General features: G+C 40.9%; 9 protein-coding genes and 1 long non-coding RNA gene across 23 annotated transcripts in view; 4 read left to right on the top strand and 6 right to left on the bottom strand.

Annotated features, from left to right (window-relative positions):
• The first annotated feature begins 4402 nt into the window (after positions 1 to 4402).
• On the top strand, positions 4403 to 9969 carry wbp2 (WW domain binding protein 2). The gene is made up of 8 exons (XM_010891900.5): positions 4403 to 4648; positions 5494 to 5602; positions 5718 to 5856; positions 6098 to 6190; positions 6287 to 6430; positions 6748 to 6870; positions 7025 to 7095; positions 7626 to 9969. The coding sequence occupies exons 1-8, from the start codon at positions 4590 to 4592 to the stop codon at positions 7671 to 7673; spliced, it is 786 nt and encodes a 261-aa protein (XP_010890202.1). The 5' UTR covers positions 4403 to 4589; the 3' UTR covers positions 7674 to 9969.
• trim65 (tripartite motif containing 65) lies at positions 9162 to 16030 on the bottom strand. 3 transcript variants are annotated; one of them, XM_010891907.4, is made up of 8 exons: positions 15970 to 16030; positions 14617 to 15064; positions 14405 to 14500; positions 13564 to 13794; positions 12120 to 12288; positions 11873 to 11962; positions 11532 to 11749; positions 9162 to 11361 (listed from the first exon to the last, which is right to left on the bottom strand). In XM_010891907.4, exons 2-8 carry the CDS (start codon positions 15049 to 15051, stop codon positions 11053 to 11055), a joined length of 1548 nt encoding a protein of 515 aa, XP_010890209.1. In that variant the 5' UTR covers positions 15052 to 15064; positions 15970 to 16030; the 3' UTR covers positions 9162 to 11052. The 3 variants fall into 3 exon arrangements, with proteins under 3 accessions (XP_010890209.1, XP_010890206.1, XP_010890207.1); XM_010891904.4 differs by lacking the exon at positions 15970 to 16030 and adding an exon at positions 15856 to 15957; XM_010891905.4 differs by lacking the exon at positions 15970 to 16030 and adding an exon at positions 15596 to 15813.
• Positions 15972 to 21681, top strand: mrpl38 (mitochondrial ribosomal protein L38). 3 transcript variants are annotated; one of them, XM_010891902.4, is made up of 9 exons: positions 15972 to 16094; positions 16309 to 16497; positions 16788 to 16919; positions 18768 to 18970; positions 19210 to 19282; positions 19763 to 19808; positions 20023 to 20181; positions 20280 to 20416; positions 21461 to 21681. In XM_010891902.4, the coding sequence occupies exons 1-9, from the start codon at positions 16010 to 16012 to the stop codon at positions 21595 to 21597; spliced, it is 1161 nt and encodes a 386-aa protein (XP_010890204.1). In that variant the 5' UTR covers positions 15972 to 16009; the 3' UTR covers positions 21598 to 21681. The 3 variants fall into 3 exon arrangements, with proteins under 3 accessions (XP_010890204.1, XP_010890203.1, XP_010890205.1); XM_010891901.4 differs by having other exon boundaries at positions 16758 to 16919; XM_010891903.2 differs by having other exon boundaries at positions 16758 to 16919; positions 21429 to 21511.
• fdxr (ferredoxin reductase) lies at positions 21682 to 31785 on the bottom strand. 4 transcript variants are annotated; one of them, XM_010891910.3, is made up of 13 exons: positions 31708 to 31785; positions 30936 to 31115; positions 29606 to 29706; positions 26921 to 27016; positions 26663 to 26785; positions 26058 to 26171; positions 25813 to 25914; positions 25577 to 25684; positions 24572 to 24656; positions 24110 to 24309; positions 23767 to 23938; positions 23492 to 23668; positions 21682 to 22760 (listed from the first exon to the last, which is right to left on the bottom strand). In XM_010891910.3, the coding sequence occupies exons 2-13, from the start codon at positions 31024 to 31026 to the stop codon at positions 22630 to 22632; spliced, it is 1500 nt and encodes a 499-aa protein (XP_010890212.2). In that variant the 5' UTR covers positions 31027 to 31115; positions 31708 to 31785; the 3' UTR covers positions 21682 to 22629. The 4 variants fall into 4 exon arrangements, with proteins under 4 accessions (XP_010890212.2, XP_010890211.2, XP_010890213.2 ...); XM_010891909.3 differs by lacking the exon at positions 31708 to 31785 and adding an exon at positions 31263 to 31637; XM_010891911.3 differs by lacking the exon at positions 31708 to 31785 and having other exon boundaries at positions 23492 to 23665; positions 30936 to 31639.
• Positions 31786 to 36026: 4241 nt separating this feature from the next.
• narf (nuclear prelamin A recognition factor) lies at positions 36027 to 46865 on the bottom strand. 3 transcript variants are annotated; one of them, XM_010891917.3, is made up of 14 exons: positions 46553 to 46865; positions 45653 to 45722; positions 45259 to 45468; positions 44741 to 44873; positions 44467 to 44601; positions 43574 to 43692; positions 43293 to 43422; positions 41484 to 41556; positions 39797 to 39934; positions 39534 to 39691; positions 37891 to 39341; positions 36952 to 37133; positions 36518 to 36877; positions 36027 to 36151 (listed from the first exon to the last, which is right to left on the bottom strand). In XM_010891917.3, exons 2-11 carry the CDS (start codon positions 45707 to 45709, stop codon positions 39082 to 39084), a joined length of 1413 nt encoding a protein of 470 aa, XP_010890219.2. In that variant the 5' UTR covers positions 45710 to 45722; positions 46553 to 46865; the 3' UTR covers positions 36027 to 36151; positions 36518 to 36877; positions 36952 to 37133; positions 37891 to 39081. The 3 variants fall into 3 exon arrangements, with proteins under 3 accessions (XP_010890219.2, XP_028975958.2, XP_028975959.2); XM_029120125.2 differs by having other exon boundaries at positions 36952 to 39341; XM_029120126.2 differs by having other exon boundaries at positions 36518 to 36869; positions 36952 to 39341.
• Positions 46866 to 46969: 104 nt separating this feature from the next.
• Positions 46970 to 52093, top strand: LOC105023037 (cytochrome b-245 chaperone 1 homolog). Of its 4 annotated transcripts, none has more exons than XM_010891916.3 (6): positions 46970 to 47037; positions 48483 to 48570; positions 48672 to 48713; positions 49477 to 49647; positions 49845 to 49989; positions 50497 to 52093. In XM_010891916.3, exons 2-6 carry the CDS (start codon positions 48483 to 48485, stop codon positions 50657 to 50659), a joined length of 609 nt encoding a protein of 202 aa, XP_010890218.1. In that variant the 5' UTR covers positions 46970 to 47037; the 3' UTR covers positions 50660 to 52093. The 4 variants fall into 4 exon arrangements, with proteins under 4 accessions (XP_010890218.1, XP_010890215.1, XP_019902086.1 ...); XM_010891913.2 differs by lacking the exon at positions 46970 to 47037 and adding an exon at positions 47191 to 47363; XM_020046527.2 differs by lacking the exon at positions 46970 to 47037 and adding an exon at positions 47191 to 47363 and having other exon boundaries at positions 48467 to 48570.
• Positions 52094 to 52179: 86 nt separating this feature from the next.
• Positions 52180 to 57402, bottom strand: hexdc (hexosaminidase (glycosyl hydrolase family 20, catalytic domain) containing). 2 transcript variants are annotated; one of them, XM_010891920.3, is made up of 13 exons: positions 57299 to 57402; positions 55986 to 56126; positions 55181 to 55296; positions 54956 to 55043; positions 54662 to 54826; positions 54178 to 54361; positions 53968 to 54039; positions 53672 to 53870; positions 53416 to 53498; positions 53235 to 53313; positions 53034 to 53144; positions 52778 to 52867; positions 52180 to 52634 (listed from the first exon to the last, which is right to left on the bottom strand). In XM_010891920.3, exons 2-13 carry the CDS (start codon positions 56073 to 56075, stop codon positions 52433 to 52435), a joined length of 1479 nt encoding a protein of 492 aa, XP_010890222.1. In that variant the 5' UTR covers positions 56076 to 56126; positions 57299 to 57402; the 3' UTR covers positions 52180 to 52432. The 2 variants fall into 2 exon arrangements, with proteins under 2 accessions (XP_010890222.1, XP_010890221.1); XM_010891919.4 differs by lacking the exon at positions 57299 to 57402 and adding an exon at positions 56437 to 56611.
• Positions 56669 to 72544, top strand: uts2r2 (urotensin-2 receptor 2). The gene is made up of 9 exons (XM_010891918.4): positions 56669 to 56833; positions 58557 to 58780; positions 60599 to 60674; positions 60753 to 60795; positions 61745 to 61809; positions 62245 to 62301; positions 62383 to 62536; positions 64760 to 64883; positions 71441 to 72544. Exons 1-9 carry the CDS (start codon positions 56766 to 56768, stop codon positions 71587 to 71589), a joined length of 960 nt encoding a protein of 319 aa, XP_010890220.2. The 5' UTR covers positions 56669 to 56765; the 3' UTR covers positions 71590 to 72544.
• Positions 72545 to 85750: 13206 nt separating this feature from the next.
• Positions 85751 to 87058, bottom strand: LOC105023041 (urotensin-2 receptor). Its single transcript, XM_010891921.3, has one exon. It carries the CDS (start codon positions 87022 to 87024, stop codon positions 85930 to 85932), a length of 1095 nt encoding a protein of 364 aa, XP_010890223.2. The 5' UTR covers positions 87025 to 87058; the 3' UTR covers positions 85751 to 85929.
• Positions 87059 to 121801: 34743 nt separating this feature from the next.
• Positions 121802 to 121896, bottom strand: part of LOC105023042 — a 956-nt gene continuing 861 nt past the window's right edge. Inside the window, exon 3 of the long non-coding RNA XR_828949.3 lies at positions 121802 to 121829. This is a non-coding gene — a long non-coding RNA (uncharacterized LOC105023042). The remainder of the gene's footprint in view (positions 121830 to 121896) is intronic.

Here is a 121896-nt window from a genome sequence, read left to right as displayed (position 1 = left end):
AAATGCCAGTCAGCACGGTTCAATCACTTATTAAGAAGTGGAAAATTCAGGGATCTCTTGATACCAAGCCAAGGTCAGGTAGACCAAAATATATTTCAGCAAAAACTGCCAGAATAATATTTCGGGGTACAAAGAAAAACCCAAAGGTAACCTCAGGAGAAATATAGGCTGCTCTGGAAAAAGACGGTGTGGTTGTTTCAACGAGCACAATACGACAACACTTGAAGAAAAATAAGCTGCATGGTCGAGTTGCCAGAAAGAAGCCTTTACTGTGCTTATGCCACAAAAAAGCCTGGATATACACTGAAACAAATTATATTATTATTGCCCCCATTTATCATGAGCTGAACTCAAAGATCTATGACTTTCTCTATGTACACAAAAGGTCTATTTCTCTCAAATATTGTTCACAAATCTGTCTAAATCTGTGTTAGTGAGAACTTCGACTTTGCAGAGATAAACCATCAACCACACCTCCGGTGTGGCATATCAAGATGCTGATTAGACAGCATGATTGTTGCATAGGTGTGCCTTAGCCTGGCCACAATAAAAGGCCACTCTAAAATGTGCAGTTTTACGGTATTGGGGGGGTCCGGGGGGATCCGAAAACCAGTCAGTATCTGGTGTGACCACCATAAATGTACACAGATTTAGACAGATTTGTGAACAAATATTTGAGAGAAATAGGCCTTTTGTGTACATAGAGAAAGTCTTAGATCTCATGATAAATGGTGTAATGGTCCCAGCCTGAGGCGTGTTTTCTGTTTATCCTTGACTTGTCTTGTCCTTGTATGGTCTTTCCTGTTCTTGTTTCAGTTAATTCCTTTCACCTGTGTTTAGCCCCCACCTGTTTCTGTTCTCCTTGTTAGTCTGTGTATTTAGTTCAGCCATTTTCTCCTAGTTCCTGTTGGTCATTGTGCGTCTCATGTTGTTCAGGTGCTGGTCATAAAATCAGCAAAAAGTTGATTTATTTCAGTAATTCCATTCAAAAAGTGAAATTTTTATAATATATACCTTCATTCCACACAGACTGATATATTTCAAGTGTTTATTTCTTTGAATTTTGATGATTATAACTGACAACTTGTCACGTCCTGGCTGTGCCCCTAGCCATCTCTGCGCTGGGCTCGGGGCATAGCCAGGACAGGACAGGAGGTGGCTTCTAGCCACCTCTAATCCTTATTGGTCTCCCCAATTGGAGGCAGGTGTTGGTCATTGCCTCCAATTGGGGACCCTATTTAAGTTCATTGAGTTGGCCATGCTATGTGGTTCATTTTGGTTTTGCCTGAGTATCAGTAAGACCCATGACACTGGTTGCGGCGCTGTGTTTGTTTGAGACTTTTCTTTATTAAACATGGATTATGTCACCTACATCGACTCTGTGCCTGTGTCCTTCCACTACCCACCTTGTGACACAACTAATGAAAACCCCAAATTCAAAAAAGTGTACAAGCAATAGGGATAACCGCACCCTGGAGAGGATTGTGAAACTAAACCCATTCAAAAATGTGGGGGAGATTCACAAAGAGTGGACTGCAGCTGGAGTCAGTGCTTCAAGAACCACCACGCACAGACACATGCAAGACATGGGTTTCAGCTGTCGAATTCCTTGTGTCAAGCCACTCTTGAACAAGACACAGCGTCAAAAGCATCTAGCCTGGGCTAAAGACAAAAAGGACTGGACTGCTGCTGAGTTATGTTCTCTGATGAAAGTAAATTTTGCATTTCCTTTGGAAGTCAAGGTCCCAGAATCTGGAGGAAGAGAGGAGATGCACAGAATCCACGTGGCTTGAAGTCCAGTGTAAAGTTTCCATAGTCAGTGATGGTTTTGGGTGCCATGTCATCTGCTGGTGTTGGTCCACTGTGTTTTCTGAGGTTCAAGGTCAACGCAGCCATCTACCAGGAAGTTTTAGAGCACTTCATGCTTCCTGCTGCTGACCAAATTTATGGAGATGCAGATTTCATTTTCCAACAGGACTTGGCACCTGCACACAGTGCCAAAGCTACCAGTACCGGGTTTAAGGACCATGGTATCCCTGTTCTTAATTGGCCAGCAAACTCACCTGACCTTAACCCTATAGAAAATCTATGGGGTATTGTGAAGATGAAGATGCGATACGCCAGACCCAACAATGCAGAAGAGCTGAAGGCCACCTTCAGAGCAACCTGGGCTCTCATAACACCTGAGCAGTGCCACAGACTGATCGACTCCATGCCACGCCGCATTGCTGCAGTAATTCAGGCAAAAGGAGCCCCAACTAAGTATTGAGTGCTGTACATGCTCATACTTTTCATGTTCATACTTTTCAGCTGGCCGACATTTCTAAAAATCAATTTTTTGTATTGGTCTCAAGTGATTTAACATTTTTCGAAGATACTGAATTTGGGATTTTCATTAGTTGTCAGTTATAATCATCACAATTAAAATAAATAAACGTTTGAAATATATCAGTCTGTGTGTAAAGAATAAATATAATATACAAGTTTCACATTTTGAATGGAATTACTTAAATCAACTTTTTGATGATATTCTAATTTTATGACCAGCACCTGTTCCTGAACCCCTGAGTATCTTGTAGTGCCCGGCACTGCGTTTTGCTTTCTTTCGTTTTTGTGTTTATTAAAAAGAAACGCTTCAAAATTCTGCGCCTGCCTCCGTCTTCCTCCTATGAAATGTGACAAATGGGTGCAAAAACAAAACTGTTGCGTTTATAATTTTGTTCAGTGTAATATGTCCAACCACACCTTGACAGCATGTTATCAGAAAATACTTGCAGACAATTCTTCAGCACGAAAGCTGCACATGGGACACTTGGAATTTCCAGCATGACAATGACCCGAAGCACAAGACCAAGTTGAAAAAGGTGAAGGTAATGGAGTGGCCATCAGTCTCCTGACCTTAGTATCATCGAGCCACACCGAAGAGATCTCAAACATGTGGTTCATGCAAAACGACCAAAGACTTTGCAAGACATGGAGGCATTTCGTCAAGACAAATGAGCAGCTATACTACATGCAAGAATTCGGGGCCTCATAGACAACTATTACAAAAGACTGCACGCTGTCATTGATGCTAAAGTGGGCAATACACAATATTAAAAACTTAAAATGCATGCACATTTTGAACAGGGGTCAGTTCATTTTTTTCTTTGTTGCCATGTTGTTGACGTGTTTTGCCTGCTCACTCATGTTTTCTTTACAAATGGTACGTACAACTCCGGAAACCACTGCACCTTTTTCTTTCCTTTCCAAAATGGTAGAAAAGGATGGTTTTGAGTGAGAAACAGAAAGGTTAAAATTAAGAGACCACTGCAAATTGAATGCTTCTGTTACTCAACTTTTATTTAACCATCTGCTGGTTAAATAAAAGTATTGCATATTTGATGTTCATATAGATGGATTTTCCCAATACTGTAGGAGAATGCACTAGGATGAGTTGCTACATGATTAACGGATTTCCAAGATGGACAACTTAGTTAATTAATTCATGATGATAACTGTTTTTTTCACCCACCGATGAACATACTGGCAACGACCATTCTAGGTTAAGAACACCCATCATACACGTTTCATAGTTTGCATAATTAGAAAGCAAGTAAGATAATTTGCTAAGAGCAAAGGAAAGTTAAGGAAAGGAGAATAGGTAATAAATCGCCTCAGGACTATTTGGCCCAAATTACTTATTTTATATGCTCAGTTGTCCTTTCGGAATCCAAGGAATGCTTACTTTAATTTCTTTGGTGTCCTGTTGAATCTTTGGAGGGCTTGACCCCTTGGAACACACCTCAGGACTAACTGGCCTGATGCTTACAAACTGTCTCTGTCTAAAGTCCTCTGGATTGCAGATGTAGTTTCTGCCTTACAACACTGCCCACAGCCTATCCGGTCGTCCCTGTTCTTGTCCACCTAACTTTGCTGCTGATCTGGATTCTGCCTAGACTCTATCAACAGGCCATCTGTATTCATTGACACGATCCCCTAGGTTCCAAACATACTAGTGTGTTTTTCCTATCCCTTGTGCATACATTTACTGATGTTGCTTGCTCTTTGAGGTTTAACTGGGCATCTATATAAGCACTTGTGACAACTGCTGATGTAAAAAGGACTTTAATAAATAAATGTGATTGTTTGTCTTCCACGATCATTAGCTGGTCCCACCTGATGAACCGGTCGGTCTTGTGATCTCAATGGCGCTGCATATACTGGAACATATTGGAGTACGCTATAATGGAACAGATACATAGATTAAGTCTATTTTCTCCTCTAATCAGAGGGATTAAATCCTGAAAAGATACGGGTCTTGACTAAGGCTGATGTGGCTCCTCTGGGTTTTAAAATTTTAGAAGGTCATCTATCCATCTCTATGAAAATGTCACGCGATGACATCAGGGGGTGGGCGTTACGAATGCCGGAAGTGCAGGTGCATCAGCATCACAAGATCATAACAAAAGTGGAGAAGGCTGGTTGCTGAAACTAGTCTGAAACGATTTGATTGAGGTTTTACTTGAGACAAGCTAACAGCTTCGAAAGCATTTGTCATTATTTTGCTTGGTTCATTACAAATTTGCCAGCCTCAAGGCAACCTCGCAATGGCTTTGAACAAGAATCATTCCGAATCCGGAGGCGTCATAATCAACAACAGTGAAAGGTACTGTACCATAATGCGTTAGCTATGTACGTTTGTTTGGTCCATCTAACGTTAGCTTGTTAACTTCTTATAGTTAGCTTAGCAATGTGGACAAGTTGCTGCACACATTAATCATTCGCTTGTTTATGTGATTAGGACGTGTATTTTCTATGTCTTTTTGTGTAGTTTCAAGATTCCCTGCTAACATACCTAGCTACTCAGGATTTTGTCATTCAGTGCTAACATTAGGACACTGTTCCATGGCTTTCATATTGCGCATTATTTTACAGTTGGTACTGCAGCTAGCTAGCAGATCTAGACCTGTGCCTTTTTAAACTTCTTGACAAGGCTCAGAATCTAGTTCTTTCTTTGTTATTGCTTAATGTTGACTATGTCACGTCAGTTCATCAACTTGGTTAGAGGTAAGTTAGCCCTGAAAATATGCAAAACATCCATTGGCTAGTATATCTACTGGGTTGTAGGGATGTGTGACTATAAATAAGCCTCTAGAAAATGTTCAGCTCTTTTCTCGAACATTACGTAGTTACGTATTTGTCATGCGGGCCTGTCAGGGAAACAGGTAAACCTATTAAGGTGTGTTGTAGCTAGCATACTAGCCAGCAATTAGTCACTGTTGTTTTATCAGGCCTAAGCTTATTATGCCTTAGTTCTTTACTGCAGATGAGCAATGGACCGATACTGGTAAATTGCCAAATTGGTCAGTTGCACAATGCCCCTTAGTCAATAAGCCTGCCTTTTTTAGCCGAGTGTGTGGTTATAAAAACGGAGGATGTCCATGTTGATTTAAATGAACTAACAGTGGGTTTCCTTGCAACTTAAAGCTGATATATTGGTGTGTGTGTCAGTGTGTTGATGAGCTATGAGAACGTGGAGTTGGTGTTCTGTGAAGCAGAGTGTCTGCCTGAAGCCTTCAGGAAAAGTAAGAAGGGAAGCATATTTCTGACTCCCTACAGGGTAAGAGAAGAGTTCTTTACTATGACATTTTGATATCACCCTGTCTAAACCCAACCCACAGGCCCTAACACTCAAGTCTGAAAGGACTGGTGTAATCCAGGTTGTCTGTCCCCAGGTGATATTTGTGGCCAAGGCGGGTCGTGACGCTCTGCAATCCTTCATGATGCCTTTCTACCTGATAAAAGGCTGCGAGGTCAAACAGCCTGTCCTGGGGGCCAACTACATCAAAGGCACTGTCAGTGCTGAGCCCGGAGGTGTGTAAGTGTGTGGAGACAGTGAGTGAATGACTTTCAGTACCAAATCATTGTTATAAGTACGTGCATGAGATTTATCAATACTACACACTGCTGTGCAGAATATCTACGTCAAAGGAAGGTCTACTTGGATCTCTCTGCCTTGTCTTGGAGGAACATTACATTAGATCATGATCAGGGATATCATCTTTTCTATTCTGTTGTTAACTTTTATTTCTGTCTTTATTTCTGTCTGTGTTAGGAGGCTGGGAGGGGTCTGCCACCTTTAAGCTGGTATTTGCTGCTGGAGGAGCCATAGAGTTTGGGCAGTACATGTTACAGGTGGCTTCACAAGGTAAAGCACACCTGGAGCTGATGACCCAGTGATTAGTGCGTTGGAAATGGCTAGCTTAGGTGAATGTGTTTCTTCCCTCCTTCTTCCTCTATGCAGCTTCCAGAGGGCAGCCTGTGAGCAGTGGCTTTGGAGGCTGTCCTTACATGGCCAATGGGGCTTATGCATACCCTCCTCCCCCAGCCAATGGGTACCCTGCCGGACCCCCACCTGGATACTCCTACCCCAACCCCACTCCACCAGGTACGAACCAGACAAGGAGATTTACGGAACCAGACATGGAGATTTACACATGGGAGATCTGGTCTTATTTTCAGTCTTTCTGTGCTTGAAGGTGATGAAAACGTTTTATGATTTGGTGGGGGAGGGTGTCCCAAATCCATACTTGAATATTTAGTTTGTAAATTAGCCATTGTCTAAAAAAGAACACTCAAGTAATACGAGTTGGTTTGGAGTGTTTTATAACATGCTGAGGGATATTTTCAGGAAAGAGTTAACTAAACTGGAACCCAGGTATTGTTGTGTCTCCCATCCAACCCCTGTCACTGGATTTTCTCCAGGCGCGTTCTATCCCAATCCACCAGCATTTGATGGTCCTGCAGCCTACATGCCCCCTCCTCCTTATTCCGCCCCCCTCGGGCAGCAGGCCCCCCACCACCCTGACCTGCCTTCCACACCCGCAGGTCAGAAAATCCTCTAGCTCTCTGTCTTACTCTTCAAAAGAGCTTTCATTGGTCAAATTAGCAGGGTGTGTTCGATCCCATGGTGCCAAAGCGTTGCGAGTAATGACCTGGCTCTTCCCTGTCCTCCCTGGCTCTTCCCTGTCCCTCCCTCCAGCTGAGGCCAAAGCAGCAGAGGCAGCGGCCAGTGCCAGTTCTGCCACCCTCCCTCCCACTTACCTACCACAGGTATGTCTGTTCACTAGCTGTGCAGAATTTACAATTATCAGCTTACAGTTTCAGTGTTAGTGTGAAAAATGTAGTATTTATTTTAGACGATACGTGGTCTTTCATTAACTAGACATGGCTAATGTCAATTGAACTTTGGTGTTTTGGAAATAAGGCACAGTGTTGGAAATTTACACCGCACTCAATGGTGCCTTATTGCTATTATAAACTGGTTACCAATCCGATCAGAACCATAAAAATATACGGCTTGATGTGGGTATGTGCGGCTTTCAGACAGTCAGCACTCAGGGTTTGATCCACCCGGTTTATTAAATGCATTTTGGCTGAGTCTCTGGTAGACGTGCCAGGGGCATCAGGACAAGTAATTTCAGACCGCTGTCTGGCCAATGGATAATGAGCAGGTCAGAGTACAGCCAATGACTTTATCTCTGGTAAAATGCTTTATCTCAAAAGATAAGTAGTGAAGTTTTATCCTGCATTCAGTATATATTTGCATGTCATCAAATCGTTTGTTTTTCCCTATTTTCCAGGACAAACCTCCCCCCTACTCACCTACTGAGGACAAGAAGACCCAGTAGGGCACCACTCACACCTCAACTTTATGCGGCCTGTACCCCTCAATACTCTATATTCCTGTCTCTCTTCCACCAGTCCTTTCCCCTCCTCTTCCCAACCTCTGGCCAGTCTCTTAACTCACGTTCCTCTTAATGAAACTTGCTGTAAGTAGCTACCTACGTAACCCCTCCTTCTGTTTGGCAGAACATTTTGCAGCTGAAAACGTTTTGTTTGGCTAAATGAATACAATCCTTTCACTAAACAGTTCTCTCATACACACCTGGGTTTAACTTAACAGTGTTACTTACATCTATTTTGGAGTGGTCGATGATATGATTGTAGCATGTTTGGCCCAGAGCTGACAGGCAACTTGAATATTGGGTGATGGGTGAGTAGTAGTATAAGTTTTTTGTTTTCTGAACTAGCAAACACGTATATTTTCTTGGCTAAAGCAGTCACCAAATTCTGTACATCGGGGATTTCCAACCTAGGGGGATCTTTCATGATTTTGGGGGGGGGGGGGGGGGGGTTGTCTATATTTTATACAGATCTATAACAACATAGAGGAAAGCACTCGGATGTAGGCCCACATGGGAATATTTTTGTTTTATCTCTAATAAATCCAGAAGCAGAGCTTTGACCTTCTAAAATCTATCTGTGTGACTGACGCTATCAGTTTATCTTATCTCATTCTGTAAAAGAGAATATCTAGAATTGAATTGAGGTTTGATATAAATGAGCATGTACTGCCCAAACATATTAGATAGGTTTGGGGAAATTGTTTATTAGTGTTATTATTATTATTGTTCTTAAATAGCTTACCTAAAACATCTGATGAGAGCTGTTGAACTATGTAGAATTGCAGGAAATGTTCTTTAAAACAATATTATTCCTAGTTCCTTAAAAGTACACTAAGTCAAGCAGGTCATGTATTTATGCTGACCTATATCATAGGCTAACTCAACAACATTTTGTAAATGGGTTTGGAAACCCCTGCTGTATGTGCAGCATGCTCAAGGCTTAGCAGGGCACCTTGGTGTCAACTGGATTCATTTTATAATACTGGTGGTGACAGCCTTTGAATTGGACTGAAGTAATGTTTTTGCTAATCTATCCAGGGGCTAGCAAAAGGCTGTATTGTTGATGTGTTTTTTTATTATTAATATTTATCTGTTCTGGCTTTCAATGTGACAACTTTAAATATCAGAGGTTAGTAGTAGGTCATTGGACTAGGTCTTTCTTGGAAAATATATTTAATTTCAATGAGACGTACCTGAATTAGCCTGAATAAAAAAATCTAGAAGTTTGTGAAGATTGACACATGGCACCTTATATTAAAAATGACTTCCCTTTTAGGGAATATGGTGTATTGTGAGACCAACCCTTTGTTATAATAGGGACAATGTCTGATAGAGGAGAAAACTATATTTAATACTATAGAATCCCTAATCCTAGTTGAATGAACTACACAAAAAAGATTATTTAAGCTATCTGCTTTTGTCTGCTATTACTTTGTGTGAATCGAGAGGAATAGTTGATGCGTCATAATTCCCAGAAATCCTAGAGGCAAAATCTGAAAGCGTCTCTTCACATTTCCTCACTCAAAACTTTCCTTTTCAACTTTTTTGGAGAGGAAAGGGTGCAGTGGTCTCTTAATCTTTTCCGGAGCTGTATAATATACGCCTACATGAAACACCGACCTTTTTGAAGTAGAGCTAAAAATCCCCTATAGAAGAAATGAATGGTGGAGTAACACAGAAACTCTTGAGGTTTTGATGGCAGGTTTCATGGGGATTATGATTCATACTATTTCAGTCAATGGAGCTGTTGGTCTATGATGTCATTCCCTGTCTGTCACTGTACTGACCGTTCGAGAACCAGAACCAACCCATCACCTTGCAGTTTTCCAGACTCACAACTGACTAGATCACTAGTCACGTCTCTTGTATATGGCTTTCTAATTTTCTTGTGATGTGTACTTTACTGACATGTTTGATGTCAATCTCTGAACCTGATCTGAGCACCTTAATATTTGGGCCTTTCTCTCCATCTCTCTGTGGCACAAGGCAGTTGGCTGATTCTTTGCACTTTCAGAATGCTATGCATCGGGCTCCCCTTTGCTCCTTTCATGGCTGTGTGTGTATAGTAAGCAAGTAAAATATGGCTATACATTTATTTGAAACTCCCACTAATTTATTCAGTATTTTATTTGAATTGGTCAAATAGATATTATTGGCAAAACAAAAGCAAAGCATGGTCTTAATTGTAAGTAATATGCATTGGATTGGGTTTTATTAAACTTAACTTGTGTGAAATGAAGTGTGTCCAGTTAATTCATTTCTGACATTTTCTGTACACATTTTGATGGCAGCCTGGGTATGAGTTATTCTGTATTCATATTAATCTCAATACCATTTACTTTTTGTAACAAAACTACCGGTTGGCTAAATTGAAAACAGCCTGGCACCAACTCTACAGTGATAGCATGTCCAGTACCAATCTCCAACACAAAGTAGTGCTAAACATTAAACATCAACTCCAGTACACTGTTAACAGGAACATTTGTGAAATGTCATCAGTCTCTATGCTTTTCCCCATCTCTCACAGAAAATTGGTTTCCTTTACAGTACCCATTTCAGTTCCTAACTGTGCTGGTTTAGAGAACTTGTGCAAATCTACAGTCTCCCAAAGACTAGTCTGCTGTATGGTGTCTGATCATATGTTCACAGAACATTCCAGGAAATTCCTGTGTCCCAGTCGTGCTTAGAAATCAGTGTCCTACAACAGCAGGGAAAAATACATCTTGTAACACTTATCAACTTAACATGTTAGGAAAAACAGGAGTGGTTTGTATTGGGAGTGTTCCCTTTTAAAATGCATACTGTTTATTGAAACTACTTAACTAGATTTCATAGGTTTAAGGATTTTGTTAAATGTTAACTGCTATATTATCTCACTATGGTAAAATGAGTTTAGTAGATAAGTTGGGGGAAGAAATTCTGAAGTCGCCTACTTTCCTACAGGCATCCTAGTATCTAACCAAACTAACAGATCTAAAAGTCTGGATAGTTGAAGGGACTATGGAGTCAATTTCACTGAGCATAACAGAAGACCATAATGCTCCCACCCATTCAGGAATAAGTGTCCAGCACTCTTAGGCCTTTTGGGAAGTTTCTCCCTCATAGGGTTGAATCCTAACTTGAGATCTGCCTGTGCAGCTTAAGCTTAGTGGCAAATCTCCCATTAATAAACTCCAATCATACCTGAAACGTATGCTTGCAGTTCTCAAGTTCTAGTACGGCCCACCCATATTGGCTAAGGAAGATAGCAGCCCATTATCAGTGTCTCAAGGCTAGACCACGATGATGTTTCTTAGGTCACGCCTTTTCCCTTTTTGCATTGTCATGTAGAGCAGAGTGTGATGCTGACGCCCTCCCCTATCCAGCAGGCGGGGAACAGCTCCTGGGTGAAGGCACAGTGAAAGGCGTGCAGGCGTGCCTGGCCGTGTCCGTAGTAGGTCAGTGTTCCCGCCTCGTAGTCAAGCAGCATTCCAATGCGGGAGTGGTTGGAGTGGCCGGCCACCATTTCTCGACGCCCGTTGTGCCAGGCGCTCAGCTGCCGCTCATCCAGCTGGAGGCTCCAGGACAGATCGTTCATTCCCACCATGCACCTCTTTCCCTTTTCCTTCCTTGGGATGCCCTCATAGGTCACCTGCGGGAGAGGCGTAGAGGTCAGCAGTTATGGCAGGAAGGGGGGGGGGGGGGGGGGGGGGGGGGGGGCTGTCAAAATACAGTTAGTGAGATGACGCTGAGCTGACGTGGCTTTCATTAGGAGGTATCTGGGTTTAGTAGGCCACTTCAGATGCCTCCGCACAGTCTTACCCCCAGGTAGGCCCATGGCTTGGACACCTCCACCTCCCAGTAGTGCTGTCCGTGCCTGAAGCCCTGGAAGCAGAGCACCTGCCAGGTGTGGTCAAATCGGGCGTGGTGGGCAGTGACAGGGCGTGGCCCAGAGGTCAGGTGTTCCGCCCGTCGGTTCTCCTGGGAGAGGAGCAGGTGAGCGTTGGCTGTGCGAGGGTCAAAGGTCAGGGTACATCGGTCTGAGGAGCATGTGAAAAGACATTTAATGTGCAGCTTATCTTTGAAATTATTCAGGTTACTAACTATAAAGCCTAGAATACACAGTTACCTATAGTAACTGTGTAAATAACTGGGATACATACATTCGCTGAGTCCTTTCTTCCCAGCTGGGTGACATGGAGCAGCAGGACTGGGGACCACAGCCAGGACCGGGCGCTTATCCTGGGGAGAACCTAGAGAACAGAAGGGACAGACACAGACTATAAAAACACAATATAGAGCATTTAGCTTGGCACAGTAAGACAATGTGCTCCTGGTGTAATAAGGTTTGCTTACTGTCCCACACACAGAGACTACGGCATACCGTGAGATTAGGTCACTTTCTGTTACCTTGCTTGTCCTGCCCCACAGCTGTGGACACAGCCTTCACCAGGTCCTCAGACACCAGCTTGGAGATCCGTGACAGGACGTCTGTTACCCCGCTGAGCCTCTCCTGCAGGTTAGGGCTCACATCCACTGGAATGTCCTTCATACGAGGGACCTCCACCAGACGAGACTCCTTCACAGCGAAAGTGAAAAATAGGAAATATTCAGATTTATGTTCACAATACAACAATATGGGAATTTGATCGCATCACTAGTGTAAGGGAGAATTGTATTTGTATTGAGTCTAAAGTTCTATAATGTTTTTAAGATTTTTGCATGTGCATGGGACAATCGAGATACGGCCACCTAGTGTGACCGCACTCCAAGTAATCAAATAATCTAGGTACGACAAGCTTCTTTGCGCTTCTCCACTGGCCATGCCATCCTACTTTTAATACTGACACATTGGCCATTCTTAGGACAAGCTAAGATCTCTTCAACAGATAAACAGAGAACCCTATGGTCTGTTAATTACTCATTGACCCAGGACCCAGCAGACTACATGACACCACTAGAGAAATGAATAGGAACGCAACAGAAAATAAAAAACATAGTGGGGAGAACAAGTATTTGATACACTGCCAATTTTGCAGGTTTTCCTACTTACAAAGCATGTAGAGCTCTGTAATTTTGATCATAGGTACACTTCAAATGTGAGAGACGGAATCTAAAAGTTCTGAAATGGTAACACCTGTATCGTTTTGCTAGTAATAAACCCCTTAGTAAAACAATATGGAAACATGAAGATGAAATCCTTTTTCTGACTGTTTACTAGATTTTTCTAGATTTAAAAAATAAGACTAACTGACTGTCTAATGAAGGCCACAATAGAAATAAACATGTATCTATTTTCTTTTGTGTTATCCTCTATGGTAAATTAAATTCCACAAACATGCTATTACTACTAAATCCAGCTGCTATTTGATGGAGACGTTAACCAGTATTAGCTGGGTGTCGGGCAGGATGCGGGTGGCTGCTTTTTGATGGAGACATTAACCTGTATTTGCTGGGTGTCGGGCAGGATGCGGGTGGCTGCTATTTGATGGAGACGATAACCTGTATTAGCTGGGTGTCGGGCAGGATGCGGGTGGCTGCTATTTGATGGAGACGATAACCAGTATTAGCTGGGTGTCGGGCAGGATGCGGGTGGCTGCTTTTTGATGGAGACATTAACCTGTATTTGCTGGGTGTCGGGCAGGATGCGGGTGGCTGCTATTTGATGGAGACGATAACCTGTATTAGCTGGGTGTCGGGCAGGATGCGGGTGGCTGCTATTTGATGGAGACGATAACCTGTATTAGCTGGGTGTCGGGCAGGATGCGATGGCTGCTATTTGATGGAGAGGTTAACCTGTATTAGCTGGGTGTCGGGCAGGATGCGATGGCTGCTATTTGATGGAGAGGTTAACCTGTATTAGTTGGGTGTCGGGCAGGATGCGGGTGGCTGCTATTTGGACCTGACGCTCCCTGAGTTGCTTGGCCCTCTCACGTAGTTCCTCTAGCCTAGCATTTGCCTGGGCTAGGGAAGCATGCTTTTCCTGCTCAATGAAGTTCTCTGTAGACTCCTGTTTCTCTGCTAGCACCTTCAACAGCATGGAGAACTTTGCATTCACCCAGTGGGAGGTCTGCTGCCAAGTCACCTACAGAGGGCAAGAACAGTAGAAGGGAAGCATTGACCTTACACAGGCAAGATAGGGTTGTGATGGTAATAGTCATGTAATCTCTACAGTTATTGAGCATTTTTTCAAACCGGTGTAGCACTCATTAGCTGGTTAGCTAGTGTGTACTAGCACTGTACAAACAACAGTGGTTAACGTAACGCTGTGGAACAGAGCTAATCCTCAGACTGTCGTACACACTTACCACTAACTGGCTAGAACTGAGGATTGTTTTTTTTGTTGTCCCGCCAAATGAGTTATAGGTATGCTCTTATGTTGTCTTACTATGAGGTTCCTTTTTAATTCACTGACCCTGACCTTTGACCTTAAAATGTCAGTTACTGCCATATTGCATGTTATACCTCCTGGAATACATTCCATTACGATTATTTTAACACAAATGTATGTTCATTGATGTATTTGTATGTGGCTGTGAGTGTTATATACGCCGATACTTTTATTAACAAAAAAACCAATCAATATTACCAAAGTGCACCATTCAAACTTCAGCCCCAACCTCAGTATAGCCATGACAAAAGACCACTGAGGTGAGTGATGGCAGTTACTGACTTTTTTGTTGTTGTTGCTTTACCTGGGCTTTTGCAATATTCTCTGTCAGCTCAGCGATGCTCCTCTCAGTTTCCTCCATACATCTTCCCACCTCCACACTCTTTCTTCTCAGAAGTAACTGGAAGTAGATGAACAATAAAATATTGATTGTGTGCTGAATAGCCAACGGGTTTGGGGGCAAGAAACACTGCCATGTTAATCGCAAAAACATAGAAGTGTCGGTCCGACACTCACCTCTCGGTTCTCCTTCTCAGTCTCCACCAGCACCTTTTCATGGTTATTGCACTCTGAGATAGCACATTCATAACACACACACATGTTGTCCTTCTGGCAGTAGTACACCAGGGGCTTCTTGTGTCGGTCACACAAAACCAGAGGCATGCTTCTGGCAACGTCCCCCTTCATAAGCGGCACAGTGTCTCTACCAGACGCACCAGCACTGTTTGCTGTGGCCTCAGACAGAACGGACAGAGACACGTTGCGTTTTAAGATGGGTCTGGTAGGGAATTCCTCATTGCAGATGGGACAATGTGGCCCAATGTCCGCCTTGGACTTGGTGTCCCAGTGCTCTGTGATGCAGTCTTGACAGAAAGTGTGACCACATGGGATTGTGGCTGGAATCCGGAAGCGATCCAAGCAGATGGCGCAGGACAAATTCTGGGGTTCCATCTCTCCAGAAAATCTGTGTACAAAACATAACCCCTCTTTCCTTAAGTAAGGTGACCAGGCAATGATGTAAATGTCCCTGGTTAGACCACGTAAATGTAAAAAGTAACTAATTGCTGCAGATATTATAATAATCTGATGCTTTATTCTAATCAGAATGTTATTTTAAAAAAAAATTATATCCAGGTATCAATCTCGCCTTAATCCGTGTTCAACCAATAAATGCGTTGTCATAACTGCATAAACAACAATATACATCTTACAATACGAAGACAAAATGCATAGAAGAAGTTGACCATAAATACATTTCAAGGATATGGCTTTCAATATTAGTCTAAGATTGTTTCATGTATACTGTTGCCACTTGAAACACCAAACATTAGGCCTACTGTATACTGGCCTACTGGAACAATCATTAATTTCTTTGCGATAGTATCACTACATAAGATAAAGTCTATGCCATGATGGTGGTACTGACAGCTAGACATTGGTTACAAATCAAGAAATTGACTACACACTAATGGGTTAATGTCATTTAATGACATACAGTGAGTGAGTTGGACGATGCAAAGCCAGCAGCTATCAATCAAATGAATGAAAAGCACTAGAGTACTTGATAACGTTCATGCAGTCCTCTAGCCTGCTAGCTAACATTAGCTAGCTAACGCATAACGCCGTTAGCTACTGTATAACAATAATACAAATTAAGAGATAATGTCGAAATATGAGAACATTATTATAATACAAGGCACATTTCAAGTAAAACACGTATCCCATGTGTCCACTTAAAAAGTTAATGAAGCTCACCAGCGCAATCAATTAATGTAGCTATCTAGAACATTTGATTCTAGAATACAGTTGCTTCTGGGAATCCATATGATGACGAAGTACGCAGTAATATCATATGCGTTCTCCACTTACCGGATGTTGCTGTTTGCGTATTCCGTAGTACATCACCAAAATGGCGTTGCGCATGGTTTGCTCCTCTGTGCTGCGGACGGGCACAGATTTAGGGGTCAGCAATGCCAGGACAATTGCAACTACCGGTACTCTATTACTGATGGCATAATTATGGTTTATTAGATCAAAATTCAGGAGTTGTTAGAAGAGTGTTGCACGATAATATCGTAACGTAAGGGAGGTTACAGAGCAAAGCTAGCTTGTTAGCGGTACAGTCTAGTGGTTACTCCCTATACAGTTATGACAGTTTGCATTTCATTTCGTCTGATGGTAACATAGCTATGTGTTTGTGCATTTCAGCTTTTTTATGCCGAAGGTCTGCTTCTTTGGGACCCATGCCAAACGAGGACATTGACTACAGAAACTTGGAGTCACTAGAAAAGTATCGCAGCTACACACGGTACCTCAAGAAAGCTGAGGAGGCGAAGAACTCTCCAGCCTGGTGGAAGACCTACAGACAGTATCAACAGCAAGAGGACCCTGAACATGGTGCCCAGAATATTATTTTACCAGACGCAATGAATAGCCAGTAATGTTTTCTTCTGTTTTACTGTGTGTGCAGTTCTGCGGCATTAGCCAATGCTCTGTCTTTTATATCATGGTCTTGAATCTGTTAATCAGACCTACTTTAGAAGATGCCAGCAGGATGCCCTCCTTCTTGTAATTTTTTTAAATAAATAAATACAGTATATATGAATAGCAACCTACACAGATTACATTTTAACACTTTGTTTTCTGGGCATGCTCAGTCTTTATTCCTGTGTGTCATGCTGGCCCAGGTGTGGAGAAAGTCAACATTGGGCTACCACATTGTCAGTCCGCCAAGGGGAAAGAAAGGAAGGAGCGGAAGAGGGTGGTGAAGGAGAACAGAAGCAGTATAGAGCTGGAGAGGGCAATGCGTCTGCGTACCTGTAAGTCTCCCAACAAGGGTCCTTAAAAAGGAATGTCGCACCTTTTTGCACTCTAATACTAATACAGCCCAGCTCACTAATCTGGCACAGAGTTAATCACACACACATTCAGTCCATGCTGTCCATGCCCAGGGCCGTCCTTGACCAATTTGGTGCCCTAGGCAAGATTTTAGCTGGTGCCCCTTGTGTCGCAGCCAGTTCCACCACCAATCATTGTGTTCCTACACTCACACAGAAACTGCATAACTTTGTCTTTGAGATTTTCTTAATTTTAGAAACAAAAATCCCCCATAAAATAAAAAACAGTATTAGAGAAACAAGTGACTTAAAATGAATAATAAATACAATATAAATGAGTAAAATAAGTAATAAATAAAATAAGTAATAATATATATAAATAAACTTTATTACAGAAACCTTAGTGCAATATGCTTAATGTAGCATTACTCGCCTTGTCTTTCCTGCAGCTTCTTTAAAAAAAATCTCCATTGACTAAGACAATTGAAACCCCCCGTCTTTTTGTTTCAGAAACGTAAATTATTACTATATTTTTTACGATCCATTGAGAATTAATTCTGTTCTTACCTCATCAGGTAAAACAGGTGGCCAGTCGATTGATGAGCTGGGCCGGGGTAACGCTGCGGGCAACACAGAAAATATGGCCTAATAAGCTGTAGTTATGTTGTTGTGGGGGCTTTCGCTTTTTTGTAATATTTAGAATTAATAGTATTAAAGTTGTGCTTTTAAAAATGTGTAAAAGTAAAACAATATATAATAATCTTCACTCATTTGGGCTCCCCTGGATAGACAGCTCCCCTAGCATTTACCTACTCCACCTATGCCACCGGCTGGCCCTGCTGTGGCCTCAAGTTAATTGGGAACATTAGTCACATTCCAGTTAGATCCTATTTAACAGATTTCTGTAATTCACATAGTGTCTCTTGGACTGGTATATGTGTGCACTCTACATTATTTTGCTTCACTGCTATATCTGCTATTATGTCTATGCAACCTCGAATCTTCAATGAAAACACACAGAAAATGTGTTACAGCATAAAATGTTTTCTGCTCTGTAAACTTGCAACCACAAACAAAGACATGGATGTTTCCAGGGCAGAGGCTGTGGTATTGCGAAACCTAATAGGAGTTGCCTATTCCTCAAGGCACACTGGTTGAAAAACCACTCTTCGTCTTTACTGAACCCACAAAAACTTTAGAACCAATCTGGACAAACAGAATTTGCTTAAGTTTGAGGGAGGGGGGGTTATTGGAATAATTGGCAATATGTATAATATTACATTTTTGAAGTGTTGTTCAGGTACACAAAACAAAAACATTTTTTTCTGTAATTCTGTCATAATTGTTTATTGGGTTGCTGTGGCAACGGTTAGTACAAGAGAGTTTCCCATATCACCATAACTCTTTGCACTGCTGTTTATTTAAGTGACCAGCTTTTGCATTCGGAATGACTGGGAGTGAAGAGTAATAGCACAAAAAGTTTGCCATCAAACTGGAATATACACACAATCATAATGGATTTCAGCCAATTACTCCATGAAAATATGGCGTAACTGCTTTAATATGATTCTATTGTGTTGGGTGTCATCCTGACCACTGGTCATGTTTTATAGTAACTCGCTGGTCCCATTGAAAACGTCAATGTGGCATTTCAAGTTGTACACATCTGATATTGTTGAACCTCAGTTATACTTATAATATACTTTTAATAATACCCATAATAAATAACAGATCTGTTGCTGAAGGGGTGGAGTCTTAAAATGTATTGTTTACATGTAAATAATTGTTTGATTTATTTACTGTAAATCTGCTTTGGACCTGTTTGAACAGTTAAGATCCCCCTGGATCGGGTACAGGCATGCTGGGAGGAGATGAGCGGCCCATACCATGTCCAGAGGCTAGCAGAGCACTATGGGATCTTCAGGGATCTGTTTCCCATGGCCTACTTTGTCCCTCGTGTCACACTTCGAGTCAGCTATGGCCTGGACATTTCAGCCCCAGTATATTATGGGAACCACTTGACGCCCACAGAGGTGAGACTTGTACAGTGAGTTGTACTATAACTCTGCAACATACGGGATATATTGTACTTGTTATAAATGGTTCAAGGGAATCAGAACCCCTGGAAAAAAAGATCTGCTGAAAAATTGCTTCTTTTAGCTTTCCTGTAATTCTTTTTGAATCAGAAAACATGTCATAAGACTTACTGATTGTAGCGTCCTGGAATGACCCATGTGCCGGTCCTTATCTCCTATTTCCTTCTGTCCATAAGGCTGCCGTGGCGCCTCAGGTCAGTTTTGAGGCAGAGGAGGGCTCCCTGTGGACGCTGCTGCTCACCTGCCCAGGTAAGAGACAAACCGTGCCAGCATGAACCAGTCACACCACCACTGTGGTGAAGAGGGCGCACTAGAACGTCTTCAACCTCAGGCGACTAAACACAATTTGGCACGGAGCCTCACTGCGAAACCACATCCAGTGCCGACGAGCACACCGGCTTAGCAGTGTCAAGGTAGTTTCTGGGGTGCTACACTGGAAATGGAAGGAAATGAACAGCTACATTCAACAGGGTGGCAATAGGGGAGATATGCCCTGGTTTTGCTCTCAACCACTACACAACGCAGCAATAAAGTAGGGCTGCCCCTGCTCTATGGTCATCTCAAAGATCAGGTGGTAGACTTTACTACAGTTTGAAACAATTTAGTAACAATGCTCAGTGCGATTCTTTGTCCACTTGGTGGCGCCATGTCCCAATGTGAATGTGTAACTAAACGAGTACAGTATTTGTGGTATACTTTGTGTTTAACCCTAGGATACTTTTGTTTCAGACGAGCATTTGCTGGACAGTGAAGGGGAGTATGTGCACTGGCTTGTGTGAGTATTGCAGGAATGATAAATGTATTGCACTTCTGTCAAATTGTAAGGGGTTTAAATCTTCCGGGGAACTGATTTCACCACCAATATGGCGATTAAGGGTGATTATACTGTTTTAATTCTTGAAGATGAGAATTGTCATCAGAAAACAATGAAACCTTTTATTTGAAATGACAACAATCACACATGTAATTGAGATGAACTTTGTTTTCAGTGGGAACATCTCCGGTGGTGCAGTAACCTCAGGCGAAGAGCTGTATGAATACCTGGCCCCGATCCCAGCCAAAGGGACGGGATTTCACCGCTTTGTCTTCATCCTGTTTAGACAGGAAGGACTCATCCACTTCCAGGAAGACGTGCAACGATCACCATGGTGAGGAACAAGACACACACCGGCATCACTGATCGTGTCCGTAATCCCTCCATTCATTTGGGACACGAACACAACATGCTTTTTCCTCTATCCCCAAGTGTGTCACTGTCAGAGCGGAGCTTTAAGACAGAGCAGTTCTACAGGAAACACCAGGACCTCATAACTCCAGCAGGCTTGTCCTTTTTCCAAAGTCAGTGGGACCAGTCTGTTACCAACACCTTCCATAACACACTCAGTAAGTACACACACACACATACGTTTTTGGCTGAGTGTTTGGGAGTACTGCTCATAACGTTCTGGCAGACAATTGATATAAGTAAAATTTACTGTGCCACATTGTCTTTTCCAACTCATGTATCTTCCCAGAAAGTTGCGTACTTCCAGTTTCACGGTCTGTGTTTTTTTGCATAACTATCTAGATGTGCGATTTAGGGGTAGGCACATGGACTGCTGTGAGACTCAAGCTTTTCAGCAGTTTGAATGATCAGCTATTTTGAACCCTTAAATTAAAGGAAGACCAATGTTGTCTGCTTCCCTCTGTGGTGCTCAGAAGCTTGTCAACAGGGACTGGGGCAAATGCAATGCATGTCGTCTTTTCTACACTCACTGATTACTTGTTGATCTTTCCTAAAATGTTCATTAATTTCCCAGTATAATTTTTATGCATTTCAGTAACCACAACCCCAAAAACCTAAATCCTACAGATTTAAATTTGGTTTATCTTCTTAAAACAAAACAGTTTATTACGAATCCTAGGTTCCTACCCAACTAGGAAGTTTTTCCTAACCATCAAAAACTTGCTGTGGCTTGTATTTTGTAACACCTTTTGACAACTGTGATGTAAAAAGAGCTTCTAAAATATATTTGATTCATTATTGTAGTAGCCTAAATGTCAAATTCACATTTTAATCACATTTCCATTATCCCCATTGTGCCCTAAAATGGAAAATGAACTTGTTTGATGGACCATGTTATAAACTGTTAGGGTAGTAGAGAGATTGAGAACCAGTGCTCTATGGTAATTGGTATACAGTGCTCCCTTTAGTGGATATATACTGAGTGAAATATTTTCTGAGGTGGTACGCGGTATAAAAAGTATGAGATCCATGGTAATAGAGAAACTACGGTCCCCCACAAACACGTTTGAGGAAATCCGTTCTAGATTATGAGGTGATATTGTAGCTCCTAATAATAACAATGGGCTGACAGGTCAGGAGGATGTCAACATGCTCTTGCGATTGTTACAGGAAATGGTAAGATGCACGCTTCTCTCCCCCAGACATGAAAGAGCCAGTGTTTCAGTTTGAGCGGCCGCCTGTCTATCACCCTCCGCAGGTGAAGTATCCTCACCGTCAGCCACTCCGATATCTGGACAGGTACCGAGATGGAAAAGAGCACACCTACGGAATCTACTGATTTGTTCAATATGGGGTTCGTGCACAATGGCCCAGTGTGATGGTAATAATGTATGATTGTATAATAAACACATTTTATAGGAAATGTCGTGGTGCACTTTTTATTTGGTCTGAATTGAATGCGTTAGGTGTAGATTTGTATACATTGTAAGCAGTGCAGTATGGGGGGCATCCCACCCACAGCTCCATCAACCACTCATTCCCCTCAGTTTGCTTCAGTTCTGTTTTGACAGCTCATTCTTGCATAGGCAGACATATAAGTTACTAATCCAACGTTCTGGAATACCTCTGTTTGAGCATTTCAGGTAAATAATAAATGTCACTAATTTGGAATTCACAATTACTAGCATCAAAACAGTTACTCAAACCCGATTTCTAAAACAATGGCATTAGCAAGAAATACAGTTCTACGTGGTTACACAGCAGCTCAGATTTTTTTTTATACTTCTGATTTTTATCAAGGGTGTCAATAATGTAGAGCTTAGTTAAAAAGAAATCACTCAACTTATGACAGAAAATATAAAAATATTTCCTCCCTTTTAACAGTTTAACTGTTTTATGGATGGATTTGTTGTCTAGACAGAAAATAGCAACACTAAGTTCTGTATTTCAGCTATGGGATAACACTCAAAGCACTGAAACCAAATCCTCATTAAAACAATGATTTGTTCAACCTATTACTTAGTTATCGTATCCATTTCCAATCCAATATGCAAAATCATGAAATCAAAGAAATTGGCCCCTGGGGTGGACAAATTAAGTTACATTTTACTCATTCTACTTTACAACAGGGATTCCCATCTGACATGCATAAAACAAAACACCTGATGTTTTTATTAGCATCTCACCATCAAAACTGAAGTGCCCATTTTAGTATGCCATGTTCCCATTTAATTAGCACATCAGTGTAGAATTCCATTATAACCAGGTTGCCTCAGTTATAATCGGTTGGAAACTATTCGGTTTTTTTGTGTCAGTGTTTCTTTCATTTCTTAGTTGTTGAGTCCTCTGTTCCAAATGCCCTGTGTTGCCCCTATGTCCAGGCCACCTTCAGCATCTCTCCCACATCCAGCAGCTTTTCCCTGGGCTTTCCCCTGGCTTCTCCCCTCTTTGATTCTTCACTGTCTATCTTCTCCCAGTCTGAGAACAACACTGGCTTCACTCCTAGTCACACACAGAAAGGCAGTAAATGGAGCAGAACAAGGTGAACACAAGCATCATGTCTTTGTTATTATCCCTATACATTTAAAGTAGTCACAATTCCTGATGTCAGGTAACAGAGAAAAAGATCTGTAGTGAGTTAAAAACATTCACTGTCCTTGGTTACCACGGACTTGAGTGGAATTCCTACAACAATGTACAGAAAATTATACATGCAGTTAAACCACCTAGAGTACTGCGGGCAGAGCTCAGGCACACCGTTTTACATTATTTACTGTGTGAACAAAGCATCGTCCACTATGCACTGACCCCCTTGGACAGTCAGTATACGTTTGTAAATGCTGGAACCCTATGACATCCTAGGTTTAGTTAAAACTGAACCAGTGGTGTCTGAGAACTCCCATGGATTAGCACAACTCATAACCCTGAACATGTGCACCAAAGTGTTTCATGTTTTTCACAAAAGACTGCTGGGGAAAATACATTTTCAAAGACCTTAGGAAGATTTGTCCCTTGCAAGCACAGAAACCTATGCACCAAATTCCATGCTTTTTGGTCTTTTTGGGAAAATGCCCAATCTCTAAGGTGAGACATAATATCCCAGAATTCCATCTAAATCTGGCCAGTGGCGTTGGACATTGCACGTGGCACATGTACGGAGACCGATCTAACGTCCCCTGTCTGATTTTCAATAAGGTTAAGTGAACTGAATAAGTGCTGAAGTGCTGTAAGACCTCTCTTCTCCAGTATGGTGGTGACCCCCGCTGAGCCAGGCTTGACTGTGGAGATGTCCAGTGTCCCTTCATCCATGTCATGTAAGAGGGTCCTGGCTGTGTCAAAGCTGTCATTCATGGTGGTTGCTATCACACCTGTGGGACCCCTTTTCACCCAGCCACTGCAGTATAGACCTGCTGGAACAGACATACAAAAAGGGTTTCGCATTTTTAAAAAAATTTCCCCCAAATTCTCAATCCTAAACCCTGAATTAAAGGCGCACAGGCCCACTCACCCGCACACTTCTGCACACGACCCATAGTGTTGGGGATGATGTGTTTTCGGGGGTCAAAGGGGACAGCAGGGTCAATGGGAAGACTTTTGTAGCCAATGCTGCTGATGACTAGGCCACACTCCACATCCTCCACCTCGCCTGTGGTCACTGCCCAGACATCCTCACCCTCACCCTGTTGAAAGACAAGTGCAAGTTTAGCCTTGATGTCCTCTGTAACTGCTTTAAACAACTCAACCTTGTGTTGTGTTTAAAATATATTTTTTTATTGGATTAAAATACAAATAAAAGAAATAAAGGCAGCTAAGTTCCAGCGATGTTCCTTTTACTAAATAACCCAGCTCACCTCTAGCCGGTTGACAGCCAATCGTATCCCTGCGGCCCTGGTGAGATCATCGGAGGGGAGGATTTCAACGGGGCTCCGGAAGAAACGGAATCCCCAGGCCCGCTTGGCCGAGTTCCGTCTCTCTAGCTCTGTTTCCTCTGGAGTTTCTACTGCAACTTTCAGCAGCAGTTCTGTCAGACGCTTCCTGGGCCTGGGCAGTACTAAGAGGACACACAGTCACATCAAATATTTCATCAGAAACTCCAGCAAAGCTGAAATACACTATGTCAACAGAAACTCTATGACACGTTCCCACACATAACCATAGTTCACACACACACACACACACACACACACACACACACACACACACACACACACACACACCCATAATGTGAAGGACAGTGTGTGATCTCACACCATGAGGAAAAGGACACAGTGTTTTAATGAGAAAAAACCTTGAGCTACACAGCTGCGTATCACCTTTCAGCATCTTTGCAATGCACTCAAAGTCAGATGCTTCCATCTCTGGTCTTGTTCCAGGCAGGTTCACCATCTCTCTCAGCTCCTAAACATAACAATATTGTGTTTTTCACAAAACAAACGACTGGATACAAGCAGATTTAATATCCCCATTAGTTACTGCCAAGAGCAGTTACTCTCCCTTCCTTGAGTCCACTCAAAACATTAATTAATGCAGAATATTAACAGACAGTACAATTATATATATTTTTTTACAATGAAATACTTTGTTTATGGTGCCATAAACACACTATTTCAGGTTCTTCTTCAGAGGGGTTTTGAATAAATTCAAATCTCTGCCTGTCTCATTAAACTACAATCAGATCCAACTGACTGCAGACAAAGAACAGCTTAAATCAAATCAGATTTTAAATCAAATCAGACACCTCTTTCAATCCATTGAATTTGTGGCAAATTATTGTGTGGGAGCAAACAATTTTCTTTCTTCTTACAAATGTATCCCAACCTGAGACAAACGTTACCAATAACTGAATAGTGTAAGTGTTGGAAAATATGGTCAATGACATCTTACTTTCGCCACAAGGGGCCTTGTGCCAATTTCTAGTGTGCTCTTGGAACCAAGGCTACTTTGCTGAAAAGGTTTGTGGCAAAACAAAATGACAGCAACCATTCATTGCCATAACTGACTCTCAGGCACGTTTTATGTCAAAATAAAGAACAGGTGTGCAGAACACCTCCTACTAGAGGAGTCTCATGCAAGTACATTGTCATTTAGACCTAGATGATAGAAATTATAATAAAACACTGCAAAATACTAAACCAGGAAAAAAAAAACATTATCCTCCCTTGAGCCCTACATATGAAAAGAAACCTGCAAAAGCAACACAAAACCTAGACAACCCTCACCCATTTTGGAACTGGAACAGTGGTTATGATCTTGAGACACGAGCTTGCATCAACCTGTGTTCAGCTGTCCAGGGGTTAAGGTTCAGGTCAGAGCCTCACCTTGATGGTGCAGGCCAACTGTAGGGGTCCCCTGCGCCCCACGATGAGCACCCTACGGACACTGCTCTCTGCCAGGGTGTCCAGGGCAGGCTGGGTAATATCTGTGTTCTAGAAAGGTGGGACAGTGCCACACTGGTTCAAACTATTTGTTTGGGTTGTAATCCAGGCTACAATCAGCATAGATATTTACTTGGTGTTTTGGCATTACAAGGCCTTAACAGAGACAGATCTCTAACCTTCAGAATGTCAACAGGAGATAGAAGTATCCTGGCTACATCCAGGGCCACATTGCCTTGGCCCAGGATTACAGCAGTCTCACACCTCAGATCTGGCCTCAGCTGGGAGGATGGAAACAGACAGTGAAAAGGACAGAGACAAAAAAAAATTATACAGGCTGATTTATGTATATTGCTGGGATTTGTGTGCAAGCCCAAGATTTAAAAGCTCAACAGTATTCATAATACACTAAAACAGTGCCTACATCTCTGTTTGTAGGCAGCCCATTGTACCACCCAACAAAGTCTTTGGCAGAGTGAACTCCAGCCAAGTCTTCCCCTGGTACGCCCAAAGTCCTGTTTCCTTCTGCTCCGTAGCTCTAAGGATAAACACACGCAGATACAATTTAACACTATACTTAAAAACCTAAAACCAACAAACATACAGTGGGGAGAACAAGTATTTGATACACTGCCGTATTTGCAGGTTTTCCCACTTACAAAGCATGTAGAAGTCTGTACTTTTTATAATAAGTACTCTTCAACTGTGAGAAGGTCTGTATGGAACCTGGTCAAGAACTACAGGAAACGTATGATCTCTGTAATTGCAAACAAATGTACCAAATATTAAGTTCTGCTTTTCTGATGTATCAAATACTTATGTCATGCAATAAAATGCAAATTAATTACTTAAAAATCCTACAATGTGATTTTCTGGATTTTTGTTATAGATTCCGTCACTCACAGTTGAAGAGTACCTATGATAAAAATTACAGACTTCTACATGCTTTGTAAGTGGGAAAACCTGCAAAATCGTCAGTGTATCAAGTACTTGTTCTCCCCACTGTAGTGCTTCCAGCTGTAATCTCACCAGCACCACGGCGTGATAGGCTTCCTGAAGCTCTTGCACAGTGACATCCTTACCAACACTCACGTTGCCGTGGAAACTACACCTGGCGTGCTGGGCTGTCTGGGTGAAGGTGTTCATAACGTTCTGGCAGACATCATGGAAAAAGAGAGACGAAGATGACGAGAGAAAAAGATGCCATCATTGAAGAAACACTTACTTGACCATACATCATTGTCTGCTTTGGTCTGATGATCTCATAAACAATCAATCAAAACTGACCTTGACCTCTGGGTGGTCGGGGGCCACCCCAAATCTGACCAAGCCGAAAGGGACTGGTAGTCGCTCGTAAATGTCCACCTGAACATCTGGCCGAGTCTTAGAGACACAACAAACTCCTGCTTTATAAACACGTCAGTGTTGGAGTTTACTGATCTATATTTCACCTGACAGTACTGCTTAAACAGAGTAATGTCAAACATTTATCGCAAAACAAAGCTACAACTAGCATTCAGATGTTACATAACATGTACCACAATACCAATAATAACTATTCAGACAGTAATATCAATCATTTAATTTCCTAGTGTACAAGTAGTTGTCTGCATTCCCTCACATTTTATTTGTGTCAATTTATAATTATACAGAACAATAACATTATTATTATAACATTTGCATTATGATAGAAGGTACTATATATCATACACTATATGGACAGACGACCATAACATATGAGCTTGCTGGCCATCCCACTCCAAAACCATGGGCATTAATATGGAGTGTCTCTGTGGGAACCTGTGCCCATTCAGCTAAAAGAGCATTTGTGAGGTCTTGCACTGATGTTGGACCAGGGGACACAGTCATGCTGGAACAGGAAAGGGCCTTTCCCAGACTGTTGCCACAAAGTTGGAAGCAAACAATTATCTAAAATATTTTAGTATCCAGTAGCATTTTAAGATGACCCTTCACTGGAACTAAGGGGCCTAGCCCAGACCCTGAAAAACAGCCCCAGACTATTAATCCCTCCTCCACCAAACTTTACAGTAGGCACTATGCATTCTGATAGGTAGTGTTTTCCTGGCTTCCGCCACAACCCAGACTTGTCCATCAGACTCCCAGATAGTGAAGAGTGATTCATCGCTCCAGAGAACACGTTTCCACTGCTCCAGAGTCCAGTGGCAGCATGCTTTACAACACTCCAGCCATTGCGCATGTTGACGTGAGGCTTGCGTACAGCTGATCAGCCATGGATACCCATTTTGTGAAGCTCACAGTTCTTTCGCTGATGTGCCTTTAAGAGGCAGTTTGGAACTCTGTGGTCAGTGATGCAACAGATAATCGGTGATATTTATGTGCTTCAGAACTTGGCGGCCTCGCTCTGTGACCTTGCATGGTCTACCACTTCATGGCTGGGCTGTTGTTGCACCTAGATGCTTCCACATCACAATTATAGCACTTACAGTTGACCGGGGCAGGTCTAGCAGATCATTAACTGACTTGTGGCAAAGGAGGCATCCTATGACAGTGCCATGTTTAAGTCACTGAACGCTTCAGTATGACCCATTGTACTGCCAATGTTAGTCTATGGAGATTTCATGGATATGTGCTGGATTTTATGCAGAGAAGATGGTTGTGGCTGAAACACCTGAAGTCAATAAATAGTAGGGGTGTCCACATATTTTTGGCCTAATAGTGTTTTTTTGTGTATGTGATTTTGGATGGATTACCTCTTAAAATAGATCAGTCTTACCTTTCTGATGTTAAAGATTTTTTTTTTAATCATACTCATTTTGTGATTGGCCAAACAAAGACTTCCTCTAATGCGCGACTGTGGGGTTTCAAGCAACAAAAGCTCAACATTGAAAGAAACTATAAATGCAACATGCAAAGTGCTGGTTCCATATACCATGAGCTATAATATGCACAAAAAGCTTATTCCTTTCAAATATCGAGCACACATTACTTTACCTCTGTAAATGAGGATTTCATCACTGCCAAGATAATGCATTCACTTGACAGATGTAGAACATTAAGAAGCTGATTAAACTGCCTGACCATTACACAGGTGCACCCTGTGCTAAGAACAATAAAAGTACACTCCACTGTACTGTAAAATGTGCATTATTATCACAGAACACAGTGCCACTGATGTCTAAAGCTTTGAGGGACCATGCTCAAAGGCATGCTCTCTCAAAGGCCCCGAATACATATCTGATATGTTTGAAGAGTATAAACTGAGCAGGGCTCTTAGATCCATGAACTCAGATCAGATAATAGAGCCCAGAGTCCAAACTAGACACGGCGAAGCAGCATTTAACAGGTATGCTGCACACAACTGGAATAAACTACCAGAAGATATTAGACGTGTCCCAAACATACCATTTTTTTTTTATTGTGGTTAAAAACACTTCTCTTTTCACGGACCTAAACTTAACCACACTGTTAGTTGTACAACTTTTATAGCTTCCTAATGAAATATTTCTATTTTCTTATTCAATGTTTTATTTTTATGATGTTTTATTCTATTGTATTTTTCTTTTTCTTTGTAAAGCACATTGAATTGCTTGCTCATTGCACATTCCTCTACCACTGCGTTTGTATTTTTGTGTATATAGAAAGTAGCTTATGAACAGACTGTTAGAATGATTGTGTTTGACTCATGACAAATTTCCATGATTGGTTAATATAATGCATGTGAAAGATCCTGTAATGTAGGTGGATGAATATTAGCTGTAATGTCTATTTTGCCCCACCAGTATGTTCATGTTAAAATGGCTACCCACTTGGCCCCTTTCCTTAAATATGATGGACACTACATCAAACGTGTGCTTAAACTGCAAAGAAAAGGTTAATCAATTGGAACACTACAAACTTTGGGGGAAAACTCTGGTACAAGGTTTGTGCATACGGAAAGCATTGAACCAAAAGTTTCCATCTTGAGGACATCGGCACAGAGACATATCTCACCTTGACCAGGTGTTGTGCAGTGTAGAAGCCAGCAGGACCACCCCCCACTATACACACCTTGGGGCAGGAGGCAGCTGGGGAGGTGCCAAGTCCACGCGCACCTGAAAAATAAATACCTGTTTACAATGGTCAGGACACAACATTCATATCACCATTCCTTCAAGACATAGACCTATATTAATCTACATCAAATTACTATTTAATGCTCAAGAGTTTATAGATTTTTATGACAGCGTCCCCTCTGACCTCAGGATCCTTAAATACAATGCACAATTAACCAGCTACGAACCCAACAAACACAAGTAACCATGACCCACCCTTCCATAAGAGATGGCAATGTAATCTGAAGGTTCCATCATTACCACCATCATTATTAATCTACCTTACCTTAAATGTTGCAGCAACGATTTCCTAACGTTAGGTAGAAACCATTTCTCAGCACAGGTTTCAAACAATATGAGACATTGCGATTCCACTTTGCTGTGGCAGGTTTCCATTCCAATGTATTTTGCAGGAACCATTATCTGACATTAGGGCAGCCTTGTGTAATCGCACTCCAGTGGCTCCTGTAGATCAGGAGCCTGTGAGCTTATGTGGTTGTTGATGTTGGATTGTGTTCCCCTTAAGATTGCTGCTGAAAACGTTCTAGTTGAGCAAGCAGTGTGAAGAAGCATAAAGGATTTTAAATGTCTGCTTGCACTCAGCTGCTGGACTGTTTTCCACATAATTGCAGAATAGATATTACGAATCGGTGGGGTTTTTGTAGATCACACAGCTAATTGGTATTTTATTTATTTTTACGTTGGGTAGACCAGGAGTGGAATGAAATTAACACTTTAACAAGCTGTACCTGATGAATGATGGACTCATTATGCAAATGCAACAATGGCAAGTACACATGGCATAACAGGAGTTTCACTTTACCAATTCAGTTGATAAAAGATAGTTACCTAAGTAGCTAAGTATTATATTACTGTACCATTGATGATAATATGGCTGTCTGGGCAGATTAAATTGTCAGTTGTTGCTATTCGATACGGAGTTGTGCAAAGTAATTCGCCACCACTGCTCTCTCACGCACAAAATGTATAATATATTGTTACTGAATCTGTGAAGTGATGTATTTTATTGGAGGTGCGTATAAAAAAAATCTACTTTACATTTCTCGGGAGTATATCAGCGCAACACATTTTGAGGTTTATTATTGATAAATTATATTGGAGGATTCTGAACTCTTGAGGACAACCCGTCATAAAAATCTAACCTCCAAACTCAGGTAGGTAGTTATGGTGAATTGTACATTAGTGTACATAAGTACCCAAGCTCTTACCATGTAATCGTGTGATCCGTACGCGCCTTGTCGACGTCAAAAAAATATTTAACATCCGGATCTTCCATAACACACCTTTATGAGTGCTCATCTTCACAAATCATGAAACACTGTTGAAATTATTTGGTAGTCGGATATAGGGAGATCTAGCTTCTTGTTCCAGACTTTGAGCTTTGGTCTCTAAATGCGGAAGATACAAGGCACGAAAGGGAATTATAAATAACAATCTGTCTCTGTGTTTTCATCCGTTGCTGTCCCAGCGTAATAAAACAAAAAGTAATCTGCTAATATTAACATGCAGTAATATTTACTACTAAATGGAGTTACATAGTGTTAGCTCCCCAAAAAGCAGTCGTTCATGAGACGTTAGAGTAATGTTGTAGACACTGCAAGTTAGACTGTTACACTAGTAGAAACGGGACCCCAAGCCTGAGTTCTTGGTTTGTATACTTTTCCCAGGACTGCATCCTTGACGTTAGCAAGTGAGTTGAACCGGTATATTTACTAATCTTTTGGGCTAACTCGGCAATTAAAATCCATGCATGTTTATGAAACACATTAACGGAATACGAAACAAATCTACGTCTTTAAGTACAAAAACGACCGCTTATCCCATACACCCTGTCCGGTCCTAAGCATTTCGTCTTGAAAATACGCCTTAATGCATAGTTCCGGGTAAAAATGGACCGGCTGTTTAGTACCATATAAAATATATATTTTACCTAATCTTAACCTAAATAAACCTAACACATATTCTAACCCTAATTTTTACCATGAATGTAACCCCAAGTCAGATAAAGCTGTTAGTCACGACCGGCCAAATATCCTTGATGTTCCTAGTACGTAGTCATGACCTTACTAGATGAGTAAAACCGGAATACACACATTTGCATTTTAACAAACCAATGACCTTGATTTTGAATGTTTTGCTGCCCTTGAAAGAAGGCCACTGTGTTCTGGGTTTCCAAAAAAGAGAAGAAGAAATCTATTGGTTTGGTTCGAAATGTCCAGTTAGCTAATTTGCCATACAGGACCTCTAATACAGATAACAGTCCTACACAATAAACGTAATGCCATTTTGAAACCTGAAGTATTTGAACAGTCGAACGTAGTCGAGTCTGATTATCATGCAGCCTAGTCAACTGCTTAGTAGCCGAGTACATAATGTGTACTGTGTGTGTATATAAATGTATACACATACATACACTGGACTTGTGACTGGAACATGGATTCTGTGCCTCTCCTCTCTTCCTCCAGACTGGGACCTTGATTTCCAAAGGAAATGCAAAATTTACTTTTATCAGAGAACATAACTTTGTACCACTCAGCAGCAGTCCGGTCATTTTTGTCTTTAGCTCAGGCGAGACGCTTCTGACGCTGTGTCTTGTTCAAGAGTGAACAAGACACAGCAGAATGAGACAGCTGAAACCCGTGTCTTGCATGTGTCTGTGCGTGGTGGTTCTTGAAGCACTGACTCCAGCTGCAGTCCACTCTTTGTGAATCACCCCCACATTTTTGAATGGGTTTTGTTTAACAATCCTCTCCAGGTTGCGGTTATCCCTATTGCTTGTACACTTTTTTCTACCACACTTTTTCCTTCCCTTCGCCTCTCTATTAATGTGCTTGGACACACAGCTCTGTGAACAGCCAGCCTCTTTAGCAATGACCTTTTGTGTCTTGCCCTCCTTGTGCAAGGTGTCAATTGTCGTCTTTTGGACAGCTGTCAAGTCAGCAGTCTTCCCCATGATTGTGTAGCCTACAGAACTAGACTGAGAGCTGATTAGAGTGTGGCACCTGGTGTCTTCAATATTGAACCTTTTCACAATATTCAAATTTTCTGAGATACTGAATTTGGGGTTTTCATTAGTTGTCAGTTATAATCATCAAAATTAAAAGAAATAAACACTTGAAATATATCAGTCTGTGTTGAATGAATGTATAGATTATACAAGTTTCTCTTTTTTAATGGAATTACTGAAATAAATCACCTTTTTGATAATATTCAAATTTTATGACCAGCACCTGTATATGTACTATTCAGTTGTGCTCATAAGTTTGTATACCCTGGCAGACATTGTGACATTTTGGCATTGATTTTGAAAATATGACTGATCATGCAAAAAAACAATCATATGAAGCCATTTATTATCACATAGTTGTTTGGCTCCTTTTTAAATCATATTGATAACAGAAATCACCATAATGGCCCTGATCACAACTTGACACGCCTCACAGCTTCTGGCACTCTTTAATTTGGAATGGCGATACCAAAATAGAGCTTTATGGTCACAACCATACGCGCTATGTTTGGAAAGGGGTCAACAAGGCCTATAGTGAACAGAATACCATCCCCACTGTGAAGTATAGTGATGGCTCAACGATGTTTTGGGGGTGTGTGAGCTCTAAAGGCACAGGGAATCTTGTGAAAATTGATAGCAAGATGAATGCAGTATGTTATTCTGGCAGACAATTTTGTGCATTTTTCTGCACGAAAGCTGCACAAGGGATGCTCTTGGACTTTCCAGCATGACAATGGCCCTAAGCACAAGGCCAAGTTGACCCTCCAGTGGTTACATCAGAAAAAGTTGAAGGTTCTGGAGTGGCCATCACAGTCACCTGACCTTAATATCATCGAGCCACTCTGGGGAGATTTTAAACGTGCAGTTCATGCAAGGCGACCAAAGACTTTGCTTGATCTCAAGGTATTTTGCCAAGACGAATGGGCAACTATACCACCTGCAAGAATTCAGGGCCTCATAGACAAATATTACAAAAAACTGCACGCTGTTATTGATGCTAATGGGGGCAATACACAGTATTAAGAACTAAGGGTATGGAGTCTTTTGAACAGGGGTCAGTTAATTATTTTTCTTTTTGCCATGTTCTGTTTTAAGAATGTGCCATTCTGTTATGACCTGCAGTTGAATGTGAATCCCATAAGAAATAAGATTTGTTTTGCCTGCTCACTCATGTTTTATTTACAAATGGTACATGTATTAACAATTCTCCAAGGGTATGCAAACTTTTGAGCACAACTGTATACTGTTTGGGGTAAGATGCCCCCCCCAAGCTCAATGTCTATTTACTAACACAACAATTAAAGTTAAGGGGCATCTTGCCCCGTTGCCGTTACCCTATTTAATACACATAGGTCTATATATATATATTATGCCACAATTTGGTGAGATCCAATTAATATTAACTCCTGGATTCATATGTTGGACCAAGGTTCATCATTAAGCCAGATTTAAACCATGGTCTCTCACTGACGAGGCACTTTTTTTTCTTTTATTTTTTTACCTCTGTCCATTCAATTTGCATTACTTCATCAACCCCTTCTCTATGGATTATGTTTTGCAAACACAATGTATTAAAATCTGTTAAATCTGCTAGCTGTGTAAAATAACAGCACTTGCTAACATTAGGCAGCATACATCTGACTGGATAAAAATGTCACATCAAACTACAGGATGTGGTTTAGTAAAAGGCTGTACGTGCAAAGATTTTGAATTTGTGTCTTAGAGACACAACAAGTCTTTCCGACATTTCAATCACACAAGAATCGGAAATCGGGAACCAAAAAACAAACAACTAGTAATTTCCATTACGTCAAGCACAATACCAGTATTAAGTGAAAACAACACATTCTATGTTTTGTAGAGAAAATTCTACCAGAGGACAAAGATCAGTACATAAAAAAAACACCAAGAAATGGAAACACCAAGACATTTATAGTGATGTGTGGGGTAAGAAAGTCACAGTTCCTCTTAATGCAAATCCTACCCTATCACAGAAAAAACATTTGAAGGATTGTGCCACAGGTCATACAAATGCACATTTCACTGTCTGTTTCACAAATACATTAAAGTCAACTTAAAAACCTTCAAAGAAAAATGTAAAACAACCATCTTTACAAATGCAATATAAATGACATACAATTGCAAGATTCAATTGTTCGTTTCTAACATACCATCTGTGACAATTGACAGTAACTGCTAAGTAACTGACATGCATTGCAGAATAATTCCATTACAGCATTCCTCTGAAGCCGAGGTTGCCTGGAAAGCTGTTTGAGTAGATGAACTGTGGTTCAGCAGTAGACCTGTGCTGCGTACAGACATGGCGAGGAATGAGATGGTGTTGTCTTTCGCTCACCCTGGCTCGTGTGAAATTCTTTTTGTTCTGTAGGGAGACAAAGATATTTAAATTCATACTCACACAATTCAAACTGAATTTTATACCCTATTCAGAACGCTCTGTATGGGGAACTAAAGTCAGTCTAAATTATTTGCTGTTGTAAATTATTGGAAGGAATGCTTTCTCTAATTTCTCTGGTGTCTGTGTACAATTGTGCCTCTTAACAATAATTAGACGTGTCTCTTCTTTGTCTTCCCTTATCAAACGAGACCGGTAAAGTGCTAGCTAGTTTAGGGTGGGGAAGGTTTGCACTCTGAGTGTCTAATACAGTGACTATGAGATTACAAGTCAATGCACACTGACAGACGGACCAGCAAGAACATTTAGATCACTCTGATTAATTTTGTAGAAAAAGATAATTTGAAACATTAAATCCAGATGCTGGTAAATTCTGCTCGTTTTTAATGCTTGTAGTAAAAACATACATACTGCCCCTTTAAATCATTTAACCTTAAGACTACTTGGCCTGGTGACTCCAAGACACCACTGTCCAAAGTCCACCTGGTTTGGTTCAAATGTAGTTTCGGTCTCAATACTGACAACCTACCCTGTCAGGTGGGCTGTCTAAAGACTCCGGATACAGTCCATCTGTATTTATTGACCTGCTGGTCATCTGAACATGGAAATAAATTGATGTGACCTCAGAAGGTAATGTACTCCTCTTCAACCGGCACAGCAAGAAGAGGACTGGCGCAAAGTCCAGCTCCTCTACAGGTTTCTTCCTGTGTTCCAACCCAACTAAGATGTTTTTCCTAGCCACTGTGCAACATTTGTTTTTTTGCTTGCTCTTTGGGAATTTCTGACTACTTTGTGATAACTGCTGCAAAACAGGTTTTATAAAGTAGATTTGTGTATCTACAGAGGAAAACAATCCTCTGATACATTACAGCTTACCCGTGCGCATTGCAAACAAGCTCTGATGAGGAAATACGGGATGAGGACAAGGATGACCAATTGAATGAAACACATAAGGATGACAGCTATGTTGGTTTGTGTGATGCCACAACCCGGGTCTCTCTCTGATGGAAGGAGAAAAGGAGAGTCAGAATTAGAGATTCATGTCTCCTGGAACTCTGGGCCCCTGTTACATACACAATTCTAAGGAATACTGTGAGTTGCACGTATTTTAAAACACTACCTAAGATTGATGCCCTCCTCACAATCCTGGCTAGAGCAAGGTTTATCAAAAACATGTAAGGTTAACATTACAGGGTTGTGGTATGTCATTGAAATTGCAGATTGAAACTTTCACACCACAATGTAAAACCCTGAGGAGCTGACACTATTATAGCCCAACAATTATTTATATCCCGGAAAATAAGTTCACAATTAAAAAAATTGCCCCAACTCTGATGACAAATAAAATCTTTAAAAAAGTATTTTACCTCTGACTATGATGATTGTGCCATTACTCGGCAACACCAATAGCTTTTTTGTGTTGGTATCATAGTATCTCCAGCTACAGTAATAACTGTCAGTGTCCTCCACTTTAAGTTGGGACAGCCTCAGTGTCAACCTGCAGTCCTGCTTCACCTGCAAAGAGATCACTGCGACCTGATCCTTAAACCTAGGGTTGATAGTGGTCTTCTTGACTGCTCCTTCATCTATCGACAAGTACAGCACTTCTCTGTTTCTGTGGAAGCGCCCTTTGAGGTATAGGCCCGATGGGTTGGTCAGCGATGTTGAGCAGTAGATGTCAGTAGACGAGTTCAACTTCAAATACACACTACTGGGGCTCTGTGAAACTGGCAAGGAGAAATTGATTGACAACCTGTTTTTGTCGGACACTTTCGTACAGGTCAACTAAAAACCCCCTTACCTGACCACGTGAGCACAGCTGGTAGACAGAGAAGTTCTATCACACATCTCCACAGCACAACATCCATCCTGTCACCTAGGTAGCAGCTCTTCACACTTGCTCACACGCCAAACACCCACCAGTGACTAGTGAATTATCTCATCAGTGTAAGATTTAGGAGGGAGCCACCCTATGTGGCTCATCTGGAAAGGAAGTGTTGTGGTTTTCATTTTTTTCTCTTCCTTTGTCCAATGTTGTTCACATATTCACATGTTGTAGATCATGCAACACAAAATAAGCTGAGAATTACAATTATAAAAACTGATTGTTTTTTTCAAAACGCACAAGTCTACATCAATCAAGTAATAAAAAAAAGTACATTCATAACAAAAATCCTCTACAAATGATTAAAAAACAGAACGCCCAGAACAACAATAATAATAATGAAAACACAGAGAAAATTAAATTGCAAATAAAGTTGTGCTCACTGAATATTCACAATTTCCCAAACATTACAGTACATACATATCAGGACAGATTAACAGAGGAAATGTTAGCACTGACCTTCTGGACCACTGGAAATGAATATAAACAAAACCAATCTTTCTGACAGGAATTTCCCAATTTGACAACATACAGAAAATAGATTTGGGCACTGCTCCAAGACTGACAGCAGCATGCTGGGAGGCCCTGTCCTCCTCCAGTAGGATAGTGGACTGTAGTTTCCACAAGTGGCAACAGACGTTGCACCTCGACACCAATAAAACGCAACATCTGAATGGCTTTATTTTTGTCAGGACGACAATTGTCTAAACACGTAGGTGGATGACCTGAAGTCCAATGAACCTGTTGTCCTAACACTTCCCTTTCTCCTAGATCAATTTTGACAGTCTACTGGTGTAGCACAACGTTCTAAGGCACTGCATTGCGGAGGTCTCCACCGGTCTGTTTGAGCCATACCTGTGCCACGTGCTGACGGCGGTTCCATGGGCCGATATTGGCCCACAACGCCAGCAGGGATATCCTTATCACGCTCCAGCTATCACGCTAAACAGAGGTTGTTCATGAGACAGAATGCCTAAGTCTCTTGCCTCAACTTCCTGATTGAGCGAACAGTGTGAAAAGCAGCACACTGTGAGCTTTTAAGCATGCGGCAATCTTCAACAAGGTACACCTGGACGTGCGACAGTCTGGTATAAAATAAAAAATAGTCTTTGTTTTAACACGAACAAACAACTTAAAATTTGAAGAATAAAAATAAAGTTAAGGAGCTACATTTGGTGTGCTTCTAAATATTCTCCTGGACAGTTTCGGGTAAAGCTAACGGGCCTGATGATATAATGTCCATAATAAGACTTTGATTATTCCACTGCCTGTAACATCTGAACACATGCATTGCAAATGAAGGCCCAGCTGCACAATCAGCAGTATTACTGAATATATGGTATTGTCTATCAATGAATCAATCACTTGGAGACAAAGGCAATTTGAATTGAAGCAAGTTCAGCCGATTTTATATTTAATATTTCAGATTTGTAGCGCCGCTGTGAAATGCAGATGCAATCATTCTAAAAAAAGCATCTAGACTTACAGTCTTACCAGTGAGTACATATTAACAGAACACAGTGTGATAGTTCACCAGCTTCTCATGCTTGAATTGAATATTACATTCTTCAAGGTTATTGGTCCTTTGGCCGGAAGATGACATTGTCAGTCCAACAAACGTGGCCCCCTAGTTAAAATGTTGCAGTCCATTATGTCACGGATTTCTTCTGGACCCTGAGCCCACATCTTCATTTCTCCACCATGGTAAGAGCACAGTGGCCCAGCACCCAGAACATCTGAAGCAGTTGAACCACATGGGAAACTGCCCCACCCTGTGGCTGGCTGCGAGATGTTCAGACCCAAGTCATTCTGGGATGTATCAGTCAGGCCTTGTAACAACATCGTCCAAGCCCTCTGACCCTCCCTGCCTATATACAATGGCACCTGTGGGACACACTGCAGTGGTATTTTGAGGAGAGAGGGTCAGAAATGCCTCAAGGTCCAGTTACCCCTCGTGTTAGACTTCTGGATTTCCCAGAAGTCTAACACTTCGTGGGTGTGTGTGAGATTGTGTGGGTGCGCATGTGTACAAGAGGTGTGTATTTCTCACCACTGTATGTGGGGGGGCTGTGTGTGAGTGTGGGTCTGGCTGGGACTCTGCTGTGTGTACTGTGTGTGCAGGAGTGTGTTGGCGTGAGTTGAGTCCTGTCCCTCCAGCCAGTCCTGGTAAAGTATGTGCAGGCCAGGGTTGGTGTCAGGCAGCTTGACTGGTAGACTGTTGTAGGCCTCCTCCATCTGCTGAACTAAGGCTTTGTCCAGCCGCCCCCCTGTCTCACCCTCTGCCTGCCCACGACCACTCACACAGCCTCGAGAGAGAGAAAGTCGCTTTAAATAAAAGTTCTACATCCATTCAGCATCTTCAATTAGACTTTTCATAATCAAACCTGTTGGACTTTGATTCACTGACAGCCGAAACAATTTCAAATACAAACAGGTTAACAGTGACCTTTGTCACACACACATTGTTTTGGGACTGACAGGTCAGGCTAGCTGGTTACCTCCTGGGCAGGACAGAACCTCCACCAGATGATATGGGACACGTCCATTCCTCATGCGGTGGACCAGGGTCTGGATGTTCCGGAAGCCGTAGACGGCTGCAAACTGCAGAAGCACCTCCCCATCCCGCTCTAGACACACCTCCAGGAAGTCACGGTTCCTGGAGGGAGTTGGAATATTTACATTCATTACACTTTTTCAGACTGCTTTGAATACCTCTCTCAATCTTTTTCAAATCAATTTCATCCCTCTTCCCTCTCCTTACCGAAGAGTCTTGTATGTGATCTCCTTTACATCCAGACCAAACAGCTCATTAGCAGCGTATTTAAAGATATGTTCCAGGAAGCCCTCAGATCCTCTGCCCAGGTGTCTCGCTAAAGCTGGGTCCCCCTCCTCGCCAAGCCTAAAATCAAGACAGAGAAGAACATTACACACTTGGAGTGACTAACACACAGAAATACACTCCAATCACACATGCAGTACACTATACTTAATGCATGCTAGCACACACTATCCTTAATACCCTTATCAAATATAAGTCTGATTAGTGTTTACATGCTTCCTAAGAATGTAAATCAGGTAAGGCCTACACAATGGGACAAAACCGCTAGTCAAAATACACTGTTTGCTTTTGGGAAGCCTGTTAAATTCTCACTTCATGCCAGAGGTGCATGCAGATCACACTGCTGGAATTCAGATGACAATTTTCACCTGCTGTCCAGTTGTATTAATTAGTATGTGCCTCACTGATGGCCGATCGCAGAGAGCGGTGCGTACTAGGGATGCAACGGTACAGTGGGCCCACGCTTCGGTAAGTACCGCGGTTTGGGAGTCTGGAGAACGGTACGGTTTCGGTATGAATGGCGTGATCATGTTAGAAGTGTTTTCTGAGGGTGGCAAAGCAATGCTTGCAGACGGTACTACCCTCGTCGTCGTGCTGAATGTGTTGTGTCAATTTTGTTTAACGGAAATATTTGTGACGAAAGTCTTTTATACAACTACCATAATTGGTGTGATTTTGGAAAGGGACATGACCATTAGCAGAACTGTTTGCATTTCTCCTTCCAACGTGGCAATGCCATTACTGCTGGAAAAGAAATGTCATGCCCAGGTCATTCCAGAATCGCCTCTGATTTTCCCCTAATCTGGTGGAAACAGATTGACTTGGTTCATTAAGGCTTTCCCCAGCGGGAATATAATATTAGGGTAAAAATATACTATGTTTACTTCATTACTGCCTTTCCATTGCTTCTGGATCTATTAGTCAGTTATCGTCTCGTCCACTGCAGTTAAAAAATGGGTTTAGAACCAGACTAGACTAAATCAAAAAAGGGTGCCTACAGTAATATTGTATTGAACGCTGAATCCAAAATGTTCCCACACAGCGGATTTGAACGATGGCGGTGCCTCTTCAAATTTGCTTCTCTTTGTCTTGCTAGCGCTCACCTTTGGCACACTGAAGCTGAGAGGATATTTGTTTTTAGTTTCCCCTCTCTTCGCGTCACTTTTAGGGAGGTTTCCTACTGAGATGCCATTGCAAATCGTCCATTGGTTGTTTAAGGGGGAGGGGGTTGCGGTCACTGCGATTGCCACATTTTTGCCAGCCCTCTGGAGCTCCCTAATGGCCAGTTGCCTGCTTCACCTGTTCACAAGCTATGCATCTGGTTCTGTGGATCTGAACCTACAACGTGCGTCGTGTAGTCTGCAGCGCAATAAGCATGTTTTGGAAATGATCGTAACTCCGCGGTTCACGTGCGCATACTGAACCATAGGGGGCGTACCAAACGGTTCGATGACATACCGTGTACTGCTGCATCCCTAGTGTTTACTAATGTAATACCCAGTCTGCTGCCACAATCGTGGTACTAACAAATTAAGTGTTTGTGTAAATATTCTTTGAGCACCGACACATATTTCCTGGTTTCAAACCCAGTGAATAGTGAGACACTCACACAAGATCTAGAGGAACAGAGTCCAGGTCTGCCACGGACACCTTGGTCTGCTCCATCATGTGGAACACCTCACCTGGAACACGCATAGATTCTCAATGACACTGAACAGCGGACCACTTCTAAACCTTTAGGTTTATAGGTAACATGAAGGAAATGCCTCATTGTCAGTCATTCTGATGAATAAAAGGGAAAGAAGAGTCAAGGTGTAGGACATAGGAACTTGAGGCATGATGCATTGAGACACAGCTTAAAAACAGGGGAGGTTGGAATGGATGACAGAAAGAAGTGGCTGCTGAATGGAGAGCAGACAGATGGCGACAGAAGAAGTGAGTGTCAGAGAGGAAAGAGACAGAGAGACGTATCCGGGGAAATACGGAGACAGAGAGACGTAGCCGGGCCAGAGAGAGACAGAGAGACGTAGCCGGGACAGAGAGAGACAGAGAGACGTAGCCGGGACAGACGGAGACAGAGAGACGTAGCCGGGCCAGAGAGAGACAGAGAGACGTAGCCGGGCCAGAGAGAGACAGAGAGACGTAGCCGGGCCAGAGAGAGACAGAGAGACGTAGCCGGGCCAGAGAGAGACAGAGAGACGTAACTGGGACAGACGGAGACAGAGAGACGTAGCCGGGCCAGAGAGATGTAGCCGGGACAGACGAAGACAGAGAGAAGTAGCCGGGCTAGAGAGATGTAGCCGGGACAGACGGAGACAGAGAGACGTAGCCGGGACAGAGAGACGTAGCCGGGACAGATGGAGACAGAGAGACGTAGCCGGGACAGATGGAGACAGAGAGACGTAGCCGGGCCAGAGAGACGTAGCCGGGACAGACGGAGACAGAGAGACGTATCCGGGACAGACGGAGACAGAGAGACGTATCCGGGGAAAGACGGAGACAGAGAGACGTAGCCAGGACAGACGGAGACAGAGAGACGTAGCCGGGACAGACAGAGACAGAGAGACGTAGCCGGGCCAGAGAGACGTAGCCGGGACAGACGGAGACAGAGAGACGTAGCCGGGACAGACGGAGACAGAGAGACGTAGCCGGGACAGACGGAGACAGAGAGACGTAGCCAGGCCAGAGAGATGTAGCCGGGACAGACGGAGACAGAGAGACGTAGCCGGGCCAGAGAGATGTAGCCGGGACAGACGGAGACAGAGAGACGTAGCCGGGACAGACGGAGATAGAGAGACGTAGCCGGGCAAGAGAGATGTAGCCGGGACAGACGGAGACAGAGAGACGTAGCCGGGACAGACAGAGACAGAGAGACGTAGCCGGGACAGACAGAGACAGAGACGTAGCCAGGACAGACAGAGACAGAGACACATAGCCGGGACAGACGGAGACAGAGACACATAGCCGGGACAGACGGAGACAGAGAGACGTAGCCGGGACAGACGGAGACAGAGAGACGTAGCCGGGACAGACGGAGACAGAGAGACGTAGCCGGGCCAGAGAGAGACAGAGAGACGTAGCCGGGACAGACAGAGACAGAGACGTAGCCGGGACAGATAGAGACACGTAGCCGGGACAGACGGAGACAGAGAGACGTAGCCGGGACAGACGGAGACAGAGAGACGTAGCCGGGACAGACGGAGACAGAGAGACATAGCCGGGCCAGAGAGAGACAGAGAGACGTAGCCGGGCCAGAGAGATGTAGCCGGGACAGACGGAGACAGAGAGACATAGCCGGGCCAGAGAGATGTAGCCGGGACAGACGGAGACAGAGAGACATAGCCGGGCCAGAGAGATGTAGCCGGGACAGACGGAGACAGAGACGTAGCCGGGCCAGACGTAATGAAGGCATCAGTACCTGATGTAAGGACACAGTCAATGTCTCTGCTCTCCAGTAAACTGTTGTAGAACTCGTCTCTGACCGCCTCCAATTTTTTATCAAAGCATGGAGCCACCACAATGTGGTACAGCTTGTCTGGGCTCAGCTTCTGCATGCAAGCAAGCAAACACACACACACACACACACACACACACACACACACAACTTGATGTACATAGTTATTGTTTTCACTGTTAGTTGACACCGGCTATGTTTACTGAATTATGTGGGATAGGTTATAGCACATTCATAGTGTTGACCTGTTGTTTAGTGAAGTAGTCTTTCACCAGACAGCCCATGATCTGTTGAGGAGACCTGGCTGTACAGATGTGAGGAGTTACCATACTGCCCAGAACACGCTCAGCATACCGGATCCACCCTGGACAGAAATAGAATTGGTAAAAATTTCTGAAATCCACTTGAGTCCTAAGATTATAGATTCATTATCTAAGGTTTAGGGCCAGAGAAAGATATTGAGCAAGGAAGACAAACAAAAAAAATGTAACATTACAAAAATGAGTGCAGGAGGGTGAGAGAATCCCCTCCTGCAGGTCCTATCTTCAGGAAAGGGAGTGGCGTGAGGCTGTCTATCTCTCCCTCTCAGGCCTGCTGTCACGACTGGGAGCTGGGTCCAACCCTAATACCCTAAACCAAGCTACACATGTTGTGTGTATGCCTTCATGTGCGTGTTGATTTTGTCCTTCTCCCTCAGAGGCAGTCATGACACGCCAGTTACAACACCAACACTGACTGGAAGCCAGCTGGCAGCTGAACTCCAAAGTCATTTAACTTCAATGCTACAATGCTACTACTAAGTATTCCAAGTCATCCTGAATGATCTACAGTTGTTTCTTATTTGCCTGTGCAACGTGTCCCGTCTGGCCTCCCTGACACACAAGAAAGCTGCTTAAATGCCCAGTGCAGCTTTCATAATAGAATTTTTAAATCATTCCTTTGAAAATTGAACATCTAATAAATCAATCGATCACTATATTTAACAAAACTAATATAATTTTTCTGAGCCTCCTTTGGCCCTTGAAAAGCTCAGTATTAATATTGGTTTCAGGGAGCATTTTGGTGGATAGGGTGGTCATTATTTCTGAGTGTTATTGTAAGTGTGCCAGGTGTGGGAGGTGAGGGTAGTACATATTACCTGGACAGGAGGAGGTAAACATGGGCAGGACTTGGTCATCATGGTGTCTCCTGCGGAACTTCTGGACAAACTCTCTCTGGCTCTCCAGAATACTAAATCCTGCGGCTAGAGTAGTATCAAACACATACTGCACCCCTACAGAGATCCAGAAAGGACGATAATGCATAAAGTACCGCACATATTTCACATAACGTGTTCTACCACAGTCAGAACTACGAGGATTGCAATGGGAATTACCAGTTGTAATCTTATACAGACATACATACTCATTTACCTAGGCTCTTGAGGAAGCCACAAAGTTTGCGTGTGGCCTCTGGAATGTCCAGGCCAAACTTCACAGCGAAGAAAGGCAGAGACTGGGGAGACACTGACACCACCACGACCTTGTGTTTTGACACATCGCACTTCTGCAATTATGAATACAGAGAGCAAATTCTATTGAGAAGAAAGAGTGGGATGGTTGTCCTTGAACACACATTTAAACACCATGGAGTAAACCCATTCACAAATCAAAACCAAAATACAGCAAAGACAACACCACAATTCCTCTTTACTCTCAGGCAGTATATAACTTGTGGCTTTGACTAACATTAAATTATTTGACATCACAGAGCGTTGTAGATCTCCAATTATTTTAGGGGGACTAATACAAAGGACCACCTCAGTAAAACCTTTTAAAAATGTAATAATAAAAAAGTGATTTGTATTAGAGCTATCTGTTTTGGTTTGTTTTCTGTATTTTAGTGCGTAATTACTGTGATGCAGGTAGCCTGGTCATTGGCCAAGTAGTACCTTGTTAAGGCCCAGGACACGAACCACTTCCTCCAGGTTCTGCTGGGAGATTTTTAGGCTCTCCTCCTCAGACACGCAGCCATCACAGGACAGACAGGCACTCAGCAATATCTGCTGCTGGGCAGTAACGGAAGAGCCCGGAACCTCACCGTTGACTTCATCTTTCTCATAGAGACCGCTTATGCTGTCATCATTTTGTTTTTTGTTGCACTGTAAACAACCAAATAATCCCCAAGAAAGCTACAAATTTATCCACATTTATCAAGATTCGATTTGAGAAAAGAATATACAAAAAGTAATGTAACCCAGTCAAACAAGTGAGAGAAATACAGCTAGATATCAGTTGCAGAGAGACTTCTACTCTGCACACTTAAAGAATATTCCACAGGCTTACCTGTTTAGTGCAATTCTCACATTTCTCCTTGCGTCTTCCGATATTCACTTCTGACATTTTTGTTAAATGTCTGTGGGTCGGTTTCACATACACACAAGAGCAGAATCAATGAGCTGTCCAATAACAGTACACCCAACTTTGCAGAAGACATAGAATATTCTCAATACTTCATCACGGTTTCCTTCTACAACTGTCATGCTAGCTCCTGCATGATCCACACCAACATAGGAGTATTTGTGCCTGTGTGTATTTGAGACTCCACACCCGACTGCTGCATCGTGTACCCTATCCTAACCAATCAGGATAATTCCTCTTAGATCAACAGTAACCTATGACAGCGGCATAATAATGACTGTAACCTGCCTATGGCTACTAAACAGCTGAGCTGTCATAAAAATAAAAGTAGAACACATAATTGCTAAGCGTGTCAATTGGAAGGGATATAATTATTTGTATACGCTATATTACATAGGTAGCTGCATCATTGATTAAGACCAGGAATAAACACATGAAACAGCGCATGTCCTCAGTGTACGCTACTCTATTCAATATTAGCTTACACAGCATTCAGTAAACACCACCAAAATAACAATAGCGTATCAAGTCATCACCATTATAAAATAAATGAGGCCGAGGCCTCTATGATAATATATGAAGTATACAGTAACGTTAGCAAACAACAATTATGGCGGTTATAGTAGAAATTACTATTTATAAACTGGTAATATCGTTTAACCATCCGTTATTATGCTTTCTGGTTGTTTTAGATCTCTAACTAAACAGTAACTGGAGGCGGGAGAAAATGTTTTACTCCTCAAAATTATTGTTTGCCGGTGATCCATCATCATTCCCACCGGCCACTAAATGTATGACTGAGTGAAAAGAGTTCAGGGCACTCACCAGTTGGACGTTACTATTGTTGTTTTAGAGAAAATCCCTTTCAGCTGTTGCGTATAGAAAAAGGGGGGGAGTTGGACGGGTACGTAACCTATCATGTAGCCAAATGTTCTAGATAGCTAGGCCTGTAAAGCAGGTCTTATGCTCTCCAGTTAACTTAGTCAGCAATATCTCAAGCAATTACAATACCGCTAAAAGACAACAGCAGCCAACGTGTGACTCGGCAATTCTTTCATAAGTCGAACTGATTGTGAAATTAATCAGGTGCTCCAGACCAGTTTTCATAACGCGTTGACTTCAGAGTACATGACTCCATTGTTTCCTCCCGGTTAATCAAGTGCGCATGCGTCACCGTGAATCGTTCGCGGCGTGCTTCACCCGCTTGCGTCATGGGATTTCTTTCTCTTTCGGTACATGGTACCATGAGATTGTCTTGTACTCCAAAACACCTGTATCCTCAAATATGATTTAGTGAACAATATGGAAAGGTATTAACGTGTTTTTTCTGTTTATTTGTGTTATTAAAATATCAGAGACACTGTTAGATATTTTGCAACAATGTTCTCTTTAAATTTAAGGGGTTTTAACCGGTAGTAATGGCGGGTAGACTATAGCTCATCTCATTATCCAATCAGCTTAGACTTACTCCGGAAGGAAGCAACACCCTCCGGGTGTGTTGTTGCTGTGAAATGCTGTGAATTAGAACTTCTCTAAAAATCTAAACTGTCACTCTTATCAAGTCGGTGTGTCAAATCGTTTCCAGCTAGGGTCATTAGCGAGTATTATTTGGAGGGATTCCATTGAAGAGTTAAAGGTAGGAGGTAAATCAATTGGCATGCACATACAATGTTTTATTTGAAGTACCTAAAACCACCCAGACGAGTTATTGTGTATGAATGGACTGTAACCGAGATGGGCCAGGCTAAAGTATCCAACCATTATACTTGGGTGCTGTGTTAGGGACTTTTGCCCGACAGATTTAAAATGTAACGCTGGGCAAGTAGTAGGTCGATCTCGATACACGTCCTGAGCAAGAATAGGAAAGACTCCCAGAAAAACTAGCACCCAGTGAACACTTTTTTTTTTCACGTTCCCAGTGAGTATGGTCCATATAGATAGAGGACTCGATTTCCATGTAACCCATATTAGCATGGATTTTGTCATTTAACAATGTCACCATTTTAAAGTAGAGTGGCTGAGGATTCTAATAGGTTAAATGTATGCTAAGCATTCCCCACATTACTCGTGATAGATCATGCCATGAGTGTCATAGACATTTTGGGCAAACTGCATCCCCATTCAACCTCAATTTATTGAGTTAGTGATCTTGTCTGTACTTTAGGCTATATTTATATATTTCTTTTAAGATTATCTGCAGTGTATTTTCCTTATTCCACCTTACTGCATTTCTAGATTAATTCCAACACAAGGATAATATTCAGTGGTATTTGAACATACTATTGTACATAATTTTCTTTATCATTCATTTATTAAAATAGTTTAGAATAGCACCATTCCAACTAAAGCATTAAACAGCTTTGTAAAACATGTTAATATATACATTGAATACGCTCATACTTTTTTGCACGTTTTCTATTTATTTTATTATTGCTATCAAGTTTTTTAAGGAGACCATTGTCAAAGAGGAGGACAAAAATGTTTGAAAACTTTGAATTGTGCACCGCTGTTTGTCTTTTTATACTACTTGTAAAATCCTTTTATTTTATTATTACTAATAATATTTTGAAAGTTGTAGCTATCAATTTACCAATGAACATTAACAAATGCTTCCTTCTTCCTACTTCCTTGAAGTAAGCATTGACCTACCGTATAATCATTTTTTCAATAGTTCTATTATATGTTTCAATAGTTCTTATATTGTATATCATCGACTTTTTATGTTATTTAAAATGTTAGTATGTCTGTCTTTTAGATGGGGTATATGAAAGTAGAGGAGCACACCCCCAACATGTTACACCTGAAGAGATCACCTGGGATCCGCTCATGGTCACTACTTGTTGGTAGGTTTCTTTTCATGTGGGAGCTTATTTTGTGAGTTTATTGCTTTGGATGTAATGTCATAAAATAATTGACACAATTTTGTTGTATTATTTATTTTCAGGTATTGCATCTATTGGCCTTGCTGCTGCATACTACAGCTCAGGTATAACCGATCTACCGCTGGCATCTCCACTGCTAGGCATTCACTTCTTAGTTATAACCCAATCTACCGCAGGCATCTCAACTGCTAACCATTCACTTCTTAGTTATAACCCAATCTACCGCAGGCATCTCAACTGCTAGCCATTCACTTCTCAGTTATAACCCATTGTACCGCAGGCATTTCAACTGCTAACCATTCACTTCTTAGTTATAACCCAATCTACCGCAGGCATCTCAACTGCTAGCCATTCACTTCTCAGTTATAACCCAATCTACCGCAGGCATCTCAACTGCTAACCATTCACTTCTCAGTTATAACCCAATCTACCGCAGGCATCTCAACTGCTAACTATTCACTTCTCAGTTATAACCCAATCTACCGCAGTCATCTCAACTGCTAACCATTCACTTCTCAGTTATAACCCAATCTACCGCAGGCATCTCAACTGCTAACCATTCACTTCTCAGTTATAACCCAATCTACCGCAGGCATTTCAACTGCTAATCATTCACTTCTCAGTTATAACCCAATCTACCGCAGGCATTTCAACTGCTAACCATTCACTTCTCAGTTATAACCCAATCTACCGCAGTCATCTCCACTGCTAGCCATTCACTTCTCAGTTATAACCCAATCTACAGCTGGCATCTCCACTGCTAGCCATTCACTTCTCTGTTCAAGTCTAGTAACTAGATCAGTCATTGACATGATTTGAAACAGCTCATTTTCTGTCTCTCATCCTTCTGTTTTCTTGTTTTCCCAGACAGTATCCTCTGGAAGTTGTTTTACTTGACAGGCTGTGTGTTTGTGGCCATGCAAAACATGGAGGAGTGGGAAGAGGCGGTGTTTGATAAAGCCAATAACTTGATAGAGTTGAAGACCTTCAGTCTGTATGCCCTGATTCTCACCATGTGGCGGAAAGGCCAGGAAAAAGGTTTGGTGCATCATTACCTCACTTGTACCTGGTTTTACCAAATGGGATGACCTTTCAGTTTGGATTCCAGTACAGGGTTCTTCAGTCATGCTCTTGAAGAGCTACAGGAATGTTCCTTCATGAAACTCATCCTCTCCTTCCCTTTCTTGCCATCTCCCCGTTCCTCCTCCCATCCCACTCCCTCTCCCATTTCTCAGTGGTGCTGGACATGAGGCACCTGCGTGATGTGTGTGTTCAGGAGGAGAAGGTGCGCTACCTAGGGAAGGGCTACCTGCTAGTGCTGCGGCTGGCCACAGGTTTCTCATACCCCCTCACACAGAGTGCCACCATGGGGGGACGCAGGTATGACTGGGGGGTCTGGAGGGGGAAGAGATTATACCAAACGTGGAAGTAGTTGTGTGTATAGGATCAGAACACAGGTTTCCCTGGATATGAGAATGTTTTAAATATATTAAATGTAATCAGGTCTTGCTAGGTCCTGGATGCTGGTTGGCGGCAAGCAATGGAATATAAGATATTATAAACTGGGTGGTTTGAGCATTGAATAATAAATGGCTGAAAGGTGTGGTATATCAGACTGTAAACCACTGGAATGACAAAAATGTTAATACAAATGACATAGGTTACCAGTCTACTATAGCTATTACATGCCTTGGGGGTTGTGCTATATGGCAAATATACCACAGCCAAAGATTGTATCCAGGTGTACTGTTTTTATATATTTTGCCCAATGATACCTTGTAATAAAAATTATAGTATGTAACAGTAGTAAAATCAGACCTATTTAGGTAATCATTTAATTATCCAAATAGATACGTTCATCTCTTTCTTTCTTTACTTCTGTGTCAGTGATGTGGAGGCTGTGGCTTTGTTGCTCAAACGTTTCCTGGGTCTTGAGGAGCTCAAGCGTCGCAGGGAGCAAGAGTCAGCTAGGGAGCAAGAGGAGGACGATGAACTGGACCTCAGCAGTGACTCAGAAAAAGAGGGGGACTTTGCACCCTCAATTCAGTAGAAAAACATATGAGGACTCTAGACAAGAAATGTTCCCCAAAACAATACTTCTTTCCCAGAATGTCTTAAGATAATTCCTGATACTGTAAATTACCTTACATTCTTTGTAGTCGTCTTTTTTCCACAGTAGACTTACACTAAATCATAGTTTGGTGAATGGCCTGTTCTTAAAAAACAATAATCAGTACTGTATAATTACTGAATTACAGACTAATCCCCATGATTACAGTGCCTTTCTATTTTGAAGTAATCAGTATTTGTGTGAAACGCTCGTTTAAACATTCCCACAGTTACAAGGGACATATTGGTGTGTTTGAGGCCACCCACATAATAATCTCACGCATGTCTGTAATCACTGCAATCATCCATCTACCTGTATGCATGTGAACATGCATTATAACCAAAGCATGAAGGATTTTCAGGGATCAGTAAATAGCCTTTTTTATATGAAAATATACTTGCATGTTCATGTGTCTGTCAGCAATCACAGGTCCTGTCGAGATTTGCAAACATTTCCAGAAAGAAGCTAGAATCCAACAGTTTTTATAACTAGAGATTCAATCAGGCCCTATGTGCGAACAAGGCAACATCAAATATTGTCCCCTAAGCATAATGAAGAAAACCCTAATGTCAAATGGTACCTATTTATGACCACATTTCAGATATTTGGTCTTTGGCCATCTATGGCAAAATGCATAATTCATCCAAGTGGTCCAAATCGGCCAAGTGTTGTGTGAGAACATGTTGGTGATCTAGACTCTCATCCCTGAGTGTGTAATATACAATCACTCAATTCAAATAGATCAAGAGAGATGCCACCGTGTGATTGATAAGAATGTTCTTAGCATTATGCTGACTCTTGAGAATATTTGCAACAGGTGTATATATATATGCCAGGTGTTGTAATGTTATTATTGGTAATATTATTTGTTACTGATTGTATGCATTGATTTGCTAGACCTCTCTGTTTGTTTATTGGTTAGTGGTGGGCATGCGTTAGGTACTAACCGGAAAAATACTGTCGAGACACATCTGTCCATTGCTTCAAGACTTGTGCAGATTAGGTCATTTATTGTTTTAGTTGAGCAACCTATGCACTCAATCTTATGACTTCAGTACAAATTAGATAAGGGATATGACCTCAGGAAATTCACATTTTCATTTGCTTTTTATAGCGCCACCACTGGGTTAGTAGGTATAATTTTGTAAATACCAAATTCTATGGCGAGACATCCTTTACCCACATTCCTGTAAAATCAGGGCAGTCAGGTATATATAGTGGGACAGAGATATTGTGGGACAAACATACACAGGTACAAAGATAAATCTTAAGTCCCCTCCCCAATTTCACTATGGTGGACAATGAAAGACCAGACTTGGGGAACGTTCTTGCCGATGTGTATGTCTGACAAGTTTACTGTAATGCATCTGGAGTGTATTAACTACTGATTATGTTTATATGTTTACTAAGAGGAGTGAGTGTAGAGTGTGTTGCTTGAAAGAACAACAACGAATGAGACATTTGTAAGTTAAAGGTTTTGTAATGGATTTATAGTTGGTGGATGTTGCTGAATGACAGCAGATACTGATTTGCCTTTTTTTACTTTCATACATGCATTTTTTGATTAATGCGATTTTGTTTTTCAAAATAAAAGTTGCTTTTTAAAAAATAATAATGGGATCATTCCGATCTCCCCGTAGATTTCTTTGTAAGACATTTGCACAGTAGACCTCTGTCTTTCTCACAGACACACAGCGTGACCCAGGCTTGGTCCTATTGCCCATCCATAGATTCTGAGATGTTCTGGGCTACCATCTCCAGTAGGCTGGCTCTGGTGTCCTCCAGGATCCTCTGGAGGGGAACCACCACAGGACTGACATGCTGCTCTTCCCATTCCTGGGCTGTGGAGGCTGGGTACAGACTCAAAATCTCCTTTCTAACCAACTCCACTCTCTCTTCCACAAGTGCCAGGAATCTGTGGGACAGGAGGGAGGTTGAAATAAAGAATAGGTACATGTTGATTACATTTTTCGTTTTTGCTTGTAACCATAGAAAGGAGGCCCAATTTTTTTTTTAGCCTATACATTGTGGGGTAATCCAAAACGTTCAGATACTTACGACATGGCTTGATTCTGTAACTGCTGTGCAATAAGAGGGTTGACTATCTTTCTCTGTCTGTGGTAGGGAGTGAACCAGCCTCTCACAAACCTGAGACAACCACAGAGCGTGTGTGTCGAGGTTCAGTCAATAATGCAATAGTAATTATGAAGAAATCACCAATGTGTGCCTTTTACAGTGGTCAACAATTCTTTCTAGAGTGCAAGAGTGTATATAGGCTTTCATTCCAGCCCACGTGGCTACTGGCTTCACTCACGTGCTGTCTTCAAAATGGCGGAGTTCTTCTGACTGCAGTATTTCCATTAACTCCACAACCAACTCTGCCAACCTCCTCCCTGGGAACAGCTCTGAATTACCAGCAGAAGACCTGGGCATGGCAAGAGAAGAGGCAGACATTAAGGATTACAAAAACTGTACACTTGGGCATTTGTCTGTTTGTGTGGGGTCTCCGTCTCACCTCTCCATGGTCTCCACATCTACAGAAGAGATACCCAAACTGTCTTTAACCCTCCTCTGTGCTTCTGGGTTCAAATGACCTGCAACACACACCAAAACAGGGACGAACACAGGTCAAGTACCACTACGACACCTCAAGGGTTGGCATCATATCGAGGTGTACTTCAACAGAAACAACTGACCGTGTAAGAGTGTCTGTAGGCAAGAGGCCAGGGAGGGCAGAGCCAGGGGCAGCAACTCACACAGCACAGACAGGTGGTCATACCTAGTGTTCAAAGAAAATCATCACAACAGTTATGACTAATTCACAACTTTACACAGTTGAGTACAAATGTCCAATGATATACAGAAAAGGAATAGCAATTGCTAGCAATAGTCATAGGGCCAAGAGTAGGCCCTATAAGAGTATTATCAGGTTGAATAGTCTCCCAGTCAAACCTCTGCCAGCCAGTGAGGGCAATGCCCAACATGTTTATGCCTTTAGGCAGGGAGGCTGCCACCTGGAGCCACTGTAGATGGTTGTCAACATGTCTCTGTGTGTTGGTCACACAGGTGTGGACGTTAGTGGAACCTTTGAACGCGCTAGCGGCCCACAGCTCTGACAGCCCTGCACCACAGTACCTCTCCAGTAGAGACACTGGAGGGGGAAAGGAGATTATAGACTTCAACATTAATCAAATGTTTTTTGCCTATATGCACAGTTAATATGTTTCTGCAAAATCACTAGTTCCTACCAGTGTTTTCTACATCTAGCGTGGGGTTGTAGTCCCAGAGCATTGGCTGGACCAGTCCTACCAGACCGCTGCCTGGCAAAGAGGTTAAAAAAAATAAATAAAAAAAAAATACGAATGTTAGCGTTGGATTCTTAAAAAAAAATGCTCTGGTATATATACTTATTTCAGGCCAAGACATTCAATTATTGCTTATGGAGCCTGAACTCAGACCTTTCAGTGTGTCATGGTCCATCCCTCTCAGCATGTCGTCCCACATGATCACATTGAGGTTTGGCCACGTCTCCCTGACAGCCTTTGCCACCCTGGTGACGTGTAAAAGGAACAGTTGCTGTAGCGTACGGCCAGGTGTGCTCAGCCAACGCCTAGACTCCTCCCCCTCACCTAGAAGGTACACCTGAGGATGCATGACAGGTATGGTGGAGAAAAAACAAAAATACGTTTAACATATATTTTCTGGGTTTGTTGAACAGAGACAAGCGGGGAAAGATAGAGGAGAGAGTTTTTGCTGAAAGAGCACAAGACAAGATTTGAACTAATTCCGCAGCAGTACGTGTGGATCAGCCTAGGCCATGTAAAAAGGCTTTTAATGAAATGTGTTGTTTATCATTAGAAAGGTAGAGTCCAAATTGGCTTCCTTTCCTCATTTCCCTGCATATTATTGAATTCCAAATTAAATGAATATACCAGACCTCACCTCGTCAGCTCCGATGTGCACGCTGGTGCTGCCAGGGTGGAGCTCCACTACCTGGCGTAGCATCTCCTGTACCAGCCTGACTCCCTCCTCTCTGTGGGGATTCAGAGTGCCCAGACAGTGGGGGACCTCCCTCAGGCCCCATAATGACTTGTGCTTCAACACAAACTGAAAGAAAGAGATTAGGTCAAGATTGAGTGAGAAGTTCAGTGAATGAGAATTTGCGTGAAAGGAGGCCAAGAAAGATATGAAAAGTGTTGAACAGAGGGTAGCTACTGTGTGTTCCTTCTCTCACACCTCTAAGTGTCCAAATGTCTGAACCAGTGGAATGACCTCCAACCCATGGGACTTGGCAACTTCCTGAATGGACAGGACCTCCTCTCGACTGCAAAAGAGGAAAGAGGGTAGCTATTATTACTTGCCAGGATAAATTTGTTAAAATGTCTCGGCTTTCTAGTAAGACAGATGTACCGATGTTTGAAAATAAAGGGTGGTTATCAGTGATTGTCAGTAGGCATTTACCTGTATGGTGAATGCTGAGTGGCTTGCAGCACCTTCAGCTCTCCCTCATAGGGAAACATATCTTCATACTCCACCAATAGACCGTCAGCACCCAGACCAGCAAAAATTCCAATCAGCTAAAGATAGAGAACAGAAGGAGGTGAAAGTCCTTTTGAAAAGTAAAAGATAGGCCTCTTGCATTCAACAATCAACACAGAACTAAAAGAAAGATAGAGGAGTGATCTTATTACAGAAGATTTATGTAACTAAACCATGCTGCCATTTCCAATAGAGGGTTAGTGAAGTTGACTGGAGGGAAATTGAAGGTGGAATTTGATTGGACAATATGGATTTTTATTTGCATGTTTCTGTTAGGAAACATATTCTGTGAAGCTATTGTGTGCAAAAATTAATATAGGACTCTCTGCCCCCTGGTTATTTTGAGGTTCTGAAACAACTCATTTTGGGGCCATAGACATGGCTGGTTTTTGATGATATGGGCACAAATTGTAGTTTCACAATCAACTGCCAAAATGTGCATCTTTAACAATGTTGTCAAAATGACAATGGGATACATTCGTATATTCCCTTAATCGAATCACAGAAAGAGGGAGCGAATGGGATCCATCTTCACTATAAACATGGTAGTCTAAACGTAGTCCACTCTATTCGTAACATAATGTGAAAACAGAAAACTGTATTTGTATCATGTTTGATGTCTGCCGAAATAGTCTATTGCCCAACCACTCCCCATTCGAAATTACGATGTTTTCGATGTACACATTCGGTGTCTATCTGGCTACCTATAGCCTATACCTGATGTTACCTTGTGCAGGTAATCGATTCTAGGAGGGGCCCCTTTCAGATCCAAGTGAACCAGCTTCTTCCCCTTCGGCCACGGTGGCAACGCCTCCATTGCAGCTGAAAGTCAGCTACGGTGTGTAGAACCACAAACGTGCCTTCTCACCTATGTAGTACAACAATCATGCATATCCATTACAATATAAAGTGCTGGATTTTTTTAAATAATGAAATGTGCAGCCTATATGAACGTTGCCTTCTCAGTTAATGTGGAAGGCCAATAAGACTGTAGACACAACAGAGCCAGGATACTCATCCACAGCTATTCGCTGTAGACAAATCAATGTTTATTCTTCACGATAAACACAGACATTCAGGCTATGTCAGGTGACAAAGGAAGAAAGCATTCCCTTTCATACATTTCACCTTTTGTAACACAAAATGTGTGATTTCTAACTCGATAAATCCAAACATACCTCAAAAGCTGAACGACGGGCACCGTGTTGTTGTTCGCACAAACCGGAAATAAATCTAAATGCTAGCCATACCTACACAACCATCAATGTAAACAGATTGTGGTATTGATAGTCCTTTGATTCACTTTGACTTTGGAAGCAGAATAATCGATTTACTTGATCTGGTCCAATTAAAACGCAGGTTGTATTCTTTAGTAGCCAACCAGAGGGATTGCTACGAGTTGACCAGGAAGTAATGTCGAGTTACTGTAGTAGGGGTGAAGGCAACCATAATCCCACTACTATTACTGCACGAAAGGTAGTAGCAAGGTATACATACTATCATTACAATGACGATACAACGGCGAGGAAATCCGAAAGTCCCGGACGCAAACGGGATTGAGAAAAAAATTAAAAGGTAGCTAACATTGCCACTCGTCTAGTTGCAAAACAAATAGCTGTTTTTGGCCAGCCAGCTTTGTAAATGCAATATAATTTTTTTCCTGTGTGTGAGGATTCACGTTCTATGCAAGGATCAGAGTGATTGTGTGTGATCCAGGTCTAAATATATGGGGAAATGAAGTACCTACAAAGACATTAAAACCTGACAAATCAGCCTCCACTAGAGAAAAACGATTTACAGATTAATAGGTTTTGATAAGGATACAATTTACTAACGGGGTTAGTGTTGGAATTTTGTTACTTTTAGGTTTAGGCATTATGAATTAGATTTAAGGCACAGCATTACTTTTTGTTTAATGTTTGATAGTCAGTCTGCTCGTCAACAATTCACACAAAAAAATAGTCAGGTGTAGGTAGAGAGCAGGGAACGCCCTTAGCATTCTCTGTTTTGTTCCGTTTTCAGAAACCTATTTTACGTTACCTTCAATGGGGATATATTACTTGGGGAAATATTCCTCCACTTGGTCTCAGTCTCCCACATGCCTTCTGGCAAAAAACTAGCCAAGATCTGATGTGAAAAATTTTCAACGATAGGTTTCTTTTTGCCACTCTCCCATAAAGAGAGTGGCAAAAAGCAGCAATGCTGCTTGTGGTAACCCATAGTAGTGCTTTTGAAGATTCTTATTCTGAAATTGCTTTGAATGTTTGTTCATCTTCATGGTGGTGTGTTTTTTTTGTAATAACCAAATGTGGGACCTCCCTGAGACAGATGTATTTAACCTATAATCGCGTGAAGCACCTTGAATGCACACAGGTGGATTCCCTTAATTACATGACTTGGTAAGACAAATGGTTGCACCACAGCTCATTCGGGTGTCATAGCAAGGAGTATGAATACTAATGCAATTCATTATTTTCAGATTTGTCACTTTTTTACACATTAATAAAATAAAAAATCTGTATGGTTACACAAACAATGCAGAGATTTCCAAGGGGCTGTATACTTTTCAGAGGCACTTTAAATATTGTAAAATCAGGAGAAAAAGGGCAAATCCAATTGGTAGATTCTAGACAAGGAGTGTTAGTGGTTTTAGTTGTGTAATTTGGGTAGGAATGTATAGAAAAAAATATCTACCATGATATATCAGATTATGAAACCATTTACAGCTTTAACACATATATGTAGAAAATGAGAGGTTTGTTTCATAACACCTCAAAATGCCTGTACATATGTTGCTCCTATGGAGGGGATGGTGTTGACAAAGAAATTCTATATATTTTTCCTCATATACAATAAGTGATATTGCAATTTCACAACAGCCTCTAAACTACCTACATGCCAGAGAACAGCATATTGTATCCTTTTGGGCTCTGTTAAATGAAATATTCAATTGTCGATAAAATCAAAGGGTGTTCCTTGCTCTCTACCTTCATCGGATTTTCTATATAACACTGTCAATTTTTTGACAAGTACTGTTGACAATCGTACTGAATATTGAGCGTGAAAACAAAATGTACTGCTTAGGGTTGGGTGTTAGGCATTAGGTTTAGATTGAGGCATAAAGGCAAATTTATTGAGTTGAGGGGCCAGGGAACATAAAGAATCGGTCCCCACAAGGATTGAAAAACAAATGTGTGTGAATAAGTTAGTTTGTGAATGAGTTAGAAAAGGTGGAAAAGAAATAGAGGGGGTACTTGTTCTCCAAGTCTTTCTAGATCTCTGTTTTGTCCTCTCCCAGGGGTAATGCCTTGAGACAGGCATCAGCATGGCGTGGGTCCCATGGCTCTCTCCTGGGGGTGTTGGCCCTGGCTGTGATGTTGGGGACCGTCACCTGGCTATTCCTGGCCTCCAGGGACCCTTACATCACGGAGACCCTGGTCAGACAGTCTGAGGTGGTGCTACAGCCCAGGGTATACACTGTGGAGTGTTCTGAGGACTACGACAACTACAAACGCTACCCAGGTCAGTTCAAAACCAATCCGGTTTTTAAAAAAGCCAGAAATTGCAAGCGTTGTATCCCGTATGGAGATTAAATTGTGTTGGATACGTTAGTGCAAGATTAAAATGTCTACATGCATTCTTGCTCCAGGGTGGGAAAGGGGCTGCTTTCCCCAGTCCTAGACATAACTGTTTTGCCATTGCCCTGTATCGGCAGTTACGGTTAGGCCCGGAAATATTTTGACACTGACACAATTTTCTGTATGCCACCATAATGGATTGGAAATGAAACAACCAAGGTGCAAATGAAGTTCTGACTTTCAGCTTTAATTTAAGGGGTTGAACAAAGATATTGTATAAAATGTTTAGGAATTGCAACCCTTTTCACGTCCCCTTATTTCAGGGGCTCAAATGTAATTGGACAAATGAACACAATCGTAAATAAAATGTTCATTTTTAATAATTTGTTGAGAATCCTTTGCAGGCAATGACTACTTGAAATCTGGAACGCATGGACATCACCAAACGCTGATTTTCCTCCTTTGTGATGCTTTGCCAGGCCTTTACTGCAGCTGTCTTCAGTTGTTGTTTGTTCGTGGGTCTTTCTGCCTTAAATTTTGTTTTCTGCAAGTGAAATGCATGCTCGATTGGGTTGAGATCAGGTGATTGCAAAACATTCCACTTCTTTGCCTTAAAAAAACTCCTGGGTTGCTTTCACGGTATGTTTTGGGTCATTGTCCATCTCTAAAGTGAAGTGCCGTCCAACTTCGCTGAATTTGGCTGAATCTGATCAGACAATATATCCCTATACACTTCAGAATTAATCCGGCTGGTTCTGTCTTTATGTCACATCATCAATAAACAGTGGTGACCCAGTGCCATTGGAAGCCATGCATGCCCATGCCATCACACTACCTCCACTGTGTTTTACAGATGATTTGGTACGCTTCGAATCCTGAGTCGTTCAAAGCCGTCTCCATATTTGTTTCTACCCATCATTCTGGTCCAGGTTGATCGTAGTTTCATCTGTCCAAACATTGCTGTTCCAGAATTTGGCTGTTTTTTTTAGATTTTTTTTGACAAAGTCTAATCTGGCCTGTCTATTGTAGAGGCTTATGAATGGTTTGCACCTTGTGATGAACCCTCTGTATTTGCTCTTGTGAGGTCTTCTTTTCGTGGTAGACTTGGACAATGATATGCTGTGTTCTTCACTTGTGAAGGGGTGTTGTGAAGGGGTTTTTCTTTACCATGGAAAGGATCGTGTGTTCATCCACCACTGTTGTCTTCCATGGACGTCCAGGCCTTTTTATGTTGCAGAGCTCATCAGCGCATTATTTTTTTCTCAGAATGTACCAAACTGTTGTTTTGGCCACTGTCTCTCTGATGGATAAATTTTTTTTGCAGCCTAAGGTTGGCCTGTTTCACTTGCGTTGAGAGCTCCTTTGACCACATGTTGTGGATTCACTGCAACATCTTCCAAATGCAAATGCCACACCTGGAATCCACTCCAGGTCTTTTACCTGCTTAATTGATGACGAAATAACAAAGGAATAGCCCACACCTGTCCATGAAACAGCTTTTGAGTCAGTTGTCCAATTACTTGTGGTCCCTTGAAAAAGAGGGGGCTACACATTAAAGAACTGTAATTCCTAAACCCTTTGTCCAATTGGATGTAAATACCCTCAAATTAAAGTTGAGAGACTTTAAGCCCATATTCAATTTGGGTTAGTCAGTGTCTAATTAGTCCCGGACCTAACTGTGTATAGTGGTCATTCAGTCAATGGTGAGATGGCAGGCTTATGTTTTTACTGTGATGTTGAGGCTGATTTGAGATTTTCCCAGGATGCACTCCTCAGACGTGTGGAAGAGCCATCATAGACAACTCAGTGACCAGGGAGGAGGCCAAATCCCTCAGGAAGTAAGGGATTTCTTATCACTTTCTTCTCTTTCTCTGCCTTGTTCTTTCTCTCTGTGAATTATCTCTCTCATCTTACAGGTTGGCAGAGAGGGGACTGGCTCTAGCAGGTTCCGATGGGGGAGTAAGTATCTATTGTTAGTAATATGCATTAGAAAAGCAGTGGATATGGACTTGACCTTTTCTCTTTAGCCCAAGGGTTTTTGTCTTTTTCTAGCATGAGAGTTACTTAAACACATCAGAGTCTTCACATAGCCTTTTAGCTTTTACATTGTTTGATTCATTTCTTTCTCCTGCAAGTTTTTGGTTAAAAAGACAAAGTAATTGCCCCATGTTTCTGTCAATATATCAGGTAAAATAATCATTAATAAACCAATGATCACACCACACAACTAGTGTTTGAAGTATGCCTGGCAACACCTGGATGCAGAACAAGACTGGAGTCAAGTTCACAACATGTTCATGTACAGCAATGTAGACTTCATGCAAGGGACCAAAAGCAAAGGTTGAGGGCATACCAGTAGAAACTTCCCTGGTCACCCCAGAATCGTAATAGACTCTGTGACGGAGTGTTGCCTGGAGTTGAAGTTGAATTGACTTGTTTATTCTGAGAATTGGCATTAAGCCTAAGACTTTCATTGATTCCAGTTGTCTTCCCTCTGTCCACTAGAGGTCAGGGTGGTACCACCACAGAGGTCCAGGGAATTTGAATTCTTATTTATAAGGGGTACATCCAATTGACTTCCTGTAGTGAGTGCAGAGATATTCATCCTTTCGCATACTTGAATGGGTACATCCCAGCTTTTGTTGAGATGGTCTGATGCTAACAGTGGGTTCTGTGATCCCTGAGGGTTTGGTAGACTGTCCACTGCCAAGTCCAAGCAATTGTTTATTGCCTGTTAAGATACTGTAGAAAGGGGAGTGGAGGCCACAGGGGACATCTGAAAAAAGAAAGATTTATTTCCTGGCTGTTGAGAGAGGGAAGAATCCCTGGGTAGCGGACACAACGATAATAAGTTAAGGGCAGAGATGAGAACAAATAAGTTCTCATGTTCCTTTTTTGGCCTGTCTAGGCCTCTATCCTGGACCTGCACTCTGGTGCTCTGTCTATGGGGAAGCAGTTTGTCAACATTTACAGGTACGTTCATGTGAACAGCTGTCTCTCCCTCATCGCTCTATTTCCAGTTCTCTTTCTCTCTGTCTCTCTCTGTTTGTCTGTCTTTCCCTCAAGTGTTTTATTCATACCATCAAGCCAGAGCTTTAGCTTTAAAACCCAGGTCAAAATGTATGGTGAAGTCATAGAACCAGAACCTAGATTACATTTCTATGGTTACCGTACTAACCATGTAGCATTAACTTGCTCCATCAGGCTTCTTTAATGGTGGTATGTGCAATACAATCTACCTGCATCTTAATCTTATCTTGTTTGGATAGCTGCTCTCTTTTAGCCTTATAGGTAATTGTGCAGTGCTCTGCGCTATCCGTGTTTACCTGGATGGTAATTTATGATAATGGCCTTCTCCTGTTCTGGTTTCTCTGCCTTCCTGGATGTCTGGCTGGCGGTGGCTGCCAGGTACTTTGGGGAGCAGTTATCAGATGTATTTTCTGAGAAGGACTTCAGCCTCTACAGGTGGGTGTAGTGTATGTGTGTGATACAATGTTTTATTGGTTCATTTCTGTATTGCTCGATTGATTCTTTTTCACCATACAGGGAGGTGCGTGCTCGTATCCAGGCAGTGATAGCAAAAACATATGACCTGGACCCATCTCTTCTGTACCTCACCAAGCCCACATTCTTCTCACGTATCAACAGCACACAGGCAAAGACCCAGCACGATGAGTACTGGCACCCTCACATTGACAAGGTAAAATGGAATTACAGAATATTAGCTATTGTGCCGTGATTGGATATCAAGTATGGTGTCAAATGCACACACGCTTTGCAAAGTTACTGCTTTTCTGAATATTCCTTTGTGATCTTTTGCATCTTCCTCCTGTTGTACCTTTATTTAGAATTTCATATTTGAGTCTCTTAGAATTCCTCAATGCATTGAATGTCCCCGTCTCCCATTTCATATTAGCTGACTCTCTTCTAAAGTATACTTCTCCCATTAGTTTCCACATTATGACAATTATTTTATATGAATGTAAGTAAGAAGACTGTTTTGTACAGTATTTTTCAGTATGATATGAACAAGAACATCTATTGAATCAGTTTTGGCTTAAATAGGGAAATGTTTTCAAAACACTCTTTTGAGTGTAGGTTAATTAAAAGATATGTTTTGTGAAATTAAATGCAGCTTTGATCACACACAAATGTACAGTATCTCCTTGTTGTTTAGCTGACAGTTTAATAGAAAGAAGTGATTATTTCATACCAGCCTTTGATTTTTCCCATATTATCTTTCTGATGTCTCCTGTGTGGATTTTGGCAAAGTGAAGTCTTAAAATAAAGGTTATTATTAGATTAAATAGGAAAGCAAGTCCATAACAGTGACAGACAGACTCAGTACTAAATATGTTTCTTTAAAATCTTCAGTGGACAAAGTAGTGTTGTGCATCAATAGTTTTTCTTACCTTACAATAAAACCTTGTGAGACTCTCACTTAAAAACTGTCACACTGTCCCTCTGTGAATGGAACGGCTGTGGACTGTTGGTGCTGTTTGTACATGTTGGTTAAAGGTTCCTTAGGATCTGTTGGAATGTTTGTCTTATCTCTTCTCTAGTCTGGGTTTTCACATCTTTTAGCTGTGTTTATTCACTGGTGTGTGTGTGTGCAGTTATTTCCTTACCTTTACAGGACCCAAATCACTCACATTTCCTGACATTAGATGTAATATTAAGTATATGAAAAATTTTAAAGTCTTCGTGCAAACCCTGACATTTTTAGGCTAGTTGGGTGAGGGTTTGTGTTTTACTTTGGCATTAGAGTTAAGAGTGTTGGCCCACATACCTGCTAGTCATTTGTAAAGAAAGAAGGTGGGGCTTTTAATTGTGGTTTCCGAAATCTCCTCACAAATATCGACCCAGAACTCAGTTGAATGTAACCTATTTCACTGTTACATTCTGGAATTACTAAGATTATGGTTAAGGTTTAGGCACATATGTCAGGTAATTTTTTTTTGTATAAACTATTTATGTATACTGAACATTTCTGTGCATTATACTTTATCTGGTGCCCAAATAATTTCTCGCCATGTCTTCTCTGCGTCTTCTGCAATATTCATTGATGTCACTTTACAAACCCTCTCTTTCGCGGCTCCTTGACAGCTGAATAAATTGAATCCGGAAAGCCCTTCATTGGCGCAGCCCCCACCCCTCCACCATCTAGGGCCTCATTTAAACATTAAATAGGTTTAGATGTTTTTTGGGCTTGTTACCTCCCCATCGATCACGCTGCTGGGATAGTTTCATCCACTTCTGGCCTGTCTGGGACAACATGACAGTTCTCTGTATAGTCGAGAACTAATCTAAATAATGTCTGGCATGAAAATGTGGGAAACCAATGGAAAATAGTGTTATTTTATTCATAACGCTGCCGTACCTATGCAAATCCAGAGAAGACTCGTACTATTTTTGGTTATTGTCCCAATTTGAGGAATTACATTTTTATGATGTTAATTATTGTCCAGACATAATTAGTTAGGTTTAGATGGTAACGGTTTTTGTTTAGATAGTAACGGTTTTTAGTTGTCAGTTGTTCACTTAAAGTTTTACATTTTTAAACAGTCAAATAACGAACAGCCTAATTAGATGTTCTACATTGTTGCAATGTCTTAATCTCTGTTGTTGCTAGTACATTTCTGGACATGATGTTTGATGACATACTTAAAATGTTGTGATGAATCAACATAAGAACAAAATGTACTTTCATTCAGTATTATGGCCAACATGTGGTGGTCTTATACAGGTATGGTTCAGCTGGTAGAGTAAGGCACTTTCAGTGTCAGGGTTTTGATTTGATTTACTGTGTCCACCGCCACATAATATGTTGCCCAACTATGATTTGCTTTGGATAAAACCAGCTGTGAAATTGTGTTTTATTATTATGTAACAGGTGAGTTTGTTTTGTTTACTTACCTGCCAGGTTACTTACGGGTCCTTTGACTACACCTCTCTCCTGTACTTGTCTGATTATGGGGCTGACTTCACTGGAGGGAGATTCATCTTCATGGACTCCAATGGCAACCGCACTGTGGAACCGCGTGCAGGTAAACCTCCACACAATGTAAAACATCTGAAAGTCTACTAGAAAATCCCTTGGACTAACAGCCTTTTGGTCGTAACTTGTAATGAACAGTTTTCCATCTCGCCATGTGCATACTAAAGTAGCCCTGATTCCCTTGTAAGTGGGTGACTGTGTTGAAGTAAAGCTTTAAATGCTGCAGGATTTGCCTGGAGTGTCCTTAGGGGCCTTGGGCTAGTGCTCTTCTACACGAACTGTTTTGTTTTAGGAGAAACTGATAAGATTTTGTAGTCAAATTGTCAAGCATATGTTTGCATTATTATTTCAGACATTTCTGTGTATTGTTTCCATATTCAGCCCAATTCCAAAGAAATTGTCTGTGAGTTTACTTTCTCTTTTGGGCAGATCAGTACTTATTGGGGTGGGGTAGTCAAACTCATGGTAGCAATAATACAAATTAAAAAACATAGCGCCCTACTTTATATTACAATAATTTCCACTTAACCCAAAGTTGCATTGCTGTCCAACTTTAAATAAAAATGTAGGCCATCAAAAATAAAAATAGTTGTATTTATCAGTACTTTGTTAGTAGCCAGTTCATGCAAGATTGTAATGAAACTAACAAAGGTGCCTCAGGCCTAAAACCAACATTCACAATTGCACATTCAAAATACTATAATTTGTCGGTTCTGTTGCACAGTGTTCTCAAATGTTGCTGATCGGAATGCCGAGTAGAACAGATGTAATTCCTATTAGATAGCATATTTGTACCTGAAAATTTGTTGATAACATAGGCTACTGAACACAGCTCAGATCCTTTTAATATTGCTGTAATATAGGAAGTACCAAAACAAAAATGTCAGGGAAAGGATGGCCTATAAAAACAATGTTAACCCTTTACTAAAAAGCAACCCCCTAAAAAAATCTTACTGGAGCAAAAGTTATTTTTTGCTCCGGTGGGGTTTATCACCATTTATCTCCATTTTTGATCAATATCAGTCTTTCCCTTACCTTTTACATTTTCTCCTTCTTCTTTCACTCTCTCTGAATCTCTTCCTTTGATCTCCATCTGGCTTTTCCTAATTGTTCTTATATTATTTCCCCTCTACTATGGATCTTTCTCCATGGAATGGAGGTCTGTGGTCTCATGAGATTTTGTTTAGAGGTTCATACCTTCAGAATACACATGACCTTAGTTCTGTAGTATTAAAGAGGCATTATACTAATATCTTGTATGACTGTATGTGACTGATGAGCGGAACAATGGGGAAGGAAAGTGCAGGTGTGTCTTTTCTTCTCTGGGCAAGTTCATTAAATAATGTACTCCGCTGAATGGAAAATCTGTCTTTAAAAATAGCACATTTGACATCATTGTTAGTCAGAATTAATTTCTCAGAGGCTAAATTGAGTAGAATGGGCAAGTAGCATAATTCTCGTAATAGTCGTTATTGTCCTAAACTGAATTTCTTTTTTATGTGGTCTGCAATAGTTTATGACCTGAGGGATTGGTATTGATTTTGATAATCAATAACCACTTGCAGTGATTGCAGTTTTTAAAAATGACAACAGAGTCATATTTATTGCATGTAGAACTGTACAAATAACCTGTAAAACTGCACAAATGACCTCTTTGGCCAAAAACATGAAAATTAGGCACACATTTATGGAGAATCTCATACCACAGATATCGGATATAATGAGAGGAATGAGAGTCTCCACCCTTACAATGAATTGTCTAGCAAGAGAAAAAGTAACTTTTATTTAAAATAGCTTTAGAAAAAATATTTGATAGATATTCTAGCCTTTTAAATGTCTTTCCAGACCATTGCTTAATTGGTACTATTACAGGTAATTAGCTGTAAAGTTGATTTTTCTATTCTCTTTCTGCCAATGGCCAGAAAGAGAATTGAAATGGTTGAAATGTATCATTTTCCTCTTCACTTCATGGCAAAATGAGTATAATTGCATAACTATAACATGTTTCTCACCACTGTTAAGATGATGATAAGCCACTTAAATGTTTCCTGGGTGGAGGGCCCCTCAACCAAATCTTGCTTAGGGCCGCCAACAGGATAAGACTGGCCTCACTTATCAAATTTTCTATCTGGAATAAATGTGACATTCACTTCTAGTCCCTGGAAGAAAAACGAATCACTTTCCTAACAATTTATCTGCTTAACATGGACAGATTTCATGTAGAGTTAACCATCTTCCTTCACCTCTTCTGTGTTCATTCTGACTATTTTTAGGAAGTCATATTGGTTTGTAGCTATGATTCCTCATAAGGGACAAACTTCAGTAACTGCCCCTCGGAAACACTCCAAGATGGAGCAGTGTGGTGAACTCTACCGCTGGGCTTTGGCTTGTTGGTTGTCAGTGTTTCCCTGCTCATGAAAAAGGAATGAAAGGAATGATGAGAACAAGGGAGAGTCAGAGACAGGTAGTCAACTCATGCATTATACATAATTGATGTGGCACCTTGGTCACGTAGTGGGTTGACAGTTTCTCCACCTCTGATAAGAGGAAGTTAGCAGTCAGTTGCCAGACTCGATCACCAAGCACAGGAGACGCGTGACACTGTACCCTTCTGTTGAATGAAGATAACCCCTCCTTTTCTTTTGTCTGATGAGGCAGTGAACCCCAGACTGAGATAATTATGGCTGTTCAAGATTGCAGTGTTGCTGAATGGATGTTAATTATAACTGTAGGCAGACAATCAGTGATAGACTCCACACTAAGGGAAAGAAAACAGAGGGATCAACTAGATAGATGGCAGGATGGAGGAAAGGGGGAGGTGGGTAGGTTGGAAGGCAAGGTTAAAGAATTGAGGCAACTAGAAAAAGGAGGGAACCACCAGATTATTGTCGGAGGTGCAAATCTTTTGAAGGGCAATGAAGAGAAGAGAGAACAGGTGAAAATGAGGGGGAAAAGTTTTGAGAAAGATAAGGGGTACGAACATAAACATTTTTTATTGGTTAATATCTGGTTAATGATATTTTATGGGAAACTATCCCAGCTTCATCTGTAAAGTTCAAATTTCAGTCATTCTACAAAAAAAGGATGGTGAAGGGCACATACATGAACATGATTTGTAATGGCACAGCAGGGGGTTGGTGGTTACCTGTGCAGAGAAAGCAAACTCTTAGGGCTATGCTTTTCATGTTTAATTCAGAACTTTATAGAAGCACCTTTGGCAGTAATCACAGCTTTTAGTCTTCTTTGTAGAGATGCGAGAAGACGTTGTACAGCAATAGCCCAAGTTTGAGGGGCAGTGCGGAGATTCATGGTCTTTCCACCAGATGTTTCCATTACATTTTCATTGTTTTGATTGAGTTCCACTGGCCTCTTAACTGCATCTACAGTGGCTCTCAAAAGGTTTCACACCCCGTGGACAAAAAATTTATAATTGTAATTCAATCCCAATCATTTGAATATTGTATTTTTCGTATAATGGATTGATGGGTGCATTGATACAACCGATCTCAGTTGTCTGTCTGTGGCTGTCTATCTTTACATCTGTAAGCATAAATATATTCAAACACATTGGAGGAGTTCGTTCATTTAACAGTGAGGCTCAGTTTTTCCCAAGTTACCTATTGGGTTAGAATGAATTGCCAAGAAATATTGTGAATGGACGAATCATTGACTTCAATATCTATTCATTGTATTTCCATGCATTTAAATATATCCGATAGTTAAATCACAATAGATAGCTTTCTGTTAAAATGAGCCATTAATAAAAGCAGTATATTTTTGCGGTTCAGACACAATGTACCATTAAAAATGGTTTAGCAACCTATGCATAACGCATCGGCGGTTTGGGGAGAAAGGAAGAAAAAAGTGTATAATTATGACAGTGTGGGCGGAATATATTAATTATCTGGAGAATTTGGGTGCTTTTCTGCTGATGAGAGCGTAGGTGGTGTTAGGTTTGTAGGCTAAGTTATCTACAGTCTTCAGGGTTGGATGAGTCACATACCTGTATCTCAGTAGTCTAAAGTAGCATTAATTCCTTTTCCCCTGCCTGGTCTGCCTTTTTTATCCACCCTGACAGTCTACAACATGTTCTGGAGAGATACTATGTTTGTGCCGCCTTTTATTCTAGCCCAGCAGTGTGAACCTGTTTCAAATAATTGACTATGCTTTGTTTAAGTTTTTGATACATTAAGTCTTCTAATACCCTTAACTTGGGCGACTGAAAACAATTATTTTCAATGATCGGCATTTTCACAGATGACCCAGTTGCAGAAATGTGCCCAGTGTAGCTATTCTCTCTCCCACACCTTCTCTCCCTCTCCCTCGCTTCCCTTGTGGTAGCTGAAAATCAGCCAAGGGTTAAATAGCCTTTGCAAAGCCAATAACCAGTAGGGCTATGTGCACAGCAATGTCAGAGGGTTGGTTTGGAGATTGGCTGTTAAGAATCTAATTGATTTGCTGACTCACAGCTTTTTGTCTTTGCATAGGGTCTCATAGAACTGTGCGTGGTCATGCTTTTGCTTCACTAACTTGATTATGCATGCAAGGGTAAGTTATTGAATATCCTCCTGAATATTGGCATTGCTTTATGTGTCTGTGAGCCACAAAGCTAAGCTAGAGGCGGAGTTATGTCATGGGTATTTCATTCCATCAGCTTTCACTTTGTATCTTGAAGAATGTTAATGGTTGGAATACAATGGTTGCCAAAGTACATGACTTTTCTTAAATCCCTATATTCTTTTAAGTACATGGGAAAGTAGTTTATTTTATTTTTTTATTGTTTAGACTTTCTTTTCTGCATATTTCTCTTTTTTTATAATGTATCATGTTTGAGGGGTTTCTTGTGTGCATAGCCTGCTTCAAATCATCCCCAGAGATTTTGTTTTTGCCAAACATGGCGTCTTGCATTGCAATCAAACAACTTTACTTTTGACTCATCTGTCCAAAGCACATTGTTCCGGAGGTTCTGGTCTTTACCCAGGTGTTGTCTAGCAAATGTCAGTTGTATCTTGAAATTATGTTGGCAAAAGGTCAGTTACATGATTGGGTATTAAAAGATCATTCCAGAGACAATGAGTCTGTCAGAAGTGAGGATTGGGATGGTCTTTACCACTCTGTGAAAGACTGCTCAGGCAAATAGGGCAAGAATTTAAGAATAAAGTTTCTTAATGTCAAATTGCAAAGTGTTTGGGGATCTCATCATCTATGGCACATAATATCATTAAAAGATTCTCAGAATCCGGAGAAATCTCTGTATGCAAAGGACAAGGCCGAAAGCCAATATAGGGTGGTCATGATCTTCAGGCCCTCAGACCAAACCACAAGATGTTTCTAATCTTTATGGAAGGCTGGACCCTTGCAAGTTACACTCTAATGAATTTGTTATCATTTGCACCTGATAAAAAAAAAAATTCAATTTCTGTTTGTTTTTATTTGCATATGTTTTCAAAGTTTAATACAAATATCCATTTAGCACAAATATGTGAAAAGGGCAACTTTGCTGGCAGTGTTTGTTTTCTATTCCAATACTTTTCACAGCACTGAGAGAGATTTTGACTGGAAGAGCTTTGAGCCATATTACTTCTCTGTTGATTTCACTCTTTCTACCGTGTCTCTTGTTGTTTCACATATGCCTATTATAATAGAAGCTGACATTCACATTATCTATCTACAGCAGTGCCTCTAATAAGAAACCTTTTAAAATAGTTAACATTTCACAGATGGTAAATTCTTTACTGTTATGTATGACTATACTATTTATTGATTCTCTTGTGCTGAAATACGCCCCTTTTCACCAAAGGGAAAAGCAAGTGTTTCCCTATTGTAGCTTTTGAATTGTTTCCACTAGTACCTTCTTTTGTTCATCTTATGGTTTTCCTCCTTTTCCCCCATTACCTTGTTATGCAGATTGTACATCCCACACATTCTCCCTACCATTCTTTGCCAGCAGACCACTAGGGGGATTCACACACACTTTCCTCCATAAAAAGGGAATATAAACAACCAGACAACAGATCCTGTTTGATACATATTTTATTGATATCACCACTTACAAAAATAGTCCCAGAAATGACACTTGCTAATGCAGTAGCAATATAAAATTGTTATGCAAACAGCTCAGCCCACTATATATCAGAAAAAGCACAGTGGCAGATACACTTTTTTAAGGAGCTTTTAAATCCGTTTACTTTATCCTGAAGCTATTTAGTTGACCTAGCAAATCTTAGTTCAGTCACTTGTTAAAGAGGGTTGGCCTTAAAGTTGCTGGAACTTTCTTTAAAGCCAGCTTGTGTGACTATATGTGAATAAATATTTGTCTCTGTCTTTTCTGGAGGGGTTTTCTTTCTGACATAAAGCGCTGGCTTGGGAGATTACTACTGCAGCCCCCCCCCCATGTTTGATGCTTTTCCCTTTGACAGAACCCTGTTGATGTTACTCATCCCTTCTCTTCTTTATCTTCTCTGTTGATCTCTGCTCTTCTGTGTATGTCCTCTCTAAGGTCAGATAATTGCCACCTCATACCTCTCCTTTCATCCATCATCCCTAACAGGATCGAATATAGATCAACCCATCTTTGCTCTCATCCCTGTTTCCTCCCTCATCCAGGGCGCATATCCTTCTTTTCCTCTGGGTCTGAGAACCTTCACCGCGTTGAGGAGGTCTCGTGGGGAACACGCTACGCCATGACTGTTTCCTTCACCTGTGACCCCGCCCATGCCATTGCAGATCCCGTCATGCCCATAACCCCTGTGTGACAGTGTGACCTGTATTCCTCGAGGAATCCTGAAACACAAGGGAGAGGAGGGGCCCATATAAGAGGAACACCTGTTCTCGTCACATCAGAAAATCTGAAATGCTATTTTCTCAGAAACGTATTAAAATGAAGAAGTGAGTGCATTTTACGTGTCCGTTTGGTACCGTCCGTCAATGACTGCAGAGGCCAAGAGAAGGACCCTGATATTGTATCATTTAGATGATTTGATAAACACTGGTCTAATATTATAATATTGAATATTCCAGTTCCAGCGGCTTTCATCAGGGGCCACAAAACCAAAACTCTCGATCCACCTTTGTGCCATTTACCAATACCAAAGGAACTGGGTTTTACTGCTTTCTTTACTTAGATCCCATTACATTAACTTACTATGAACCTATGTTCTTCAGTCTAAATGAAGTAACTTAAAAGTAAACTGTTTTTGTACTATGTTTTCTTTTCCGGTATGTTGTGATATCTCCATGGGTCTGTTTTGATTATGTGGCTCAACTGCCTGGTCCCCTTATTATTGTTCCTGTTGTCTTTAAATTTGTGAAGTAGTGGTTTTCTATAATTGTGGTCTTTTTGGGTTATACTTTTCTTTTTTATCTGGTCCTATGATCTGTTGCTCCAGGAGAAACAGAATGGCTCAAAGCACAAAGACGACTCCATTTTTTTATATTTTAGAGTGGGGCTATTTTTACCCCTCCTGCCACCATTCCCAATCCTTCATGTTAACATACCCATTCGTTGAAACACCGAAGTGCTCTTCCATGGCATTCACACTCACTAACACAAAAGATTGGACCAGTGGCAATGTTTTTTCTTCTGAGAAGAATCCCTACAGTTGAAAAGCAATTTGTCTGTTGTATCTGTGAAGCTTAGCATGTGATCAAATGGGATATTGTTTCTAGATTGTTGGTGGGATTTGAGAGAAATAAAATCAGCTGAAGTAACCCGGCTTTGGTCAACAAAATTATTGTAAGGGAAATGAGCGGGTACGCACTTCAGAGGGGATATGGGGGAATCAGAATTGGACTTATGACTCATGTGTGCCGTCACCCCTCTAACCTTGAATGCCCGAAACACACAAGGCTTTTTAGTAAGTCTGTGTACAAACCTTTTCCCATTTTATGCCCAGTGCAACGCACATTGTTTTCAATTAACATGGTCCCTGCATCCACCTGCTTCCTTAAATGAATCAGAAAGGTGCTTGCGGCATCCCTACTGTGACAAACTATTGTTTTATTCATTACCCATTTGTGCACTACATTCCCGACCAATTTGCCATCTAATATTAATGAATAATATTAAAAAAAACAGTGTCCCGATTTGGCTTATAAGCAACAATTTCACAACAACTGCCAAAAAAAATTAAAAATCTCCAAAAGTACTTAAAAAAAAAAAATGTATTCACAATATAGGGTTTAATAAAACAGGATTAGAGTATTGACTATACACAAGAAGTTACAGGTGACCAACTGGAATTTATGTGTTTTCATAACCTTACTTAAGCACTCATTAGAAGTAGAAACAGAGAAGAAGGAAGAGGCAGGTTCAATATGAATTGGGTTCTAGAACTTTTGAAGTTGCAATCATACTTTAGCCAAAACGATGTTAATTTAGCCACATCAGTAAGCTACATTTTCATTTACATGTTAGCATGCCTGGCAAGTAAATTCCTGCATGCTACCTGGCTTCAAGTATCTACATTTTATATATAAAATGCCAAAATTCTGATTATCAACTGACTTTTGTCACACTGACAATTGATTTAATTTGATTTCATGGTTGTGGTATTGTGATGGAAAAATACAACAGCAGGGGCTGCCTCCCAATAATCCAAAGTGACTACCTCTCCTTTCTTTCCTCTTTACAAACATCGTAAGGCCTCATCCAGTTGCTTTAATCCTTGTTGTTTTTGTAGTGCCTGAAGGAGAGGCAGCCCCTTTATTGAGATGCAGCCTCGCCCTAGGAACCGTTATCTGTTGGGTTGGGAATCAAAAGGCTGGCACACAGGACCAGTAAGCCTTGTAAACCGTGCCAGTGCGTTGGCAGGGTTTCAATCCCATTATGTCTTTACTTATAGCCTCTGTCAGCCCCAGGTCTGCCAGGTTATTTGATCCAAAATGAAGAGCATGCTGTTTTTTGTGGAGATGTGTGGACATCAAGAGAAGGTTTTTAAAGAAACGATTTTGCCTATCGGATTACCATATAGAAATAGAATGAATAAAACAGAAAAAAGAATGACTTGCCTGGGGAGTCCAGTTCTAGTTCTAATATTTGTATATATTTGTTTTTCTCTATCCATTAGATCTAATCCTGGTGGATGATTTTTAATTACTAGCCCTATATGCATATTAATAATCCAGTTTGATATCGGGAAGCCTTGTGGAAAAAAAAGTAATGAAAAAAACTCTGCATTGATCTACTAAATAACAGAGCCCACTAATGTTCTGCTAATCCATTTGAGGTTCAATAGCTGACGTAGATATTGTGAGCGTTTGAGAAGTGTTTTGTTGAACTCTGTAGTGAGATAGGATTAGTAGTGTGACAGAGAATGGATGACTGTTAAATCAGACGAGACATGGAAGTATACAACGGAATGGAACATGGAAAGTGTGGAGCTGCTTTTGTAGTGGTGAAGTGCTGTGAATACGAATTCTAATTTTCACCAGGGAATTTGTTCTGTTTAAAGCTGTTGAGGCGATTTTTGGGAGTAAAAGAACAGTTTTGATGACTATCGAGAAAAAAAAAGATATTGTCTAGGACATTTTGTTTGAAGAAACTTTCCCCAGAAAAATATCAAGGTGCCCCAATCCTTTAGTAAATACAACCCGAAATACAGGCTTAACAAACACAAACTTTGATTTACATACTATAAAAGTCTGCCTTCAATAAGGTATGACTACCCAAAGAGGATCTTGTAAGCCATAGTTTTAACAAAAAGTCACACAGCCACCTTCTCTAAATGCACAAATTTTGTTCAAGATGTGTCTTTGTGTAATTCTATTTCAAGGGTCTCATCTAATGCAAAATGTGCCATTATAAAATGCCAACTTGACTGATAGACACAGCTGAACACAATCCTCTCCTTCCACATTATTTAAGAAAACCTGTGGTTGATATTGTAACACGATTTGCAGCAAACCCAGTTTCATTTAGAACACTCAGAGATAAGCTTTCATTGGCTGATATTGTGAAATGCTTCCCAGTCTATACACTTTAAGTGGCTGTGTTACAGAATTTATAAGGATTTGAAACATTTTATTCACTCCAATATATATTTTCTCTGTTACTTATAAGGAAATGCAGTGAGAGGACAGCTCTTAATTACATAATATGACCATTATTTAGGCATGTAAGGAAGCTCCAGCCATGTAGTCAGAAAACATGTTGGGAATTTGTCTATCCCCACTGTTCCCTGAAGAATTCTTTATCTTATCCATTGAAAAATGTATGAAATGGCGCTTTAAAAAGGCCAAGACAATTTTCAGGCTCGCCAAAAGCACTGCCTTCCTGGTACTATAAATATCAACCTGACCAAGCAGGTATTGTACCTAGGTCAAACCTTCGGGGAACAGGGGTTGCACATTTTATTCAATTTTGGTTGGTTACTCAGTACAATTCTGCTGTTAATACAATCTGTCCAGAGCTGGACTGGCAGATACCAGAGCAGCCGGACAACACCCAACACCCTAATCACCTTGGAAGGACGCTATAGGCCAGAATGCCAGGCACTACAACATCACAAAATGACAGTGATAATCAGTAGGTTGCAGCCCAAACCTCCACATATATGGTCATAATGCACTGGCCACCATGGGAATTAAACCCACAACCGTGGTGTTGCAAGTACCGTGGTCTTACCAGGTGAGCTACATGAGACATACCACTGCTGCTAACAGAGGGGGTGGATAGGGAAAGAGCTCAAACGCGACAGGCTAATCGCGTAAGTCTTAACCCTAGGCATGGATGTGTGAAGACGGCAAGGATCTCTTGGCCCGCTGGCAGCCCTCCAAAGTTAAAACACTACTAGTGGAATCAAAAGTAGAAGCAAAGCAGCCCTGTGGTGGACCAGCAGCTTTATGGAACAAATAACCTGATCAGAGATGCAAATCACATTATAAGAGGCAAACTCCCACCCGCTGGGGGTAGGACCTCATGTCGTCAGCAAGTAGATGTCACATTAGAACCCCCAGGGGGACTACCAAGCAGGAGGTGTACAGATAACACATAGAAAACACCCACACGGTTGGTTAAAGCCATGCCTAAATAAGCCATGTCAAATAAGCAAGACACACGCAGGCAGTCAATAGACTTAAATAGAGTCCTTTTTTTCAACAAGTAAATTGGATGCCAGGAAAAATTAAAAAGTCAAGGCAGAGGGAATTGTTCTGGTTTATATACCAGGGGTAAACATGCTACAGTATACCAGGGGTAAGCAATGGTGTCCCTAGAGTGCTGCAGGTACAGCAGAATGTTTTCTCAACAAGGCACCACACTAAGCTAGATGGTTAATTGATCAGTTATTGCCTAAATCGAACACACTTTCCAGGTCAGTTAAATAAAAACAGAAAGTGGCCTTCCACGAACAGAGTTGTCTTTTGATACTCTGTCACCTCTTTTCTGTTATCTCTTTCATACCCTAAATAGCCATATTTTGTTACTGTTAACATTCTCAGTAATACTTGAAATGAAATTGGTTTAATAAACATTTGTATAAAAAACACTTAATAAACCTATAATAAATCTATAATTACAATGCAACAACATGATTTTTTCAGCATACTAGTGAAACTTTTGTAACTGCATAATTAATTCAGTGACTGTTCTTCTTTCCACTTATGTAATAATTCCGTTAACACGCAAACAGGGAAAGTTCTAGCCTTTGGGGGCCTTAAGCGGAATTTGAATTCCTAATGTTATGATGTTTGTGTTATGACAACGTGTTTGAGCAAACATACAATATACAAATAAGCCTGTAAAGACAAAGTACTAAAGTAAGTTTTAGAATTAATGTGATCATTTACTTAAAAAAGAGAGTGAAAAAGTCAAAAACATTATTGGAACACTCCAATTACATTACGAGGTTAAACCTCTAGATGACACTTCACCTAGATATGCTGTAACTGTACAAATAAAAATGATGTGAATAATTAACAGTACAGAACAAAACAAGCTACTAAGCCATTAACAATCAATCAATTAAATGGATATTAAATTTTTTAGTATTAAATATCCATTCAATTTAATGGATATCTCCACTTACTTTTATTGTTAAAGCATCACCCAGACAGTTGTTAAGGTCAAGGTTCCATTTTGGAGATGTTTTCCAGAAGATAATATGCATGTAATTGTACTAATAAAAGTTTTTGTGTTTGAAAAATGCTTGAATTGGAATAAACAAATGTCTCACTCTTATGATTGAGACCAAAATATCTTTGTGTTGTTTATTTTTTTGCATTTACTTTTGCTTGATTTCTGCTCAATCCTGAATGAAACTCTTGGTTATCACATCCATTTTTACTGACCTAATTGTGTGGGGAAATTGTTTATAAGAGAAATAAAACATCTCAGGGATTTGTGATATACCTATATTATAATATACCATAGCTAAGGTCTATACCTCGTTACATTGAGTGGCATCATGGCATTAGTTGTGGTGTATTGGCCATATACCACCAACTCAATTGTACTCAAGAGTACTACCAGTGGAGGTGAATATATATGTAAACTCACCAGCAGTGCAACTAGTAGAGGTGAATTGACCTGCTAAATGAACAGCAGTGGCGGCAGATGAATGTCTTTGAGCTGACGATGCAATAATCTTCAGTAGTACACCTGGGAAGATTATACAATCATTAGAACTTGATGAAAAAGCATGCTGTGAATTGATGTTTCACATCCATATTATACTGTATGTAAGATATAACGTTCACAACAGGTCTGCTGCTGTCGTTGCTATGAATGGTCAAATTCATGAATAGGAATATTTTGTCTATATTACAGTAATTTGCAATGGAATATTTCTGTGGGCTAAAAATCACCTGGATTGCCTAAAAGAAAACAAGTGAAACACTTGCAATGCCCTGCACTTACTACACTGTGCTTACTACACTGTGCTTACTACACTGTGCTAACTACACTGTGCTTACTACACTGTGCTTGCTAGAAAGATGGAAAAATTATAATTAAAAAGAAAAAAATATGCAAATTGTTAATTTTAGGTTCTGGCAGTGGTGTTCTTATATGTAAATCATTTGTGGGGCACAAACCATTTCAAAATATAGGATACATACCAGTAAAGCTACAAAACTCCCTCTTGCTACTGATCAACAACCAGCGTGGCTCCACAAAACACTTTTATCAACAGAGCGGCTTGCTTCTACCAAGTGATGTAGTACACACACTGGACAGAGAGAGAGAGAAAGCTTCTTGTGTAATTGCTCTCCTTCTATCTCACACACAAAAATACCACTGTCACATTTACAAACCTAAATTAGGAATGCAACCAAGCTCAGAATGTGCCTACAGGGCCATAAACGAACAGCAATGAGCTTAACACCACTGAAGTCCACAATGAAGCGGAAAGACAACTTTTTAGGGATACAGATCCATTCTGTGACAACAACCTTAATAGATAAGCATAGACACACTGACACTCGTCACCATCTATATCAGTCGATCCAGCACAAAAATATGACCAATGCACGGACCAGCACCACAAAGGCAGGATGATAAAATATGCTTTCACTCACCAAGGCTGAGGGCTCACTTGAAGAGAAAGGTGGCACGGCGGTTCTTCCTCTGGGCAAACTTTTTGATTGACTTTGGGAATTAAGTCATGTATCTGCTGAATCAGCTATCTTTTAATGGACAACATGGCCAATGCATTGAGTTGCGGCTGTCCCATGGTATTGCAAGTGAAGGTTTTAAGATGGAAAAGTTCCTAACTGACTCGGATGTCGTCATAGGTGGTTATGATAGTTTTCAGCAAAAGCCTCCTCTATGTTGTTCTCATGCATGGATCTTAACAGGGACAGGGTCGTCTTACCAGTGTGAAGCTCAGTGTGGCGGTACAGAGTGGTCAGCTCAGACTTCAACTTTTTCTTGTTTCCTAGAGGCCATAGTTTCACTGCACAGTCAAGCTCAGATGTAGGGAATGACAGGACAAATTGTGGGAAGAGCAAGCTGTCAACCAGCTTGGCAACGATCAGGTGGTCACTTTGTGAAAACCTCTGCTCCACCTGGGAGATGACTGTGTCGCATGCCTTCTTCATCACCGGTGCTGTGTCGGTTACTCGTCGGCCTGGCTCGTCTGTTCCATCGTGAAAAGTTGCGGCCCATTCATCAGTTTGCTTCCGCATATTCTGGACATTCTCCTTGAAACGGGGGAGCGCACTGCTAATCCCAAATGCATTGATGCTCTGTTTTTGCAGAGTGTTGTATAAAACATAAACTTCTGGCATAACAAAGAAAAAGAAATCGAGCAGCTGCAGAAAGGATCGGTCCCAGAGTTTTTTTGACAGGCCGTATGCCTCACTTATGCCCCATCCGGGTTGTGTGCGTATGTCCTCCAAACACAAGAGCAGCACAGCGCGGTTTTCCCAAACAGCAACGACAGTTCTACTTTTAAAGTTCCCTCATAGCATCTCTGTGTTGCCTCAACAAGTGCCGCAACACGTTTTGGAGCACCAGAGAAAAATAAGTTATATCGGCAAAAAAACACCTTCAGGATGCTTATCCTTGCTGAACAAAGTTGCTGCAAGGTCAGGTTCAGCTGGTGAGCATAGCAGTGAACAAACTGGGCATGTGGGTATGTCTCTTTCATTAGGGTCTGTACCCCTCTGACGTTTCCACTCATTACAGCCGCACCATCATAAGTCTGAGCGATCAGCTTTTCTCCAAGCTTCAGTGGTTCCAGCACACCCTTGATGCTATTAGTGAGGCCGGGTCCAGTTTTCTCTTTGATTTCCACAAACTCCAAAAACCTCTCTGTCACTGTATTGTCAGGCAACATGTATCGCAACACAACCACCATTTGTGATTTACAGGAGACATCAGTTGTCTCATCTGCCTGTATGGCAACAAATGATGTCTCGTCCACTTACTTGGCTATCTCCTCCCTGTACACTTCATACATACAGTTTTACCGTTCGTTTTGTACAGTTTTAGATGTCCCTTTGAAGATGGGCTGAGCATCATAGTGCCTCTGAAGTCTCGAATCACCCTAACACACAGTCTCGAAAATGTCCACCGACTCCGCAGTGCAGTTTCACATTTTCCACACAGTTTAATACATGTTATGATCCGACTGAGAATGTACCTGTTTTCCTCCACCTGTTTGTTATGTTGCTCAATGGAGCACCTGTATGCACTGTCAACTTGGGCTGCAACATTTACCCTTCCAAGTAAGCACAATTTCACAGCATTGTCCAGATGACTCCTGCTGCTTTAATGTTTTGCAATCCTCTCAGGAAGATGTTTCAAATCTTTGTAACCCGTACTCGACCAAGTACCATCTAGCAGACAAGGAAATAGCAGACAAGGAAAACAGAAGAGTGCCTTCTTTTGTATGCTAACCGTTAGCCACTTTTTCTTCAAAAACCACTCCACGTTAAACCCGCGGTTACTTTTACCAGCAGTTTGAGTGATGACAATATCCGGTGGCTGATGGGCACCAAGTCGCTTTACTTCAAGTTTCTCCTCCAAATTAAGGCTTTCAAACCGGTGCTCGAGTATGAAATCCAATTTATTCATTTTCTCAAGTTATCTGACTTTTGTGAAGCTAACAAGCAAGCTAAGACAATCTACCCTCCTCGTTCTTCTTGCCGACTAATGTTGGCGCCAGACAGACAGACAGCCAATCAGGTCTGAAATACGAAATTACGCTGTAGTGGGGCTACCGGCTGTCAGCCCCACTTGGCATCAAATTTGTGTGATCTACATTGATCACACTAACATTCTGAGCATGCGTATTAACATTTTCACACGTACAATGTACATTGCATTGTGAGAAAGGGGCTAGCCCCACATTCACTACTGCAAACTCGAATTGGCAGAACACAGTCTGAAGCAGCAAGGTAGGGACCAATGAACATGAAATAAATCCTAACACAAATTATAAGCAATTTAGGAAGATGCTATATTCATAGATAATAAATTATAGGAAGTATTCTTCAAAGAAATTAAAATAACATAATTTTGTTGCTGTGCCCCACCTGCCCCTAATGACCAGTCTCCCCTGGGTGCTGGAAATTATATTGAAGTTAGGTCATTCGACTAGTAGAGCACTTGGCTTTGCCTGATGGCATAACTAGAGGTATAGTGTGAAGATGTCTGACTCTTTCTGACATTCAAAAGCCACAACTGGATTTTTTTTCCCCTTCTCGCATCAAATTGGCAGTAAGTGGGAATCATCTATTATCTTGAAAATGCCTAAATCTGTGGGCCTTTATTAACAAAATGATCTATATTTCGAATTACTTTTGAATAGCTATTTGCACAAGAAGCCCCTAGACGCCGCAGAAGTAAAGTGATCGCTTATGTTGCTTATGCCTGGAACAGTCCCTTGACGCAAATATGACACAATTTACCCATTCCAATATAAAAATAACTTTAATAACCCAAAAGTTAGAACATGTATACAAAATGACTGTTAGATCACAATTAGTCTACACCTGCATGTGACACATTTTATTTTATTGGACAAAACATGTGTTAATGATCATACATCATATTTAGAACTAAAAACGTTCCCATCAAATACCTTTTCTGAGACTTCTATTTGAATATGAAATAAAATGTTAAACTTCATTCAAACTTTGAGTACTTGAAAAGTTGGTATTTTTAATAAACTACAAAATACAGCTATTTTCTCATCCAGTCAAAGTAATCTCCCCAGAGTAAGTACAGTCATGATAATGCTGGGCACCATTTTACTATTCAGCTTAAGATTCCATATGATAATATTTCCATAACATGATTATATTCTAGTATGAAATTAAATCAGTTTCAATTTCCACTATGGGAGAATGATGCATAAATGACAAGCTGGGAATTCTCTAATTGTTGAGGACATATGCAATATAGTATTTGCATAATGTATACTTAAAGGTGTATGCAAATTGGATATAATTGGGATATGATTAAATGCTACCTAGATCTTGGTGTGTGTGTGTGTGTGGAGCGTGTATAAAGTAGTTTTCCAGCTGTACTTTCTGTGCTTGGGTGTGAGGTGATGTTGGGGACGTTAAGGCTGATGATGCCTGAGCAGTGTCAGTCTGCCCATTAGGGCACAGGGGGTGGTGCTCCACTTGTGATAACATACAGAGAGGGAAAAAAATATTTGATCCCCTGCTGATTTTGTACATTTGCACACTGAAATTATCAGTCTATAATTTTAATGGTGAGTTAATTGGAACAGTGAGAAAAACTCATGTCAAAAATGTTATAAATTGATTTGCATTTTAATCAGTGAAATAAGTATTCGACCCCTTTGCAAAACATGACTGAGTACTTGGTGGCAAAACACAGAGGTCAGACGTTTCTTGTAGTTGGCCACCAGGTTTGCACACATCTCAGGAGGGATTTTGTCCCACTCCTCTTTGCAGATCTGCTCCCTCCACAGATTTTCTATGGGATTAAAGTCTGGAGACTGGCTAGGACACTCCAGGACCTTAATGTGCTTCTTCTTGAGCCACTCCTGTTTTGGGTCATTGTCATGCTGGAATACCCATCCACGACCCATTTTCAATGCCCTGGCTGATGGAAGGAGGTTGGAGATTGACAGTTCTTTTGTGTTTCTTCCATTTGTGAATAATAGTCACCTTCTCTCCAAGCTGCTTGGCGATGGACTTGTAGACCATTCCAGCCTTGTGTAAGTCTACAATCTTGTCCCTGACATCCTTGGACAGCTCTTTGGTCTTGGCCATGGAGGAGAGTTTGGAATCTGATTGATTGATTTCCTCTGTGGACGGGTGTCTTTTATACAGGTAACAAGCTGAGATTAGGAGCACTCCCTTTAAGAGTATGCTCCTAATCTTAGCTCTTTACCTGTATAAAAGACACCTGGGAGCCAGAAATCTTTCTGATTGAGAAAGATTTCTGGCTCATTAAAATGCAAATCAATGTATAACATTTCTGACATGCGTTTTTCTGGATTTGTTTGTTATTCTGTCTCTCACTGTTCAAATAAACCCACCATTAAAATTATAGACTGATCATTTCTTTGTCAGTGGGCAAACGTACAAAATCAGCAGTGGATAAAAAAAAATTATCCCTCACTGCACACTGTACATTAGGTGTCATTTTGAGCCCACATCAGAAATGGGTGGCCTCTGTACGTGTGACCTCTGTACATGTGTGACCGCCGTACATGATCTGAAAATATGAAGAAGAGAAAATCTGTCTGCGCCTATTATCAACTCTGATTTATTTTCAAGGTAATAAGCCAAATTCATGAATAATTTAATGAAAATTTGACTTTATGACCTTTCTGCGGTTTCTGCCTATTGCTTTACAGGAAATACTTGTTTCAAATTGAATGTCATAAGTATTCTTGAGATTCGCTGTTTGTTTCTATTCATTGATGATGTTCCTATTGAGGCAGCTTAACCAGAAAGTGTGTTTGCTTAATGAAAGTGAGGCCGTGGTGTGTTGGGAGGGTTCTACTACGATAATCGGCACGCAGACATGGTGGAACTGGTTTGTCTTAGCTGAGACTCTCTAACCTTGGTGTTGTTCTATCAGACTGATCCCCCACAACACTGCCGTAGCTTTACATTACTTATTCATCTGCTATGGAGGCTACAGCGGCCCAGGCCAAGATCAACACTACTCTGTCTACATAAACATGAGTCTGTGTGAAAGAGATCATGGTCTTTGCCTAGAGATTAGTTTAACCAGTTGTGTGCGCCATCCCAATAACTTTCTGCTTTAAGTACTGTACAGTGTCCATTGTCTGAGGCTGGATAGCCTAGAGTAGACTGGCTCCAGTCTTCAGGCCTGTTGGATGACCAGATTGCCTGCCCCTGGGGTTGGAAGCATTTACGCATCAAGCAGAACAAACTTGTGGGAGGGGATCTCTTCAGATTACTTCAACAAATTGACAACTAGAATGCCAAAGGTCTGCAAGGCTTTAATTTCTGCAAATGGAGGACTCTTTAACAAAAACAAAGTTTGAAGGACACAATAATTTTTTCAATAAAAAAATCATTCTTTCTAACGTTGTCAATGACTATATTTACTATTCATTTTGCTATATTTCCTATTCAAACTCATTTAATATTTGTTTTCATAGAAAACAAGCACATTTCTAAGTGACCCTTTTGATTGGTAGTGAATATTTTTAAATAAATATTTTATTATATTATGGTTTATGTTACAAATTCTCATATAGATGTGTTATATGTGTTGTTTACATTTTACTATTTTAAAAATACTTCGTTAAAACAAGCATTTCAGTTTCCTAAAATTGTGTCAGCAGCAGCTTTGGCTGTTGAACGGGATGCTTAGCCTTCGGATTGCATATCATTTACTTGCTTATAGGGGAGGGCTGCCCCACTAAGATAACAGGGATGTCATCACATGATATTCAGACTAGAAAAAGTGCAATCAATGAAAGTCCTCTAGTGCAAATGTGCAAGCTGGACTGTATTCTTGCCATAATATAAGGTAATAACTTATTTTCTTTCGTTTTGAGAAATATCCGTATCTTGCAGTACATTTGGATTAAGTACTTTTGTTGTACTGCATAATGCGAGAACTGTACTCCCATGTTTCTTGTTTGACCACCAGTTACAGCAACAGTATTTATTTTAGTGGTCAGTGCAAGTAGCTCAGCTATGCCCCTGACTTGGAAATAATGTCTGAAAAAGGACTAATCATGAGTTTAGCAATTCTAACGAGCAAGTTTATGTTTAAAGCAAGCCATCAGCTTCAAGAATATTATTAGAATTACCACTGTAACAGTATTGAATGAGGGATTGCTATAGAAATAATTTAGTAAACATTAATATGGTTTCTGGTTAGGCAAGAAAAGTATCATATTTTTCCAAATAGGTTTAGTGAATCAGAATAGGTTTAGCGAATCAGATTTAGTTGTATTTTCTGTCACCTGACATAATCCAGTATTATTTATTCTTGCCCTGAATGATCACAAACCAAGAGATTACTGTATGTTTTATTTTTTGTTGAGCTATAATTGATTGCTTGAAGGGACATATCTGTTGACTATTCAAATTCCATCACTGTCTTGGCACTGTCTGTGCTACACAGCCATTCAGGAGCCATCACTGTGTCTGATGTGACACTGTTATGGTTGATGATTCAACTGATTACTGTTAACAAGCTTCCACCCAGCACTGAATGCCATGATCTTAATCAACACCTTATAGACTACATAAAACATGAGGTCTGATTATGTATCTTTTGTTACCCACTGAAAGGACAGCACAACAAGTTTTCTCCTGTCCTGGTTAGTAAGACTGAAAATACATAATCCAGATCAAACTCTAATATTGATCTATTGTAAACAATTGCGAAACCACGCTCATATTTTTTTCATTAATGATCAATGAAAGTCTGAATAGGATTAAGGACTTCATGTGTAGAAAGCCTGATTTAAACCAAAAAGATTTCAGCACCATGGCCAGCAGTCAGAACAAGGTTCTGCGTTTCAGCACCACATGACTGCAAACTAAATAACTGGAGGGGAAAAAAACAGGAAAGCCTACTGTTTCCTTACCTCCGTGCAAAAGACAAGTCTGTTTTTATCAAATGAGGAGCCCCAATTTGTTGCCAGACAGTGACAAACCAGGGCAGAGGAAGGATGTTCTTTTGTTTTACTGATCTATATTCTACTCTTTCACTCCAGTGCTCATCCTACTGAGCTATATTGTCCCCCTCCACAATATACATTCCTCTCACCTGCTGTGGGATCCAATCAATCTATGAGAGTCTAAAAGCCATTCACTGGAGCCACAGATACTACACACTGAAACAAACAACAGGTGGGAAACTGGTAGATTATACAGGTGTCATTAAATATAGCACAGGAGTCTCAGAATTAAATACATATTCTGTAATGGTTGTATAACCAGTTCCCCCCAGCACACTTCCTCTCACTGTAGGAGACATGATTTACCTGTCCACTGCCCAGATATATCAGAAGGAAGGAAAGAATGAAGGGCATCACGGATCAGTCATAATATACCCATCCGGCATCAGCCATGCCAATGTACTGTATAGCTTTATCAAACTACTTCCCGGTGCGTGCAATTGGTACCGATCGACTGGTTACCTTGCAGTTCCAAAATCACTCTCCCTTTGTAATGGCTCACTGTCCCTGCAGAGTCCCCATCACCAGCATCTCTGAGTTAAACTCGAACTGATTTGAGGAGGACTGCGACTTCCCGCAGGAATAGAGACTGGGAGTGCGCTGCTTAAATGACGAGGTGTAGCGGTAGAAACTCTTGTGCCTGTTCTTCAAATATTCCCTGTAGTTCTTGGTGAGAAGGGTGTACAGGAAGGGGTTAATGCAGCTGTTGCTGTAGGTGAGACAGGCGACCAGGTAGTTAATACAGGTGTGCGTGTTAGACGAAAGACTTAACGGTTTGTTGCGGTACAATGGAAACAGTTGCCATATCCAGAACGGAAGAAAACAAGCCCAGAATACCAGAACTATTGTGAAAATCATTACCAAGACTTTCTGCTTCGGGGAGCGCTTGTTCCTATTGTTGATGACCGTGTTCTTCTGGGACTCTAAGTACGTGCGAGCTAACTTCATATACAGATAACCAATTATCAATCCGGGCGCCATAATGCTTGTGCCAAACAAAATGGTCAGGTAGATCTTATAAGCCCGGGGCGCCCAGGTGGGTGCGCACATCCTCTTCACCGCACCGTCCGGCGCGCTCTTGGTGGTTTCTGTGACCATTATCATCATAGGTACGGTGAGGAAAAGCGAGAGCAGCCAGACCCCCCATGCCAGTGCTTTTCGGTAACTCTTGGAGCGCCGAACTGTGTCGAGAGGTTTGGTGACAGCCAGGTAGCGCTCCGTGCACATTACAGTGAGGGTAAAGATGCTTGCGTGCATTGTGATCAGATCCAAGCTAAGAAGGATGCGACAGCCCACATCTCCGAAGTACCAGTCCTTAAGGAAGTAGGTGCACACCACAAACGGGATTGTGGAGAGATACAGGAGGTCCGCTAACGCTAGATTTATGATGGAAATGTACATGGAGGTGGCGAATCGGATAGAGTGACACATTACTACCAGAGTGTATACATTTCCCGACACACCGACTAAGTAGACGACCGACAGCAAGGTCCCAAAAGTGGAAGTGATAACCAGCTCGTCCACGCTGCTCCCCGAGCCGCTGTTCGGAAGTGGCGGACTCACATTCTGGTTCTCAGACTTGTTATGGTTCATGGCGCAGTCTGTGTACAGCCTCTCTGATGTCTCCGTTGTTGTTCCAAAATATTTAGTTTATGGTGGAGAAGTTGAAAAAGACGCGTCAGTTTAGTTAGTCATTGAAGCGCACTGGAGGAGGTTGTGTATTGACGGGTGGATATCTGCCTGCGCGCGCGGCTGCTGCTCCTCTATGCTTCTGTTGACGTCAGTCGCCGAACTGTTCCCCAGCCACTCGAGGTCTTTGTATAAAATACATACTTTTTAAAATCTAAAACAGGCTTTTGTGTTTTCAATTAATTTTCTGTATGCTACATTTGTAAAGTTATTCATGAAGCGGGGGAAAAATACTGATAATCACATGTGCTTTGGCTATCATTTGCCAAATAATAGGGACAAGTATGTGCGTTATCGATGCAACTTTTAGCAGGAGAGCTAGATTCATTAACTAAGATGATCTAAGTACCAACTTAAGTATTGACTTCATACATTCACTACAGAACTCATGTAGTTTTAAGGAGAGAGCAAAGGCCACTTTAACGCACGTGAACATTCAGGATGATTAACACAGCAGTGCCATGTCTCAATCAATAACTGGAACTCCTGGGTGGCCCATTAGCAGAAATTCGCCAGTCAAAAAGTATAGATATATTTTGATTAACAGCTTTTGTTACCTTTTCAAATGTTTCCATTTATATCCTTAAAACTATTATCCTTAGTAACCTGAAATCTCATTTATGTCCTCATCCAATATTTAGTGCAATTACATTGCAGTACATTTGTTGTAAAATGCATGACACTTAATACAAAATAATAGTACATTTCATAATATACCATCAATTATTATGTTCAGGACTTAAAATATGATTCATATATAATACAAAAATGAGTTTAAAGCACAAAAACTGCTCCAAGAGCAAAAACAAAGCAAACAAGAAATACATCTTGACAGGTCAACCAATATAGAGTATCTGCTGAAAATTGATAGGGTCAGGCCTTGGCTTTAGTGGAGAGAGATGGTCAGCAGTAGATTAGCATTGAAGACTTACATTATCAGACCAGAGTGACAGTAGTGAGTGCATACATTATCAGACCAGAGTGACAGTAGTGAGTACATACATTAACAGAGTTTTTGAACAACTTTGGGATGTGAGGTTGTATGTATTTTCATTTTAAACAGAGAGTGTCTAGAGTTATTATTTGTTTTTCCTATGTTTGCATAATTAGAATTAATTAACTCCAAAACAATATTTCTTTAACTGTTTAAGCTAGAGAGAGCGAGCCAGCTTTGTTTCATATATTTAGGCTCAAACATGTATTCATTATGACTGCATAACTCTTCAAACTTTGCATTATTACCCTCAAACAAGTATCACCATGTAGCAATGGTGTGGATCATGTAGCCATGGTGTAGCAGAAAAATGAATCCAGGTGTGGATCATGTAGCCATGGTGTAGCAGAAAAATTAATCCAGGTGTGGATCATGTAGCCATGGTGTAGCAGAAAAATGTATCCAGGTGTTTATTAATTCAAGATTAAGCTATTTGAATGATCTTCTCGTTGGCTACCTACATGAAGCACTTCAAGGAGCAATGTGTAAAATGTATTCTTCATGTGGTAGCTAGCTGAATAACAGCAACTACAGGTTACAGTACATTCAAACCAACTCCCTCCTATCCAGAGAGGTAAAGTTAGGTTAATATTTTTAGTCAGTAGCTAGGTCCAAATGGCACACCTGCTTCAAAACCATTCATTATTACTGCGCACAGCAGAATCTTGTGAATCAGCACGTAAAAGCCATTGACGTATTTGCATGACCAGAATCTAGTCTTTTCCATTTGTTTTGTAGATTGTTAGAAGAGACAGATGTCTTCAAATACATCTGTAAATACTGAAGTGTTTGTGCATGGTATAAATCAATTGAAAGGGAAGAGTCAGTGGAACACACTTGGAGTAGCAAAGGGAACATTACATTCTTTGCTCTGACACACACCAACAGAGCTAACGAATTAATACGGAGCTGTCAGTGAAAATTGTCACTTAAACGGTTGCCATGACCAAATGGTTGGAGCTACAAACTCATGAGTGACCCTATTCGAAAGAAATTAGATGTGGTTCAGGCTCAGGCCCTTATATGGGGATTATAGGACTTCTCCTGTTCCAGTGTTGCAGGTTGAAGCGGGTGATTTATGGGGTGTATTTGCAAGGGCATGATGTTTCACACCCAACAAAAAGAGTCCTAATGGAATGTTGGGAACATGGAAGGAGGCTGAGTAAGAGCATTGGGTAGATAGGTAATGATCAGACGAGAGGGATGGGGCTTGTGAGGAGAAGATATAGCCATGTGGTCCTCCAGTAATTCCACCATGACTTCCAGACACAGCACATGCTGTTGATCTGGACATAATTTGGAATGAGTTAATGGAGAAGAGGGACTAGCTCCAGCACTGTTAGTTGGAAATCACATCAGGATTAAGTGCAACATGTTTTTGCTTATTTTCACAGATGGATACAAAGATCCTCAGTGAGGGACAGTAGGATCTGTTTCTGGGGACCCAAGGTGGGGAAAACGCTATAAGATCATCTGGCTTTCAATAGCTCAGAGATGATTGACCTCTTAACTGTAACCTATTATAAGCCAAACCATCATAACTTCCTTTTCTCAAAGTATGTTGTGGGCGTTTAAAATTGAGAGGCTGGCCTTTGCTTCTGCCCAGAGGGCCCAGCTGAAAAGAATGCGAAGACCGTATTCCAGGAAGATTTGCTTTTCTTATTTCACCTAGAAAGACATACAACAACATAAAACATTCTAAATGCAATGAGTATTCCAAAACCTGCAAAAAAAGAAATATCCTAAAACATGACAACTGTGCAATCTGTGTAATAATGTAGTATTTTAAATGGATTATGAAGGTATGTTTCATTGAAAGTTATATGCGCCTAGGTAAGACAGCAATAGGAACCTCTGTGTTTAGATTCTCTTTTTCAGTAGGTTGTGCCCTGATAACCACAGGAATGTTTACATTGACCATCTGGCAGGGGGGGTTATCATCTTGGAAACATGATCTTTGCCAAGTAGACACGCCCTTCAATGTATATATCAGCTGATAACCAGCATTACAGTGGGAACATTTTGGACATTCACTGAAATAACTCTGGCGAGTTTCATGTAGCTGTCTGTAGTAGCCTCAGCGCCTCCGTCGATCCACAATCCAGGAACGGATGAACTGAAGTACGTCTTCCATCCTTCCGTGACATGCGTCTCACAACGGCCGAAAAAAACATGCGCCGATCCTCGGTTACGCATGCATTACTGCAGCAGATGGGCGCACTTTGCCCGTCCGTTTATTCCCAGCACCCCTTATTACTTTTTCCTTTTTTACAATCTGACACTCACTCATGACAGACACACTCTCTGTCTTCATTAATCTTTCACATACCCCCCAGGCTGTCTTTCTCTTTCTCTACTTCCTTTTCCCTCCTCTACTATTTTTCAGATCTGCCCCAGCCTCTAGAGAAATACTAAATAGAAAATGTATTTTGAATACATTCTCCATTTCTGAAAATAGAAAATTAATACACTTGTTTTGCTCTGTTTCCTAGTTTGGAAAGTAATGGATTATTTAACATTTGACATCAATCCATATTACATTAGATCACACCATGAGGTGGTGTTGACACTTACATATATCTATCTAAGCTTTGCCGTCTGATTGATCATGCATTTTTCAACTTCTATCTCTTCCACACTCAAGCTTGTCCCATTCCCCTATCTCCATCTCTCTCAACACACATACTGACCTTTCATCCTGTTATACCTTTATCTTTTTGGGGTTTTTTGTGCAGACTCAGTAGAGCATTATAATGTCTGTGACATTGATTGGTGTTTTATAAATTAATTTGTTAACGTGTATTTTGGTTCTCAGCAATCCGGCCCTTGAAATTCCATGCTCATAACCTGTGACTGACAAGAAATGAAGACAGGGACACGGATGACATGATGTGGAACTAATTGGAAATTGTTAAGATCTAATAATTATTCTATCAACTGTCATTGACAGCATCACTGTCACAAGCAACGTTTACGTCCAATTGGCTTTCGTCCAATAATTTAATTTGCATATTCTAAATCTTCAAAGCAAAATCAGCAAATGTTTCCACCAGTGTAGTGTGTTTCCACGAAAAGGACACATTGCACATAAACGCCATAAAAGCAGTGTTAGGTTTAAGGGTTAGGGTTAGTGTATGGGGACATTTAAAGATTTATTTTGCTTAAATGTTAATGTACAGAAGTGTTATATTGCAAATATGCCCACTTTGGTTTTGGCACCTGCACCCTCTTGACAACAGTTGCAAAAAGCCTGATGTTACATACGCTACTCTACATAATAAAATGAGAATTGATAAGATAAACAAAATTACTTTTTGTCAAAAGGCAGCCACATATAAATCATCATTATACCAAAATAACACACTAAATATTTATTGGAAAGTGTCCTCAAACCAATTATCCTACACTCTCACCTCACCCTGGGAAGTTGATCTAAATGTATTTAATTAGTAGCCCCATAAACTGCTTACTTTCTTGAAAGAACAACAGCAATTATTTCCCGCCATTTTCACCACCATTTCGAACAAACCAAAATGTGTTGTCAAACAAACAAATTGTCAGACATAATTCGTAACATTTTACTGAGACTTACAGTTTCCATAATATCTACTGTGATTATTTTGTATGTGGCAGGTCTTCACTCTGATAACAGAGTGAAAATTTGGTTAAAGCAAGTGTTAGAAACAAAGTTATTATTACAAACCATACCCCCCCGCCCACCACTTAGTACTGCCTCTCAGTTTAGTACTACTCTCCTTGTACTACTGGACTCTGACACTGCTTTACAAACTCTACTAAGGACGTTTTCAGTTGCTACATGTATATGTCTACCTTGGGAATCTCACTGCTGCTATCCCTGCATTACAGTTTTACACGTTACCCTCAATTTGCCTTCATTGCACATTTAGAATTGCCATTTGTATTTGCATTATCCTTCATTGCACATCTATACATCCCACTTATAACATACATTATACTTAATTCTTGTAAATACTTTTTCAGGTGTACTTCTGGTTAGATGCTAATTGCATTTCAATGTACTGTTTAATGACAATAAAGTTGAATCGTATCTAAGGTAATGTAATTGTGTTCAGACTTCTCTACATACAAATTCCTAAACCAATGAAAGTAACTGCAGCAAAAATAATTAACATAAAAACACAACCTTCCACAGCATGTGAACAGATTGCATGAGGTAGCAAATCAATGGGAGATATTGACTTTTCCTGTATCTGTTCTCTGCCACTTTTGGCTTTAGAATGTAAGGACCTCAACTTGTGAGTCCAGAAACAAGCAAGGTTGTAAACCTATAATGATTTACAAACTGAAGTTGAGAAGTTATTTTGCATAATTACTCCACTTCAGACTTCTACTACAAAAAATGTCTAACATTAAAATAAATACAAATAAACATTAACTTAGTAAAAAGTAACAATAATTTTCTTGTGTTTTACAAATGTTATTGATATCTTGTGAGATGGCTAGATGAAATATCATATAGAAATTTGAAGGAAATGGCCAAAAAAGAGCCAAAAATCTTTCTGTATCTCATGAACAGTAGGTAAATGTGTCAGCGATTTGCTTGCTCAGCATCTCGTGCAGTCATCTGACACCACAGTATGTGGTATGTGTTGACTGGGTTTACCTAAAAAAAATGTCACTTGAAACCGGAGTAAAAATGCAGTAACTGCAAGTACATTTTGGACACAGTAATTGCAGTTCAGTATATACATTTCCTCATTCTGCTTTTGGGCGATTCCATGGGAAGGTCAACCTGAACATCAGAAATGTTAATAATTTCCTAATGAAACCATGCTTCTTATAATCCTTAAGGACTATATGAGGAGTACATACTTATTTTGAATATAGCATCGACGAAAAAACATTAATGCTTTACACAATCTATAATTGCTTTCTCACTTTCGTTGTCAGTAACTCCAAACTGGCTTTCCTTGAGGCTTGTTTTCTCGCACAAGAGCTACCCATGTTGAGCTCAGCTCAGTGCTAATTGGCAAATAATTATATGTAAAAATATCATAGGAAACCAGTCATCAATTAATAAAATGGTAAGGGCTGCAATAATTTGTACTCTTTCTGGCTGGACAGCATCAGACACATGCCTACATGTACTGAGATTGCGTATTGCGTCTTCTCAAGCAAAGATTTAGCCATATGTGAATCGAATGAACATTTTAAAAACATATAGAGGAAATTAAAGAAAAATGTAATAATTATATTTAAAAAAAATTGGAAGCTTGGCTTTAACTAACTTCCATGAATACATGTCACTGCTTCAGAACATTTATCATATTAAATAAGCACTTGTTATTAGATGTATTTTGTTGAATTTCACTGAAAGAATTGTTGATATTTTGAAACAGATGTGTTGTAGGTAAGATTATATTTTAAAATATATGCTGTAATAGAATATCTTTTTCACTAATGGCAGTGTATTTCTAAATAGATTTCAACAACATTTAACAAAATTTAAGTACCACAAAATATAATGTCTTTCAAGTTTAACTCCAGTCAGTTGCCAAATCAAACAATTAAACAATAAACTCTTTGTATACATTATATTCACAGTACAAATATGTCAGACCCCCACCAACCAATGTAGATCAATTTGGACAGACGGACAATTTGAAAATAGGATTTCTCCAGTGTTACTCTATAACAATTGCAGTTTGCCAGTTTTAGTAATGCATTCTTGGCAAACTACATACATTATCTCACAAAAGTGAGTGCACCCCTCACATATTTGTAAATATTTGATTAAATCTTATCATGTGACAACCCTGAAGAAATGACACTTTGCTACAATGTAAAGTAGTGAGTGTACTGCTGTCCCCTCAAAATAACTCAACACACAGCCATTAATGTCTAAACTGCTGGCAACAAAAGTGTGTACACCCCTAAGTGAAAATGTCCAAATTGGGCCCAATTAGCCATTTTCCCTCTACGATGTCATGTGACTCGTTAGTGTTACAAGGTCTCAGGTGTGAATGGGGAGCAGGTTTGTTAAATTTGGTGTTATCACTCTCACACTCCCTCATACTGGTCACTGGAAGTTCAACATGGCACCTCATGGCAAAGAAATCTCTGAGGATCTGAAAAAAAGAATTGTTGCTCTACATAAAGATGGCTTAGGCTATAAGAAGATTGCCAAGACCCTGACACTGAGCTGCAGCACGGTGGCCAAGACCATACAACGGTTTAACAGGACAGGTTCCACTCAGAACAGGCCCCGCCATGGTCGACCAAAGAAATTGAGTGCACATGCTCAGCGTCATATCCAGAGGTTGTCTTTGGGAAATAGACGTATGAGTGCTGCCAGCATTGCTGTAGAGGTTGAAGGGGTGGGGGTGGGGGGTCAGCCTGTCAGTGCTCAGACCATACACCGCACACTGCATCAAATTAGTCTGCATGGCAGAAGAAAGCCTCTTCTAAAGATGATGCACAAGAAAGCCCGCAAACAGTTTGCTGAAGACAAGCAGACTAAGGACATGGATTACTGGAACCATGTCCTGTGGTCAAATGAGAGCAAGATAAAAGTATCAGATGGTGTCAAGCGTGCGTGGTGGCAACCAAGTGAGCAGTACAAAAACAAGTGTGTTTTGCCTACAGTCAAGCATGGTGGTGGGAGTGTCATGGTCTGGGGATGCACAAGTGCTGCTGACACTGGGGAGCTACAGTTCGTTGAGGGAACCATGAATGCCAACATATACTGTGACATACTGAAGCCGAGCATGATCCCCTCCCTTCGGAGACTTGGCCACAGGGCAGTATTCCAACATGATAACGACCCCAAACACACCTCCAAGACGACCACTGCCTTGCTAAAAAAGCTGAGGGTGAAGGTGATGGACTGGTCAAGCATGTCTCTAGACCTAAACCCTATTGAGCATCTGTGGGGCATCCTCAAATGGAAGGTGGAGGAGCGCAAGTTCTCTAACATCCACCAGCTCTGTGTTGTCGTCATGGAGGAGTGGAAGAGGACTTCAGTGGCAACCTGTGAAGCTCTGGTGAACTCCATGCCCAAGAGGGTTAAGGCAGTGCTGGAAAATAATGGTGGCCACACAAAATATTGAAACGTTGGGCCCAATTTGGACATTTTCACTTACTTTTGTTGCCAGCGGTTTAGACATTAATGGCTGTGTTGAGTTATTTTGAGGGGACAGCAAATTTACACTGGTATACAAGCTGTACACTCACTACTTTACATTGTAGCAAAGTGTCATTTCTTCAGTGTTGTCACATGAAAAGATGTAATCAAATATTTACATGGGTGTACTCACTTTTGTGAGATACTGTAACATTAAACAACTCTCCATGTTTTAACATACAATACACATTTAAACATGTCCATGTCATACACATCAACAACAATCCTGTGAGGCAGCATGATAACAGCATGATATTGGCATATTTCTGTTAATAGGAAAGTGCAGGATGTATGCAAATTTACTTCTGGGGTCTCCTCTACGAACTCAATTAGCTGAAAGCATGAATACATTTTTCCTGAACCAACGCAGTGGCCACGTACGAACTTAGCTCAGAACAACTGCCTCAGATTTGTAGGTTCTCATTCCTGGTCATTATTTATTCAGGATAAGTCCCCTGGGTGAGAAGGGGTGGCTGTTTTTTCTAGTGAATTTGTAATGTAATGTCATTACAGTGCATTCAGAAAAGTATTCAGACCTTTTCACTTTCTCCACATTTTATTACATTACAACCCTATTCTAAAACTGATTAAATTGAAAGTGTCGACATATCGACATACAATACACCATCATGTAAAATATTTATGTACATTTATGAAAAAATGAAATTCAGAATTTTTTACATACCAGATACATAGCACTCTGTAATATGACACAAAAAATTGAGCTCAGGTGCATCCTCTATTCCATTGATCATCCTTGAGATATTTCTACATGATTGTAGTCCATCTGTGGTAAAATCAGCTGATTGGAGATAAACTGATTGGAAAAAATAGCTGAGTAGTGATGTTCCCCATCCAATCAGCCAGAGCTTGAGGGGACATGCAAAGAAAAATACAGGTGTGCCAAGCTTATAGAGTCATACAAAGGAAACCTCAAGGCTGTAATGGCTGCCAAAAGTGCTTCAACCAAGTAGTGAAAGAGTCTGAATACTTATGCAAATGTGATTGATGTGTATATTTTTGTATACATTTGGAAAAAAATCTATTTAATACAGCTGTAACATAACATGTGGAAAAAGTCTGAATGCACTGAAACGGATCTGGTTTCAGGCATTTCTTTGAATGTCTGGTAGATGAGGATAATGACAACTTGTCATTTTTTGTAACAAAAAACGTAACAGGACTCACAATGTTACAGGGATAGATCGTCCAAAAATCATATTTTGCTGACATTCCCCTTACCCCGAGTTGGTCCTTTACGCACATAGAGTCATTTAAAACAATCCATTACTCAGATCTGTCTCAGTCAGTAATTAGCGTTATTAGCATCAAAAAGATGCACTGCAAGCGGAAAACTACTCTAAAACAAGCCAAACTAGTGCTGTTGTTTACCTCAAAGAACAAGACGATGTTGTATTTCTCGACAACAGATTTTCTATTTTTGCGATCTCATTCTCATTTCCTGTGTTTACCGGTCAGTTTTTTTCACTATTGTATCAATCCACGCGTTCGTTCGGGAAGAGTAAGTTTATACATCACAGTAAATTAACGTTAGTATTTGCTAGCTAGAAAGCAAGTTACCTATTTCGTCTTTGATATTCGCCTCGGACAGTCAAACTTTATATGCATGAGAAAGGAAAATACATATATTTTTTACAAAAAAATATAGCATAAAATATAGCAATAATATACATAAGTGTAAACTAGCAGCAATTTAAAAAAGCTAAACAAAGCAACCTGTCTTCACATAGCTTGTTGAGATTAAAGTTCACACTCACCTAGATGACATCACTGCCAAAGAACAGAAGCTGTTTATGGTGGCTATAGGAAATAGTTTGCTAGTACCAGTTTGAATTCAGTCAATTCCGACAGCTGTTTTGTCAGTGTACAGTATACAAAATGTATGCTAACGCAACAGATTACTGATTGTAATTTGAAGTGTTTTGGAGTAGTTTTCCGCTTGCAATGCAGCTTATCCATAGCTGTACGAACTGTTTCCATTCATAAATTTGGATGATGCTAATAACGCTAAAAACAGACTATGACAAAGGTAAATAATGTATTGTTTGAAAAAAAATGCCTTCTGGAATTTTGGACAAACCATCCTTTTAAATAAAAAACATTCCTAAATACACCTGTCTATTTTGTTTTATTTTAAGCAACATGGGTCTCTTTATGTCTTATGAATGCAGCCCTTTTCCATTATTGACTCCATATAAAAGATCAATCATGATGCTGTCAGTGCGATGTTTTTGATTAAATTAGCATAAGGACCTAAATACTTGTGAAGAGCAATTACTGAATAGTGATTGTTGAAACTTTGTGAAACTGGTTCTGGGTACATTTTATTCTGGGTGAGCTTTTATTCCCTTTAAATATCAAGGAAAAACCCATACGTTAACAGCTCACAACAACAATGCTTGGCGGGTTAGAACCCAAGAGGACATTGAAGTTGACACTAGCAAAAGCAAAACACAACCACAGAGGAACTCAAACCCTGTGGTTATAGTTCACCGAAACAATGCCTGCTGGGATATAATCTAAAGGGACAGTTTAACTGGAGCTGTAAGGAATTTACAAAGTCCCAAGGGTGGAGCAGGGGGGCTCCTGTCCCTACTGGACAACTGTTTGACCTTAATAGACGTGATTAAAGATAGTATTTGGGTTGTGCACAGGCATGCATGCGCCCTCCATAAGCTGTGACTGACTGATGAAAAGGTAACTTTTTTATTTAAATAAATAAGTTTACAAATCTTGTGTTATTTCTTTGCACAGGTAAATTACAATTGTAAACTAATTTTCTTTAATAATGGATTTTGGTTGAAGGTCTGAACACATTCAGTGTCAGAAATGACCAAATGCAGAGAACATTTCAGAAGGGGATTTTTTTTCATGGCAGTGTATGCAAGTCTCAGCAAAAACAGTGTGTTTTAATCCTCCAACAGATGGAGATATTGTCAATAGTTTTTTTTTTTTTTTTACAGTCTATGGTAAAATTCAATGGCAGGCAGCACCGCTACATTGTTTTTTTTTGGGGTATGTAAATGGGGAAAGTTTTAGTGATAGATTTTACATCAGTGATACATTTAGACTCAGAATTGCGACTTAGATGACTGTACAAAATGATTGTTCCCAATCAGAGCTTCTTTTGTTCCTAGTTGTTTTGAAAGCACTGGTCAAAGGTCAGAGATTTCTTGAGTTCCTTGTTTGTTTGTTCTGAACTGTCTGACGAGCAACTCCCTGTGTTTACATGGCGTTTTCTTGTTTCGGTTAAGGATGGTAAGCTTTGATGATGAAGTGTTTGACCAAATAGCTTACAATTGTAATTGGTTTATGCTAATAGCATAGAGCTAAGTCTGACAGGTTATGGAAGTTGCTAAAATGCAACCATGTTATTCCTGTCACGACCCCTCCTGTTGACGTGTGTGTTTTGTGTTTTTCGTTGGGCTTGTTGCTGAATGAGTTTCTTCCCTGTGCGGTTGATTCTGTCTGTGTGTTTGTTGTCTGTCTGTTCTGGTCTCTCAGGCAACGAGAGAGGGGGCGGGACGTCTGCACTGAGGTGTTTTCCATGCCCAGCTGCTCCCTATCCCCAATCAACCACCTGTTCCTGCCCTGCTAATCAACAAAGGTGTTTAGGAAGACTCCTGACGTACCGTCCTGCCGGATCGTTAAGTCACCTCAACATTCCTGCCCCGGGGACTTCACTTGCGTTTTCTAGATTTCCGGAACTGCCCTGCCACGCCACTTGGTTACTCACCTGCAAAACTCACTTGCGAGATTGGACACGCTTCACCAGGCCGCTTGGATAACTCACCTGCTTCACCTACCTGGGTCTCCGGACCTCACCACCGCGACCCGGCTCCTCACCTCAACTCCTCTTCACGACTCCCACCTTTGTTGTTTGTTCAATAAACATATTTCACTTCCCCATCGCTTCCCTATTGTGTCCGGTCTGCATTTGGGTTCAGGCCTTGAGACCCTTACAGCAACAACGTCAGTGCCACTGTCCACTTCCTCCTGGTATATATTCTCCCTAAGTTGTACTATAGACACGTCAGACTTTAATTTGTATTTTGTTTGTCCAAACTGAGAAATCAAAGTTGTGATTGTGCAATCAACTCATCAACTCATATAACACTGGAATCACCATCATACCTCTCCTAACAGCACTACATACCTTTTCTCTATTTTAACCAAAACATTTTCCTTGTCACAGCTGCTCAGCATCTATTTCTCCTCCCTCTGTCACCCCTCAATCTGTCAAGTCATTAGGGGTCCTGTCTCCTTGGTGATATACTTCCTGAACAGCAGGTGTTAGGTAATCACTTTATTAAAAGGACACATCTGGGAAACAGTCTGTTTGCAGGGTACTTAAATCCTATTAACACAACCACTAATTCTATTCTCCCCACAGTGTTGCAGGAGGCAGGAAACCCAGCAAGGACGGAGCAATGATTTACAAGTTGTAGCTTCCCATATTCTCTTATTGTCACGTATCCCTCCGGGGCTGCGTCCTCCCCTGGTCCGGGGCTGCGTCCTCCCCTGGTCCGGGGCAGCCTCCTCCCCTGGTCCGGGGCAGCCTCCTCCCCTGGTCCGGGGCAGCCTCCTCCCCTGGTCCGGGGCAGCCTCCTCCCCTGGTCCGGGGCAGCCTCCTCCCCTGGTCCGGGGCAGCCTCCTCCCCTGGTCCGGGGCAGCCTCCTCCCCTGGTCCGGGGCAGCCTCCTCCCCTGGTCCGGGGCTGCCTCCTCCCCTGGTCCGGGGCTGTGTCCTCCCCTGGTCCGGGGCTGCCTCCTCCCCTGGTCCGGGGCTGTGTCCTCCCCTGGTCCGGGGCTGCCTCCTCCCCTGGTCCGGGGCTGCGTCCTCCCCTGGTTCGGGGCTGCCTCCTCCCCTGGTTCGGGGCTGCCTCCTCCCCTGGTCCCCAAACAGCATCCTCACGTATGTGTTACCATTTTTCAGGTGGGGGGGCAGTGTGTGTTGTCAAGGCGATGGCATCATCCGTAGATCTATTGGGGCGGTATGCAAATTGAAAGGGGTCCAAGATGTCAGGAAGGGTGGAGCAAATTTGAGTTCTGACCAGCCGCTCAAAACACTTCATGATGATGGAGACCAGTGCTACAGGGCGGTAGTCGTTCTGACAGGTGATGGAAGGTTTCTTCATTACAAGGAAAATGCTGGTCTGTTTGAAGAAGAAGGGGACTATGGACAGTAGTCTACATTACTAAGTGTATATTTGTTCTCTATGCTCCCAGAGAACTTGTGCGTTAGTGTTGAATGTTTCCTGTGTTACAAGTTGTCTTATAGAAACTGAAAGGTTGTTCAGCTGTTCTGGGACTATATGTTCATCTTTGTATATCTAAGTTGTAGATATTATTCTGCTGTTGAACGCATTCAGCAATTGTTTGGCGCCTACATTAAAAAGACCAGACTCATTCAACTGCACCTGACTCCTTCCTTATCCACACCACGTCACACATATTTAAAGTAAGTTTCGAGTATAGAACTTTATTGGACATTTTTCCTGGGTCTGGAGAAATTGTGGCTCAAACCATAACTACAACTCAACAACGTTTTATAGTAAATCATTACTGTATTCTCAGTTCTTTCCTTTGTCTATGGGAATTTATACTTATACCCCGGTGGAACAGCAAGCCATAGCATACCAAGTCATGTGTTACCATGTAAGTGTTCCTAATCACTGTGAAACTTAAAAATGCTAAATATGTATGGGAACATATCTAATTTCGATTTTAATCATAGGAATTTCTAGGGTGCCACCAATTGTGGCAGACATGTTTTATTTCCAATTTTTTATAAATCTTTTTCCACTTATGACTTAATTTAAAGGTTATATTTTTGTGAATATTTTTAATGAAATACCAAGAGGATGAATAGCATGTGCACTAGTTCAGGTCTACACAGACTATTTCAAACAGGAGCAATGGCAGTGAAAAATATCCAAAACCACAAACAATGCAATACAAACATCCATCCACTAATATCTCCCTTACCGATCTGCATGATTCATGTGGTAAATTTTTTTGCTCCATGTATGGGCCCAGAGGAAATGTGGCGCAATAAAAATGACTGGTCCAAGCACAGGGATTTCCTTAAGCATATGAATAAATAACATGGACTTAAAGCTCAGAAGCATTTGTGGAAGATGCTACTTGGTAAATCCCAGCTCAAAGTACTAAGGCATATCTGATCCATTGCAAAGCATTTTGACGTCAGTGTAATATCTGCCCAATCGAAAGCAGTAATTAAAGTCGCCTGGTGCTGGGGGAAATACTCCCACAGAGAAAGCAGGTGACAAAGTTACTGCTTTGGAAGTACGACTGAAACTGAGTTAGAATTTAATGTGAGGAGAAATTGCAGCCACAGAAATGGAAAAGCAAAATAGTTTGAGACCAGGAAAAGAAAAGAAGATGCAGCCAATCAAATACTAGAACAACAATAAGTATGTGATCATGACTTCCAGATAACAAACATAGTATTAGAAACACTTCAAACCAAAGCTTGCCTTCCTACACCCTCAAGTGGTTCAACCTAGGTGAGAATAAAATGCCTATTACGGATTTTCAACAAAATGGAAGTGGAAATGTTTTATTCACTTTTAGCGGCTTGCCACATCCCTAGCATTGTCACCTGAAATCTGGTCACTACTTCTTCAAAGTGTACTTGTGGCAAAATCTCAGAAATTGTGTCACATTTTATTCTGTCTTCAGAGTGAAGATTATTTTTCAGAGTAAAAGTAGGGAGCACCCTGAAAAAGCTATTTCATCTTGGGGGAGCCTGCCAACCTATTAAGAATCTAGTTGGGACTACCTCATCTCCTGGAAAAGAGTTTGGATCAGATCTGTATGAACCTTTGGTCATTAAGATACTATTAAACTTTAAAATGTTTTATGATAGTCTGAGACCTTGGCAGCCCAGTCTGTCAATTTAGATGTTTAATTTCTTTTGTCTGAGACTTCACCAACTGGTAACAACGTTTTAAGTCAAGCTGTGGAGATATGTTGGATTAAAGGTCTTTAGTATAATGTGGAATTTGAGTCTGATCTATTTTCTGGTCACATGATAATTAGAATGAATCCTAGGCTGGGGGTATAGGGGTGCTTGTTATTTTTTACAGCAATTTCACCGGTAGGAAGGTTATTCCTAATATTGGTTTTTGTAGAGTGCCCAGAGTAGAGAACCCTGGATTATTGTAGGAGTAGCCTTAAAGTAGGTGCAGACAGAACTGGTTTAATAATCCTCCTGAGTTTACCTATTTGACTCCCAAGAGCATGCAAGTTTTTTTAGACTTTCCGCAACCAGAATATTTTTTTAATGCAGTTTTGTATTAACAAGTTTATTGAAGAGAGAAAAAAGATGGTTCCCTCTCACCACTTAGTGCCCCAAGCAAACATCATCATGTGTGATGCCACTTGTTTCCCTGAGGCAATTCCCCTGAGACAAAACACAGCAATGTTGTCAGGACACTTTTCAAGTCCTTTAAAAGATTATTTCTACATCAGCTTTACAATCAGACCAAGTTTCACATTTCAAGTGTTACACCGGTTGGGTTTTACCCATTGCACCTGAAGTGCTCATCACCCACAGTCTCAAAGTCCCCATGAAAGGTTACATCATATCAAGCAGAGTCTCATGGTGCTCATTACAGGTTTCATCATTTCAACCAGAGTCTCAAGGAGCTTGCCAAAGTTATCATCAGATTTTTAAGCCATTGCTGAGCTAGATGATTTGAGTTTAAAAAAGACTGATAAAGGAATAACCTGGTACAGTTTTCAACATGAGAAGCTGTTCAGAAGACTCTAGGTTTCAGTCCTGATGAGCTTGTATGTGGACATTGTGTCAGAGAGGTCTTCAACACGCTGAGAGAGGCTTTTGCATAACAACATATGCAAAACTAAAACTAAACTGTTGGACCTAATAAGCACGTTTTAAAAGAGTTTGAATAGTGCTGTTGTGTTTGCCAAAATGAACATGCAGAAGGCACAGATGAGAATTTTAGTTTGGTACGATCAAAAGGCCCAAATTGTACTTTGGTTTTGGGTGTAACCATCAGCAAAACAAACCATTACAGTAAATTCAGCATTGCACAACATGGCTAAGTTGAAGCACTTATTTGCAATCAATTGGTTCCTGAGAAAACCTTAGAGAAAGGTTTTCTTCTTGAGGAACGGATAGCACCAAAATCGCCATAAAATCACCATCAAGATGAAGACAACTATATGACTTCCAGAGCCCTTTATGTTATCTCTTACGCTTTTTGTTTTGGTTGACAGTCACTTCACTGTTAGGTCCCTTTTTAAGTGACCGCTTTTGTTTGGTTGTTTGGTAGGGAATGGAAAGTAACAGTCATGTTAAGATTGTCTAACCATAGTGGATGTATCCAGAAAATCTAAAAGTACCAAAGGCCAAACACAGTATATAAGAGTTAACTGAACACATTCTGAAATGATTCCCATATTGAAGATGTAAAGAAGATTATCTGGTCTGATGTGTGTAGGAAGATCTAGACACGGCAGTTGGAGCATGTATGGGATTCTCTCAGTTATTGACAAGAATGCACCAATTTAGAAACAACAATGAGAAAACATGATTAGATTAAAAAATTTGATATAGCATGATGGGAAAACTATTGAGAGCACTTTAAATCAAATGATGAGCAGAAATGCTATTATCCTCTCTTTCCTTGAGTCAGATGGCTCATATATTCCAAAACCCTTAGATGTGGCCAATTATCTTACCAGTTTGTACTTTACTGTAGTGCATCAATGGACCTTAAAAGAAATCCAACTACTAAGTATCTCCCTCGTGCACTTCAGGTTATGAAAAATATCTTGGATATTCAGGTTTGAAACTTAATTCAGTTATAAAGATTGAAGTCAGAAATATCAAGTTTACAGCATAACAATCTGTTATAAACCAAGACAATAATTAATTTAATTATTAAAGTATATTTTTCTCAGGACAACACAGGCACAGCAACTCTTAATAATATACGGGATACTTTCAAATGTCCCTTTAGGGGCCATGCAATTAAATAATATAAAACAGAAATAGAGAAACATCTACCACAGGCTAATGGCAATAAAACTGTATCAAAAAGACCCATAACAAGTTAATGGTCACCTTGAAGAATTGGAGAAACTTATTCAAGAACAGGTATAATGCATTTGTGCAATTGGACTAAACTCTGCTGGCAATACTCGGCCCTCATTCAGGGTGGTTGCGGTTGGTGGGTGTCCCTCTGGTTGTGGGTGGATTGATTTCCTGCCACATTGTCACTGGACACCCCCATCTCAGCCCCAAGGTCTTACACTGCTATATTATTGTGCCCGGGGAATAAGGTCTGTTCTCCTTCTCCACTATAAATCCTTGTAGATATAAGGAATGCATTTTCTAAATGTTCCCTGTCTCCTGCCCTGTTTTAAATTTGTTGCTGTCCCTGTCCAAAGTCCTCCTGGATGTGTTGCAGATCAAGACAAGACGATACCTGACGATTTTAGCTGCCACTCTGCTGACCCCCACACACATGTATTAATTATTACAACTTGTACCTGGCACAGCCAGAAGAAGACTGGTCACCCCTCTGAGCCTGGTTCCTCTTTAGATTTCTTCCTAAAATTCGGCCTTCTTAGGGAGTTTTTCCTAGACACTGAAATTCAACACTATTGTTGTTTGCTCCTTAGGGTAAAAGGCTGGGTGTTTTGTGAAATCACTTTGTGACAACTGCTGATGTAAAAAGGGCTTTACAAATACAAACCTGATTCCAAAAAAGTTGGGACACTGTACAATTGTGAACCGAATGCAATGATGTGGAAGTTTCAAATTTCAATATTTTATTCAGAATATAACATAGATGACATTTCAAATGTTTAAACTGAGAAAATGTATTACTTTAAGGGAAAAATAAGTTGATTTAAAATTTCATGGCATCAACACATCTCAAAAAAGTTGGGACAAGGCCATGTTTACCACTGTGTGGCATCCCCTCTTCTTTTTATAATAGACTGCAAACGTCTGGGGACTGAGGAGACAGGTTTCTAGTTGCTCAACTGTCTTAGGTCTTCTTTGTCGCACCTTCCTCTTTATGATGTTTTCTATGGGTGAAAGGTCTGGACTGCAGGCTGGCCATTTCAATACCCGGATCCTTCTTCTATGCAGCCATGATATTGTAATTGATGCAGTATTTGGTCTGGCATTGTCATGTTGGAAAATGCAAGGTCTTCCCTGAAAGAGACTGGATTGGAGCATATGTTGTTCTAGAACTTGGATATAACTGTCAGCATTGATGGTGCCTTTCCAGATGTGTAGGCTGCCCATGCCACACGCACTCATGCAACCCCATACCATCAGAGATGCAGGCTTCTGAACTGAGCGCTGATAACAACTTTGGTTGTCCTTGTCCTCTTTAGTCCGGCATCCCAGTATTCCAAAATGAACTTCAAATTTTGATTCGTCTGACCACAGAACACTTTTCCACTTTGCTACAGTCCATTTTAAATGATCCTTGGCCCAGAGATACAGCTTCCTTTTTTACCTATAGCGTTTTAGCCGGCAACGGCGAATGGCACAGTGGATTGTGTTCACCGACAATGTTTTCTGGAAGTATTCCTGAGCCCATGTTGTGATTTCCATTACAGTATAATTCCTGTATGTGATGCAGTGCCGTCTGAGGGCCCGAAGATCACGGCATCCAGTATGGTTTTCCGGCCTTGACCCTTACGCACAGAGATTGTTCCAGATTCTCTGAATCTTTGGATGATATTAAGCCCTGTAGATGATGATAACTTCAAAGTCTTTGCAATTTTTCTCTGAGAAACTCCTTTCTGATATTGCTCCACTATTTTTTGCCGCAGCATTGGGGGAATTGGTAATCCTCTGCCCATCTTGACTTCTGAGAGACACTGCCACTCTGAGATGCTCTTTTTATACCCAATCATGTTGCCAATTGACATAATAAGTTGCAAATTGGTCCTCCAGCTGTTCCTTATCTGTACATTTAACTTTTCCGGCCTCTTATTGCTACCTGTCCTAACTTTTTTGGAATGTGTAGCTCTCATGAAATCCAAAATGAGCCAATATTTGGCATGACATTACAAAATGTCTCACTTTCAACATTCGATATGATATCTATATTCTATTGTGAATTAAATATAAGTTTATGAGATTTGTAAATTATTCCATTCCTTTTTTACTCACAATTTGTACAGTGTCCCAACTTTTTTGGAATCGGGTTTGTACATTTGCTTGATTGATTGATTTCAATAAAGCAAAGTAGATTAATTTATTTTTGAATCATCAACATAATTTTTTCCCCCAAATGAATTCACAGAAGCCTGTTACAGAAATGTACTGATTTTAGACGTGTTTATTTATTTTCATTCTCAATCGTCACTAAATACCATGAACTGTAATGTTTTTCAAAACATTTCATGAAATAATGTGAAGGCCAAATTACATGGGAGGAACTCCTTGATGCAGTAAATATTTTCAGTTTGGAAAAATTCCTGGGGACGCATTCATCAATCATATGTAAGCACAAATCTTTGCACGGACCAAACCTAGTATATACAGTGGGGAGAACAAGCATTTGATACACTGCTGATTTTGCAGGTTTTCCTACTTACAAAGCATGTAGAGGTCTGTAATTTTTATCATAAGTACACATCAACTGTGAGAGATGGAAAATCACATTGTATGATTTTTAAATAATTTATTTGCTTTTTTTTACATGACACAGGAATGGGAATTGGACGTTGGTCGGATCGATGGATACATTTTCAACCCAGAGCTACGGGAGGTTGCATTTTATGAATTACCCGAAGGCCATGAGTTTAAGGCTGGTGTGACTGATCAAATGGTTTTTAAAGCCAGTTTATGGGGCATCAACTGTCTTAGTTCTTCTTTGTCGCACCCTCCTCTTTATGATGCGCCAAATGTTTTCTATGGGTGAAAGGTCTGGACTGCAGACTGGCCATTTCAGTACCCGGATCCTTCTTCTATGCAGCCATGATATTGTAATTGAGACTGAGTGAGAACCGGGATGAATACATGGACAAATTTAATGAGGATGCTGTATTCGACGCAGTGGCGTCATGGTGCGACGAAAGCAAAGAGTCTGTTGCCTAAGGTTGGGTAACTTCAGTTCTCGTGTTAACATGTATATAAACAAATCCTATGAGAAATCTGAATGTTTGTGTAACTTTTCTGAATATCTTGGGTGTGTAATTTCAAAAACTCAAATAAAACGATGTTAAACGTATTACTTCTCATTATTGCTTAAATGCTCTATGATGTCTGAACAGGTTATGAAAAGTATTTACTACGACCCGGCAAACCCTGGTGCTTATGTGGGTAGAGAGGGTTTGAAAAGAGCGTACCGGGAAGATCCTCAAAAATGGCGAGGCCAATGACTGGCTGCTCACCCAGGATACATACACGCTACAGGGGGAAGGAGTTTTTTAATTCACATTTTGAAATGTTAATGAAGAAGTACAACATAAAACATTTTGCTACAGGAAATGATGTCAAAGCGAGTATCATTGAGAGACTTAATAAAACAATTAAATCATGAATGTGGAGGTATCTCACAGCTGCCAACACTCATTGCTATGCTGAGGTTATTCAAGATATATTTCATGGATACAACCATAGCTACCATCGGTCTATTGAGATGAAGCCTGCTGACGTTTGTGAAGAAAATGTTAGATTAGTTCTCAAGAACCTGTATGGTACAACAATAATGAGAAATGGGAATCAAAGCTACAAGTTCCAGGTTAGGGATACTGTGAGACTCTCAAAGCAGAGAGGAGCGTTTACAAAAGGCTATGAAAAAGGGTACACAGATGAATATTTTACAATAACAGATTGTAATCTGCAGGTACCTCCTGTATACAGAATAAAAGATTACGATGATGTGATAGTTGGGACCTTTTATGAACAGGAATTACTGAAAATAATCGTGACTAAGGATACATTTTTTAAAGTGGAAGCAGTTTTGGATGAGAAAGTACAGAAAGGGAGGAAAATGTCTTGTGAAATGTCTTGGTTGGCCTGAGAAATTCAACAGCTGGATACCATCGGAACAAGTGGTTGACCTAAAACTGGATAAAACTCCAGGATTTTCAGGATCACGTCATTTACATTGACTGCGATCAGCATGGGCGACGGTGGCTTCTACATAACGCTGCCCAGTAACTCATCGAGACATGAGTTTCAAAACAATACGAGTTTGTGCTATACCACAAAGTTTGCCAAAGGTATAGATTTGAAAGGTGATTGGGAAGTATCTTTGATAGAATTCCAATACCTGCATACGTGGAAGAGTTTTACATGGGGTGAAAACGCATTTGAACTTCATGACTCGAATAACGACAAAACTTGGAAATATGAATTCAACACCGGTTATTACAATGGCATAGTAAACTACGCCCCATGGAACGGAACATTCCCCACAGATATTCACCCTATACATCTACACAGATATAACTGATTATCAACGTGTTGGTGACAGTCATGTCCCACTGCTGCGAACTGTACATATTGCAGGGAAAAAGAACGAAGTTGTCACAGTGAAGTACGACAAGCCACACTACGTACCTCTTAGTAAGAGTCAGTTTGATGACTCATCTTATAATCTTTTAGATTATAAGATGCAGGCTCAGAAACTCTACGATGTTCCTCAAAGGTATGTTGAATATTACACAACACAGGCCGGTAACGGTTTACCGGGTTATCATGGTAGTGCTGCAATGTATGGGACTGGTCTAGGGGGCTTTTTCCCGGGGGCTTTTCTGGGAGGCAATACCTTTGTTGAAGCGTGGGTTCTCAATAGCAAAACAACATCTGAAGAATGCGGCTAGGGATATAGTTGGTGATGTTGTCAACAGTGTTATGATTTGATGGTTGTGACTCGAGGTGTTAGAAAGAGACCACCTGGTAGGAGGAGCCTACCAAAGAGTAAAAAACGCAAGAATGAGACAAAAAAAAGAGCCATGGTTAAAAGAAGACATACAGCTCGGAGGACACTCAAAGGGAACACCGCAAAGTTGATTAAGAATATATTTTAGAAAGATGGCACTCCTATACCGTATGTCTGGTGAATGTATGAAAACAGAGTTGGATTTATTCACAGTTCCATTCACACAGACATCTATTGAAAAAATACATACATTAAAATACAGACCCTATCAGCAATATCAGACGCTGCCCCTCTGGAGTTCTTTATTGCAGGAAATGGTGAAGACTACGTTGATCTAAACAAAACTTTGTTGTACCTACGTGTAAAAGTCACTAAACCGGACGGAACTAATATTGATGCCAGAGCAAGTGTTGGGGTTATCAACTATCCGATAGCCACCCTATTTTCATAAGTGGCTGTCTCCTTGGGTGATGATTTAATTAGTCAGAGTAGCAACACATACCCCTAAAGAGCCATTATAGAGAGCATTCTGAATTATGGATGTGATACATTAAAGACACAGTTTTCAGCTGGTTTGTTTAACAAGGACGCCGCAGGTCACGTGGATGTTACGGACCCTGCAGGCGAGAACGATGGACTCACGAAAAGGGCTGCATATTCAGTGGATAGTACAACATTTAAAATGATTGGCCCTGTTCATAGCGATATCTTCTTTCAAGAGAAACTCATGTTAAACAGCGTTGACATAAAGGTTAGGATGGTCCGCGGTAAAGATGAGTTCTGCCTTATGGGGGCAGGGGATGTGCGTTATCGTTTGCATATATTATCTGCGGCACAATTTGTCAAGAAAGTGTCTGTTTCGCCAGCCGTGAAACTTGGACATGCTCAAGCGCTACTCTCAACCACTGCCAAGTACCCAATTGAAAGAGTGTGTATGAAGACATTTTGTTTACCGACTGGGCATTTTGCAACCAAGAAAACCTATTTTAGGACCTCTGCCAAAATGTATTGTCATCGGATTGATGGACAATGACAGTTTTACAGGAAGTTACACAAAAAATCTATTTAATTTCAAACATTATAATTTGGAGTTCATGGCTATGTATGTAGATGGTCAGCAATTTCCTAGCAAACCATTCCAACCAAATTACATAACAGGGTCAGCAGTGCGTGAATTTTACCAGTTGGCCTTAGCTTCAGGAAAACACCTAAAGGACCAAGCCTTGGCTATTGACAGGTCGTACTTCTTACACAGTTATGCCCTTTATGCATTCAACTGCGCGCCGGACGAGGAATATGGTTAGCACGTATCCTTGATCAAGTCAGGGAATGTACGACTTGAGATGAGGTTCAGACAACCACTACCCCACACAATTAATTTAGTTGTTTATTCAATCTTTGACTCCATTATCGAAGTGTCAAACCGGCGACAAGTCATGGTTGACTACAATTAGGAAAATGGTGAGGAAATGAATACCGCAGAGTTGAACAGTGTGGTGAACCAATTCTCACCTAGGACTCATTTCTATGGTGTGCCGGCATACGACCAACTACCAAGGGGGCCAGTCCAAGATGTTGCATCAATGATGATTGTTAATACACTCCTGAGCAATCACCCTGGGGAGCACTGGCTGGCTATTTACATAACGGACGATGGCATTGGAAGGTTTTATGACAGTTTTGGAAACCCCCTGGATTTGACATATTTTCCCAAGTCAATCAATTCCTTTCTGCAAACCTGTGAGAATGTGGAATACAGTTCAAAACAAGTACAGGACATGGTTTCCACAATGTGTGGACAACAGTGTGTGTTCTTAATCTAATGACAAAAGGTCTGAGTTATAAAGATGCTATGTATTTTTATGTTGATGACTTAAAAAAAAAATGATGCCCTAGTGTCAAAGTTTGTAGCTAAGATGTACCAGAGTAAGCTTGATAAGCAAATGTTTAATTGCATACAACATGCTCAATCTTGTGAATCATTTAATTTGTGTCATGGTTGTTGAAGAAATTGAAAAGCAAATCATGTGTATGTCAACTTTATTATTCAAAAATAAAACAATTTGTAAAACCACATCAATGTTTACATACAACAATTATTCAAGGTAAAACATACACTTTGACAATGAATCACAAATGATAAAAAAAAGCATACATTTTTTTTGTGGGGTCTGTGGTAGGGGGTACTAAGAAAGCTGTGGTTGGTTGAAAACCAGTTGTTGGGGGAGTGGCTAAATCACCCATTGTGTCGCCAGACGTTTGTTTATACAAATTGATTTTACGCCTTACAAGCGCATTTGGAATAGTTGTAAAAGGCATGTTGAGACATGCCATTGCTTCTAAAAACACCCCCCACCCCAACGGCCTTCTATCGTCAGCAATTTTATTGGTTGCTGTCACACTTTTAACCAGATCCAAACAGGTTCGAGCCCTTGATTATCTCTCCTTTGAAAATGAATTCACCATTTGGATTCTATGAAGTCAAATCTTTAGACCTGTGCATTCTATTAAGAATATATTCAACATTCTTTCTACGCCTCGCAGGCACCATCATCATCATCATCTTCCGCTTATCCGGGGCCGAGTCGCGGGGGCAGCAGTCTAAGCAGAGATGCCCAGACTTCCCTCTCCCTAGACACTTCCTCCAGCTCTTCCGGGGGGACACCGAGGCGTTCCCAGGCCAGCCGGGAGACAAAGTCCCTCCAGCGTGTCCAAGGTCTTCCCCGGGGTCTCCCCAAGCCACCTCAGCTGACCTCTCTCGATGTGGAGGAGCAGGGGCTCTACTCTGAGCTCCTCCCGGGTGACCGAGCTTCTCACCCTATCTCTAAGGAATCGCCCAGCCACCCTGCGGAGAAAGCTCATTTCGGCCGCCTGTATCCAGGATCTTGTCCTTTCGGTCATGACCCAAAGCTCATGACCATAGGTGAGAGTAGGAACGTAGATTGACCGGTAAATCTTTCTTCACCATGACAGACCGATACATCGACTGCATTACTGCAGAAGCTGCACCGATCCGTCTGTCAATCTCCCGTTCCATCCTTCCCTCACTCGTGAACAAGACCCCTAGATACTTAAACTCCTCCACTTGAGGCAGGCACTCTCCATCAACCTGAAGTGGGCAAGCCACCCTTTTCCGATTGAGGACCATGGCCTCGGATTTGGAGGTACTGATTCTCATCCCCACTGCTTCACACTCTGCTGCAAACCGTCCCAGTGCATACTGAAGGTCCTGGTTTGAAGGGGCCAACACGACAACATCATCCGCAAAGAGCAGAGACGAAATTGTGTGGTCCCCAAACCTGACACCCTCCGGCCCCTGGCTGCGCCTAGAAATTCTGTCCATGAAAATTACAAACAGAACTGGCGACAAAGGGCAGCCCTGCCGGAGTCCAACATGCACTGGGAACAAGTCTGACTTAATGCCGGAATTGCGGACAAAGCTCCTGCTTCGGTCGTACAGGGACCTGACAGCCCTTAGCAAAGGACACAGGACCCCATATTCCCGAAGCACTCTCCACAGGATGCCACGAGGGACACCAAATCCACAAAACACTCCCATGAACCCTCCAACACCCCGTAGAGGGTATAGAGCTGGTCCAGCGTTCCACGGCCCGGACGAAAACCACACTGTTCCTCCTGAATCCGAGGTTCTACTATCGGCCGTATTCTCCTCTCCAGAACCCTGGCATAGACTTTCCCGGGGAGGCTGAGAAGTGTGATCCCCCTATAGTTGGAACACACCCTTCAGTCCCCCTTCTTAAAAAGAGGTACCACCACCCCGGTCTGCCATCCCAGAGGCACTGTCCCCGACCGCCATGCGATGTTGCAGAGGCGTGTCAACCAAGACAGCCCCACAACATCTAGAGACTTGAGGTACTCAGGGTGGATCTCATCCACCCCCGGTGCCTTGCCACCAAGGAGTTTCTTGACTACCTCTGTGACTTCAGCCTGGGTGATGGACGAGTCCACCTCTGAGCCCTCATCCTCTGCTTCCTCAATGGAAGACGTGACGGCGGGATTGAGGAGATCCTCGAAGTACTCCTTCCACCACCCGACGACATCCCCAGTTGAGGTCTACAGCTGCCCACCTCTGCTGTAAACAGCGTTCATTCTGCTTGATGTTAAACTTGTAAGGAAAGTAGCCTTTTTTAGAATCCTTAAAACCCATAGCACGTGGCAAGGCCGACAGCTTCGACTATCAATGTATCTCTGATTGAATGTGCTGTCTGTAACAATCATGAGCTTGCTACCATTAGCAATAAGTGTCTTGCCAATACCATTGGTACCAAGGTACTGCATCAAGATGTAACAATCGAAACCTTTAGAGTTGTGTGCTATAAATGTGTAGTCATTATATTTCGGTTGCCTAAACTTTTGGAAAAAAGCAGCAATACAATCATCTCCGGCTGAACACCACGTCTTGTTATCAAAGCTTATTGTGCACACAACATTTGCAGTGTGTACACCATTCACCAGATTGGCAATTGTCTCAAAATCATAAAATATGTAGCGCTCACTGGGGTCCTCGGGCTTGGAGGGTTTTATGAAACACTGATGATTCATTTCAACCGTCAGATCCACGTTACAATTGGGACACGTTAGCCATGCACTTGTGCGCTTTATAGATGGTAAAGCTAACATTGTAACGGCCGCAATCGACACAGTATTTCTTCTGGTCACACCTACTAACCCAATGATCCACACTTTTGTGGTGCTTCAAGCATTTATGCAGTCTATAACAAATGTCAGAATAACATATCCGCTTACAGTCGGGCACTGCTTTTTGTTATGGGGTTAGGTATGACAATCTTCATGAAGACAGACACTACAGCTAAGTTTACAACCATGATCACCACATGTGTTGAAACTGGTATAGCACCAGTCACAGACATAAGACACACCCAGAAAACCCTTCAGATTCATGATGCCATAGAAAAGTGCATAAAGACGGTTCTAGGGTGGGTGCCCTCGCTGTTTTGAAACTTGGTAAAGTGACCATCCCGTGTTCGATGAAAGACAACCATTTTACACCCTGTCATTTCTTCAAACCGAACAATATCTGTGAATGCCACACAATCATCTAACACTAAACCAGCGCCCGTATGTAACTCACGACCACTAACCAGGGCCTCAGCATGTGTACTGTGGGTTCAACATACCCATCAAACAAATGGAAAAACATGTAGAATCATTATTCACAGCCACATATAAATGCCTTCTTTTTTAAGTGATAATCTACTCTATCAACAGTGTTTGTGCTTTACGTCGTGGGGCACCACCCTCGCGGTTTTTGACAATTTGTACCACCAGCTCTAGTGATTCATCAATCTTAATCTCAGCATTACTCTGCATAACACTTTCAAGCAAATTACCAAACGTGCGTTCATTACATTCATCCGCTCTCATGGTCACATGTACGGGGTCTATCAGAGATTCACCAATCAACTCAATCTGCAGTCAATCACCAGGCCTGTGTACAAAGTCTGAAGCTCTAACAATCAAAGTATTTTGATGAGTTGACGATATTACCTTTCAAGCATGAAAGAAAACAATGAAACAACAATCCCCTCACGCTGTGCAGCCACAAGATAGGGTGTCTGTAACTGAATCCATTATGGTAATGTACTCTGTATCATCACCGGTCTGTCCTCAATCTGTTGGTTGGTAAATGGAGTACAAAGGTTCAGCTGTATGCATATCGTCGTAATTGTTAATAACACTTTAGTACAAGACTAAACATTTCTGTAAATAATTACACTTACACAAAAAGTATCTGCTCAGGTTGTGTAAGATGCTGGTCACTTGGCCTAAATACAAAGAGGATTAATAAGCGTATACAGGTAATTAAAGCTGATTTACAATAATGTCAAAAGTCTACTTACCAAGATTTGAAGGCCCAAAAATGTGTTTACCAAAAACGGTTGGTGTTTAATTCCGCTCAATCTAAACCGGAGATTTAAACAGGCAATATGAAAGACACCTAAAAATGCATGGATTGCACAATCTTAAAATTGATTTACACATTCTTAAAAAGTTCAAATGTGTCATTTGTTAGCGTTTGTAATTGCAACACAATTAGTTATCGCGGCTCAGCCGTGACATCACGTCATATAATTTTATATATTAACGATAAACTCATCCACTTACATATACAGGTGCTGGTCATAAAATGTGAATAACATCAAAAAGTTGATTTATTTCAGTAATTCCATTCAAAAAGTGAAACTTGTATATTATATTCATTCATTACAAAGACTGATATATTTCAAATATTTATTTATTTTAATTGTGATAATGAAATCCCAAATTCAGTATCTCTGAAAATTTGAATATTACTTAAGACCAATAAAAAAAAAAAAGGATTTTTAGAAATGTTGGCCAACTGAAAAGTATGAACATGAAAAGTATGAGCATGTTCAGCACTCAATACTTAGTTACTCAAGGCCCATTTGTAAATCATCAAACATAACCCACCTGTTATAACACTAGTCTGGTTTGCTCATCAGGCATTGTAAAACATCAAACACAGACACATCAATGTAATCATAAATTACAAAGTCACCAGACATGCATACGTCACTCCAGAAGTCCCACCCTAACACACGTCATACAGGAAGTCCCACCCTACAAACCGGATGTCCCACCCACCTGTAACATGAATCTGGATGTCCCGCCCTCCATAAATCCCCATTCTGACACATTATACCCTACATTTACTACTTATAACTGATGTTTTGTTGTTTATTTTTACTTCTATTTGTTTTTACTACGGCATTGTATATTCCCTATAGACAACAGGCTTTTAAAGGATGATTTTGAGTATATGTGGGAACTAGGGGCATTATGAAATGCAAATATCCATGGTCATGCCCGAGCACTCATGCTAAAAACTATTGATATTCATCAATGGTGATCTCCCACAGGGGCATATTTGCTGGAAGGATTGTTTGATAAATCACACTTTTATTATGCGTATGAACATTCTCAATTCTGTTAGTAAATAAACGCAAAAGTTTCCACATCAGTGGCCACAACTAGACAAAGAGTTGTGATCAGTTTAAATGGGTTGTTTGTGAAAAAAGGAACATATCTAGAGTCAAAATCATTATATTTGGAACTAGTAACTTAGATTGTAAATTGTCATGGTCAAATTATATTGATTCAAATGATATTGCTCCAAAAATTAAATGATAGCCATTTTATTATTCAATGGAACTCACCCCCCTTTCGAGTCGCATATGCATAATATACTTCTGAGTACAGTATGCATGATATGCTTCTATCTGATATTTTAAATTAGGTACTATTCATTTAAATCAATAGTGTATATTTTTCAGAATAGTTTGTGTGGAAAAAAATAACAAATGCATAGTCAGGTTGGCTATGCATTTTTTATTTCATTTTCCATTAACTATTTTGAAATATCTACATTATTGATTATGATAATAAATGGCCTAACACACATATAGATTAATCTGTATATACAGATTCATTATACATCAACGAGTGCTAGCTACAGAACTCAACACTACTTTATATCAAAGTGTGGGCTGGTTAAGGTAAAGTTAACTTTAGAATAAGGTTTACAGTAAGGGTTAAGGTTAAGGCTAGTATAAACATTAATGCAAGGCTTAGAGTTGGTAGATAGTTTGTTAAAATGTTACTGACAGTCAATAGAACATCTGTAGAGCGTTTACAGACACTTTTGGGACTGCCAAAATAAAAGGTTTAGACCCTCATCACTTGATCGCATGATATTGCACAGACCAATGTCTCAAGGATCTGTACACAACTCCTGAGAGAATAAAATGGCCAAGTTCTTCCATGAATTGCATACTAACCAGACATGTCACCCACCGAGTATGGTTGGGATGCTCTGGGTCAGCGTGCATGACAGCGTGCTCCTGTTTCTGCCAATATCTAGCAACGTCACAAAACCATTAAAGTGTAACGAGACATTTCCACAGGCCACTGTCAGCCGCCTGATCAACACCATGTGAAGACGTCACACTACTGGAGGCAAATGGTGGTCACCCCAGATACTGACGAATGCAAGGCAGCACGCGGTATATAGTCAGATATGACTGGTAGATGCTGAAGGATGTGATCGTGGGGTTTGAGAATAAGGCTGTAAACGCAGCTAACATTCACACTCACTTATTCATGGGCTGAACAGAAGTGAAACTCAAGGAGGAATTATCAAGAAGGTTTAGTGAGAGAACCTATTATGATTGCTGTACTACACAGTATACCCGAGAGGCTCTGAAAGGCAGAAGAATGTCATTATAATTAGAGAATCCCTCTGAGACTTGTAAGGATGATAAGATACAACCCATTATATTTTAACCCAGAGACCTGCGGAGGGTACATGTAACAAGGCCAAGAGAGAGTAATTATGCCGGCAATGCATGCCTGTTACTGTGGTTGTATGGATTAATTGAGTATGCATGACTTCTTGTAGCGTTGTGAGATTAGCTGATGTTTATGTAACTGGTGCAGTAAGATTAGAATAGCAGTTGATGAGGAAAGGTGTATGAGGAAGGAAGGGATGCCCATGATGTTGTTGAGGATTGTAGAAAGAAGGACGCGTGGAATGCTGCTGTCCATGAAACTTAGTAGACAGATTTGTTGTAGTCTAATGTGGTTTATTATGTCATGTTCTGGTTCATTTAATTTTACATTTGAGATTACTGTTCTTGCATAGTGATGTCCTGTAGTATGTCTTGTTTCGGTATGTTTATAAAGTGCTACAATGCATAAAAGCTGACTTTAAAAACCTCTTAAACAGTGTTTCCCTGTGAGTGGACTGTACAAGGACAAGAAACTGAACGTGTGACAGTTTTGGAAGGGGCCAATTTAAACCACAAAAAAAAAATAGGACAGATGAAATGATGAGCCCTAAGATGTACTTTAAAGAGTGTTTTTCTTTGAGACGTGGGTACAATCCAAGCAGTGACTTGAGTTTCAGCTTGCAGTGCAGCTTTTATGGATTGGGACCATAGACTGTAAAAAAAATGGACGACGCCCTTTCGCTCTTTTCCATTGGTGAAAACTGAAGCCACCAGTGTCCCGATGCGGCGCTGACGTCTTGGACTTGCGCCTGCGCAGATAGCGATCTTGGGACCAGTTCTGCGCAGTAGTTATGCGCAGTAGCGAGCAGGAAGTAAAGCCGTAAAGCCGCGAAATCAACGGCCCCACCCCATTGCCCCGCCCTCACTCTCCCTCGCAGAATGCGCATACCGTAATCAATCGCAAGTCCAAGTACAGTACAACCTTTGCTTCTTAAACCTAGACGATATGTTATAGCCTAACTTACATCATGTTTAACCTTAATTTAGAATAGGCCTAATACAAAAATAATTGGTAACTTCTAGCTAACGATCACCTGCTAGCTATTAACATGGCTAGTTGTCTTTTAGCTAACCCATTACATTTATTTACTAATTAAATAGCTTACAAAATTTAACTTACCGAAAAAAATTAAAAGATCGATTGGAAATGCCAGATCGGTTAGCACAATGTACTGCAGAACAACCCATTATGTCCGTGTGAAATTATATCAATTATAGAAATTTAGAGATTAAAGGTCCCCTGACATGAAATTTTCCTTTTGTGAGGTTTTTTAACATTAATATGAGTTCACCTAGCCTATATATGGTCCCAAATTTTCTAAAAATTCCATTCGGTGTAAATTGAGCATTTTCTATCTTTCTCTGACTTGGAGAAAACGGAGAATCAAACAGGCTGATCTGGACCCGTCTCTTTGTGACGTCGCAAGGAGAAATTGTTAACTCCCATGGTAACTCCCCTTTTTCTGCTTTGCCCGCCCAGAGAAAGAATTTAAATAGAGCCAGGTGTGAGGCACACATGTGTGTGAGCGCGACTTCAATTTGTCTACGCGACGAGGAGGGGCATCATGGCTTTTGAGCGAAGGAAACACAATAATTGCTCAGTAATAGGATGTAGAGATGAGCAACGAAGCTTTTTTTTACTTCCTTCGTACATGCCACAGAAGAACCAGTGGAATGATTTCATTTTCTCCGGAAAAGCGCCGACACAGCTTCCCAAAGTTTTGCATGTCTGTGACATTTCACCGACGACTATGTACATAATGTTACACAACAAAATTATTTACTCCTGCGCGCACATAAATATATAGGCTTTATATATCTTGTGTAACGTGACTTCATGATATGAAGGGAGAATTTTTACATTTAAAAAAACCCTCTTCTCTAAACTAGAATATTTACTGATATAGATGCTAACACAGCTTTAAAATCATCACAAATCAGAGAAACATGAAAAGGCAAAAGCAGATTAGCTTTAGCTTTAACTTACATGATAATCAGACATCCTAACAAAGTATCATATAGACATAATATTTTTAACTAACCATTCGGAAACATCCTTCTGGAGGCGCTGAGTTGCAACTTCTTCATCCGTTGCTTCTCCATCTGGATCGGATTCTGGGTCAAACTGAAATGCTTCAATGTGTCTTCGTGCCATTGCAATATGATCCAGACATACCGGTAAACATGCACGTTACCTTTGCCGCAAGATAGTAAAGGCCACGCCCACCCACCACCATGTCCCGCTCACCCACCACCTTGCCCCGCCTTTTTCATCCTCATTAAAATTTAAAGTCACAGACACCAATACGGGCCGTTTGAAGGAAGCTCATTCTGTGACTGTATTGTAGTGGCTATAATTCTGCAGCAAGGCTGAATTTTTGAAAAAAGATTTCAGATACAGTACTAGGGACCACTATGGCCTATATTAAAGCCTACAAAAAGTAGCATGTCATGGGACCTTTAAATGTAAAGCTCCAATCTCCTCAGTCCTCTGAAGATCGCGAAAAAAGCCTGATCCTCGGCTCAGATAGCTGTCAATCACAGCTGTGAATCACGACGTCACACCACCGTATTTAGAGCATTAAATAACTAACTAAAAACCAACTTATTTTAAAAACAAACTCTTGAATTTACATTAGCGTGATACAAACTACAGTAAATGACAGAAACCAGCTTCGGAAAAAAGATATTTGAATGGTAATTTAATTGTTTAGTTGGTCTCGCGTCCCATTGAATAACATGGGGAGGGCGGGGTTTATGACCTATACTGGGACCACTCACCAGGGGGCGATCGAGACGTTTTGGCTTCACTTTTCAGGGCTTGTGCGGCACGCTTGATTGGGACGCACAATTTCAATTTATGAATTTGGACATTGCTAATAATGTTAATTCCAGGCAGGGACAGGGGTGAATAATGGCTTGTTGTAAAGATTTACTCCATGGGCCTTCAAAACATCTCAGGGTAAACGGAATTTCACCCAAATATGAATCTAGATCGAGCTATCCCTTTATATCCCTTGAATTTTGAGGTAGGGCCTCATAAACATTTTCTCACAAATTTTTCAATACACATAGGACATTGTAGTGCTTGCAGTGCATTCAATATTTAGATTTCAGATCAAAACTGTCATAAGTTTAAAAACAAGACCTTGCAGATTTATTCAAATGTGAATAACTAAAGTTCTTTTTTCACTCTTAAAAAGTATCCATCACCCACAGATCTACAGTATATCTGCCTTCAAATTAAATAAAAGGTCTCCATTTACATTGGAGGTTGTGACTTACAAATACCACGAGGTTGGAATTAGAATCAAGGATGAAGAAATATTCTAATAATTCACAATTTCTGAAAATTTTATAATAATCAAATATAAATAATTAATTTAACTTCTCTTCAACCCTCTCTGCAGGGAGCCCCAGACCTTTCACAATTTTGTTGTAACCTTGAACAGGCACACCAAAATCACTAGTCAAGGGTCTGATGATGAGATGACATAAGGTTCGCTAGCTCTGGAAATCGATTATGGAACAACTGGGGTTCTCTGAGGAGAGGGTTGAATACCTCTGCTCTAAGCCCTTAAAAGGCCAAAAGATAATTGCACAAACAAGCGAAAATGAGCCCAGGGATAATCATCCTGGCCCTCTGTAAATGTATTGACTTCAGTAAATCTAAAATTGGAAATACGAGAAAATACTCACATTGACACATTGCATCAGCAAGTTATCAAGACAACTGGCATATAATCATCAATGGAAAAATCTATTTTAAAATGTCCCACTTGCACTCCTAAGCATTATGAATGAAACTGCGTTAACTCATCAGTGGAGCACACAGATCAAAGCCGCAGCCATGGAATCAACATTGGGGGGGACCAAATCATCCGGGGGTCTGGGGTCCCCTTCCCCAAGTAAAACATCCAAAAATGTTTAAAATATTTTTAAGACTCTTTACCTTAAATATTCCCACAGTCTGATATTGCCATGTTGGTGTTGCTTCTACAACTGGCCTGTAGTTAGTTGGTTACCCCAGTCCAAAGACAGAATATTCCCCTGCCCCCCACCCTTTGACCTAACCCTAACCTCAGAGACACCTGTGCCTAAACCTAACGTCAGTTGTGCCAACATTAAGTATGTCGTCGGAAAAACACCAACACGGCAATATCTGATCAGTCATCAATATTTGCTCATTTTCTCACTCACCTCCATGTCACCTGCTCTCCCTGCCCTGTTGGCATCCTCATGGTCTCTCTCCCTCTCTTTCTTTACTCTGAACGCACCAGAGTGAACATGAAATCAGTAAACAAGTTGTGTTTCTTGCCATGATGTTCAGGAAT

This window comes from Esox lucius, chromosome 5 (genome assembly GCF_011004845.1).
Source record: "Esox lucius isolate fEsoLuc1 chromosome 5, fEsoLuc1.pri, whole genome shotgun sequence".
NCBI classification, from domain to species: Eukaryota; Metazoa; Chordata; class Actinopteri; order Esociformes; family Esocidae; genus Esox; species Esox lucius.
This window is presented reverse-complemented; position numbering and strand designations above follow the sequence as displayed.

Excerpts from the sequence above, each read along its gene's own strand:
- wbp2 (XM_010891900.5), top strand. The coding sequence starts at position 4,590 with ATGGCTTTGAACAAGAATCATTCCGAATCCGGAGGCGTCATAATCAAC. Across the intron at positions 5,603-5,717 it reads TATTTCTGACTCCCTACAGG|GTGATATTTGTGGCCAAGGC; the intron begins GTAAGAGAAGAG and ends GTCTGTCCCCAG. Across the intron at positions 6,191-6,286 it reads GTTACAGGTGGCTTCACAAG|CTTCCAGAGGGCAGCCTGTG; the intron begins GTAAAGCACACC and ends TCCTCTATGCAG.
- trim65 (XM_010891907.4), bottom strand. The coding sequence starts at position 15,051 with ATGGAACCCCAGAATTTGTCCTGCGCCATCTGCTTGGATCGCTTCCGG. Across the intron at positions 13,795-14,404 it reads AGAATATTGCAAAAGCCCAG|GTGACTTGGCAGCAGACCTC; the intron begins GTAAAGCAACAA and ends TGCCCTCTGTAG. Across the intron at positions 11,963-12,119 it reads TGTGGGGCAGGACAAGCAAG|GTTCTCCCCAGGATAAGCGC; the intron begins GTAACAGAAAGT and ends TCTGTTCTCTAG.
- mrpl38 (XM_010891901.4), top strand. The coding sequence starts at position 16,010 with ATGGCGTTGCGCATGGTTTGCTCCTCTGTGCTGCGGACGGGCACAGAT. Across the intron at positions 18,971-19,209 it reads ACCACTTGACGCCCACAGAG|GCTGCCGTGGCGCCTCAGGT; the intron begins GTGAGACTTGTA and ends TCTGTCCATAAG. Across the intron at positions 19,809-20,022 it reads GAGTATGTGCACTGGCTTGT|TGGGAACATCTCCGGTGGTG; the intron begins GTGAGTATTGCA and ends CTTTGTTTTCAG.
- fdxr (XM_010891910.3), bottom strand. The coding sequence starts at position 31,026 with ATGAGCACTCATAAAGGTGTGTTATGGAAGATCCGGATGTTAAATATT. Across the intron at positions 29,707-30,935 it reads ACGGATCACACGATTACATG|GTGCGCGTGGACTTGGCACC; the intron begins GTAAGAGCTTGG and ends TTTATTTTTCAG. Across the intron at positions 27,017-29,605 it reads CTGCACAACACCTGGTCAAG|ACTCGGCCAGATGTTCAGGT; the intron begins GTGAGATATGTC and ends TGTGTCTCTAAG.
- narf (XM_029120125.2), bottom strand. The coding sequence starts at position 45,709 with ATGTCAGAAGTGAATATCGGAAGACGCAAGGAGAAATGTGAGAATTGC. Across the intron at positions 44,874-45,258 it reads GTGTCCTGGGCCTTAACAAG|AAGTGCGATGTGTCAAAACA; the intron begins GTACTACTTGGC and ends TCATAATTGCAG. Across the intron at positions 39,342-39,533 it reads GGTTCTGTCCTGCCCAGGAG|GCTGTGTGAGTGGTCGTGGG; the intron begins GTAACCAGCTAG and ends CTCTCTCTCGAG.
- LOC105023037 (XM_010891916.3), top strand. The coding sequence starts at position 48,483 with ATGGGGTATATGAAAGTAGAGGAGCACACCCCCAACATGTTACACCTG. Across the intron at positions 48,714-49,476 it reads TGCTGCATACTACAGCTCAG|ACAGTATCCTCTGGAAGTTG; the intron begins GTATAACCGATC and ends TTGTTTTCCCAG. Across the intron at positions 49,990-50,496 it reads GCCACCATGGGGGGACGCAG|TGATGTGGAGGCTGTGGCTT; the intron begins GTATGACTGGGG and ends CTTCTGTGTCAG.
- hexdc (XM_010891920.3), bottom strand. The coding sequence starts at position 56,075 with ATGGAGGCGTTGCCACCGTGGCCGAAGGGGAAGAAGCTGGTTCACTTG. Across the intron at positions 55,297-55,985 it reads GAATCGATTACCTGCACAAG|CTGATTGGAATTTTTGCTGG; the intron begins GTAACATCAGGT and ends CTCTATCTTTAG. Across the intron at positions 54,362-54,661 it reads TGCACATCGGAGCTGACGAG|GTGTACCTTCTAGGTGAGGG; the intron begins GTGAGGTCTGGT and ends ATGCATCCTCAG.
- uts2r2 (XM_010891918.4), top strand. The coding sequence starts at position 56,766 with ATGACGATACAACGGCGAGGAAATCCGAAAGTCCCGGACGCAAACGGG. Across the intron at positions 60,796-61,744 it reads TAGCAGGTTCCGATGGGGGA|GCCTCTATCCTGGACCTGCA; the intron begins GTAAGTATCTAT and ends TGGCCTGTCTAG. Across the intron at positions 64,884-71,440 it reads CACTGTGGAACCGCGTGCAG|GGCGCATATCCTTCTTTTCC; the intron begins GTAAACCTCCAC and ends TCCCTCATCCAG.
- LOC105023041 (XM_010891921.3), bottom strand. The coding sequence starts at position 87,024 with ATGAACCATAACAAGTCTGAGAACCAGAATGTGAGTCCGCCACTTCCG.